The sequence below is a fragment of the Ornithorhynchus anatinus genome, chromosome 13 (assembly GCF_004115215.2).
Source record: "Ornithorhynchus anatinus isolate Pmale09 chromosome 13, mOrnAna1.pri.v4, whole genome shotgun sequence".
Classification (NCBI taxonomy): Eukaryota; Metazoa; Chordata; class Mammalia; order Monotremata; family Ornithorhynchidae; genus Ornithorhynchus; species Ornithorhynchus anatinus.
Genome location: NC_041740.1, coordinates 15,050,966 through 15,195,144, shown reverse-complemented (window position 1 = coordinate 15,195,144; position 144,179 = coordinate 15,050,966). Strand labels below are relative to the sequence as shown.

Sequence of the window (144,179 nt, the reverse complement as noted above, 5' to 3'; positions counted from 1 at the left end):
AAATGAGCAGTTTTTAACTGGATGGAGGACTGTAGTCAAGAGATGGGAACCAGCTGTTCTTTATCTTCCCTGGGATTAGAAAGAGAGGAAATGCACTTAAATGGCTGCACAGGAGATTTGGTGACTTAAACTATGAGTAAATATACCATAAAATCAAAGCAGAATCAATGGAGTTGGAACTTGATCTACTAATTCTAGGTTTTCTATCTGGATTGAACCAAAGAACCATTGTGCTTTAGAGACTGGGGCTATTAATCTGTCAGGTATTCTGGATCCTCATGTGAAAATTGCTTTGGACCTAGGAGTCATAGTAATGATCAGTCAATCAATGGTACTGATTGAGCACTTACTCTCTGCAGAGCACTGTACTAAGCATTTGGGAGAGTACAGCATAACAGAGCTTGGAGACATATTCCCTGCCATGGTATTTATAATTGTTATGGTATTTTTGTTAAGCACTTACTATGGGCCAAGAACTTCACTAGGTGCTAGGGTAAATACAAGATAAATAGATTTGGACACGGTCCTTGGCCTAACTGGTGTTCCCAATTTAAGAGAGAACAAGAACAGGAATTTTACCCCCATTTTACAGATGAGGTAACTGAAGCACAGTTAGGCAAGTGATTGGAGTATTGAAGCTTTAGTTTTCATCTCACTTGGGGGAGAATTTTAGAGGTGAAGACTTGGCAGAAGTGACTTTAAGAACTCTGAAGAAGAAATGGGATTTTTTAGAAGGTGAAGACTTCTCAGAAGTGACTTTAAGAACTTTGAAGAAGAAATGGGATTTTTCTGAGTATAATCATCACTGCTGCTGACAGGAATCACATTTATAACACCAGGAAAGTCTGGTTTTCATTCCTCTCATCTTCCTGGGATGGTGGGTGGCTTAGTTATTAATGCTGATCTTTCACCTTTGGAATCAGATTGACTTCCCAAGTTGGAAATGCCTGTGTTTAATTTGGGAACTTGCTGCTGTGTGAAAGTTAGGATTTGGTTAGGAGAAGGAATTTGTGAACGAGGAGAAGGAAGAGGGAAAGAGGCATGAAAAATTACCCATACCCAGTCAGAGGGATCTTCAATGGTTGAGTTCAAGGAGTTGAGGTTAGTAGGAGCGCTTTGGCTTCACACAGAATTAGGACAAGCTGATTTGTTTGATCTAAAATAACTTCATTTGCTTTGGTTCAGAAGGAAGATTCAAACACGTGAGAATTAATCTGTGACTTCTCCTTAGAACCAAATGATCCCAGACTAACCCTCAAAATGAGTATGTCACATAGTTTCACAAAGCCTCCTGGACTCTCCTTCAGTAAAATGGCGAATGGAGATTTTACACCCTGAGGACTCTAATTCCTCAGGTTCTTCAGAGGAAAAGGGTTATGTACTCTTCCAAGTGCTTAGTACTGTGCTCTGCACATAGTAAGCACTCAATAAATACCATTAATGATGATGAGGTGGAGGTACTAGCAGCAGCTCCAGTGAAATGAAGTTTACCCACATTGGCCAGTAAGTTTCCCAAAAATACAATATCCTATGTATGTGTGCAGAGTTAGTTCAAGTGGCCATTATATTTTGGGGATATATATCTTTTCCTTAATAGGTTTTCTCTCTATTTTTTGGAGTTTTTAAAGCTAAAAATTCACTCAAAAAAGAACTGTTTTTCACTTTGAATTTCTGATCGAATAGAAGGTAGAATTGTTTATTTTGTGAAAAAAATCTTGAGTATAATAATGTAGATTAAAGGTACTGTATTATACTGCTCAGCTGTAACAGCTGGATAATAGCAGAGAAGGGGATCCAAAAGCCCATGTTAAAAAACACAAGATAGTCACTGAGTTTGCGAAAGTTCATTCAAGACGTGATTTATGAAAATTGGCTCTTTAAAATTCCTTCTCTTGAATTCTTCATTTGGAGCCTTTGTACTGAAAGTTGGCGCCTTCTGCTTATTGTCAAACAGTGGAGACTTACAGTATGATAATTTGGAGAATTGTTTTGAGGGAATGTCATATGACAGAGAACTCTTTTACAACTCTGGGCAGACTGAGGAATGACTTCATGGACTTCTCTGCTCTCATTCTAATGTTGGCCCCATTGCTTTGCTTTAAGACTCTAATGCTCATAAGAAAAGTGTGACCACCATCTTGAACTGATCCATTTTGAAATGCTCTGTATACCCTATAAATGAGTGTACCATATAAATGAGATGCTTTCTGTAACTTGATTCAGTTCCAGTGTTGTGGAGGCTTACTTGCGGAAACAGGGCTAGAAATCTTCTTTGGCAGTCTAAGTTTTTGAAGTTTGATGATGGACAGAACTGAGGGTTCTATTTTCTTTTGCTCAAAGCACTTTGGCATTATTGATTTCTCTGTGGTTCCAAACTGGGCTCTTTCCAGCATGGCCTGATGCACCAGAACAGAATTAAAACAAAAATTTAAATGAGAGTCCTGACAATAATAATTATGGTATTTGTTAAGCACATACTCTGTGGCAGGCCCTGTAGTAAGCACTGGGGTGGAAACAAGCATATTGGCTGGGATTTAGTCCCTGTCCCACATGTGGCTCGCAGTCTTCATCCCCATTTTACCGATGAGGTAACTGAGGCACAGAGAAGTGAAGTGACTTGCCCAAGGCCACACAGCAGACAAGTAGCAGAGCTGGGATAAGAACCCATGACCTTCTGACTCCCAGGCCCGTGCTCTATCCACTACCTCATGCAGCTCCTCATGACACTGTCCTAATGCAAATAGCCTCAGATTGGAATCCGGCAACAGGTCTGCTTAGACTGGGAGCTCCATTTGGGACAGGAACTGTATCCAACTTGATTAACTTGTATCTATTCCAGAGCTTAGAATAGTGCTTGACATGTAGTAAGCACTTAACAAATACTATAATACTATTACTACTAATAATAAGTAGAATCAGTCAATCAGTGGTGCTTTTTGAGTATTTACTGTGTTCAGAGCACTGTACTAAGCGTGTGGGAGAGTATAATACTGGATATATAATAGTATAATAGACTGAGTATAATAGACACGTTCTCTACCCACGGTGAGCAAGAATAAGAAGAAGGCTGCTTTGAATTCCACATGGCCAGGGAAGTTAGAACTCTGGGGCTTATACAACAGCCCAAAGATCAGCAAACTGCTTTTGACAGTGGCATTTTGAGAAACTCCCATTCTCCATTTTCTTGTTGATCAGTGAAATGTGGGAACTACCAGGAACATGACCCTGTCTGAATATAATTGTGGCGATTGTCAGTGTTTGATGAAGAGACACCAAGGAAACTTGTCTACATAAGGTGGCTTGCACTGTCATTTGGGGATAAAACAAAAAGGAAGTTAACATATTTTACTTGCCTCTTAACCTGGCAGAATTGTGAGTTGTGTAATTTTTATGTTCTTGTCAACCTATCTCTTTTTCTTCGCATGACAAAGGTTTGGGGTATTTGCATTTGTTCTGGCTCTTTCAGCTACTCTATTGAGGCCCAGTCCACAACATTCATCCTTTCTAACTCTCTCCCTTCCGCATCTCACACAGTGCTCTGCCCATAAAGGCAGCTTGAGCCAGACATGTTGACCAACTGACTGCTGGATAGTGCGAATGAAACCATGAAATCATCTAAGCTGCATGGCCAGCCTGAGCCTCAGAAGGCACTGGGGCTCTGAGTGTATTCAAGTGGGACTGGGATCCAGGTTAACCATCATGGAGGGCTTGGACTCTTGTTTGGAAGCAAGGACCTGTGACAGACTCCAGTCCCATTCCTTTGAGCTCTAATTGAGATGAGTTGTTGCGGAGCAGAACTGCCAGGGATCCCATTACATTCGATTGGAAGATGCCAAGCCATGGAAAATAACAGTCCACCAGTGCTGGGCAGGCAGAACTGAGGTAGTATTCAAGAATTCAGAGCTAAAATGGCCTGTTTGTCAGAGAGCCTCAACACCAAGGGGATAGGCTCTGGAGAAATCCATGGTTATATAAATATACAGCACGCCTTAAAACTGGGCTTTCAGGCATTTCTCTGTGTGCAGAGAGTAAATATTCAATGGCTTATTTAAGGGACTGGTGTTTAGCTCTATGGGTGCATGCATTTCGCCCCCCCTCCCCCCGAAAATAATTCAGTGATTTAAAGACGATTCCAAGGCGGAACAAGAAGGGACAGCCCTGGTTTAACAAATGCTTAATTGTTCGCCTCATCAGTTGGCTTGGGAGGCTATTTGAGCAGGCATCAGGAATAATTTACTGGAGTGATAACGTCGCGGCATTTAAGCTTTCCCACAAATGCTACTGAGAGAGTCAAGTTTATTGACAGTAGAATCTAGCTTTGGGCACTGGGCTGGGCGTTATCTTGGTAGTTATGTTTCTTTTATTGGGCTGGCTGGTAAAAAAAAAAAATGAAATCCAGGCAGGCTTTCAGAATCTCAGTGAGTGGTTCTAAGAGCTTGACTTGATCGCAGACTTTATCAGGGTACTTGGTATTCATTTTTGTTCTTTCTTTAGAACACTTTCATTTCACTGCAGAGTAACCTCAGATTGAGATTACTTTTTGCTAAATGTTATGTGGGAAGCCCAATTACAGTAGGAAAATTTCCTCTGGGACTACTAGGTTGCTCAAGGTAAACTAGAAGCCTTTTTACAGACGAAGGAATCTGAACATCCAAACCCAGACTGGTTTTTTAATGTTAATGTCACCCTTATTATAGCCTTAGGCTCCAAACAAATAAGGCCCGAAGGTTAATATAAAGAATGAATAATTGGCTGCCTCAATTTGTAACACCTGATCTTGGATGTTATCTTGATATTATTTCAGACTCAGTGTGCTGGCAGGCAATCACTATATAAATGGTTCACAACATTCTCTGCTTTCCACATAGACACAAGGTAAATAATTCTAACTCTCCAAATGGAGAATCAGCATGTTTAATCATAGTGTACTTAGTGTGCATATTTATTGGTCCCCTAGTTTAATATATACAATCACTTAATGGTATATATTGAGTGCTTAGTGTGTGCAGAGCACTGTATTAAGCCCTTGGGAGATAGAATACAGTAGAGTTGGTAGCCACCTTACCTGCCCACAGGGAGCTTACAGTCTAGAGGGGGAGATAGGAGATATTCTCCTATACACATTTTGGAAATACCTCTCTAAAAGCAATTACCATATTCTTAGGCTTGGAACACATTCTGAAATTATTTAGATCCTAAAACAAAGGACTTTGATGTTCCTGGTCATTCCAAGGATACTCCATGTAAATAAAGCTAATGATAGGAGAGTTTTTTGTAGTTATAATTATTGTCTGTTTTATTTAGTTGTAGCTTGTAAAAAGGAGGGATGTTTGTGTAAAAGACCGCCTGCAGTTGTTGGAATTGCCCCTCAGAGTTAGAAAAAGGTTTATTTCGAAGAGAGAATGCTTGCCCAAATTCCCTGTTGGAGAAGAAATATCTTTTCTATTCCTAGATTCACTGTTCAAGCTGCCATCTCACCAGGATTCTACCCCAGTGAGACGTCATGCCCAGTGCTGATGGACCTCCGTGTGGGGATTGATTGAGTAGGATCAATTGCAGAGTGGTAAGGGGAGGTTAAATGATCCTACTCTGCATTGAACATTTTTCTCGGCTCTGCAGCCCTAGTCAGTGGCAAGAATCCATCATTCAGTGCTATTTTTTTGTGCTGACTGTGTGCAGAATACTATACTAGGTGCTTAGTAGGGTACAGTAAAATGGAGTTGGTAGACCTGATCTCTCCCCAAAGTTTGCTGTCCAGCGGGGGAGACAGACATTAAAATAAATTAATGGAAGGAGAAACAGAGTATAGAGAGGTGCATGTAAGTGTTGTGGGGCAGGATGAATATCAGTTGTTTAAGGGGTACAGATCCAAATGTATAGGTGATGGAGAAAGGAAGGCAAATAGGGGAAAATGAGGGCTTAATCACAAAAAGCTTCTTGGAAGACATGTGATTTTAAGGTGGGGAGAGTGATGATCTGTCAGATATGAAAGAGGAAGGAGTTCCAGGCCAGAGGGAGAACTTGGGCAAAGAGGTTGACGGTGAGATAGATGAGATCAAGGTACAGCAAGTAGATTGGCGTTAGAGGAGCCAAGTGAATGGACTAGATTATAGTAGGAGATCAGCAAAGTAATAGGAAGGAGAGTGGCTTCAGAGTTTTGCACAATCAGCTGTTAAACAGGTGGCTGGGTGGCCTGCAGAATTGGGATGGTGGTTCTGTTAGGACAAAAGGGCAGGCGAAAGCCCGTTCATCCAGCTGGGGGGGGTTTGGGGAGACTGAAGAGCACCTGCCCAACCTGCCTCCCTGGCCTTCCCAGAGTTGGTAGGGTTGTTGAGTCATTTATTCATGGCTGTTCCAAGTGGGCAATCTGCCATGCAGATGGCAGTAAAAGAGACTAACTGGAGAGTCTTACAATCTTGGCAGCAAGGAGGACCCTTGACAGGTGGCCCTGCTCTCCTAGGGTGATCAGAAACCTTTATCTGTGGTCAGAGAATCAGCAAACCAGACCTGGACTCTTCTTGCAATAGAGGGGAAGAGAGATTGGGCAGAGAGGGGAGCTCAGAAAAGGACAGTATCTAAAGGGTGACTGAGAGGGTGAAGGGCCAGGAACCTCTGAGAGGGTCACTTGGCAGCAGCGAGTCAAACAACCGCTTTATCCCTCTGTGACTTCTGCTTTGTAGTTCTTTGGCTTCCCTTTGAATTGCTTGGGAGTCTTCTCCAAGACAAATAGAAGCGACCCTGGCATGTTTAGTAAGTTTAGGAGGTAAAAAGTATTTTTCAGAGGATTATTTTGTACCCGTACAGCTAGCAACTTGGCAACTACTATGTCTCCTTTCACTGAAGAAGATAAATGAAATTTTAAATTGCCAGCATATTTTTGTCCAAAGAGTATATTTGAGGGGGGGAGTTCAAAATTGCTTTCCTCATGGATAATTTATGAGTCCTAATTAATATACAAACCTTTTCTTTGGAAATCCATTCATTCTGTTCCAACAGTTATTTTAAAATCTTATTTATGTAGCCCTTCTGACCTGTACCTTTGAGTGCTTTACAAAACAAGCCTGGTGGGTTCCTTGAGGGGAAGGGTTAGTAGCTTTAATAGCAATGAGGAGGGTTAATAGTGTTAAAGCATGGATAGGACATTTATTCTTTGAACATAGAATCCATTACAATTTGTGACAACAGTGTCTTTCATCCCAAAGAACTGAAAGAACATTAAATAAGAATTGCCCCCATTATGGAGATGAGATAATTAAATTACAAAGAGGTTAAATCACTTTGCCCAAGACGATCAAAATTAGTGGCAGAGCCTATAACTTGGCCTCTGTATGTCAAATTCATTATCATCCTCCTTCTCTTCCTTACCGAATCGTATTGTCACAAAAATGAGTAGATCGCATTCCTCTTTAACCAGCATTCTGTACTATATTATTCAAAGATTAGCTGAAACAAACATATGTAATGATTTTGTTTGGGTAAGACAGAGAGTGGAGAATCAGGAATGTAACCCAAGTTTTATTTACACTGTTCTTTAAATTATTTAAAGAAACCATTAGAAGGGACTGGAAATGAGATTTGAAACTTGTTCCCTCGTCAGTGAGCATGCATTGCCCACGTGTAATGTTTTGGATTAAAATCTGAATTTGCCAGGTGTTTTAAAATAGAACATTGCCATATTTTCATTAACAGACCCAGGTGGCCACTTGAGTAGAGATGGCTGGCATGAACTTTGGCACCTAGTTGAAACCAAAGGTAAATCTTCAAAACATTTATTTAAATCTTTCTCTCATGCTCCATCAAAAACTAACCTAATATAGTAAGTTCCAAGCACTGTTCTAAGCACTGGCATATATACAGGTTAATCAGTTTGGACACAGTCCCTATCCCAAATGGGGTTCACAGTCTTAATCCCCATTTTACAGATGAGATAACCGAGGCCCAGATAAGTAAAGTGACTAGCCTAAGGTCACACAGCAGACATGTGGTGGGGTCAGGATTGGAACCCAGGCCCTTCTGACTCCCAGGTCTGTGCTCTATCCACTAAGCCATGCTGCTTCCCCATCTCCCCACATCTTTATCTCTTCCATCTCACTCTCTTCAATACTCTCTCTCCCTCCTTCTTCCTCTTTCTGTCCCTGCATCTCTCTCTTCCATCTTCCTTTCCTCTCTCTCCCTCCATCTCCTTCTTTCTCTCTCTTCCTCCATTTTCCTTGGCCTCCCCCCAGGCCCCTCTTTCTCTACTCCCCCTCATTCCTACTCTCTCCCTCTCCCCCCCACCCGACACCTTTTCTTTCTTTCTCCCCCCGCCACAGCCCTCTCTCTTTTCCCCACCTTCCTCTCTCCCCTTCAGCTTTGATATCCTCACCCTAATGAATTCCAGGTGGTAAAGGGAGCTGGCCCCTTAGTAAGCTACTTTTTAAAATTTGGTATGTACTCCTAGCCGCCCCAATGCTCCAGAATACGCCCAACCAAACTTGTCATCTTTTGATTTTGCATTCCTGGGTAAGAATGACCTAAGCAGCTGGCTTCTTAGTGACTTCCTGTCTCCACCAACATTTTCTGTTCATCTCTCTCTGCAAGAGATCATTAGGGATGTGTCTCCTGACTTCCTTTTTGATTCCTTCCTTGACAGGGACACGGAGAGATGCTTTGTTTTCAGTAGAGATTCTAGTTCCTTGCTGATTGGAAGTTTTGTTGTGTTGGCTTTCTTTTTTCCCCTCTTAGGAATTATACAGCTCACTGGATACCAGTAGGTTAATCAGGTATAAGTTATAATAAAAGGTCAGCCTTAATAATTTCATCCTTGATTTTTCCTGGGACATTAGGTCCTGTTGAAGTTTCACATGGGATGAGAAAGAACTGACAGAAGAAAGGGAGCTGGAAATTTGATCCCTAGCAACTGGGAAAAGCAGTGTGGTCTAGTGGAAAGATCCAAGGATCAGGAGGCAAGAGATTCTGGGTCTAGTCCCATCTCTGCCTCTGGTCTGCTGCGTGACCTTGGACAAGTCGCTTAATTTCTCTGAGCTTCCTAGTCTGTACACTGGGGTAAGAGAGATAGTGAGTCTTGAGGGTCTGATCTGGTAATCTACCCCAGGGCTAAGCTCATAATAAATGCTTAATAAAAGCCATAAAGGGAAAAAAAAACAACACCCTGCTTTTGGTCCCCTCTCTTCCACATCTTGCCTTCAGGAAATTTGACTTTTAAAAGAGGAGAGGATATTGACATTCCCGTCGTGGGAGGGACTGTGCCTTTAGTGTTTGCGGTTATTTCTGTGGAGCACTGAGTAGTCTCTGTCGGCCCTGGTTTTATGTTTTGTTTATAAACTGAAGAGAGAAGGGGAGTTGGTTAATTTGTGCTATATAAGGCCGGAAGGCTAAAACGGATGGGCCTGTGACCTGCCTGCTGCTAAGTCTCTAGCCTGCATCTTACAAAATCTGCAGATTTGTTCTATAAAGGGAAGGGGAACCAAGAGATTGTTGGTCTTTAATCTGGTTGCAGTCAGGAAGCCTCTAAGAAGCCTGCTGCTTAGGTCATTCTTACCCAGGAATGCAAAATCAAGTAATCAACTAATCATACTGGTAATGGGGGTACTTGTTAAATGCTTACCATTGGCCAAGCACCATATTAAGTGCTGGGGTAAATATGAGGTAATAGGTTCGGGCATAATCCCTGTCTCTTTTCCAACTCACAGTCTAATTAGAAGGGATAACAGGCATTCAAATCCCCATTTTTCAGGTGAGGAAATTGTGGACCAGAGAAGTTAAGGGATTTCTCCGAGGTCACACAGACAGTTGGCAGAACCAGGATTAGAACCCACTTTGTCTGACTCAGTCAATTTATCAGTGGTACTTATTGAGCATTTACTATGTGCAGAACACTGTACTAAGCACTGGGAGAGTACAATACAACAAAATCAGCAGACACGTTCCCTGCACGTAACAACTTTATGGTCTTGAGGCGAGCTTACACTCTAGAGATGGTACATCTACAGTAGAGACTGTACAGTCAACAGTCTGACTCCGAGGCCTGGGCTCTTTCCACTAGGCTACACTGCTTCCCAAAGACTGAAATGGATACTGCAACCCAGATGGGAACCTAGATGGGGTCTGCGGGGCAATGGCACTTACCGAGAGGGAGGAAGGGAGCGATATGGGTCACTAATTGGCAGCGCCTTTCAAGTGGCCTGACTTTGTAGTATTTGGCATTGAAAAAAACAAAACTCAATTTAGATCTATTTCAAAGTCTTTAATGAGGGTAAACCCCCTCCAATCTGAAGCCTTTCTTCCTGGTTCTGCCCTAGGTAGGGACCCAATTAGAGATCTAAAAAAGGGGATTAGATGTAAGATTCAATTAAAATCCTGACTGGAAGCACTTGGGCTTAAGAACCGTTGACATTCCCCCATCCCCATTGCAGTGACAGGCCTAATTCCAGGTGACCAGATAGGTACAAGTTCACTGTGAGTAATTACCTGGGCTCTTTCCTACTCAGAGCAGTGAAGGTTCATCTGTCACTCCTGGAAGCATCTCAAGTTAGCACTGCTGGCAAGCGCTGAGGATATGAGCCCAGTGGGCCATTCCTTCGGGTGATGCCTGTTGCCAACGACTTAGTGGCTTTGTTTAATTCCCTGCTTTTGCCAGGCTCATTGTTTTTCCACATAACGTTTTGGCAAGAGAATGACCAGCTTCATTTAGAGGCAGAGAGGTATGGCTGGGATGCCTTGAAGAGCCCAGTGAGAGAGTAGAGGGGCTTCTCAGCGCTTAGAACAGTGCTTGACACATTGTAAGCAGAAATAACAATCTGTCATAATCTATGTGTGACCAGCGACCTGGAAATTCCTTACCCAGGATCCCTTACTCTCAGAAGCAACTTAGAAATAATTGGATGACTCCTAGCTCTGTTTCTAGGTCCTCAAGGGGTGCATGAATGATGGCAGTGGGATCCCCAAAGTTAGACCACCCATTCTAAGGGACAGGAAGGAAAGCCATTCTATGGCAACCGTGAGATTCTCAAATAAAATGAAGGCAGACCTAACAGTGCCAACTTTTCATTTTGAGCATGGGATGAACTTGAAGGCCAAAGCATTAAGGAGCTGGACATTGGTGGGTGGTGTCTGAAAAGACAGGGAAGGAAGAGATGAGGGAAAGAAGGTAATGAGGTCAGAGGGTAGAGAAAAGAAAAAGAAAGGGAGGAACGAAAGGAGAGAGAGAAAATAGGCAGGGAAGGGGAGAGAGAGGAAGTGGGGAGGAAGAGGAAAGAAAAGATGCTTTGGGTGCTTCTCCAAATATCCTTCCTCTCTAGCATCACTATTTGAGCCTGCAGTTGCCACTCAGGCTTCATAGGTGATGGCAAGATCCCATGGGTACCTGCACTCTGGCAATCCCAGGGCACTGACCCCAAGTTTATTCCTGGAGTATTTCTCGCATTGTCGTAGTGGCGGGAGGTGAGCCAGCAGATAACTCCTTCCCACAGAGCCCTGGGCAGAGGTAGAAGTAGATGCCCAAATAACAGCAGTGGCATTCTCTTTCTCCTCTTCATCCTCTTTCTTCTCCTGCTGGTGTCCCTGTCCTCTTGTTTCCTCCTTTGGTCCTTCTCAGGCTCTGGCTAAACTCTGGCTGCCCACCCTGACCAAAGAGCTCTCGGAACAAAGCTAATAGCTTCACTCATTGATGTCAATCAGTTTTTTCCTGGATTAGAATAATGTGAGTAGTGTTGGCCACTCCTTTTGTCTGAGGAGCATCTACTGGTCACCCCTGGGGCCCACATCCTCCACACCAGGACTGGGACTGACTCTCTATTCCCAGGACACAGTACAGAACCATGGTAAAGAGATTATTTCATTTAATTTTAAAAATTTCCACTTCATTTTTTTTCATTTAACTGTATACCAACCCTGACTATCTTATTGATTTTATATATTAAGGGTGTCCCTGAACATGGATCTTGCCAGCAAGGATGCTATCTTGAATTGCAGGGACAAACTGTCCTCCAATCAGACCTTGAAGCCTCTAGGTGCTTAGGAATGTGTGGGAAATTAATATTTCCTTCTTCCTCCAGAACATCTTGGGATCACCCCAAGCTACAATTCAGAGTTTCTTTTTGAATTATTTTTGAATTAGACCTCCTGATCAATGCCCAGACCCTCTCCCTGCTAGAAGAACAAAGAAAGACCCCTATGGTTTATTATCCCCGAGATGACTATGGATTAGTCACCGATGGCTTTTCTCCTTTTCTCTGTTTTCCCCTCTCCTGTTCCTTGCCCAGAGTGTGGTCCAAAGTGGCCACTCCAGGAATAATTAGAGAAAAGCCCAATTTATCACTTGGAATGACGTTCACGTCATTACTCCAGCCTTAGTCATAGGAACAATCCACATATTAGGATTCCTCACCTGTTGAGAAGCAGCGTGGCCAGAAATAGGGCCTGGGAGTCAGAAGTACCTGGGTTCTAATCCCAGCTCTGCCACTTGTCTGCTGTGTGACATGGGGATCGTCTGTTCCCCTGTCTGTGCCTCATTTATCTAATCTGTAAAATGGGGATTAAGACTGTGAGCCCCTTTTGAGACATGGACTGTCCAACCAGATTAGCTCCAGTGCTTAGTATGGTGTCTGACATATAGTAAGAGCTTAACAAATACCATTTGGACTTTAGTCAACTAAATTGCCTTGAATTAGCATTCAAATAGACATCAGACAAAGATCATCATTGCACTCAGTGTGGGTAATCCCATGAGAAGTAAACACACTTCACTGACTATTATGTAGATGCTAAGAATGATGAAATGCACTATCTAGGCCACACCTTATTAGTAATAGCGATGATTTTAGAGTCAATACTTCACTTCCAGACAGTGCCCTATACAATGGTCAGATGAATAAGAAGGTAAGTGTTATTATCCACAGACAACAGGTAGGCGACAGTGAAACTGGCATCCAGTCAGTCTGTGCAAATAACTTCAGTCTGGCACTTCCTGGAAAGTCAAGGAGAGTGCCATTAAGAGGTCATAGTATTTTTGTGATGCAAATCATATGGCATATGTTATGTAGTAAATGTTAAGAATACATACTGTGACGAAATGGGACATAGCTAGCAGGTCTTTCATTGTTAGTTGCTGTCACGAAGGTTCTTTCTTTTGAGTTGAAAAAGCTGATATGGAAACCATACCTACCTTCCCACCCTTTCAGACAGAGGTTATTTGTAAGAACACTGTATTTGCTTCACCTATAAATGGTCCATTTTGCTTTGCATTCAGGAGATGTGAGGCATTAGAGGATGTCTCTCTGAAACATTTTAATTTCCTGCCCGTTGTACTTGCTTTTCCAGGCTTTCAATATTTGCAAGATACAAAACTGGTTTTGGTATCGGCCTTAATATTCGCAGAGTTCTGATTTTTGGCAGAGCGCAATACTTATCACAGTATTAAGAAATTGTAAAAGAAGTCAAAGATGCAGACCTTGCCCTTGTGCCACTCAGAGTTGGTGAGACAGTAAGGCATAAATTGACAAATGCACCACACCACAGTTAAGAATGAGAGAAATTCACTCTTTCAAGGGAATTCATTCTCTCAAGTTGGTATTTTATCCTTCTCCCAACATCCTGGCCCCTTGAAAAAGTTCATGCATTTCAGTGGGTCCGTGAAATTCACCATTCCTGACTCATCCCAGCACTATATCTGTTATTAGCATATTGTTGCTATTAGCCTCATTATTTGCAATGCAGACACAGTAATAATAAGCCATAAATGCTAACTCTATGTTGAGTGTCGATAATGTTTATTCATTAGGGAAGCGAATTAGTTGTGGCCTAGAAGAAATGCAAGGGCCTGGGCATCAGGAGACCTGGGTTCTAATCTCAGTTTTGCCACTTAAATGCTGGGTGACCTTTGGCAAGTCACAACTTCTCTGGGCCTCAGTTTCCACATGGGTTAAAAATGGGGATAATATATCTGTACTCTCTCCTCCTGTGAACCCCTTGTGAGATAGGGACATGTCTGGTCTGCTTTTACAGTATCCATCTCAATGCTTAGCCCAAGGCCTAGCACATAGTAAGTGCTTAACAAATACCACAATTGCTATTATTGTCATTGTCCTTTCCGCTTGACGGTCAGATTCCACCTGAGGGAAGGGAAAGAGAGTGATCCATCTTCACTTGGGACAAATCAGTAAGCTCAAGAAAACAAGGTCTGAAAAAGGGCAGAGTGGGATAGGGCAGGTCCAGGGACCCTATTTGAGCGTACCTCAGAGCAGCAGAACTAGGACCTATTCATAAATCTTCCTATTTTTGAAAAAGTTCTGCTTCTTTCTGTGGGATGAGTGAGGGGAGAGGAGGGATGACCAGGGATGTGGGGGCTGGTCACATGTGTCTGTTTTCTTACATAGGGGCTTGTGTTCAAGAGATTCTGGGCTATGGTGCTGGGTGGCCACGGAGCCCTGAAATGGGGAAATGGCAGGAACCTGGCTTCTTCCAGTGTCAGTTTTCTGGGCCAGGGGAAGGCCACAGCACAGGTGCACGTGCACACACATAAGCACATACACGGTCCACACTGCAGGGCTCTAGGGTGAGCCATGGCCAGGGGAGGGAAGCCCAGGTGGTGCCCGTGGGGTGCGAGGGAAGAGGAAGAGCAGGAAGCCAGGTATCACTGCATAATTGAGTTCATTTTCTGATAGCCATAGAGTCAGCAACCTGACCAATCTGTGGACTCTCTCATGGAGCTGGATTTTTCCTCAAAGGGAAATATCACAATTCTAACATTACCACTATGTTAGCCAACTTTGAAACCACCCAATTCTCTGAATCAATTCTAAACACTTAAAGGCAGAGATCATGTCTACTCATTCTCTAGTACTCTCTCAAACATTTAGTACAGTCTTCACCACGTGGTAGATGCCCAATAATTGGTTAGTTGATTTTTGATTGCATTTAAACCCTGTCTCTTCCCTAGTAACTTGGTGCTTATGGAGTGCAAATGCAAGAGCTGGTTTTTTTTCAATCAGTCATATTTACTGAGCACTTACTGTGTGGAGAGCATTGTACTAAGCACTTGGGAGAATAGAATATCACAGTTGGTAGAGATGTACCCTGCCCACAACTAGCTTACAGCCTAAAGTAGAATGGATATCCTTTCCAGAAGGATACACTCAATTCCAATTACATTCCTACAGATTCATTTTCCAGATGCAGTGGTAAAACCCTTCTGACCCTTGTGGAGTCTGAGGGCTTGATGTAGTTTTAAATGGTCTTAGTCATCCTTTCAAACGTACATGGATTTATTTTATTTTGAATGCCAGACTTGATTCCAGTTTTAGATATGCTAACAAGGTCTGCCATGCTGTAAAAACCATCCGCTCTGCAAAAGATCTGTACATGAGATAAAAAAGAACCCTCTCTCATTTGCCCACATCCTGTACCATGTCTATCAGAGAGGTATTCTAAATGAAGTAATCAATCAGTGATATTTATAAAGTGCTTACTACCTGGAGAGCACTGTATTAAGCACTTGGGAGAGCACAATACAACAGAATTAGCAGACACATTCCCTGCTAATAACAAGCTTACATCTAGAAATTACATCTTACATGTAATTTACATTACATTACATTACATTACATTACATCTTACATTACATCTTCTTACATCTTACATCTTACATCTTACATCTAGAATGAGGAGCAGCGTGGCTCAGTGGAAAGAGCATGGGCTTTGGAGTCAGGGCTCATGAGTTCGAATCCCAGCTCTGCCACTTGTCGGCTGTGTGACTGTGGGCAAGTCACTTAACTTCTCTGTGCCTCAGTTCCCTCATCTGTAAAATGTGGATTAAGACTGTGAGCCCCACGTGGGACAACCTGATTCCCCTATGTCTACCCCAGCGCTTAGAACAGTGCTCGGCACATAGTAAGCGCTTAACAAATACCAACATCATCATAGAAATTACCAGTCTACAGCATACTAGTCTGCACTACTGGGAAAGATTTCAGTGGTTACCCCAGAATATCTCAGAATACCCTAGAATTAAGTTTTGTCTCTAGTATCTAGACCTGAGCCCATGAGAAGCTCTAAGAGGAAGCCAGCCATTCATATCTAGTTGGCTGAGTCTAAGAAATGAAAGAGGACACACTCAATAAAAACCAAGTTTAGAAATCTCTTCTGACTCATGGGAGAAGCAATGGAAATAAACAATCTGTGAATAATCTAATATTGCAACAAAATGAAGAGCATCCCTTCCTTTTAAAGGATGTCCAAACACATAAAAAGAACACATTTTCCCACATGGCAAGAATAAAAAAATGCCAACAATATCAGGTTCTTTTTATACACAGTCCTCCCACAAATTTGGCTTGTCTCTGGTATGAACATAACACAAAGAGATATTTCTTACACTGGCGTGTCAATTATTATATTCTCCTGGTGCAAGTAAAGATACCCAGTTGCATAGAACAAGTTATCTTTCATTGAAAGAGAAATCCATGTAAATAGAGACATGTACTACTCTCCCCTCCTCCCATGGAGATTCAGTCCTTCAGGCAAAACCCCTGACAAATATGACACTTGAGTCCCAGTGGGCTCCCCGGTAAATGACTTGGAACTGGTTAGATCACAGGCGTGGGAGACAGAAGATTGGTGGGTTCTAATTCTGGCTCTGCCACTTGACTGCTGTGTGACCTTGGGCAAGTCTCTTTGCTTCTCTGTGCCTCAGTTACCTCATCTGTAAAATGGGGATTGAGACTGCAAGCCCCAAATGGGACAGGGACTATGTCCAACAGATTTGCTTGTGTCCACCCCAGCGCTTATTACAGTGCCTGGCACCCAGGAAACATTTAACAAATACCACAATTATTATTATTCACTAATGGTCCTATGCCCTCATCACCGATAGGTCGCCTGCAGGTCCGAAGCCCTGTAGTGATCCGGGGAGATCCCACTATGCTGATGTTTTAGCCCAACCGAAGAAAGTGGACTGGTGGAAGTCTGCATCAGAGCCATAATGGGGGTGCTGGATCCGTATCTGGCTGGTGAACTCTGGCTTGCCTCCCCCCAGCAGGGGTTCCCCTATTATTTTTTAAAAAAAATTACAAGACTACAAGCGTTGCCATTCATTCATTCATATTTACCAAGCGCTTACTGTGTGCAGAGCACTGTACTAAGAGCTTGGGAAAATACAACACTAAACAGATGCACCCCCGCCAACTAAGACTGACAGCCTGTCCAGCCCAGTATTCTACCTCTGTCGGTGGCAGCAGAGAAGCAGCATGGCTTAGTGGGAAGAGCACAGGCGTACCAGTCAGCGTATCTGGTTCTGGCTTCTAATCCCAGCTCTGCCAATTGCTTGTTGAGTGACTTTGAGTAAGTCACTTATTTCTCTGTACTTCAGTTTGCTCTTCTCTAAAATGGGGATGCAATACTTGTTCTCTCTCCTACTTAGACTATGAGCACTAGGTAGGACAGGGAGTGTGTCCAACCTGATAAACTTGTATCTACCCCGGTACTTCAGAACAGTGCTTGACTCATAGTAAGGACTTAACAAATATCATTAAAAAATGACAGTAACAACAATAGCAAGAGCAGCAAAACGGGTGCTTGGAGGAACCATCGGCTGATTGCTCTCCTTGACATTGATGCTGATGTTTTGAGATGTACCTTTAATTTTCCAAAATCCCTCTTCTGTATCTCTACCTTTCTCTCCAGTACCCCATCGTGGACCTCTCACCCATGAATCTTGCCAATTCCTCTCGAAGATGGTTTTGTCTTGCACAATTTCCTGTGGTAGGGTTATTGTGAGAAGCGTTGGATTAGGACAGGGAACTATTCCTCAGAACAGTGGATGGGAGAGAGCAGGAGTTTGGGTTAAAAGGTCACAACAGGCCTAGACTAGCCAACATTAACATAATTGGTGGATAGTGGGAGATGAAGGAAGGATAAGGAGTGAAATAAAAGGTTTGGAAAAGAACCAGAGTCTTTGAGGTTTATCTGAGCCTTCTTGAACCTCAGAAGGTTTCGAGGTTTACTCATCTCGTGGGGAATAGTCAGAATCTACTCAAGCTTTGCTCTTGTGGTTTATGATGTGAATAGAACCACTGAATAACGTTTATCACTTCCTCTGTGCTGTGACTTTTGGAAGGCTTTGTTCAGTGCTTGGGGACGGAAGGAACTGCTTTAGCAAGTTTTATCCCCAATTACCTGTGTGGAGGGATTGTGGGAAAAGCATGCCCTAGGGGACCACAGGTGGGGAACACCCTCTGCCTGGGGCAGCAGTTTTACCTTTGGAGATGGGGAGAAAGGTGGAAGAGGGAAGAGACAGGAACGGGTAGACTACTACTTTGAGCAAACTGTTTCTCAATTTGGAGTCAGTTCCTGGGGATTTCCCCCCCATAGAACTGCTGCCCCATGGGGAAATTCCCCAAGAATAAATTGTCCCCGTGGGGAAAATCCCAGAGAATGAACTTTATATGTAGAAAAACTGCTCCTCTTCTCCCTGCAACCCCACGTGCTGAGCCACTTGGGGACAATGTGCACAGGATCAGCTTTAAGGCACGCAATCGGCTCTCTCAGCCCTCTTGCTTCTCTCCTGCTACAACCTAGCTCTCATGCTTTGTTGCGCTCAAAATGTCAACCTACCTACACATTCATTCTCATCTCTCTCTCCCCTAAAAAGTCTTGCCCACAACCTCCCTATTGCTTGCAACTCCCTCCCCCATCACATCCGGCAGATCACTACTCTCCCCATCTTTAAGGCCCTTCTGAAATCACATTTCCTCCAAGAGGCCTTCCCTGAATAATTTCTCATTTCTTCACCTATAACCCCCACAATTGCCATTTCAATACATCTGTGTCATTTAAACACTTGGGTACTTCCCTTCCACCACAGCATTTACGTAACTATGGTTATGCTCTACTGCTTCTTCACCTAATTCTACTGTACTCTGCTTAGAACTTAGTACAGTGCTCTGCATACAGTAGGTGCTCAGTGAATACAACTGATTGATTGACTGGTGAGGAGATGACTTGACCCTGGGCAAGTTGCCTAACTTTGCTGTGCCTCAGTTACCTCCTCCGTAAAATACGGATTCAATACCTGTACTCCCTCCCTTTTAGACTGTGAACTCCAAGTGAGACGCGTTCTATGACCAATCTGCTTATATTTTATCAATCCCAGTAGTTAGTACAGTGTTTGGCATAAATTAAACATTTAACAAATATTATTTATATTATTATGAGCTTTAGGCAGGGAGTCTCACAAGGAGAAATTCAGAGTTTCTTATTAGGAGCACAAATTTCAGGCTAACATGGAACCTTGGATTGTTCCATTTCATTTTCATAATGCTCTATCCATCTTCTTAAAAAAGAACAAATTTGTAATAGGTTGGAGGGAGAGTTGGCTAATAACATATAGTTTGAAGTTTGTTGCCCCTAAAGCTTGGAGTCCCGAGTGATCACCCCCATTTCTCTCCTGCTGAATCCAAAAATGAAATGACCAAGGTAGACAGGGAGGCAGCGTGGGGTAGTGGAAAGAGCACGGGCCTAAGAGTCAGAGCCCAGGTTCTAATTCTGTCTTGCCATTTACCTGTTGTGTGACCTTGGGCACTTCATTTTACTTCTCCAGGCCTCAGTTCCCTCATCTGAAAAATGGGAATTCAATACCTGTTCTCCCTCCTACTTAGATTGTGAGCCCCATGTGGGGCCTGATCATCTTATATCTATCCCAAGCACTTAGTTCAGTGCTTGGAATGTAATGCGCGCTAAACAAATTTTATTATTATTATCATTATTATTAATAGTAGTAGTAGTAATCATAGTCATCACTGTAGCAGTCAATTAACAGAATGTTTTGTCTTCCCGCCACAAAGTCCTGTAACTTAGTTTCCAGTCTGACTTTGATTGTTAAACTTGGAATGGGATAAGTAGAAATAGTAGGAGTTAGTAAAAATTGATAAGGCACCAACTTGGGAAATTACACCAAAAGCATAAATCATGTTCCCTGCACACAAGGAACTTACATTCTGATGGAGAAGAAAGAAAAATATTTATAACAGCAAGATTCCCCAGTGATGAGGATTCTGAAGACCAGAACAGCAGACTTCAAATGGCTGTTTGGTGGTGCCTGAGCAGGGTTGGTTCCCTGGCTCGGGGTTTCCTTTCCCCCTCTGCTCATCGCTAAATATATAGCACCTATTGTGGATTTTCCTCTGCTCCAGTAGGTGCCAACTGAAAATAATCAAGTCCCTGCCCAGCGTTTGAATAAGAAGAGGTGCTTTGGTAGAATGGCCACTGGCCTTTCTGAATTAAATTTTTCCATTTGAAGAAGGCAAATAGAATTAAAGCCACACTAATTATTCTAGGGTAAGATGAAAATTTGATTCCTGTACTTGTCAATTAAAAAATATGCCTTTCTTGTTTAATGCATTTTTGTCTATTCCTGTTGCATATTAAATGAAGGCAGTCATTTCTTCAAATTAATTTTAGCTACCTCAAAAATTATTCTTAAATGGAAAAATTAGATGGTTGGAAATGTTCATTAGGGATGGAAAATTAAGCCCCTTTTAGTTTATTGGGTTCTGTAAGGAAGTAAAAGGCAACGATCTTTTCTTTAAAACATTTAGACAAAGACCAAGCCCAGACGTACACATTGCAGAGTATCCAAAGCCTGCACCAATTTTACTAATGGCATTCACTTTGTTTTCAGGTTTTCTTAATACTTTAAGCACTTAAACACAGTCTACAGTCACTAGTATATGTAGCTTTTGGTTACAACCTGAGAAAGCCCATGTGACTTTTGACTTTCGGGGTCCTTGTCTGTGAGTTGATAAGACAGTCTGCCTTCTCTAAACTCCTTAAGTGCTAAATGTCAAACTGGAATTGGGTAACTCCAGCTGAACAATGTGTGTTGTTTTAAAACACATACTTAGCATGAAGAGCTTTCCAAGTACACTATTGCTGGGGGTATTTAAACAGGGCAATGGGGGTATCTCTTAAAATGCTTCTTTAGTTGGCAACTTAATGAATTCTGTCTTGTTCAAGGGCCCATCTGATATTCTCCTACAGTTAAACAAGCAAGTCAGCAAAAAGGAATGGAATTGCGACAAACTGAATAAGTAGCCTTAAAAACGTTCAAGCGCTCATTTTTTAAAGTATGTACATCTTAGACTTCTTGAACTAGTGTGCTCAAAAGACAACAAAGAAATTTATTTTTACTGAAAGAAAAAAATGTCAAACCCTCGACTGTGGCTGTTTAGCAAGGCCCAGCATATGTGAGGTTAGGGGTGAGGTTTCTAAAGTGAACTGAATTGGTTAAGTTCTTATCCATGGAGCTATTAAAGAGGAAAAGATGGAATGTACAGATTCAGGAAGAGCACCAAACACACTCTGATTGGATCTAGATTGCAAGCTCCTTGGTTCAAGCATTTTGTACAGGGTTCTGCAAACAGTAGATTGCTCAGGAAGTACTGTTGATTAATTGATTGATAAAACCATGTGAAAGAAGAATCTGGACAACTGAGTAACAGATAAATTGTGTCTTAAATTATCGGGCTGTGTCAAGGCCAAAATCACTTTCACTGAATACACCAAATTCTCCTAAAAGGGGGGGTGTTGCATTCCTGCAAAGCTCAATATATATGGAGTTGGATATTGCCTTCATGTGGAAATGACTGTGGTATTTGTATTCACTCGCTAGATGCACAGCACTGTACTGAGCACTGGAATAATTACAATGTAAGCAGATCTGGACATGGTCCCTGTCCCACATGGGTCTCACAATCTAAGCCGTAGTTACAGTTGATGTAGCTAAGGCTCAGAGAAGTTAAGAGTCTTGCCCAAGGTCACATGGCCGTCACTTGGCAGAAATGGGATTAGAACTGGGGACCTCTGACTCCCAAGCCTGTGCTCTATCCCCTAGGTCACCCTGTTTCATGGTGTGCATGCCATTTCTTTGACATTTCGGTATTCTGTATCCAAAAGACCTCATGCCATCAGATAAACAGTCCCTAATTCTCTACCATAGTTCTAGCCAAAGCACTTAGTGAAAACATGGGTTTTGACAGGACTGGGTGTACTCAGACAATTAAAGCTTACGAGTATTTTTCAACCTGAATTTTTTGGATAATTTAAAAAAGTAGCCTGAATGCAACCATCCCAACCAACAATATTTGTTGACTACATCTCTGTGCAAAGCACTTGGAGAATATACGGAAAAACTATAAAATGTGGTGCCTGACATCAAGGAACTTAGAGATTTTTCTCTCTGGCAATTTGCTCTATACAGTTTTAACCTTGGAGCTATTCTTTTGCTACCCTAAGATATTCTATATGATCCTCCCATGTCACAGAGCCAGATCCAGACAGAAGCCTATTGCTCCCAGCAGCCCCAATACAATGAAAAGGTTTTAATGGAGGTCATATTCCAGGTAAAGGAGGCAGCAGGAAATTCATTGTTCGAAAATGTGTTTCCACTGTTGTCCTCTAAGAATATTTTCACTGCATGCTAATTTTCATCTCGACGCTTCACCTCATCACATAACAGCTTCCTGCTGGACCCATCTTCTATAAATAGTAGTAGTGATAATAATGATGATGGTATTTGTTAAGCGCTTACTATGTGCCGAGCACTGTTCTAAGTGCTGGGATAGATACAAGGCTATTAGATCGTCCCACGTGGGGCTCACAGTCTTAATGCCTATTTTACAGATGAGGTAACTGAGGCCCAGAGAAGTTAAGTGACTTGCCCAAAGTCACACAGCTGACAAGTGGCGAGATTAGAACCCATGACCTCTGACTCTTTCCACTAAGCCATGCAGCAGCAGCAGCAGTAGTAGAATGATATCTATTAAGCATCCACTGGCTAAAATGAATTGTGCTAAGCACTGAACAAAGCAACTGATGAATTCGTTTTCTGTAAATAGTATTACTTTCTGTAACTAGTAGTATTATTAGAATAAGTATTAATGGTATTTATTGAGCACTGCTATGAACTAAGCACCTTACTAAGCACTGCACTAAGCATCTCTTAAATCCATTTTCTGGAAGGAGGAGGAGGAGGAGGAGGGAAAAGAAGGAGAAGAATTAGTAGTAGTAATTGTATTTATTGAGCATCCACTGGATGCAATGGACTGTACTAAGCACGTTACTAAGCACTGTTCTAAGCACCCGCTGAATCCATTTTGCGTCGATGGTAGAAGTGCTCTGATGATAGCGATTGAGTACCCATCGGGTGCAATGCACGGTACTAAGCACTATACCAAGAACTGTATTAAGCCCCCGCTGGGACTACTTTCTGTAAATAGTAGTTGTATTAGGAGAAGAAGTAGTAGCGATGTATTTATTTAGTATCCACTTGGTGCATCGATCGCAGCAGCATAGCGTAGTAGATAAAGCAGAGGCCTGGGAGTCAGAAGGACCTGGGTTCTAATTCCTGCTCTGCCACTTGTCTGCTTTGTGGCCTTCATTCACTTCATTTCTCTGTGCCTCAGTTACCTCATCTGTAAAATGGGGATTAAGACTGGGAGCCCTATGTGGGCTAGGATCTGTGTCCAACCCAGTTACCTTGTATCTACCCCAGCCCTTAATACACTTCCTGGCGTATAGTTTGCAGTTAACAAATGCCATCATTATTAATAAATACCATCATTATTATTATTATTACTGAGCACTTGAGAAAGTACCACAGAAGCTCGTGACAAATTCCCAGCCTCCAAGGAGCTTGCACTTCAGTGTTCAGCCCAGATGAAGCCGGTTCTGCAGGCCGGTCCACCCTCGGCATTCTTGGACTGAGCTGCTGATGATCTTGTTTTGCTCTTATATCCTTTGGCACAGTGGAATTGCCCAGGAGCAGAAGGGTTTACGAAACACTTACTACAAAGACATTTTCTATTTCGGAGCTGCAGGAAAACCATTAAGTGTGAAAATCCCAACATAGTTGATTCGTTGCCTTGTTGACTTACCCGTAGTCCGTGTCTCTGTAATTGGGACAAGTGCCACTTCACAGCCAAGCTATTTCCTTGGTCTCAGCCTAAGCACCAGATAGGCACAAAGTCTCTTTTATAAATCTCTCTGGGGGCGAACGGCTGCCAACGAGAAAAATTATAGCATTATTCACCCCTGAATCTAAAAGACTGGTCCAATGACCTTTGGCCAGAGACTACATGTCTAGCCAATATATCAAAAAATTCCAGCCAAAAGCTTTGATCTGAGAAAGCATGAAAAGAAAACAACACACACAACAAATAAATAAACAGCTCAGAGCATTGGGACCGAAGTCTTTTCATGTGGTTTCTTTCGGTCCCACATGCTGTGACAGGTTCAGTATGTCTCCAATGAAAGATGACTAAGATGCGATATTTTTTCCACACACTGTATCAGAAGCAGGCAACGTTGGGAGCACAAGGGCAGTGTGAGGTTCAGAGTCCATTTGTGTGAGCCTAGCTCACAACAGCATCCAGGAAACAGCCTGGGGTTGGCATCAGATTTCTGTTGTTAAGCACTTGGCAGGTCATCCCTCAGGACTGGTGCTAGGGGCCAGAGCTGTCCAAGAGGTGGCCGGGACCCCTGTGGTTCTCCCAAGCTCAATGACGGGGAGAGGGTAAAGAAGCTGTTTCGCTTGAGTGTGATACGTTTGCATTAGGCCTGTCTTCCCATGTCGTTAGGTAGGGTGGCCAAGTGGAAAGGGCATAGGGCTGTGGAAAAATGCCTGCACCCCCTCCCTCCTAGACTGTGAGCCTCATGTAGTTCTAATAATAATCACCATAATAATACTGGTGATGACATTTATTAAGTGCTTGCTATGTGCCAAACACTTTCCTGAGCACTGGGGTAGATAGAAGATTATGAGATGGGTCACGGTCCTTGTCCCACCCACAACTTGCAGTCTAATGGACATCGAGAACAAGTCTTTTATCTCCATTTTACAGCTGAGAAAAATAAGGCACTGAGAAGTTAAGTGATTCATTCAATCATATTTTCAATTGTATTTGATTTGCGCAAGCTCACCCAGCTGGCAGTAGTACTGGGATTAGAACCTGGGTCTCCTGACTTCCAGTCCTGTGCTCTTTCCTTAGTCCTTCCCCAGAAAGCAGGGCTGACTATGACATTTGACCACAGTGAAATGAGGAAAAATGAGTAGCTCCCTGCTGTTCCATATGATATCATTTCATTTTGATGCTTGGGCACACACTGTAATGTATATAGCTATCATGGATTTGGGATCATGATCGCTGGAGAGCATATTAAAATGCACCATCAGCTTTTGTTTTTCCTCAGCCATTTCCCTTCTCCTCACTCTGAAGAGAGAATGGAGTTTCCTTGGACTACTGTCTTCTCTGTCAGTTTTTTTTTGCTTATCTCTTATATGCGTGTCATCATTTTTCTTGCTCCAATCTAGAGCCCTTCCTCCATGCCAAGATTTTAATACTGTTCTGCTTTGGTTTGATGCTGGAGTCTGATACCCTAGATAGAGCCTAACAAGGCTATCTGGGGTGTTTTGTTCATTGAGACATTTGTGTCATTTGCAAGCTCCAAGAACAAGTAATATTATCCCAGAAACACTGCCAAATTGATGCTTCTGAGTGTGAATACTAAAATAAAAGCTCAAACAAAACCCGAAAGTTCAGACATTTAAACCCATTTTTTTACCTAAGTAAAAAGCTCCGATACGTTTTTCCGGATTATCCTTACTTTACAGCAGTAAAAGGAAATCATAAACTGCTCTATATCCTAGTCACTTTTCTCGAGGCAAATCAGTCAGTTGTATTTATTGAGCACTTACTGTGTGTAGAGCACTGTACTAAGTGCTCGGGAGAGTACAACAGAGTTGTTAGACATGTTTCCTGCCCACAAGAAGCTTAAAGTCCAAAGGGGGAGACGGACATTAAAATAAATGTTTTTAAGTGCTTCAGGGCTGAGGGTGGGGTGAATATCAAGTGTTTAAAGGGTTCAGATCCAAGTTCATAGGTGACAGAGAGGAAATAGGGTAAAAGAGGGCTTTAGTTGAGGAAGATTTCTTGGAGGAGATGCTATTTTAATAAGGCTTTGAAGGTGAGGAGAAAGATGGTGCATCACAAACCCCTCTGTTACTATTCCCATTGCTCTCTCCATATTGTGATGTCTAGCTATGGGATGCTGGTCCCTTAGTGATGGGGTCTGATAGATTCGAAGCCAGTGGAGAACTGGCCCTATAAAAAGGAGCTGCTTTTACATCAGTGTAGAAGTCGAAACAACTTAAATAAACAAAGCTCAGATCGTGCATGAAAAAGCTTTTAGTTGAGGGAGTATAGTACCAACTGGTCTGCCACAGAATCCGTGCACTCTTTGATGTGGATCCCAAGCAGAGACAGAGTTTGGGTGTGAGCCGAGTGTGTGCTGTAGATCCTCTCCAGGCTTTAATGGGAGGGAATAAGTAAAGGTGAGCAGGACTAACAGAACTGACCTGAGGAACAGCCAGACTGCTTAGAAACCCTGGTCATTAGCAATGAAATCGTGCCTCCCCGCTACCTCCACCCATGCCCTGTATGTGGGGGGGTTGGGAAGTCTGAGTTTTCTCAGTGTGAGAATCAAAGCAATCAAAAGGGGTTTTTGCAGAGTCTTCAGTGAACTTGGAATTTTCCACGGGATGTTCAGAGCTCCTAAACCATCTGGATTTCTGCTTGGTTTGACCAAATCTTGTCCAATTTTTAGAGCTGCAAATTTCTTTGAAGCCTAATTCCATTTTCTCTGGAAGTCAAGGTAGTTGTGAATGAATAACAGAAGGCAGAGCAGTCTAGAGGGTCCTAAAAAATCTTTGTTTCCAGTAGACAAGCAGAATGGCCTAGTGGAAGGAGCACAGGCATGGGAGTCAGAAGTTCTAATCCTAGCTTCACCATTTACCTCTGAGTAAACTTGGAAAAATCATGAAACTTCATTCTACCTCAATTCCTCCATCTGCAGAGTGGGGACTCAATACCTGTTCTCCCTCCTCCTTAGATTGTGAGCCCCATGTAGGACCTGATGATCTTGTATTTACCCCTAATCACCCGCTTAGTACAGTGATTGACACATTTTAAGTGCTTAACAAATCCCACAATTATTATTATTACTGGTCATAATTGGTTTTTGGTTTGGGAAGTTGTTAGTTTGTTTCTCAGAAAACATTACCTCTAGATTTTGGCAAAACTCACGATGATGACCTTAATAAAACCTCCTCTGCCCCTCTCTCCAGGTTTACACTCCTTTTCAGGAATCTGGCAGAATGCCTATATTTCATATACCATAGTCTATGTATTTTATATACCTATGTCTTATATATTTATATGTACGCATGTGTGTGTATGTATGTGTGTATGACATATATTTGGTATGAGATAGAAAACTTGGTGATTGCCAGTCAACTTCAATAGCAATTTCTCACTAAATGGTCATCACTTGAACTTTTAGGGAAGAGCTTGTTCAGCTGACTGAAGAGCATCTGAGTTGGGCAGAGGTTGGAAGTTGGGGGATTTCAAGGAGGTGAGGTTTCCACTCTTCATGGAATTATTGACTGCCCAAATCTCCATTCTGTGAATGATTCCCTAATCTTTAAAGTAATAAGGGAACCGTGTAATTTAGACCTCTGCTCTGAGTAACAAGTGTGAAGCATTGCACTACCACACCCAGTGAATGCTGCTCATTCCTATAATCTAAATGACTCGATGAAATTATTTCGCTGACAGTCTCAGAAGGTGATCAGAACAAGGCCTCTGCTTTAGATGTATGTGTTTCCCAGCTCCCAATCTGGATTTTGATCATAAACAGAAACTGACCAATATTTCTAGGTTGGTGGTGAGAAGGAGACCAAGGAAATACTTTACCAGGAAATCAGAAGAAATGTTTGATCTCGGGACAAGAAAGCAAATACCTCCAATTTAATCCTCAGGCCTGTTCCAGATGCAATCCCTCTTCCCCTTCCCTCCTCCTCACTCTAGCAAAATGAAAAGAGCACTTTAGGTGGGCCAGGCTTGGGAGAAAGTATCCCTCCTTTTAAAGTTTCACAGGCAAATTCACCTTTCTGAGGTTGGGATGCTGGGCCTCTGAGCAGAGCAGGCCAAGCCCAGAGACTTCCCTTTGACATAGCTATTGCCGAAGGTGAGAGATGAAACTCCAAAAGGTACATTCCTGGAGCCATTCCTGAGCCTGTCATCATTCTTGCAGTGCCTGACAGTTCAGATCAGAAATCCAAAGAATTTTTTAATTTATTTATGGAATTTGTTAACCACTTTCTATGTGCCAGGCACTGTACTAAACCCTGAGGTAGATGCAGGATAATAAGATTAGCTGCAATCCAAGTCTCACATGACCCTCACAGTCTTAATTCCCATTTTACGGATGAGGTGACTGAGGCACAGAAACATCAAATGACTTGCCAAGTTCCCACAGCAGACAAGTGGTGGAGCTGGAATTAGAACCCAGGTCCTTGTGACTCCCAGTCCCATGCTGTAGCCACTAGGCCATGCTGCTTCCATGTTGTCACACCTTCAGGTCTCACTGCATTCCATGGCCCTTTTTTCCACCTTCCTGCTCCAGCCCCAGCCGTCAATAGCACAGCAGAAAATTAAAGGGAAAGGAAGAGGCTGAAAGATGGTGCTCGCAGCTGCACTCACAGCAACAGATGCTTTTCTCTCCTGCTCTGATCTGCTCCATTCTCATCCCCATTTCTGGGGCTGGGATGAGGAAGGCGGCTACAAACAGGAAGGTGTAGGGGTAGGGAAGGGCCTTATGTGTGGCTTAAATGTGTGCATCACTAGTTTTGAAAAAGAAAAAAAATACAGGAGAATGAAAGTGGGGTTTTAAACTTGAGCTCCTGGGAGGAGCAGAGAAATAGCTGGGGATAGGTGACAGGGAAAAGGGAGTGACTAATGACTAAGAACTAATGACTAAGCCCACATTTCCCCTCCCAGCCTTCCCTTATGTATCACCTCTGCACTTGGATCTTTACCCTTTATGCACTTGACATTCACTCCATCCTCAGCCCCATAGCACTGGAGTACCTAGCTTTATGCCCTTGCCATTTCCCTTATCTGTAATTTATTTGAATGTCTGTTTTCTCCTATAGACTGAAAGCTTCTGTGGACAGGGTTCTATTGTATTGTACTCTCACCAGGGCTTAGTATGGTGTTCTGGACCCAGGAAGCTTTCAGTAAAAACCATTGATTGATTGATTGGAACGGGGCAAAGGAAGATGGGATGGGAAGGGAATTCACTTGCCTGCAGTGATTAGATGTAATTCTCAGGGTGGAGCTTTTTTTAATGATATTTGTAAAGCATTTACTCCGTGCCAGACAATGTACTAAGCACTGAGGTAGATATGCTATTGATGCCAGTCTAGTTTTGTTTTGTTTTGTTGTCTGTCTTCCCCTTCTAGACTCTGAGCCCGTTGTTGGGTAGGGATTGTCTCTATCTGTTGCCAAATTGTACTTTCCAAGCGCTTAGTTCAGTGCTCTGCACACAGTAAGCACTCAATAAATACGATTGAATGAATAAATGAATAATCAGTCCATGTCCTCCATGGGGTTCACAATCTTAATCCTCATTTTACAGACAAGGTAACAGAGGCCCAGAGAAGTGAAGTGACGGGTCTAAGGTATGCTCTATTAGTAAAATGAGGAGCACATGTCCCCAGGCTTCACGTCCTGCAGAGTACTTGGAACCTGGGGTAGACCTGCTGTCTAATGGAAGGTTTCCTAGGTGTCCCCCTAAAGCTGTCTTGACAAACACAAAGGAGAAAAGCTCCAGGTGTCGATCAGATCAGCATAATATGTGTATATATAGGTGTCTTGGTGTTGATTTCTGAAGTTGGCATCCCAGGCCAGCTTCTCTGTAATTCTCTCCATCCTCTAGACTGTGAACTCGTTGTGGGCAGGGAATGTGTCTATCAACTCTTTTGTATTGTACTCCCCCAAGTGCTTAGTACAGTGCTCTGCATACAATAAGTGCTCAATAAATACCATCGATGATCTTGCAATTATGTGAATGAGAGTGGAGAGTAGGTAGAGCAGAAGCCTAGATCCTACAGAGCTATTTAGAGATGTCTTTTCTCCAAGCAGCTCTTGGGGCTGGGCAGGTAGTCCGTGGATGAGTAACAAAATGACCCCCCACTGACATTTTCCACCCTAGGCCTTGGCCTGGTTAGCTTAGGGGAAAACCTATCCCTACAGACCACTGAAGAAGCAGAAACTGCATGGGTGGGATGACAAAAGATCCTGAAGAATACAGAGAATTTGGGGAATAGAATAGAAGATTTTTTAACTAGTGAAAAGGGAGAGGCAGATAAACTGCAATATGTCAACTGCTCCACCTGGCTGCAGAACAAGATAGGACCACCTTGGGGAATGTGGTGGGAGCCCTAGGCAGTGAGTTGGAGTGGCTCTGACACTAAACTCCTTCATAGAGATAAATGTGCTTGCTACATATGGATAATAGGGGGCTAAGTAGGATCCATCAATCAGTCGAGAGTCTATCGAGGACCTAATAAGAACAAAGCACTGTACTAAGCACATGGTAGAGTACAAAGTAAACAAGGCACATACAAATTGCTTCAAGTTAACTCTAGTGTACTCTCCTATGCCATTAGTTTCAGTGCACATAGTAGACACTCGATCAGTAGTAATGAGTGATTGCTTAACTAGAGTTCCTCGCCACTGCTCTAATAGTAGAGTCAGCACTGGGAAGTGGATGGCAGCAGGGGCAGGGATAAAATAATCACTCACCACCATTTATGGACCAGTTAAATACGGAGCACTGTAGTTGTAGCAGTAATATTAAGCACTTACTGTGTACCATTGTCCTAAACCCTGTGAAAGAATACACTTATAGAAATTAGACACAATTCCATACACTCAAGGGACTCACAATCTAAAAATATAAGTGAGGAGAGGAGATCGGTGACTCCTCTCCTCTGGTGACCAGAGTAATTTGAGGGTTTTTTACCTCTTTCTCTTTTGGGAGCAGCATGGCATAATGGAGAGAGCACAGGCCTGGGAGTCAGAAGGTTATGGGTTCTAATCATGGTACTGTCATTTATCTGCTGTGTGGCCTTGGGCAAGTCACTTTACTTCTCTGGGCCCCAGTTACCTCATCTGTAAAATGGGAATTAAGACTGTGAACCCTATGCAGGACAGAGACTGCGTCCAACCCGATTTCCTTGTATCCACCCCAGCGCTAAGTACAGTGCCTGGCACGTGGTAAGCACTTAACAAATACCACAACTATTATTATTATTTTGGAGCTGCCAGCCACCCCATCATCAAAAAGCAGACAGAGGAAGAAAGTAGAAGCAAAGACTTGAACCCAGAGCATCAGCTCCTGACCAATTGAGAGTAGGTTGCATAGAGGGTATCATCTAAAATAATAATAATAATAATAATAGATATTATTAGTAATATCTGTCAATAATTAATTTTTAGGCACTATACTAAGCTCCAGGGGAGATATAAGGTAATGAGATCACACATGTCCCACCTGGAGTTCACAGTCTAAGTAGGAACAAAAACAGGTATTTCATCCCTATTTTACAGTTGAGGAAACTGAAGCTGAGGGAACTTAAATGACTTGCCCAGGGTCACATGGCAAGCACATGATGGAGACATGATTAGAACCCAAGTCCTCTGACTTCCAGGCCTGTGCTTTTTCCACTAGATCTCACTGCTTCTCACTGTTACTAACTCCTAATCGTCCTTTTGAGTCTATCTGCGTACAGATACTGTCCATAAATAAAACTGCCAGGAAAACTGCCACTTGCAGTTTGCCCAAAAGGGCTAAGTGGTAGGACTAAGGGTCACCTAGAGTCTGCCTGTGCTGGAAGAAACTGGAGTTTGTTTTCCTGAGAGCTAGTTCCCTTAGGTTTCAGAGTTAGCATGCCTGGGTAAGTTTCCTAGAGAAACTCTGAATTCAGGAAGCCTTTCCCAGTTTTGAAGCTATTTATTGTGTTTTTGGTTCACGTAAATGAACATTCAAAACCATTTTCACGCTGTAATTGGGACGCCACGGTTGGATAATAGAGGGAGGGAAAAGAGAATTTTGGGCGGCCACACTGCTCTTTGTGCAGAGGGGTAGCGATCCTTATCTCTGCAATGAAGTTGCCAAACGAGAATGAGGCCAGCACAGAAAAGCTCTGTTAAATCCCAGCCCTTAGTGCTCGGGAGCTGAGTTCTTCTGCCACGTTCTTTGGGATACAAAGAATGCATAACAACTGTAGCGTTACCCACCAACAATTCTGGGGTTGTGAAATCACTGTCTCCTTCCTGCTTCATTGCACACACACACCCCCCCACACACACCCCCACACACACACGCACACACATACTCTCTCTCTCTTTTTCTTTCTGATTTTTATTCAGGAACACACTTACCCACACACATATGCAACCTTGCCCACTCTCACCTTCTCGCTTTACAGTCTGTTTATCATACATGAATTCACGCACATACGCACATATTTTTTTTTTCACATGCACATATTCTCTCTTTCACACACAACATACCAATCTCTTAACCCCCACCCCTCTCTCTCAGAGATGCTTGTAAAAAAAGGAATCCTAGTAAAGAGAAGGCTGATACTTTAAAAGCCAAGGCTTATCTTAGCTTTCTATCAGGCTTGCTTGAAAGAGGAAGCTGTCTGGCTAGTGGTACTCCAGGAAACTGTTTTCTTTGTGGCAACTGCTAGACTTAATAAATCAAGTCAATACACTACTTTGACAGCATCTGTTTCTTTTTTCCCTTCCCCTTACATTCAAAAATGTTACAGACAGCCCCTCTTATCCTCTGCTGTCCCCCACCCCCACCCAATCTGGATGCAGGCTCCAGCAAGAAATCATTATTTCTCTGGTGGATAAAGAACTAGTATTTCCTCCCTGGGCCAAACCTGGTATCTAGTTCATCCAACATTGGTAGCAGGAATCCCCCAAATAAACTCTGGGACTGGACTCTGGCAGGGTCTGGCCAAGGTGGCAGGCTGGAGACAGGCTACAGGCCTGCACTGCCCAGGCCCTGCCTCAGCCCCAAGCTACAGGAGGCAGAAGAGAGGGAAGGGCCCTAATCATTAGCCCTGCCTCTCTTGGGCTAATGAAAGACTCCATCAGGACTTGTGGTCTGGAGAAACAATCAAGAATTAACCTCAGCAGAGTCATTGGCAGATAGCAAATAGAAGAAGAAGAAGAATAAATGGGTCCTAAGTAAATATTATTGATAAATAGATTGATTAGTTGATTGAGTCTGCATTTCTGCATATTATAGGATCATCCTCTGGTGTGTGTTAATTTTTCAAGCCATGCTTGCGCACAAAGATAATAACACCATATCCACCATTTTGCTTCAACATCATCATCATCATCATTAACAACAATGGTATTTATTGAATGTTTACTGTGTGCAGAGCACTATACTAAACACTTGAGAGAGTACAGTACAACAGAGTTGGTAAACATCTTCCCTGGCCTCGACAAGCTTACAGTCTAGAGGGGGAAACCGACAGTAACATAAAAAAACAATATATTTGCAGATTAGCATTTCTCCGCTACTGACTCCACAACCCTCACTGCCATCCCTTATCTAGTGCCTTGGGCAACTCATTTCCAAAACACCAAACTGTGCCCGTCTAACAAATCATTCCCACCCTGTCTCCATCTTTGAGCTGGGAAGCGATGTGACCATATGGGAGAGAAAATCCCCTGGAGGCCACCTCTGAGAGGGAGCGAGCCATAACCATCTCTGAGAAGGACGGATGGTTGCAGTCTAGAGGAGATCCCTAGCAACTGCTCCCAGTGTGCAACACCCTGAGGTGACAACTTTCTGCACTTATCACCCATGTATTCTCCCAAGCGCTTAGTTCAGTACTCGGCTTATAGTAAGCACTCAGTAAATACCACTGATGGATTGATTCTCTCCAGATGAGCTAGATCAACCATGCACTGCAGAGGGCCAAATGTACAAAAGTCAGTTTTTTAAATGTCATCCAACCTGTATGTCCCTGTACTTTTACCGTGTGCACCTGCTCCCATTTGACTTTAGATTCTGTTACGGCATCTTTTCCCTGGGTAGCCACCCAGACTCCATTATCCTGGACTTTTCTCCTTAGTCCCAGTCATTTCCTCAAGATTTTTGGTTCCTCTCCAAGCTGCCTGTTTTCACTTGTATCAGGAAAAGTTCAGTGGAATGTAAATATTGTGTATATTTAGCACAACAATGTAAATATTTCATGGATGGTAGAGTAAATAATGTATATATTTAAATGGTCAATGTAAATATTTTATAGACTGCAGTACGACGACTGGTAGTTTGGAACCCAGTCTGTTGCTGGGAGGGAAATAGAGAACGAGCTGTGAGCAGGGGAAAAAGTTTGGGACTGAAAGTCAGAGAACCTAGTTTCTAAGCCCAACTCAGCCACTTGCCTGCTGTGGGACCTTGGGCAAGTCACTTAGCTTCCCTGGGCCTCAGTTTCTTCATCTGTAAAATGGGGAATAAAGATCGTTCTCCTTTAGACTGCAGAACCCCATGTAGGACAGGGACTGTGTCTGATCTGTTTATATTGTTGCTACCCCATTGTTCGGCTCTTAGTAAGTGCTTAACAAATACCACGTTTTTTGTTAAGTCTGACTGAGCAGTGTGTTCCCCTCTCCAGACGCTGGGGAAGGCCCTCAGGTATGTCATAAAGAGTAGCAACAGGCTAAAGCTTCCCCCTGCCTCCAGCAGAATGTTTTGGACGCTTGACTCCTACCTCAGTGGCCAGGAGAACCACAGGAGACGAGAGAGGGCAGAAGGTGGTGGGACATCATTTTGGTATTGCCTAGGTTGACCACCCTGGCCTCCACGAGTACTGGACAAAAGAAGCACATGACAAACCCCTGAGCATCTCACTTGCTTCAGAGTCTTCGCACTCCTCTCCCCCTGCCTCCTGCCCCGTGTTGGGATGACTTCCGGCCTTGCAGTTGATCTTAAGAACTTAGCAGCTAGACCAGACATGTTTGAACTGGACAGAGGACAAACCAGAAAAAAGTAGACAACTGACCATGCTAAGGCTGTCTCACATTGGGTTCAGATATAAGTAAATATCTACTACAATACAGTGGTCCAAATGAATGCCAAACTCCTAGGCCAAGTCCCAAGGGATAGCAAGTCCCCATGCTCTCTCTACAGATGCTGAAGTAGCTCACAGATGGCATGCCCTGCAGAAAACTGCAACCCTCAAATCTTGTCAGGTTCGATGTCGAAACTGGAATCCCCCATTTGGTCTGGTTTTGTTTGAAAGGTTGGTTTTCTCCTTGACCGTGGCTCCATCGGCAGTTGGGCAGAATGGGGGAGGAAAACAGGCAAAATTGTGGCCTTTGGACTTCTGAAATTTTACTCCAAGGACTCATGCTCACATTTGGAAGATTATGTCTTCATAATGGCAGTTCTTCTCAGTTTAAGCCGTTTTGGATTAAGGCCACATGGAGGCAAAACTGGATGGGTCATGGGCATGAGACATGAGTGCCCACAGACCTTAGCTGTTTTTTTCTACAAAATGGGGAGCTGCTTCCTCTGCATGCCACCTAGGAGCCTCCCTGCCCTAGACAGTTTCCTCCATGAGCACCTTGTGCCCAGAAGTCACCTGGCTGCGCACAAGCTATTCGTGCAGCCTCCTTCTGGAACTTGTCCTTTGTGGCAGAATCAAAGCCCAAGAATGGATGATGCCTTTTGTGCTCAGCTCTTGTCTTTATCCTGATTATACTCTTGTAGCCTCAGGCTCTTTTGCCCCCATCAGTTTCCATTTATAACTTTCCTAGAACATTCTACCACCCTCCCGCTCCCCCCATCCTCCTTTTCCCTCCCTTTCCATTCCTCCCTCTCTCTCTCTCTGTCTCATTCCACTGGGATAACAAAGCAAGGATGCCTGTTAATGATCTGATCTCACTCTTTTCTTTCAAGATCCGTGAGGTTAAACAGTATAAAAATACTTCAGCTCTGATTCCTGGAATGGCCCGCCTTGAAAATTATATGTTTTTGACTCAAAGCATAATTGTCTACAAGAAACTAATGCTCATTTTGCCTTATAACATGTTTCTCATAGCCTGTGGTCTTCTCCGGCCCCCTCCTCCACCACTCCACTTCATTTCAGGAAAATAAAAGTCAAACCTCTAAAGAAAAGGCAGAGAAAAATTCTGGACCTATAAGGCAAGTTCCATCTCTGTTGCCAGCTGGATATGGTTACTTTGCACCACATTTGTCACTACAGTCCTGAGTGACAGTATTTTTAGAGGAAAACTGGATAAAAAAGAAATATAAAATTTATAGATGCTATGTCTTCCCCCCAGTACACAAGCACAGCAATCTGACAGAGTTAATCTTCTGTATTTGCTGGTGGAAGAAACAGAATGCCCTTTGGAAATTAAAAACAAGGACATTAAAAAGAAATCAAAGGAGTGAATATCAAACAAACAATACCTCTTCCATCATCTGCTTCTGTTGTCTGTATAATCCCCAATACTTTAGTTTAAGAGCTCACTTGAAATTCTGAGGGCCTTTCACAAGATTATCTGTATCAGTTAAGGCTTTGAAGTATGGGCTGCTGGCATCTCATTACTGACAGAGATCAAAAACCTAAGATGAATATGGTCCTGGTCTGTTGGGTTTCATTCACACATCACACAAGTGCTAAGTTATCAAAGTCTGGAAGAGTCTTTATATGTTACCTTCTTAGCTATAAATTCACCAACTCTCCCCAACACTCCATATCTCTCTCTTACACTTTCTTTCTCTTTCAATACCCTTCTTTTCTTCCTGTTTCTCTCTTTCTTCCTAATAACTCCATCTTTTTCAGGGGACAACAATGGTGTATACCTTTCAGGAAGAATTCATTACTGTGACTGAAGCAAAAGAAAAGGGTCCTCATTTATATCCTCAAGAAGATTTTCAAAGTTTTCTGAAATTAAGAAGAGCTTGCCTTAGGAAAAAAATTAAATATCTGAATGCTAAATTCTTGAATTTAACCAATGCAATTACTGTGGTCAGAAAATAATGAATAGTAAACCTCCAATTTTTTTATTGCTATCATCATTGATATCAGTATAGTACATTGAGGATATCCTTTATGCAAGACCATTTACTCTGGGGATTGCCCCAGAGACGAAAAGGAAAGGTCCCAGCCACTGAGGAGCTTACAATCATTCCAGTGCCAGATCTTGAAATATCCCTTCCACAGTTCTTTGGAGCAAGAATTAGTTAGTAAACAGTCATCTTTTTGTGTAAAATATGATAGACACTTGGGAAAAAGAATCCTGGAAGCACCTAACATCAAAATAGTGGCTCCTCATTGATCATATTAGAGGCAGCCGACAGCCGAGGGATCTGAACAGTGTGTGGGTTGCTTGTAGTTACCTGTAGTTCCTTCAAGTGCTGGAGGGTCAGCTGGTTGATGGACCAGCTGACTTTTCAATCAGTGAATTGAAAGGTGGTTTCCATGCCATTAAAAAGTGCATTGTCGAGACCTTCCATCCCCTCAGCATCCTGATGAAAAAGACTTTCAGAAGCCAGTACTTCAAATTAAATCAAGATAAAAGTAAGGAATGTTGTGTTTCCTGGGTGAGGTATGGTCTGACTGAAGAGATCCAAAGCTACAGTATTCAACAGCCAAAGTCACCTAGACAGTCCTGAAGAAGCTGATTCCTTGCCTTCTATAACACAGCGCCAATGAAGTGAGCTGCTGACTTACCCTCATAGTAATAATAATAATTTTGGTATTTGCAAAGTGCTTACTACATGCCAAGCAGTATACTAAGTGCTGGGGTAGGGATAGATACAAGATAACTAAGTCCCATATGGGGCTCACAGTCAAAGTAGGAGGGACAACAGGTATTGAATCTCCATTTTGCAGATGTAGGAACTGAGGCACAGAGAAGTTAAGTGATTTGCCTAAGGTCACATGGCTGACAGTGGTGAAACTGGGATTGGAACTGAAGTCCTCTGACTCCCAAGCCTGTTCTGTTTCCACTAGGCCATACTGTTTCTCACACTGGATCACAGACTTGGAGGGCAGTTCAAGTGAATCTCTTTTGAGCATATCTCCTACCACAAAAAGAATAGGTCCTTTAGTATCCCAAGAATCTTTCAAGTGAAGACATGACCCTTGTTCCAACTTTTGAAGAGGTCACCATGACTAATCTACCCATCCAGAACTTAAGGGAGTACAGTCGAACCAGTAGACACCCTCAGAGGTGGTAAACTGCCCTCAAGGAGTTTACAGTTGATCAGAGAAAGCAGATACAAAAATAAATTATGGATTGGGGGAAACAACGAAGTTTAAAAGTGTATAAGAAGTGCCCTGGAGACCAGGGGATGTGGATGGTGAGTCCCCAAGTGCTTTGGTGATGCAGTGGCTGCCACCATGGTGGCAGTAGTGTGGGAAATGAGATGGGTAGTTGAGAAATTATAGTTACAAAAAATAGTAAAGCTCCCAGACCGGGGATTCTGGCTCCCAAGATCTGCCCTTGTGGCAAGCAAGTATATGTGCTTGCTACATCTGTAAAAAAATAGTTTGCAAAATATGGATCAATTAAAAAATTCTACAGGCTTCTAATCCCAGATCTACCACTTGCCTGCACTTGGGTAAGTCACTTAATTTCTCTATACCTATATAGGCTGATACACATCGACCTTTCTGGCATTAATCTCAATGTTTAGGAATGGACCATCTAACTATCCCTAACTTTCCCTTTCTACATCCCAAACTTTCCCTCTAATAACCCATTCATCCATAAATTTATTCAAACCTGTCTTGAACCTTCTGCTACTTTTTGCAAGCCCAACTTACTCCCTATGACAGCAGATTCCAAATGCTTACCACCCACTGGATGAAAAAGCATTTCCTTGTATTTGACTGGATTCTCTCATTGTTCAGCTTCAAGCTCCCTGATCCCATTCATCATTGTCATTATCATCATTTCTGGTCAAGTTTTCAGAGGGTCTAGTGTAGGCCCTGGACCGATGAAAAACCAGGATTGAATCTTAAGGGCTCGCACTTACAACCTTCTGCTTGTGCTTGGAATAAAAGTAGTTGACAGAGGGCAAGAGAGTAGGCACCCAGAGCATCGGATTATGGACAGAGGTCTCAGAAAGGCCCAGCCCAGCCTCTTTTCCTGACTTCTATCCACCAATGTTTCACTTCTGCCTGAAGGACTGCCAGGGTTGGGCAAAACACTCTCCTTCTGTTGCCCTGTAGAACAGGTCCTGGGCAAAGGTCTGAAGGCAGCTGGATGAATGTGACTATGAAATGCCTTGCCAGTGTGAGAAAATGACTTTCTGGCTCGAATGTGTGGCTACCCAATGGGGAAAAAAACATGTGATGTTTGAAAATGGCTATGTTTCTGAGGGGGTATCTGAAGAAGCAGGTTTTCTCTTTGAAGATGGGCTCAATTTTTTCTCAACCCCAGGGATAGAATATTGAAATAAAAGGTGTAGGCATACCTGAGGGATGAAGGGTTTCATTACCTGAAATGAAACCTAGGGGAGGGGTCTATAGCTTGCCTTTTTTTAGCATCCTGCCCTGGTTCCTGACGTATTTCAGAAGGTTGTGCTTTGGATGTGTTGTGCCGGACTCTTCTGTTCACTGAAGTCCAGAAAAGAGCCAGTCTGCCTCTTCAAGACTGTTGAGCCCACTTTGGGCAGGGATTGTCTGTATTTGTTGCTGAATTGTACTTTCCAAGCACTTAGTACAGTGCTCTGCACAGTAAGCGCTCAATAAATACAATTGAATGAATGAATGAATGCCTCTTTAAGTCCCCAAAAAGAAAAGAAGGAAAGAAGTGCAGGAACCAGAAGTTTTCCCAGGCCAGGGTGGGCCCGGCCCAAGCCCAAGATTTATTCTCCAAATATAATCAGCTCGGTGGCACCCACGATGTTTTGACATCTGAAAAACATCCGCACTTGGTGCGCAAAATTACATCAGTGAATCCAGCCCAGGGGGTGAATCACCTGCTGCCATATAGAGTGACCCCGTCTCAGGACAGACCATCCCGGTTTGGGTAAGGGCTGGAGGCATGTGCAGTTTATTCTGGGTGTAACTTAATTGCTCACTTTTCAAACATTCTCTTTCCAACTCTCCCTCCTTTCACCTGTGCTGGACTCCACTTTTATAAGCATGCCAGATTTTAGAGGAGGCCTAAATGAAGGGGAGTTCTTGAGCAATGCATTTGCAAAACAGCACTGGGAACAAAGGGGAGATGTTTCTCTTTGGACAGGTTATGTTCCTTTCTAGGGACTTGCTGGAAATTGACCTGACGAAGAGAAAGTTCAAAACCCAATTGCATTCAAATTCCTGTATTTCCAATAGCATTGTGGTGAGGAAGAGGGCAGCTCTGGTGAGGCGTCTAGGAATTTTTGACTGGGGAAACAATTCTTGAGCAGTGGAATAAAAATCCATTCCAAATTGATTATTACTTTAATTACTGTTTAGACTTTCCGGAATACTTGAGGATGTAAAGATGTTCTGCATCTGTGGAAGATTCTTTCACTCTGAGTTCCTACTTCAGTCCTCAGTTTGCTCAGCTTTCCATGTCTTTTATGGGATAATTGAAAAGAAGATCTGAGAAGGGTTCAATTAATGTAGGAATGAGAGACCCCATGATGAGTCATGACAACTGACAGGGAAGTGTCCACATTAAGGGAACAAAGAGGATGGTGGTGTTTCAACTGAGATGGGAAAGTGAGGAGGAGGAGGAGGAGGACAAAGAGGAGGAGGAGTGGGATTAGGAGGAAAAATGGCTTTAGAAGGAGTATCTGTCAATAAAATATTCCATTTTGGGATTGCACCTGAACTGGGCATCTCTATGTTGTGCCAGAAAAGAAAGATAAGCCAGAATGACTTTTTCTGGACTGCTGGAAAATACTCCAATGTGGCCTGAGTTGAGGGAGCCACCAAAGCACTTATGAATTTCTTCATCGTAGTTGACTTTATTTGAAAGCTTTGTTGTTTTGCACTCTAAATAAGTTCAAGAAATCCCTTTAAGTGAATTATAAATACATGTCTCCATTTTTCCTATGAAGTCTCCATGTATGTCCCAATTTGGGATTGCCCACCCAGTATTTATCTGCAAACACTGCCTACACTGTAGTTGTTTATACAGAGGACAGGCAAAGTATCATGACCTACTTCAGGAAGGTCATTTTTAGCAGAGTGCCTCATTGCCGCGATAAGAAACAATGATGACATGGTGCAATGGAGAAAGCACCAAGAAGAGGTAACAGTTCACTTAAATGATTCAACGACTGTAATTTCAGAAAAGCCTTAGTCCTACACCACATCACTGCACATCACTGGGACTTCCTGTTTGTCACCATCATTATAATCTTTGGGCAGCAGAAGCGGCATTTTTTTCTCTTTGCCTCTGCCATTTTGTCACTGGCTGCCACTTTGTCACTGCATAGGTGTCACTGCTTGCAACTTATTTGAGGAGTAGAATGCACTTTAATGGGCATCACCTATACAATTGTGCTTTCCCAAGCACTTAGTACAGTGTTCTCTGAGAGGGCTCAGTAAAAACTGCGGCATTTGTAAGCACTCAATGCCAAAGCACTGTACTGTGCTAAACAGCATGGCTCAGTGGAAAGAGCCTGGGCTTCGGAGTCAGAGGTCATGAGTTCGACTCCCAGCTCTGCCACTTGTCAGCTGTGTGACTGTGGGCAAGTCACTTAACTTCTCTGTGCCTCAGTTCCCTCATCTGTAAAATGGGGATTAACTGTGAGCCTCACATGGGACAACCTGATTACCCTGTATCTACCCCAGCACTTAGAACAGTGCCCTGCACATAGTAAGCACTTAACAAATACCAACATTATTATTATTATTATTAAGTACTGGCATAGATTCCAGATACGCAGGTTGGACCCAGCCCACAGTATGTACCATTGATTGATTAATTTCCATTGGTTGATGCACTCATCCTCTTGAATATATTGCATTTTGTACAGTGCTCTGCACATAGTAAGCACTCAATAAATACCATTGATTATTTGCTTGATGGATGAGAGGGTGAAGCTGGTTGGAATAACTCCTCAGGGCCTATGGTCTGAGAGTTGAAAAGAAGGTATTAAAGGAACAGAAAATAGGTCAGCCTCAGGACCTACAGCCACTTGAATCCTCCAAATTCTAGAACACAGAGTTTGCAAGGTAAAGGCCAATCTGATTTCCCTGGGGGCTGTTTGGCATGGGCCCCCCTCAGACCCCATCAGGTGACAGGCCAAACCCCTGGAGGATTGCTGGCTAGATTCCCCAGGGCTTGTGCACTGTGGGCACAAGTCATAGGGACTACCCACTGGCTTTCATGGAGAGCTGCCCCTCCTCCCCAGGGTACAACTTCTGGGAGCGCCCATATTGCCATTAATGGTGGCACTGTGGGGACTTCTCCTCAGATATTCAGCCCAGACAAATCCCTCGCTCGGGATGCCGTACACTTGGAGAGAAATACATGTGGAGTCGATCTTCCGGGATCCAGATGCTGCTACTGTTTGGAATCCAGCTTCTGCCTCGGCTGTTTCCAATTTTTCTTTTCTGAGGAAACTGTGGCTGTGCATTCTATTTCCACATCAGCTGTCCCAGGCTCTGCCTTATGCTACAACTGCGAAGGACCTGACTGTCTCTTTGGTCCCAACGAGGTGGGACGCCCGTGTTTCTGTCGTTAAGTTTGGCTATATTGTACCTCTGCACCAAATTCTTCAGTTTTTGAGGATAAGTAATAGTAGTGGCTGTCTATCTTGCTATTGGCCCCTTGCTCACACCCTCCTTCCTGTCTGGATTTTCTTCCCCACTGTGTATAACAGACCATCACTCTCCCAATTTCAAAGCCCTCCAAAAATCACATCTCCTCCAGGAAGGCTTCTCTGACTAATCCCTCATCTCACCATCCCATTTTCCCTCCCTTTTGTATCACCTATGCACTTAGTCTTATCCCCTGAAGTTGCTTTCTCTATCTTAGATTTATTTCAGCAGCCTGTCTTCCTTGCCAGATTGAGAGTAGGTATCATGTCTACTGAATATATTGTATTGTACTCTCCCAAGTACTTTAGAGCAGTGGTTGGCACACAGTAGCGCTCAATTAAAAAAATCGATTGATTTATTGATTGATTAGTAGCAATGGGTAGTACCAGTATCCATGGAATATCCATCCCACTGGGTGCATGTCACTGTACTAAGCTCTTAGGAAAGCACAACAGAAGCATGAGACATGGTCTCTGCCCACAAGGAGCTTGCCCTCTAGTGAGGGAGGCATCTTCCTAATTGGAGATTTTAATCTTTGAAGGGAGAACATTCAGGTGTCCCACTCCCGGTAGACCGGACTGACCTAAATGACCCCAGATTGGCTCTCAGAAAGAAGCGAGTCTGGCACAGGAATGGAAGGATGTGGTAAGGGAGGGAAAAAGGAGGTGGGAGAAGGAAAAAGCTGTGAGAGGAACACAGAAACATAGACAAAGCATTGGGGAGGCATTTTTGCCTAGTGGAGAGTGCTTGGAGCTGGGAGTCTTGACTGTATTTATTGCCATTGTTCTCGTCGGTCCATCTCCCCCGTTTAGACTGTAAGCCCGTCAAACGGCAGGGACTGTATCTGTTGCCGACTTGTTCATCCCAAGCGCTTAGTACAGTGCTCTGCACAAAGTAAGCGCTCAATAAATACTATTGAATGAATGAATGAATGAGTCAGGAGATCAGCGTTCTAGGCCCAGTTTTAACACTGGCCTGCTGTGTGACCTGGGACAAATCACCTAACCTCTCTGTGCCTCAATTTTCTCATCTTTTGAATAGGAATAATAAATGCTGCCTCGTCTTATCTCACGGGGATGTCGAGAAGATAAATCACAAGATAATCATAAGTGAAAGCACTTCAGAAAATAAACGTGTCACCCAATACTTGGTGTCAGTATTAAAAATGGAATAGCTGAAAGCAAGGTTGAGTTGTTTCCATGTGATTTGGCAAACAGTGATGAGTAAATGGGACAGTTGGCGACTCGGGCTGGACTTGCAGAAGGCCAGTGAAAGGGACAGGCTCCCTCACCATGGAGATCGGTGGCAGGATTTGATGAGTCCAGAGTTGTTCACAGCAACCGATTGAAAGCCGTGATGCGGGGCATGAGGTGGCTAGTAGGGTCCGAGGTCAGTAGTGCCACTGAGCCCAGGATGGGATTTCCCCAAAGAAGGCAGGGTCCCAGGAGGGCAATTGCAGAGACTAGGCATGGAGCCGGGGTTCAAGCTGGCCAGAGAAGAGTCTAAGAGGGCAGTAGCTGGGACAAACCACATCAGCTCTCTTCCCTAATCCTGGCCTTTGGTGGAAGGATCCCAGCTAGGATCCCAGAAATATTTTACTGCCCCCTCCAGGACACAAGCCACAAGCTGTTTTTTTTCTAATTTCTGGTGTCCATTTGTTAGTTACTTGCACTGGCACTCGGGGGGCTTCTCAGATCTCCGGTTTCAAAATAAACATATACTGGAGTTTGAGGGGAGAAAGGGACGTGGGAGCCGGGTTTGGAGTGAGGGAGGAGGGAGGAAAACTGCTTGCAGCAGCAGAGAACAGAAAGGAAGCAAGGTGAAGGGAGGAAAGAGATGTGCATGCAGACTCTAAGCTAGTTGTGAGGAGGGAATGTGTCTACCAACTCTGTTATATTGTTATACTGTACTCTCCCAAGCACTGAGTAGCAATGCTGTGGACATAGTAAGCGCTCAGTAACTATGACTGGTTGTAGGGTTTATACGTATGGTCGGGGTGTGGGGGTGGAGGGCGCTTATGGTTCCTGAGGTATGTCAGCAAGTCACCTTGGATGCGTTTCCAGTTTACGTGTTAGTGTGGAGATCTTAACTCAGGTTATGCCTGTAACTACAAGTGGATCTACAGCTGGCAAATGTATTCACATGATTTTGGGGGGAATGCATTGGTCAGAGGTGAAGGGGTGGTCTGCAAGTAAGAGCATCTTTGTCTAGGGAGTTTGCTCAAGGAGCCAGCATGGGGTCAACTCTGCTGCTGTCCTTGTGGACTCAGTTTCTGCACCTGGGGAATGGGAATGATGATAATTGCTCCCTGACCCAGCTGGGTGTGGTGAGGATTAGTGAGTAAGTGTTCAGGGCTTTGAGCAGGGCAGGTAAAAGGCACCACAACCTGTAATTACGAGGTATTATAAATTCTGGTTTCTAAAAGAAATAGAGTTGTTCATTTTGTGACCTGGGCATCACCTTCTGATGCAAAATAATTGGGGCAAAAGCTGTTTTCTTCACTAAGGATCAATGGGTTTAGAAGCAGCTCCACCAGAGACTTTTAAAGGTTGCAAGAGAAAGCTCCCAAGGAGGATAAGAGGCCTTTTTAATCGTGAGTTCTTCTCTGGGCATAGCTGACTTTTAAGAGAGAAGAGCTGGTAGCCTGTTGAGAGAGAGCCGGGAAAAAGAGATTCCGAGTCTGTGGTAGAAGGTAAGAACTGGGAAGCTTTGCTCTTCCCCACTTCCTACCGTGAGCATCTCACTCACTACCAGGGGGTTTCATTTCAGTTTTCAGTTTCATTTAGGTGTTCATCCCTCCTCTGCCCACCCCCCAGCTCACCAAGAAAAGGATGTAAACCTGAAATCCCATCTGACTGGGTTCTGACTGGGAATACTGTGGGCCCTTGTGGCTTTAGGAATCCAACTTAGTAAAAAACGGTAGTCTTGCTTCCAGCGGTCAATAGGGGCGTATCCCTAGGTTTTTTTTTTGGTGGAGCCAGAACAGTGAGGCTCAGGAGCAAGGAATTTTTTTTTTTACTGCCATCCTCATTGACCATTTGGCCTCAAGAATTGACTAGAACATAGGTTGGTTTCTTGACAGAATCAGTGAGTACTTTCTATTGTTTGGAAATTAAAAAGGCACCTGAAACTTCCCTATCCACATTGGAAATGTGGCAAGGATTAATCCCAGGTGAGTAGATGAGAGTACTGATTTCATTTCTTTTCACCCTCACTGTCTCCTCATAGGGGCCTTGGACTGGCTAAACCAGAAATTGTAAAGGCAGGGAAGCAGCATGGCCTAGTGGATAGAGCATGGGCCTACGATTCAGAAGGACTTGGGTTCTTATTCCGGCTCCTGCACTTGTCTGCTGTGTGCCGTTGGGCAAGTCACTTAGCTTCTCTCTGCCTCAGTTACCTCATCTGTAAAATGGGGATTAAGACTGGGAGCCTTATGTAAGACAGGGACTGTGTCCAACTGGATTAGCTTGTATCTATCCCAGAACTTAGAACAGTGCTTGACACATAGTAAGCGCTTAACAAATACCATCATTATTTATCCAGAAGCCCTAGTGCTCATTTGGGTTCATTTCTTTCACACACTTTATGCTCTGTTTCTTAAACTCCCTTTTATGGGAATACTGTTTATACTGTATAAACACTTAGAGATAAGTTATATTGCTAACAAAATGAATTCACAATTTGAGACGTTCTCTGGGTTCTTGGGCCATTCTCGAGAGTCAGGCATCATGTGGTAGGTACCAAGAGTTCCCACCCAGGCAGCGGACTATATGGGGAGTTTTGATTTTCCAGCTCTCTTTCCTGAAGCCTTTATGATCTCCGCCTCATTTCTCCAGAGGTAGATTCGCTTGGGAACCTCTCCCAACTTGGGAGTTGCTTTTTCTTTGGAATAGTTCCCACTCTCCTCTGACTCATGCCAGCTCACTTGAGAAGTTGAACACTGAACAGATCTGTCTCTGGAGAACTGACTGAGGCCTTGATACTCACCCAGTGGGTGAGTGGAGCCAGGAGGAGCCCAGAGGGAGATGGAGAAAACCAGCTAGTGCCTCTGGGGATATCCAAAAAAGCCTGTTGATTTGACCCAACAACATGAAACTTCAGGAAGTCATCCTTTGTTGGGCTCCCTTTTGGAGGGAGGCTTTGGAGAACAACTCCCGTCCAAGTTCATGGCTTGTATTTCCTTTCTAAATGGGAGGCAGGAAGGGAGGTTCAGTGAGTCAAAATGGATTCTTTTTAGGTAGAATCACTGGGGATGAGGCCAGAGCCCTCAAGAGAGCATTTGATTCAGCCTTGCAAATCAACAGTAAACATGGCTAGGATTCCCTTCCTGGAGGCAACACAGAATTCGTAAAAGAGAAGGAATCTGTGCATTTTTGCTGTTTGTTGCGTGCATGTCACCCCTCCCAAAGGATTAGTAGCCTGGATGGTTGACCTGGTAGATGGGCTGATATAGCATATTCCAAGGCTGCGGGCAATTGTCTCAGGAACATGGAAGTCACTCCTACTCCTGAAGGTTGTCAGCAGAGGAGATTTCTACTACTTTGCCTATCTACACTACTGTGGCCAGAGTGTTTCCTACCCACACCCAACTTGCTCTTTGAGTGCTGAAATAACATGAAATCTGATACCGTGAGCTTTGAGTTAGATTGGAAAAAGAAGTCAAAAAGGCAGAAGAGGAGAAAGGCCGTAATGAAAGGAAAACAACTCAGTAATGTTGGGACAGCAATTGCAACTTTCAAGTCTAGTGTCTGTTCCCCACATGTCTAACACACCACAGGCACTCAATAAAAACAGTTGAAGGTGATGAATAAGAATGCAACTTCTCTTCCAGGAGTAATAGAGCAAGATATATAAGCCACTCAGAGTTGGTAATGATCTCATTTTCCTAAGTTATACTAAGAAACAGAATTGGGAATGAATTATTTCTGAAAGTACGTCACCTATCTTCAGAAGACCCATAAATCTGAGTGTTTTAGGCCTTAGAAACATAGCTTAGCGGGTGTTTGTTTGGAGGACAATGCTGACTCTGGGTTGAATGACAGTGGAGCTGTGCTAGAGTAAAAATCATAGTTACAAGGATGTTACCAAAAGCCTCTTCTCTCTTCAAGCTTGGGTTTCATAATTGAGGTCTCAAGCCTGTCGTCCGGGTGGCGGTGGTGGTGGATCACAGGGAGGCCTTGTGAGAACTAAGAGCTTTCTTGGTCCCCAGGTTTCACTTCCACCTCCTGCCCTGAGAACTTGGCTTTTAAGCTTGGCTTTGAAAGAACTCGGCAACTCAGTGCCAAACCCAGCTGCAGCCACTGTGTTTTATCTGTTGTCAGGTCACAATCCTTCGAGTTGTCACCCCAAACCATGACTCCTGGACTAAACTGGGAAATCAGAAAGCATTTCACCCCGGCACTAAACCATATTAACTCTCCCCACATTTAGTCCAGGATGTTTTGAAAGATTTGCAGAATCATTTGGAAATTCCTCATCTGTAAAGTGGAGATTTAATGCCTGTTCTCCCTCCTCCTTTGTGAGCCCCATGTGGGACGGGGACAGTATCCCATCTGCTTAGCTTCTATCTTCTCCAGCATGTAGCACAGTGTGTGGCATATAGTAAGTGCTCAATAAAAACCATAATATAATTATTATTATTAGGAATCCTGGACTGAATTATGGGGAGGTGACTAAATTCTCTTCAGACCCATGTGAACTTGTGGAAATTGAAAGTGAAAATGACTTCTAGAGTGTTCCCTTGCCATTGGCTTTTACTGTAGTTCTTAAAAGCAATGGCTCCTCCTAGTGGCTCAGCTGAATCAATGCAGACTGCCTGGGTTTGAGCACTCACACATTATTTCCTTTTCTTCAAAATGAAATCATCATTATGAACAAAAGTTGCTAAGCATCCACTGAGGGAATGGCACTGTAGAAGATTACCTTTGTAGGAGGTGAATTTCTTTTTCAGGCACCCCAAAGTAAGTGAATACTTTCAGTAAATGTTCTCAGGTGTTGATGAAATAATCTCCTAGTGGTGAAAAATTGTTAGTGAACTGCCCTAAAAAATTACTCTCCGCAGTGGGGTGAGCCTCATCGTATTATGTAGGTTATTGTTATAGCTTATGCCAAGGAGAAAAATATCACTGTATGGTCAGTTCTGCAAATGGAAGAAATTCAAACCATTCCATGTCCTTGGCCCTGTGGATTTGGGGTCACTAGATTGAAGGGTAGCAGTGAAATTGGGATTTAACCATTAAAATTGAAATTAGATTTCCTTTCCTCTAAACTCAGTGTCTGACGTGGTGATTGGGCAGCATAGTAAATTCTTAAAAACAAAAACAAATCTACTGGAAGTTATTTGTTCCAAGATGTAGACGAGGTGATAGATTTTTAAGCTCTAAAGTGATTTAACGAAATAAATTATTTTTAAAAAATTAGAATTAAACCTGAAAAAAAAAACCCAAAAATATAAATCGGATGAAATTTTCTTGACATTTTCTCTGCCACAGTGGATGCAAGTTGATTTTCAAAACCAAAGTAATTCTGCTGTTGGGGACCAAGTTGATTTAATGCATTTGTTTGATGAATGGCATTAACATGTATTGGAAATAGGATATCTCAAAGGTTTGATCATTTTAAAATTGATCTTAAATGTTTTTCCTGGAATTTAACCTTCTCCATACTTGGTAAATAGTCTGGTTTCCTGGCTCCCCTGCTTACTTTTGTTTATTTCAAAGATGCTGGTATTAGCAGTCTTCTGATTAATATATAGGCCTCACGTCATAATTAAGATTTGAGTATTAACTTTTCCTTTAATACTGAAGTCCAGTATACTTAATGAAGGAAAGTTGCCTTAACATTGTTATGTGAGTCAGTGTGATGTTGAGGGTGCATTTTACCGTAACTTCTCTACATCTCAGTTTCCACAACTGTCAAATGGGGAGTCAATACCTGTTCTCCCTCCTACTTAGACTGTGAGCCCCATGCGGCACAGAGACTGTATTTGACTTAATTAACTTGTATCTACACCAGGAATCAGAACAGTGCTTTGACATATAGTAAGTGCTTAACAAATAAGAACAATAATGGAGCATTATTTCTGAAGAAATGCTTGCTATGCGGTGCTGCTGTATGAGGATGTCAAAGCTAAAATGCATCCTGAAATTTTTGAAAATACGTATTGGCTGACAGTTGAATTAAAAAAAAAATGAAGCCCAACAGTGATACATTGGAACTCCCACCCACCAATCCAAACTCTAGTGGTAATCTTTTAGCTATGACTGTGGGGGATGGAGAGACGGAGGAAGAGTGGCAAGTGTTCAATAACCATATACCATTGATTGATGGATTGAGGGGATGAGATTAGAGAAGAGGATGGACATCTCACCTGGAGATATGTAGAAATGTACTGAAAAAATAAAAAAAGTCTTCTTTTCCATAAAGTCCCCTGTAAACACTCCTCTTTCCCTTCTCTCCTCCTCACCTCCATTCCTCTCCTCCAGCCTGGGTTCAGTAAGTAGCATAAATACGTTGCCAAATACCCACCGGCAAAATCATGTTATTGGATGTAATTAAGTAGATTTCTCAAGACAGCTTTTCCCGAGGCCCAGGTTTAACCATTACTTTGTGTGCGGGTGAAATGTTGGGTCCATCAGTGACAGCGCATCTGACATCTGTAGAGTAGGGGGGTCTAGTTCGGCAGACATCGAAGGGAGGGCAGGGGTGGCTTTGTCCAACAGCGGACCTCGTCCCGAGGGTTAACGTGGCTTGTTTGCTCACCCTTGGAAAGAGCTTTAAAAAGAAAGCACGGAAGGCAGGTTGTTGTAATTGCAGCTAAGTACTGTTGAATATACTATAAAAGTGACGCATCCTGCTAATAATTAGTGTTGTCATCCTCGGATTTTGTTCAAAGCTTCAATCATGCTTGAACTCGCTGATGAGCCTTAAAGCTTACGTGGTTACTCTCAAAAGGAGAATGATTGTGGGAATACTGCAGTAGAGGAGAGAATCATATTCCCATTTTTGAGAGTCCTATTTCCTCTCATATTATGGCCAGTGTCTTTAAAGAGCCAGGCCATAAGTAGGTGGTCAGCTGGTTGGTTGCTCATCCAAGGAGATCATCCATTAAATGAATGGATTTGACTTTGGCTCTGAATCTATTCTGAGGATCAGCAGAGTAGGATTGAATTATCCTTGTTTGCGGCAACTTGAGGATCTCGAATTGTCATTAGGAGGATGACTTTATATTCTGATTTTTCCCGGGCACACTCATATTTTGTAGCCTGTTCCAGACCATTTAATTAGAATCGTCATGGCTAAACTGGTCAACCTCACTTTCATTGACTCCCTATTGTTCTTGCCTATTTTAAATGCAGGGATTTCCAGTGATCAGTTTGGAACTTTTTTTTAATGGTATCATTTACTATGTGCCAGGTACTGTTCTAAGTACTGAGGGGGATGCAAACTAATTAGGTTGAACACAGTCCATGTCTTACATTGGGCTCACAGTCTTACTCTCCATTTCACAGTTGAGGTAACTGGGAGGTTAAGTGACATGCCCAAGTTGTGGAGCCGGTACTAAAATCCCAGGTCCTTCGAGTCCCCGGCCTATAATTTTTTCCATTAGGCCTCGCTGCTTCTCAACATGCTTAGGATATGCTCAGTTTAGGACCTACTGCACTCTTAGGTGGTCCAGAAGGCAGAGGGACTTTAATAGCACATTTCTTCCAACTCCCCCATCATCACAGTTGCCAGGACGCAAGGAGAAAGGGCACCCTCTAGGTGATGCTGTCCTCATGTCCAAGGTGTCATAAAAATATTCTTGTCAGCCTGTATACTGGGGAGTGGGGTTCAGGAAAGTAAAAAAATCGGAGAAAAATTTTAAGTTGTGCATCTAAGAAGGGAATTTTCTCTGTAAGTTGTGTGTGCAATGTGAGTTATCAGATTTTTTCAGAAATGGCTGGAATCCCAAGTGATCCCCTGACTCCAGACTTCCAGATTCCATCCCAGGCTCTGGAGGAAAGCCATCTAGCCACCCAACTCTGGGACACTTGGCCCGGGAAGGGAGGCGACTTCCCCTTAAGGTCCCACCACCCCGCCAACCTTCTTCCTGCACCCCATTTAAGTAGTGTAGCCTAGTGGAAAGCACCCGGCCCTGGGAATCGGAGGACCCAAGTTCTAATTCCGGCTCCTATGCTTACCTGTTGTGTTATCTTGGACCAGTTACTTAACTTCTCTGTCCCTCAGTTTCCTGCTTTGAAAAATGGAGATGTAATAGCTGTTCTCCCTCCCTCTTAGACTCTGAGCCTCATAAGGACAAGGTCTTTGTCCGACCTGATTATCTTGTATCTCTCCCGGTGCATACACAGTGTTTGGCACATAATAAGCATTTAAGGAATCCCACTATTATTATAATAATTATTAACCAAGCTTTGGATAGTCGGTTGCTGCCTGGTCTTCTCTCCCTGGGCTTGATTGATGTGGTGAGAGTCACCATTTTGCTAGTGCTGTTTGTATAACATCCACCAGAAAAGTTCTGGGGTCAGCATGATATTCAGAGTGCATGGGAGCTGAGCTCTTCCCAGCTGCAGCAGCAGAGTGCCCACGTATCTGAATTACAAACAAGCTCCTTGCTGTTTCCCTTGACTCATGGAAATAAACAAGAGGGCAGAGCCAAGAGAGAAGAAGTTGAATTGAAGATTAAAGGAAATTTCAGGGGAGAAAATTACATTGGAGGAAGGACATACATGAGGAGCAATATGGCCTCGTGGAAAGAGCCTAGGCCTGGGGAGTCAGAGGACCTGGTTTCTAATCTTTATTCCACAACTTACCTGCTGTCTGACCTTGGGCGAGTCATTTGACTTCTCTGTGCCACAGTTCCCTCCTCTGCAGAATGGGGATTGAATACCTGTTCTCCCTCCTATTTAGACTGTGAGCCCTATGTGGGTCCTGATTATCCTGTATCTGCCCCAGGGCTTAGCACAGTGTTTGCCATATAGAAAGGGCTTAACAAACACCACAATTATTGTAAGTATACATACTATCTTGTCCATTCCGCCATTCATTTTTGAGACTATCCCCTTCCTTCTCCCAGCCTGGGACCTTTGCAGCTGGTAGAAGACACAGGAGAATGCACAGAGGCAGGAGCTTTGAGAGAAGTGAGTGGGAGAGACATCAAATCTATCTGTCTCTGTAGATGGTCTCTGGCATGTTTACCAAAACAGGGTTTAAGAGTAACATTTCACAATCAACAAAACCAACTAAAAATAGAAAAATGATTTGTTCTCATATCATTTTCTTGAAACAACAATAAGATCAACCAAACAACCCTTTCAGCTAAGAGTACATCCGGCAATGAAGACAGAGAGGGCCCCAGGCTCCTTCTCTAAGCGGGGGAGGAGAGCAAGGGATAGAAATTCATCATCCTTGTGGTTAGTGCTGGTGATTAGCAGAAAAAAATCCATTGCTTGCACCAGCGCCTCACATATTCACTGTGATTTTTAAGATATTGCCAGCCCTCTGTCGTGAGCCCGTCACTGGGCAGGGATTGTCTCTATCTGTTGCCGAATGGTACATTCCAAGTGCTCAGTACAGTGCTCTGCCCATAGTAAGCGCTCAATAAATACTATTGAATGAATGAATGAATCTGCTGACCGGACTTCAGTTTCTCAGGGACGGGATGAGTCCGGGACTGAGGTGAGTTGAGCTCAACCTCCAGATCTGTTTACAACAAAACTCAGAACACATGTGGCCAAACCCTTTTTCCTCTAATTTATAAATCCCCGGGCACATTTCTGGAAACTTAATCTGGATGTTTCTGACTCATTTGTCCTTAACTCAGTGCACTGTTGTGTTGTAAGAGGTGTTTGATGTCCAGGGTGCCCAGCAAAGACCCACTGTGGGTGCTGGGGAAGGCTCCCCAAAGCTTGGCTTTGGTTGAAATCCAGAACCATGACATGACATTAATGTGGAGGTTGAGCATCTTCAAATAGTCAGGATTAGAACTCAGGTCCTATGACCCTCCCCTTCCCCCCCACCCCAAGTCCTCCCCTTTCCCCATCCAATAGGCCACCCTGCTTCTTCTCCTCTTGCTCCTATTGCTTCTTGGAAAATAGGAGTTTCAGGAAGGTCACAGACTTTGTGATCTCTTGGACAAATTAAATTCCCTTTTTCAAATTGGAAAGAAAATGATCTCCATAAATAAATGGGTGCATTTGGATAGTATAGTCTGTCCTAGTAACATAATAACAATTGTGTTATTTGTTAAGTGCTTGCTATTTGTCCAACACTGTACTAAGCACTGGGGAAGATACAATGTAAACAAATCAGACATAATTCTGACAGATCACACTCCTGCAACACTCAAAGTCCTATTAAAATAACTTCTACTCCAAGAGGCCTTCCCAGATTAGCCCTTCATTTTCTCTATTCACTCTCCCTTCTCCATTTCCTATGCTGTTGGATCTGTACTCCTAAACATTTTGATAGTCACCCTACTCCCAGCCCCACGGCACTTATGTACAAATAATAATAATAATGTTGGTATTTGTTAAATGCTTACTATGCGCCGAGCACTGTTCTCAACGCTGGGGTAGATACAGGGTCATCAGATTGTCCCACGTGAGGCTCACAGTTAATCTCCATTTTACAGATGAGGTAACTGAGGAACAGAGAAGTTAAGTGACTTGCCCACGGTCACACAGCTGACAGGTGGTAGAGCCGGGATTCGAACCCAAGACCTCTGGCTCCCAAGCCCAGGCTCTTTCAACTGAGCCATGCTGCTTCTCTTACAAATCCTTATACTCTACTATTTCCCCTACCTGTGATTGATTTTAATGTCTGTCCCCCCAACCCCTAGGCTGTAACTTCCTTATGGGCAAGAATTGTGTCTACCAACTCTTTTGCACTGAACTTTCCCAAGTGTTAGTACAATGCTCAGTACACATTAAGTGCTCAGCAAATGCCATTGATTGCATTGAGCTTCCATCAGTTCCTCTCTCCCTTTGGAGGTGAAGCATGCCAAAGGATTGCCTTGCTCTGGGAGAGGTTAGTTATGGAAGAATCTTTCCAGTGACCTTCATCTCAACAATCCTTTACCACTACCACTTTGACCTCTCCTGGCTCAGACCACCAGTTTATACAAAGCTCCAGAGGACAGGCTTTTTTGTGGAAAGAAGGTTTCCCACATTGCCAATTAAACTTAATTTGGATGAGCCAACAGGTTTTTTTTTCTGGGGTTGGAGTAGGTTTGAGAGAGCCATTTTAAGCCCTAGGTATGAGGTGATCCTACTGAAATAAAGACAGTTTATTTTTTTTAATGGAGATTACTGCTGAGATCACCAAACTCCTTTAACCACTCTTAAATTTAGTTCTTTCCGTTGCAGGTCAACAGATCCTCTTTCTCCTCCAGCACAATGACTTTCATTATTTCGTACTCACTTGCAAGAGCAGAAGAAGCGAAAGAAAAAATAGTCCCAGCCATAGGCTGTAATAATCTAAAGAAAGACCATCTTCCATACTAAATTTAAGTCAGATACCAGTGTTTACGGGGTATGGTGTTTTATAAGGTAACATCCTGACAGCTTTGTATAGCTGAGTTTCCACGGGACTCTAAATTCTGTGGCATGGCAGGGGAGACCACAGCTTCTCTCTGTTTAACTCTGCAAGTCACTGGAGAACTTTGGTTAAGTCCTATTTAGGATCCCTAGAATCTCTTCTTCTGGACATTCCTATGAAGACATCTGTGATTCTTTCCAATGAAAGCCATCAGCTCCTCACAGCTGAAATACTGGCTGATCTCTGATCAGCAAAGGGTTCACTTTGCTTCAGAGGAGGTCATAGGCAGGTGTCAGCAACCCCAATTGCTTTGACCCGAAGTGGAAGACTACCAGCCTCTGGCTGGGTTGGAGAAAGAGATGGATGCTCCCAGTCCTCCCAGGTCCAAGCCTCACTTGTCTTTGGGAGTACAGGGGTCTGGAAAAACATGTCGCTGACCCAAGCATCCCCCACTGCTCTGTCCTTCCAGCCCAGACGCTTGGTACCACATCTCTAGGTCTGCTGCTGCCCTGGCACAAGGAACTGTCAGAGGCAGCAGTGGCTGGGACACGGCTACAGCTTCCCCTGAGAGCTTGGCATATGCCCAGTTCAATTCCTTCAACATGTCTACAGCTTCTCCTGAGAACTTGGCATATACCCATTTCAATTCCTGCAACATGGCTACAGCTTCCTCTGAGAGCTTGGCATATGACGGGTCCAGTTCCTCTGTTTTGCTTGGTTCTTTCCCTTTACTCTTCACCCCAGCCTTGGCAGTTTATTCTGGAAACCGATTTTGCCTTCCAATGTGCGAATGGAGGAATAATAATCATAATTGCGTTATCTGTTAAGTGCTTGCTATGTGCCAAGCACTATACTAAGTGCTGGGATAGAAACAAGATAATCGAATTAGACACAATCCCTGACCCACATAGGGCTCACAGTCTTGGACCACATTTTACAGATGAGGTAACTGAGGCACAGAGAAGTGAAGTGACTTCCCCCAAGGACACAGAGCCGACTAGTCGCAGAACTTGGACTAGAATCCATGCCCTTCTGACTTCCAGGCCCTTGCTCTTTCCACTAGACCACACTGCTTCTCTGACTAGAATGCTTCTAGAATGACTAGAACCAGATAAAGCATAGGCTTCTTATGAGCAGTGATCTATCTCCTCCCTCTCTATTGATTCTGTCAAAGGTTTAGTACAACACTCTGCACACAGTAGGTACTAATAACTAAGACTGATTAAATGATTGATCCTCAAACTTTCCTGTGTAAATGAAGAACAAAAGAAAGGGAAGTAGTTTGGTTTTTAGTTTCTTAAGTAAAAACTGCTGCTGCTTCAGATGATTGTTCAGGAAACTGAGAGGCCATTTACCCGCTTAATCTCAAAAAAAAATCATACATCAAATATAGTTCAACACCCCATTCACCATCATTGCCCCATCAACCCTGTGTAGACATGGTAGTGAGCCAAGAGATGAACAAATTGAATCCTGTGTGTTTATTTTAATGTCCGTCTCCCTCTTTAGACTCTAAGCCCCTCATGGTCAGGGACTGCATCTACCAACTCCTGTTGTACTATACTTTCCCAAGTGCTTAATACAGAGCTTTACACACAGTCAGCTCCAAATAAGTGCCATTGACCGACTGAGGAGTTTGTAACCCAAAATGGAACACGGCATCAAAGAAATCCAAGACAGCTGTAGTAAGCAGCAAGTCTCTGACCAGGGAATGAGTTTAAGTGATTAAAGAAGCATTTATATGTTTGACCAATGTTGGCATTCATGGATTTTTGGTTGGAAAAAAGTCTGATGCCGGAGTAATAAGGGGGCAGGTGGAGACAGGACTAGCCAGTCCTATTAGGTAGACCTGGAGGCTGCGTGGTAGGGTGGGGCCTCTGGGTGTGTCTGGCTGGTGCCACTTTAGAGGTGGGAGGCAGGGGCAGATTAAGGCTGAATGCAGTCATGTCCTAGGCAGGGAGTGTGTGCACACAGTGAGTGGCACCACCCTGCTTAAATCCCTCTTTCCTTTCACCTCTCCTCCGGCTCCCCAGCTCCACAGCATTAACCTTGTTGGAGCCAATGATAGAGTAACTCAATCTAGAATTGCTCACATCTGCCTTCCGCTCACCGGCCCAAGCCTGGAAGTCCTCTTGGATGTGGCCCCGTGGATTCAATTTAGTTGGGGGCAAGGAATCGATTCAAGAGTTCTCTTGATCAAGGGAGGCTTTGAAGTAAAAGGTTTAGTCCCCTGTTGAAAGCTCAGTTGAACTCTGTATTTTTAGGGTGTGGAAATGTGTTTGAACAGACCATCCCCGGGAACAATGAGGTTGTCCCGCTTCTTGCTGGGTAGAAAGTTCCTCGGGGCCAGCCTTTTTCTTCCAGAGTCACTGGGCTTGAAAAGTTGCATAAAATAAACTGAGAAAAGTGAATCAAATCATCTTGAAATGTAAAAAAAAAAAGGGTTGGCTTCAGCTGTGAGTGAAGATTTGAGAGGGAGGATGGGGGTTATTCAGTCTCAATCCGTTTGTCCACTCCAAATTGTGTGCTTAGGTAAATAGCACGTATCAATGAGTGCCTTGAAAACCTTGTATTTGGGTGGTAACGTGCCAGCATTTTTTGAATCCCCTTTCTCCAGTGAGGTGAGATTAGAATCTGACCCCATGTTTTTCCTTTTCTAAATTTTGTTTTGTTTTGATCTTTTTAAATCTTAGACAGTGACTCATTCTTTGTTCAAAGAAATGGAAGAAAGGGCAGTGACTGGCCTGAGGTTATTGAGATGGTCAGATCAGACGACCAGTGGAAAACCCATTCAGGCTCACCCAACCCAAGTCACCAAACGGACTGGGGAAATCTGGAACTGCCGAAATGAAGCTGAGGTGAGTTTGATCCCTGATCCTAGGCTTCAGATCATATATTGATTAATCAGTGGGTCTTACTGAGTGCCTCCAAAGGGCTCAGTACTGTACTACATGCTTGGGAGACGCACCACACATTCCCTGCCCTCGTGGAGTGTGCAGTAAAATGGAGAAGATGGACAAAAATGATTTACAAGTAGTGGAACGGGAAGGAAGAACAGGGAGCTCCTTGTGGGCAGGGATTGTGCCTGTTATTCATTCATTCAATTGTATTTATTGACCGCTTACTGTGTGCAGAGCACTTTACTAAGCAGTTGGAGTGTACAATTCGGCAACAGATAGAATCCCTGCCCAACAACGGGCTCACAGTCTAAAACGGAGAAACAGACAACAAAACAAAACAAGTAGTCAGGCATCAGTACCATCAACTCTGTTATATTGTACTCTCCCAAACAGTACAGTACTCTGCACACAGTAAGTCCTCAATAATTACCATTGATTGATTGATTGGTAATAGATAGTATTACAAGTATGTTAAGGTGAAATAGTTAAATGAATAATTGAACATACAAATAAAACACATATGTACATCAGTGTTGAGGATAGGAATAAGGCCCGGGATTTCTCCTCTCACACTGATGGAGAACACATTTCTAAGTCCTGCTTTTCTGCAGTCACCAGAAAATGGTCTTAGGGCAGGTTTTCCCTTTTTTTCAATTGTATACAGACAGATGAAGACATAATGGGAAAGGGAAGAGGGGCTCTGTCAAGAGAGGAGAACCACAGCTCCTCTAGCTCTGCCTGCCCCAAAGACCAGAAGCCGACCCAGGCCCCGGTTTGAATCCAAGCCTTCTGTATTATACATTACTCATCATCTGAGATATTGATTAAACTTACACTAGTGTGCCCTCCATTGAACCAGTCCCTGGGGAGTAGAATGAAGATTAGCAGGCAAAGGCCACGCCCTGAGGGATCTCACTGCTATCTCATCAGCCACCCTTAATGTGCAAGTGTATATCTGTAGTTTATTTCATTGGATTACTCACTTTTTGTTTACTTATGTTTTGACTAATTGCACCCAGGCCTATACTCTTGTTCCCATTATATGTTTACATGGTGTATCTGCCTGTCTCCCATTTTAGATTCTAGGCTCCTGAAGGTAGGGACTGGGTCATCCATTTTAATTGTATGTTTTCAAGCACCTAGCACAGTATTCCTCACATCAAAGTCACTCAATGAATACTGATAATAATAATGATAATAATGGTATTTAAGTGCCTCCTATGTGGTAAGCACTGTACTGTGCTGAGATAGATACTGCTGCTTTGCTGATGAAGATGATAGGATGGGCCACCTGACTCGGAATAGCTACTCCTGTTTCTGTGAGAGCAGATCAGTAGGTAACTGCTACTCTGACTGATCCCTAGAAACTGGAATTTGAGCCCAGGCACCTGCCAAACCAGTCCCCTCCATATTCATCAGCTACGATAGCTTCAATTTCTATGAACTACAAGGTAAAGAGGGTTTCTTGACAGTCCTGAGAAGATCCTGCCAGTTCCCTATGGACCCGGGTTGTGGGGAAAGATATCTAGTGCCCCCGCCCCACCCCAGGCTGCAGGTAAAATGGGACATCACCTCAAAAGCTGGGAGAAGGAAAATAGGATTTCCCAAAAGGTGGCAGATAACGACACTGAACCAAACCAAGGTCCTATATTTCCTTCCTTCAGCTGAGTTCTGAGCCAAAACCGCAACATGAGGCATGAGTGAGCATATGCTGACCTCAGAGGTAAGCCAATGAGGGTGGGAGATCTCGATCAGTCCTGAAAAGAAGCAAGAGGAAAGGAAAGGTCACATGCGTTCCCAAATGCTAAAGCATTCAGTTGAGTGTTTTGGAGCCAAGAGGAAGTAGCTCTCTTAAAAACCTTTAATAGCATCCTTGCCGTCAGAGCTCCTATTTTCTTTCAAAGCACTGGCCTTGCTTTTCTAGTCATTTCTTGCTCTCTCTCCACACAGTTTTTGTTGTATAATTTTCAGGATGAGCTCCAAACTGGGAAGTTAGAGAAAAGAGAAGTATTGCAAAAACACTTTCAGCAGATTCCTCATAAATGCCTTGTGGGAGAAAGAATAGAAGGCTGTCTCTCAGTCCCCTTAGTGGTTTACAAACAGAAAGGCTTGGTTGGCAATTCAGAGTTGCCATGGAAATTTAGAGTGCATCCACCCATAATTTAAGGGCACTCCCCTGAAACCCAGGCCTTTTCGACCCACAAAACTTATATCCCAAACTTTTACAAATCTAAGAAATTCCTCTCCATGCAGAAGAAAACAAAACACTTTTCTTTCAGTTTTTAGCCTAGAATTTAGAGGTGGAGTCAGTAGATGTAAATTCTCTGAGTCCCAGACCTACTACTGCTTCAGAGTGACTGTAATTGTCTCCAATTTGATGATACCTATCTTCCTCTGACAGTCTGCCCTCCTGACCTCCACACCCCACTGTCCCTCCCTCAGGATGCAGCAGATGAATGCCTCCAAATTCAGGAAGGATAATCATATTACCAGTAACTCTGCTGGGCCCTTTTTATTTTTTATGGTATTTGTTAAGCACTTAATATATGTCCAGTCTGCTTTAAGATCTGGTGGATACAAAATCAGGCCAGATACAGTCCCTGTCTCACTTGGGACTCACAGGAAGGGAGAACAGGTAATGAATACCCATTTTGCAGTTGAGAAAACTGAGCTACAAAAAGTTAAGTGACTTAAGTCTGCTTTGTGCCCTCGAAACTACCTCACAGGGATGAATTTTGAGATCCCTGTCAGCCTAGCTTTTAGATAAATGGGGAATTTGTTTTCTAAAGCAGAGGAAAAAAATTAAAAGAGAATGCCAAAAAAAACACTGTCCAGTCACCACCTCCCTTCTCCACCCTCCAAGTGAGTCTATTCAGCCCTAAAATCAAAATGAAGAAGATGACAGCAGATTAATTCCAAAGAGAAGTTGAAATGCATACCCCCTTTATGACTTTTTTTCTCCCCCTAATTTTCCTCTCTTGTCTTGCCCACTTCTGACCTCCTTGCTCGCCCCCTTCTCTTCGCCGATAAATCCCCTTCTTCACTTAGGTTTCTATCCCCCTCTGTCCTTTCCTCCCAAACCTTCCCAGCTCCAATTCCCTTAGTGTGGATAGTGCTTAATCTTGGAAAAGGGTAGGGTTAAGAGAAAACAGCTATTTTACAGGGTTGGCTCGATATAGATGGAGCATTTTCTTCCAGGAAGCTGTAAGATCATAAATCACATGTCAAAATCAGCAGGGTGGGATGAAATGGGGGCAATGTACTGGGGTAAATGGAATAGGAAGGGGAAGGACAAGAGCAGCATGGCCTAATGGAAAGAGCACAGGCCTCAGAGTCAGAGGACCTCTGTTCTGATCTTGCCTCCACCACTTACCTACTGTGTGACCTTGGGCAAGTCACTTAACTTTTCTGCCTCAGTTCCCTCATTTGCAAAATGGGGATTCAACACATATACGCCCTCCTAGTTAGACTGTGAGCCCTGTATGGGACCCAATGATCTCATATCTACCCAAGCACTTAGTACGGTGCTTGAAAATATAGTAAGCGCTTAAAAAAACCCCCACAAAATTATCACACAACACTTTAAGTTTTATGAGAGTAAAGATTAACTGAAAGGGAGGTGGACATCTGGGAGCTGAGGTGGGGCTGTCAGGAGGCTTTGGCCAGTGTCAGGTCACAAACCAAAGGACTGACCGAATATGCTGGCAGGCCCCCAAAAGGGGGGTGGCTAAAGCCTGAAAGAAAAGCACCATTTTCTCAGGCCTCACAAAAAACTGGCCATTGCAGGCGAGTTCTTCACCTACAACCACAGACAGCAAGGCTGCCAGTCCCGCTATCGCCCAGTAGGATGGAGAAGAATGTGTACAACCGGGTGTGGGAATGGGTGAGGGATTGGTGGCCAGGCTGGGCTCAGAAGGACTAGCAGAGCTTCTTCTCTGGCAAATTTGCTAAATTGGAGACTTGAACCGCCATCCCTTCAAGAAGAAATTATTTCCATTGGCTGATGTGGATGGAACTAGGTGGCCAGTGCTAGCACTTGAGGGTAAGATTTCCTTTGCACGGAATCCTTTCCTTTCCCTTTTGAGAGGTCACTGGGTCACTAGCCATTGATACCGCATGGCATTTCACAGAAGAAAATAGCGAAACTAAGTTCTCATCTCTGTGGATTTCAAAAAGATTATTCTAGCCAAGCCCATGACCCTCTGCTTTTACAACTGTTAAAAGCAGAGTGCTCAGCCCCAACTAAGTTATGTCTAAGGAGTTATGTTATGCTGGCTTCTTCTCCTAGTACATCTGGGTGGCCTTAAAGCTGCCATTTCAATCCAAACTCACCATTACCACTCGAGGTTGAAATGGAGATCTAGTCACCTCGTTGCTGGGGTCGGCCTACAGAATAGTGAGGAATTCCAGGGAAAGCGCTGGGGATATCACATACCTCCACCGCTCGTGTTATATCACACTGCCAACTTTGCTGGAGTGTGACCTCGAGGTGAACCTTACACGTACAGTAGGCAGGGAATACTACTGAGCGACTACACAAGCATAGCCCTTTCTAGCAAGCAAGGAAACATAAAATCAAGTGGCAGTTTCACCCCATTCACAGCTTTCGGTCTTCTTAAAGCTAATCCAGACACTGAAGCCCTCTGTTGTTTTCTAGCATCTGAACTGAATGGCAGTAACATAAGCACCACCCTCATGTTTTCATTCCAGCTCAGTCTCTTCACAAACTTCCTTTTATACTTGGCACAAAGTAAGTACTCAGTAAATATCATTAATTGATTGTGTTTATCAACCTGTATTTCTAATATTTTCAAAATATGAAATATGTCATCTATAGTATATTCAAAGATCAGAATATTTTTCCATCAGATTCCATTGTATCATAATAGACCAGTATCATGGGTGGATAAATGATGACTATTGGGTGCCAAAAGAAAGATGTAAAAGCCAGATTTAAAACACCTTGCACTTAATCAACTCTTGCACAATTTTACTGAATATTCTATCAGCACTCCTTCCCTCTCCACTCCCTTCTGCTCTTTTATGAATGGCTTCTGTTCCTCCATCACCTAGATTGGAAACCTCTGACCTGTCATTCCTTCTCTCCTCCTCCCTTCTCCTTTCCCCTTTACCCAAAATAGCGGTAATATTGAGCTGGGTAATTAAGGTATATTTTTATTTTAATGCTCAACATTAGTGGTGCCATCAATGAGACAAAATGACAGAGACATAATGAATTTTGTATGCATGTTTAGGATTATATACTCTTGTTTGGACCCCACTCTTCAGGGCAGAGCGAGCTGGAACTGTACGTGGGCCAGGGTTTCCACTTCAGCCTCAGGACCGCATTGTTTACTGTTGGAAACCAAATTCAGGCTAGAGATATCGGCAGAGGAACGGATGGCATCAGTTCTCTGGGCCTGGGGAAGCCCCGGGCCAGTGTGGCCTCCTCAGAAGCAGGAGACCCCTTCCGTCCCCCCACCCCACCCAGCCCCCACCATGAACAATGAGATGTTGCCAAACCCCACAGAATTCATCTAGGAATGGTTTCATCCTAAATTTCTTAGGCTGCAGTGACCTGATGGTGCACTCTGAGCTGTAGGGAAAAACATACTCAGAAGCTTTCTTGAAATTCAGTTTAAAGAGAAAACAAAGCTATAGAAAGCAATTGAATCCTCTTAATTTTGATAAACAATAGGCTTGCTTTGACCCTTTGACTCCGAGACCCTAGAGACGTCAATTCTGGACAGAATTGTGGAATTCTGATCTGCTTTGGGGTTCGCCTTGTCCTGTCTACAAGGCTGATGTGCCAGATCTCCCTTTGGAGTCAGGCTCGGCCTCAGATTTGTTGAGCTGTGGCTTATTCCCCACCCTGAAAATCAAGAACCGATCCCAAGTTCAGCGAGTCTGCAGTGGAGAACTCCTGCCTGGTTTCCAGGCGGTCCTACGGTTCATGGCTGCGGTTCATTCTCAGGGTTGGCTCCTCACACTCTTCCTTGCTCTTCTGCCCCAGATCCACGAGAACAGGGCAGAACAGAGATGCAGAACAGAGATGTCCAGTCTCTGTCCTCGGGGCCCTGATGTGAATTTTAAACTCTGGGCCTGAAGAAAGAGTGTGTCCCCTCAGCCTCCCTCCCACTGTGTCCACTTTAGTGTCCTTACTGTTGGGTTTGACCACTTTATAGAGGGTTATGTCCATCACTCCTTTTCCCTGGATCTTCCAGACTAATCCCTATAGGTCTCTGAATCTTTTGGCTGATGCTAATTTTCATGGCTGGCCTAGAGTTTTCTTGGAGACAGAATCCAAAGCCTGTGATTGCAGTTGTTGTATGAAGCTGTGGAGGCTTTGCCATTACCATGCCAGCCCAGCAGGGATTATACTAAGCAGCATGGCTCAGTGGAAAGAGCCCGGGCTTGGGAGTCAGAGGTCATGGGTTTGAATCCCGGCTCTACCACTTGTCAGCTGTGTGACTGTGGGCAAGTCATTTCACTTCTCTGTGCCTCAGTTACCTCATCTGTAAAATGGGGATTAAGGCTGTGAGCTTCACGTAGGACAACCTGATTACCCTGTATCTACCCCAGAGTTTAGAACAGTGCTCTGCACATAGTAAGCGTTTAACAAATACCAACATTATTATTATTATTATTAAGCACCCGGGAGAGTACAATACAGAGAAGTAACAAGTTCCCTGCCCTAAAGGGGCTTGCATCCTAATGGGGGAGGCAGATTAAAAATATTTATTAGAGAAATCAAAATAAATAGATGAATGTACAATGAAATAAGCATATATACACACAATAAAGACTAGGTAGCAGCAGTAATTAGAGTGGTGGAGGGGCTGTTGGGGAGATGAGAAAATTCTCACCTGATGTTTTCAGTGTTGCCACGAAAGTAGTTTACTGGGTCATCCGGAATTAAGGAGGGAAATGGTGGGAGGACTGGGTCCCTCTGGAGGAGAGTCCAGTTTCGTTGGAGGTTGGAGATGATGCATTATTTTGAGATGCTGGATGGAGTTGTGTGTCCATTGCTGGTGAGTGACTGAGGTGGGTGAAACACGAGGTCAGCAGATTTGAGCAGAGAAAGGAGGCCAGTGGCTGGAGAGCCAGAAGGTCATCGACAAGGTGGTTGAAGTCCCCAAGGATGGGGAAGTGGCATGGCCTAGTGGATAGAGCATGGGCCTGAGAGTCAGAAGGACCTGGGTTCTAATCCCAGCTCTGCCACTTGTCTGCTATGTGACATTGGGCAAGTCACTTAACTTTTCTGTGCCTCAGTTATGTCATCTGCAAAAAGGAGATTAAGACCGTGAGCCCCATGTAGGACTTGGACTGTGTCCAATCTGATTAGCTTTTATCCACCCCAGCACTTTGTGCAGTGTTTGGCACATAGTAAGGGCTTAACAAATGCCATTAAAAGATAAAGGCTAAGAGTCTAGGTTATATTGTACTCTCCCAAGCACTTAGTACAGTGCTGTGCATACAGTAAGCACTCAAAAAATATGAATGATTGACTGAGAATGGAATGAGAGTAGGAAAATGAGAAGATAATGAAAATCAGTAAGAAATGTGGAGGTGAGACTAGAAGGGCAGTTGGTAACAGCAACTAGTAAAACTGTAGCACAGAGTAGAGATGGACAATGTGATATTCAGAGGAAGAGCAGGAGAATGAATAAGGGGGTGAGAGAGTCACAGTGACAAGATTGTAAGCTTCTTGAGAGCAGGGATTTCTATTATGCCCTCCTAAGCCCTTAGTACGGTGTGTTCCCACTCCCAGAGCACACAGAGGCAACTCGCTCCAAGTCAGGCATCTTTAATGCCGCTCCTTCTGAGGAGACCTCAGCACTAGGTCGCCAGCCACATACTGAGAACAGGCCGCTTACAGGGGTGGTGGTGGGTGGGGGGAGTGGGCAAGGAGCAGTTAAGCACTTCCATTCATTTGCATAATCCCACCCCAAACTGACACAGTCAGTTCCCTTGGTTCTCCCAAAGGGAGATTTCCCCCTGCCCCCCTCCCCCATCATGTGAAGACCCCCCCTCCCCATGCAAACGGCCATATTCCGTGACTTCTCATTGGTGGCTGAGCCGGAAGTTGGCTTCCCTCTAGCTCTGAGGTTCCCTGTTCATCATTCTTGGGCCCGCCTCCAACGGTCACTTTGCTCGATCCACTGTCTTGGAGTCACTCGGCCCAGAGGTGAGGGGGTAGGGGACACTCCAAAAATACCAAGTGTTGAGGGCCAGAGGTGTCCTGCAGCAGCAGTAACTCCAGCAGTTGCCATGGGCTGCACTCCTGGCAGGGTCTGGGGGATACACTGTGGTCTGTGGCATCAGGGTGTTGGGGGGTGGGGCAGCAGGCCTGCACCACTGGAGCCGGGCTGATGATGGAGCCGGGCCCTGGAACTGTTGGGGATTGAGGCAGAGTGCATGGTAAGGAGTCCCCGGCCCCCCATAGAAGTAGTCATAGAGGTGGCGGTTCAGGCTGGCGGGGTGGACCACCATTGAGAGGGGCAGGACGTGAGGGGGTGCATTGGCTTTGCAGCAGGAGCAACTCAGAGCCCCCCTCTGCCTCCAGAGTTCAACTCAGACCAAGGTTTGGAGCAGGGGAGGTGAGGGAATGGGGGAAAACCACCTTGACTACCCGGAAAAGCCCCACAGCAGCAGAGGATCTATGCTCAGGGCTGTAGGGCATCAAGGGGGAGGCAGTGCGATGACATATGGGAAGGCAGGGGGCAGGCAGCAGTGTCCTGCCATGGTGCGGCCCAGGGCTCACCTCTCTGCCGTGGAACCCAAACCCGAGGAAGGCAAGGGTAACACAGTGCTCTGCACACAGTAAGTGCTCAATAAATGCCCCTGATTGGCTGACAGATTGGGAGGAGATGAAGCCTACTTGAGAGAGAGCAGCATGGTAGTCTAAGTCAACAGATGAGAGCCAAGTTTCGTGATGATGAGGTGGAGAATTGAGCAGGCCAGGGGAGTTTGGAACTGAGGTTCCACAGGGCATAGTGGAATTGAACTGTGGGAAGTGGGGGAAGGGGAAGGTGACTGAAGGGTGTGGATGCAAGGGCCGGGGGTTATGTGGCCCCAGTGTTGTGAGGGAAGGGAGTCATGGGGGAGTGGCAGGAGAGAATAGCAGGGGTGGGGAGAAGGAGGTTGGGGGTAGAGTGAAGACGTCGGGGAAGACCATTTGATCTAGGGGCTGCCCTCCACCTCTTAGCCATCCCCCTGTAGGCAGCATCATCTTGAAGGAAGGGTGAGCTGGGGCAATTGGCCCTGGGTCCACTTCCTAGGGGGTCCTACTCCTCCCAGCTAATGGCAGTGTTGCTTCATGTGGAACCAGATCATCCCTGTGGCCGGTGCTCCGGGGGCTGGATGTAAGGAGCATTTTAAGGGTGGAACTATTGAATTGGCGAGTAGCCCCACTCTTAATCCTCTCTCCATCCAAGACCAGCAATATCCTGAGGGTTGCCCTGCCTGAAAGGCAGCCTTTGAGGCCACCGGAAGTCCTGCGTTCTGAGGTAAGAGGTGCCATGTGAGAACCAGACAACAAGAGAAGCAGCGTGGCTCAGTGGAAAGAGCACGGGCTTTGGAGTCAGAGTTCATGGGTTTGAATCCCGGCTCGGCCACTTGTCAGCTGTATGACTTTGAGCAAGTCACTTAACTTCTCTGTGCCTCAGTTCCCTCATCTGTAAAATTGGGATTAAGACTGTGAGCCCCACGTGGGACAACCTGATTCCCCTGTGTCTACCCCAGTGCTTAGAACAGTGCTCGGCACATAGTAAGCGCTTAACAAATACCAACATCATCATGAGTTCAACACAATGAGCACTTTAATCGATGAGTATGAGTATATCTCTGGCAGCATTGAACTGTTGGACCACAGCTCAGCTGGTACACACCAGGTCCCACAACAGAATTATTCATTTTGTTGGGGAAAAACAAAGTCACCCATTACCTCTCCCTTGAGCTTTGTTATAATGGAGAGGGTAGAATTAGATTACAATTTATAGAGCTTCTACTGGACTGATAGGGCAGAGTTGTTCAGTTTGAATGCTTTGGTAGCCTGAATTACTATCTGCTGTCATAAGCACTTCACTTTATGGAGGTGCCCTACAATACTGCGTTTTTTCTTTGACGCTGGGAAGAAGAAAAGCACACAGTATTTATTGCAAATGTCAGGCTCAATGGCTGAACATGGACTGGCTCTCCGCCAGGAATGGCAAAGGTAACTAGAGAGGAATGTGCCTCACCACTCCGACTGGCTGTCTGAGCAGTCCAGCAGAGGTTCCAGGAAACTGATGGATTTAAAATCCATAACTGTGGCTCTTTGCTGGGTTCCCCAATGTTCACACAAAGGGCTTTCAAATGACTGGAGGACAATTCCCAGATCAACATTATAATCAGAACAATAGCAACTAATTAGAGCACTTTAATGTTTGACACCAAGTGCTCACAAGTCTCTGGGTGACATAACAAAAAGATGAATTATCGGCTCTGAAGGATTGGAAGTAATATTGCCAGCTGAAAGTATTCTCATCTGTCCCAGTGCCACGTGCTTTCCCTGGGCCTCTCTAGGGCAGCAGACTGGATCCAGTCGTACTCTTGACATGACTGGGTCTGTATGGGCAAGATTTTTTTTGGAGAAATTTTTTGGGAAATGATAGGGTGTTGGTCCTGAATGTGTGCCAGGTAAACTGATGTTAAACATGATGTTAGTGGGGGTGGCACTGGGTAAAAATAAGATCAAATATTTGGTGGCAGATTGTCTCCAGGGTTTGATAGAACCTGGGATGGACTGGGGGGGAGGCGGGGCGGCTTCACGCAAAAAGAGCCAAGGTTCAGTCTGGACCAGCACTTTTCCTGCCAACCATGGTCAGACTGGCTCCCAAGAGAGAAGATCGACCACTTGTTCAGTTCTATTGCAGATAGTTTGGCTTTAGCTGGTTTATCCCTGTCCATTATGGAGATGGAACTAGGTACCTCCATGTTTGGCATTCTTTATTTCTGGAGCCCAGCCTCCCTCCACCTTGACTTCTGCCACGAGCTTTGTGGCCTGGAAGTGGCACCCATATTCAGCGGGCCCTAGGAGGGGAACACAATGGAGGAAGGACAGGTGTCTCCCCAGAGAAGCACCATAGGTTTGGGTGGCCTCAGATGGATGTCTGCAAAATGGCATGTGCATTACCCTGCATGCCCTGTGTAATGCCCTGTGTATCGGACAATGGCCACCCTAGAAGGGAGGTGAGGGGGATTGGTGGGGGAGTAATTTGAGAAGCAGAAGTTCATTTACTTTTGTTGTTCTTCTCTGCTCCTCTCTCTACCAGGCTCCTCGAGGTGCCCTGGCTCTGAGCTCGTCAGAGTGGCAAGTGAAATAAGGAGCTTAACATAACTGATGGGGTTCGCATGAGAGATTTTCTTGGGGTTCTGGCTGTCCAGTCCTGCTCACAGTCAAGTGAACCAATCTGAGGAGGAGAGCCTATGTCTACCAACTCTATTGTACTCTCCCAGGCATTTAGTTCAGTGGTCTGCACATAGTAAGCACTCAAAAAAAGCCATTGATTGATTGATTGAGCAGAGCCTAGAACTCTCCAGCCTTCCTGGCCCCCTCAGCTCTCCAAGCAGACTCCCCCAAAATGATAGCTGTTCCCTGAGGCTGCTTGCTGTCCCAACTTGAGCCCCCAACCTAGAGACACCCCCCAGTCTTCCCTCTGGCATGTCGAGCTGGTCTGCGGCTCCTAGCCTGGGCCCAACTGGCCACGTGCTGAGAGTTTCTGTCCCTCAGGCAGGAGCATTAAACCATCAGGTTTCCAAAAGCAGCATCTGAAGTATGTGTAGTGCCCTGGGAATTGGACTGGAATTTGCAAGCTCCACTGCAATTTCGAGAATCTAGAAAGAACAAAGTTATTCCGCCAACCTATGGAAATCATTAGGCCTTTTTTCTTGTATCTGCCAGGCATTGAATTCCAGGTCTCTGCCAACAGCCGCCTTCATCAGGAGAGCCAAATTCCTTTGCCTTTTCTTCTCCCATCCTGGGTTGCCACAGTGGAGAGTTGAGAGAAGAGCTTGAAGCTAATTGCTAGGTGCCAGGTTTACTCAGGCTCTGCCCACTGTGAGTTTCCTTTGTTTTTCTGACCTTCTCAGTGGCTTCTTAGAGCTGCTTCGGTCCAGCCCAAAGGGATCGTCCGTCTGACTCTCTTGGACAGCGGCCGGTTCTGCGGGATCTAGCGCAAGAGGTGCAGTTGCTCAAGAAGAGCTGCACACGTAACCCCTGTGAGCCAAAGAACCACATGTCCACAAACACTCTAATAGTTATAATAATAATTGTGGCATTTAAGTGCTTGTTATATGCCAAGCACTGAGGTAGATACAAGAGCATCCAGTCCCAAATGGGGCTCATATTCTAAGTAAGAGGGAGAACAGGTATTGAATCCCCATTTTACAGATGAGAAAACTGAGGCATAGAGAAGTTAAGTGACTTATCCAAGGTCATACAGCGGACAAATAGTGGAGCCAGAATTAGAACCCAAGTCCTCTGACTCCCAGGCTTGTGCACTTTCCACTATGCAATACTGCTTTGTGCTCTACCTCACTGAATAAATCTCTGACTTCAACCTTGAGGATTCCTGGAAATCCAAGCCAGTGGACTGGCCAGAACTTTCTTGGCAACAACCTGTCCTGGACATCCTTCCCATACATGTCACATGAGAAAAAGTACTTAAAAGAAGAAGAGCTAATCTCTTTCCAAAAGACACATCACTCTGGCAGGGTAGCCTCTTAGCTACAAAAAAACAACTCAAAACACCTAATATTTTCAATTTCATAGCCACATTCTACCAGGACCTCAAAGCCCTCCACTCATATTACCTCATTCATCCTCAGAGGTTTTTGTTTTCTTTTTAACTTTAATTGTCTCCCTGTCACTCATGGTGGGATGTTTGGGTAAAACTGGCACAGAGAGATTAAGTCACTTGTATAGGGTCATGCAAGTCCTCAGCAGCAGAGAGAGAATTAGATCCTAGGAATTGGTCATTGCTAGTAATACAGCGGTCTTTTTAACTCACTAAGCAGGGTCGATCCTGGCAAAGTGTTTGACAAGAGACATTCAAGTACAATTCTGAAGCACTCTGGCCTAATGGAAAGAAAGCAGGGGCCTGGAAGTCAGACGACTTAGGTTCTAATCTTGACTGTACCACATGCCTGCTGTGTGACCTTGGACAAGTCATAAACTTCTCTGTTCCTCATCTGTGAGACTGTTAGCCCCATGTGAGATATAGATTGTGTCCAACCTGATTACCTTGTATCTACCTCAGCACTTAGGACAATGTTTGGACCCTAGTAAGCGCTTAATAAATGCCATTCTGGGCTCAGAGTTAATAAGGCAGCCTTCATTAATTAATGCTGTGAATGAACACTCCCATCAGCAGGGTTAGCCTGCTTCTGTGAGTAACCATTCTGCATTCTGGGGCCACTTTCTCAGAAGGGAAACACCCTCGTCTCTTTCTGCAGAGGCCCTTTTCTTCCCTGAGAACCAATCAGCTAAGTTCCAGGTCACTGGGCCAGCTATCTGGGGATTGGTGAGGCCATCTATGAGGTCATGAGAAGTGGTCACTAGAATGGGGATGGAGGGACAGGGCCCAACACCTGTCCACACACTCCCCTCTCAACACCACAAAAAATGCAGGGGATCCACCAGTTACTGGGAGAATGACCAACCTCAGATCCTATGCACCAGGTATCAGTGCGGGACCATCCCAAGACTCTCTTGCTGCTATAATCCACTCCTCATTGAACCAAATTCCATAAATCTGGAATTTCTTGGCAATTCTAGTGTCCAGGGCATTCCTTCTTTTGAAAGCTGCATAAACTTATTTTCCTCCCTGGGGGTGGAAAGGGGAGCTATAACTTCTATAGGGGCACCTTTAGAAAATGAAACAGAATAGAGCCTTTTATTAAGGAATACATTGGAGGCTTTAGTCCTCAGCCTTTACATTCATCAGAAGCACTTTAAGGAAAGAAAATTAATGATAATCCTAAGTACATAATGACTTGCTGGAGACCAGCAGACTGCTGCCTGATGGGTTTGACTGGAGATTCGCACCATGGAAATAAAAACAGTCACCAATACTTTTGACCTTGGCCTTACTATTTGTGCTTTATGGCAACCTGCCTTGCTGCCCGCCCCCCCCCGCCCCCAGCCAAAAAAAAAACTAGAAAGGCGGAAAGGATAATTTAATCTTTTCCAAGGTAATTGAACTGTTAAAAGCAGCGGAGTCATAGATTGAGATCACTGATAATGGTAGAGTGCTTGATTTTTAAAAAAAGATCTCTGTCTTAATATTTTACTTCAATTATAAGAGCTCATGTAGCCTTGGGAGAGTATTGTAAAAAAATCACATAATAACAGGTTATTGTGCAATTCACTGAAAAGCAGCAACAAGGGTGTACCCTTTTACTCAATGCAAACTAGTTCAATAATATGCCTACTGTCAGAAAGTGATTAGCTGTAGCCAAGTGACTGTATAGACAGTCATTGAATGCTTTCCATCTTCTCTACCAGAGACAGAGTTTTACTGTTAGTAGCTGGCAAGTCCAGCTTGGAATGGCTTTGTCACATACTGTCCCAGACTTCCTCAGCAAACAGACATTTTGTTCCACCAAATATATTTAGCGAACCAGGCCAATCTCCCAGGTATGTTGCCCCCAAACCTCATAGCAAGGCTATTCCAGTACGTCTTTCTGGTCTCCCTAGTTCCTGTCTCTCTCCTCTTCAGTATACACTGTGCAATGGTGCACAAATCACTTTCTTGCAGTGTAACATGGCACACATCTCTCCAATTCTCAAAATCCTCTTGTGGTTACTCATCACCCTCCATATGCAGCAGAAACTCCTGGCCTTTGGTTTCAAGGCTGTTCACCAGTGCTCTCCATTTTACATAATAGCTTTCATCATCTGCCTCTCCTCAGCTCGCTTTATTTGCTCCTATCAAGCTCCCCACCTAGCTGGACCTTGCCCTCAACTTTCTCACCTCCAATCCCCATCTCATGCTGTTCCCTCAGTTTGGAGCTCTCTTCCCCTTCAAATCCACTAGACCCCAGCTCTTCCCATCCTCTCCAGCCAGAGAGGTGAAATGTGGTAATTTAAATCATTTTGGGAGTAAGTATCTTCTACCGCAGACCATCATGGTGTCCCAGGCAAGCAGCTTGGCCTAGTGGAAAGAGCATCAGTCTGGGAGTCAAAAGACCTGGGTTCTCATCCTGACTCTGACATTTGCCTGAATGTGACCTTAGGCAAGTCACTTAGCCACTCCGTGCCTCAGTTTCTTCATCTGTAAAATTAATATTATTATTTAGTATCTGTAGTCATGCCCCCTTAGATTGTGAGCCCATGTGGGACAGGGATTGTCTGTCTTTATTATCTTGTATCTACTCCAGTGGTTGGCGCTTAGGGAACACTTAGCAGTTATTAGTATTATTACTCTCATTATTACGTTCCAAGGTAATATAGGTACTCAAAGAAGAGTCAGCAAAACAATGCTCCCTCCAGTCAGGGGACCCTCCTGGCCCACATCCTCGCGCTATAGGGCCTGGCCCAGGAAACAGCAGGGCCCGGCTCCCACTGCTTTCCAGGAGTCCGGGGGTGAACAGAGCCCAAGAAGTATGACCGGTTTAGGAAGTAGTTGTGCTTTGCATTCTGGGAGTCAGGGACTCTTGCTCTCACACGTTGGGTGGCCTTGGACAAGCCCACAGCCTACCAGGGCAGCAGCTTTTCCAGCTGTAAAACAGGGATAATAATACCTACTTACCCACTTGATAGCGGGGTGGAAGAATTAATTAATGTTTGTAATTCGTTTTGAGATCCCTGGATGAAAGGTGCTGGGGAAGTATTATTATTGTTCAGATTCCTTACTTATCTTCTCTTCAAGCTTAGCATGTTTTCTCCAAGATAAGTGCAGGATTTCTCTGGTTAGGGAGAACCCAACTGGCTTTTTCTATAGGCTGTGTTAGGAAAACTGATCAGGACTCTGCAGCTTGGGCAACATTCCTGGAAACACAAGTCTCCGTTCCCCCAGGGGATGAGGAGCTGCCACTCTGAGTGATCTGGAGAACCCTGAGGGGTATCAGGCTGCAAACTCTGCTCTTCCCCCTCCTTTTGGTTCTCTAAGCCGAGAAGCAAGTGAGGTCAGGGCATCCTGACCTCCGGAAAGCTGAACGTGGACCCGTGAGAGGAACTTGAGTTATGTGCTCAGAGTTGAAGCCACGAACAGATTAACGGCAAGGATGGTGACAGGTCTCAGGTGACCAACTTGTTTAATGTGTAGGGGGTGCGGGGATGAGACCTAATTGGTGAGGAGGAGAGCAGGACCGGAATCAATTTTTCCCCCCATTCAAAACCCTGGAGCCCATTGCAAATAGGACCATCTCCCCAGCCAGGCCCACGGTTCCATTTCTGGAAGCCAAGAGGACACTGGGAGAAAGCAGTCCCTATTGGGATTTCCGGCTGCTGGATAAAACTAGGGTATTTTTTCCACGAAAAAGGTTGCGGAAGTATTGGCTTCCAGGTAAAGCTGGCTGAGAGATTGAAGTGGAGAAAACAGGGAGTCAGATTCCTCAGGAATGTAGATCCCTAAGGATGGTTTAAATCAATCAGTCAGTGGAATTTCTTGAGGGCTTTCCATGTACAAAGCACTGTACTAAGCACTTGGGAGAGGACAATATAATAGAGTTGGTGACATGTTCCCTGCCCACATTGAGCTTTCAGTCTAGAGAGGGAGACAGACCTTTAATATAAATAAATCATTCATAGATATATACCTAAAGATTCAAAGACTCCCCATCACCCACCACAGACCGCTGGGACTTGCTGGAGGGACGGGGGTGAGCCCAGACGCTGCCTCGTCATAAGGTCACATTGCACAGAACAGGGTGAGTTTCGGCCCCACCGTCACCCCCCAAAATAACTCTGACTTGGGTCTGGGGAATCCCACCGGGTGGTGGTGCCTGAGCCAGAGTGGCGAGTGGCTGCAGTACCAGACCCCTACCCACACTGCCAACCCCATTCCCCACAGAGTCCCGGAGCAAGGCTGGATCCCAGCAGGAGTGCAGGCTGGGCCAGAGGGGCCTCCCAAACCAAAGGCAGCCTCATGCTGGCCAGGCAGATCCTCGCATTTTCTGCTGCAGCAGTTGATGTGCTTTGAGTCCCTCGGGGACTCATTCACCTCCCCCCATTATTAGAGGCAACAGACCCAGCCCTAGTGAGTTCTCACAGAATAAAAGTCCCAGTCAGCTTCCCCTCGGGACCGCTTAACCAACGAACAATGCTCGGCTGAGGCAGATCTGAGAAAGCAGCCGAGACATTTTGCAGGAAAAGAACCACCGACCCAAGGACAGGGCATGGCGGGCAGCCCAGGAGAAAACTCTGAGAGCTGCCGCTGGTCGGCTAGCCCTAACCCTTCCTCTCTTCGCTACGTCGCCCTTTGGGCTGAGTTGTGTTAAAGTTATTTGATGTTCACCTTTAATTCTTTAATTATTTTTCTGTATTCTTGTAATTAGAGTGTAAACAGCTTTCTAATAGAGATGAGTTATTTGTGCTGAGATCAAAGCCAGAAGAGTGGGTGGTTTCACGGGCTATGGGAGCTTCTCCAGCTTCCACTGTTTGGGCAGATCCTGAAACGTGCAGCGAAAGCTTCCTGCCTGCCCAGCATTGACTGGGACGGCCAGCTGCTCTCCCAGCCAGCTCCGAGGGCCGGGTCAGGAAGTTGGCATTCCCTGAGGAATTTCAGGGTATTGGCAGCAGGGAAAAACATCTATTTTCTTTTTAGTCTTTCACTCTTTAAACATTTTAAAGCTTTGAAATGGATCAACTTACCGAGGTGAGGAGTAAATCCTTTGCTTAGCAGGGGTGGAGATGAGGGCAAGAGCAGCAAATGATGATCATCACGGAGGGGGCCTAGGGGCTTCTTACCTCATTCCGGATCCAGGGCCTGGCTGAGGCAAGCAGGATCCCTGGGGGGGGAGAATGTTTCAGGCCTCCTCCCATGCCTCCCCCGGCCCCCCTGCCATGCCAAGTCACCAATGAGACCCAGTGGAGAGGATTGCTAGTCATCATCAGTGGTATTTATCAAGCCCTTACTATGTGCAGAGCACTGTGCTAAGCACTTAGGAGAGTACTATACAACAGAGTTGGTAGACACATGCCCTGCCCACAATAGAGTCTAGAGGGGAAGATGCTCTCCCCCACAACCCTCCAACAAGCCAAAGCCCCATTCAATCAAACAATCTCCCTCCTTCTTGGGGGGCTGTGTCTGGCCTGATTATCTTGTATCTCTCCCAGCGCTTAGAACAGTAGTTGACGTGTAGTAAGTATTTAATAAGTACCACAAAAAACTCAATCAGTGCACCTTGACTTTGTGCAAAGGACTGTACTAAATGTTTAGCACTGTTCTAGTAGTAATAGTACTTATTGAGTGCTAACTGTGCAGAGCACTGAACTAAGCACTGAGTAAGAATGCACAGGTAGTTATTACACATGGTCCCTGCTTCTCAGGGGGCTCAAGATCTATAATCATCTCCTCCAAGAAGCCTTCTCTGGCTAAGCCCTTATTTCTCCTATTTGCTTTCCCTTCTGAGATGTCTACGTGCTTGGATATAAACCCCTTAAGCACTTGATATTCACCCCACCCGCAGCCCCAAAGCATTTATGTTCATATTCTTATACCCTGCCATTTTCCCTATATGCAATTCATTTTAATGCCTCTAAGACTGTAAGCTCCTTGTGGGTAGGGATTGCATCTATCTATAGAGAAGCAGCGTGGCTCAGTGGAAAGAGCACGGGCTTTGGAGTCAGAGGTCATGAGTTCGAATCCCAGCTTTGCCACTTGTCTGCTGTGTGACCTTGGGCAAGTCACTTCACTTCTCTGTGCCTCAGTTACCTCATCTGTAAAATGGGGATGAAGACTGTGAGCCCTACGTGGGACAACCTGATTCCCCTGTGTCTACCCCAGCGCTTAGAACAGTGCTCTGCACATAGTAAGCGCTTAACAAATACCAACATTATTATTATTATTATCTATCAACTCTATTGTATCAGACTCTCCCGGGCACAGTACAGTGCTCTGTGCACACAGTAAGTGCTCAATTAATACCATTGATTAAATGATTAACTGGGAAGGAGGGTAGGAGGGAAGATGCTTGAAATGGGAGCGTGTCTACCAATTCTGTTATAATGTACTCTCCGAGTCACTTAGTACAGTGTTCTGCACACAGTAAATGCTCAATAAATGCCAATGATTGAATGCATCTAGTGTTGCCGGAAAAACAGCAACACTGAGTCAATCATTCATTTGGTAGTCTATATTGAGCACCTACTGTGTGCAGAGCACTGTACTAAGCAGTTGGGAGAGTCTAATATAACAATAAATATATACATTCCCCTCCCACAAAGAGCTTACTTTGAGCATGCTCGGAGTCATTTGTTTGGGTGCTGAAAAGGTGGAGGGGAGTTTTGCACCCTGTTGCTTCCAGTGCGCAAGTAGTAGTTGTTTCATCCATGTAAAAGGTCTTCACTATTATGATCTTCAAGGCCAGATGCCTGGCTAGCCTCCCTGCACCACCCCTGATGACAGCCAAGACAAGGATGAGTGCCAGCCAAAGGGCAATTCTCTCAACCGTAAATCATCAACCTTGGCCCTCCTGCCTGAAGGCAGTGTACACGGAGATGTTCCTGATTCCCCTTCTCCACTTGGAGAGAGCCTTCAGGCTGTTACATGGAGAAAAATCTGCTGCAAGAGGAAGGCAGGCAGGCAAGCAGGAAAGAAGGCAAGCAGGAAGGAAGGAAGGGAAAAGTGAGGGGAGAGAAAGAGGGAGAAAGAAAGAGGAAGAGGCAAGGGAAAGGAAGTAAGGGAGGGAGGAAGGAAGGGTTGGTTGGTCTTGATTCCATTTAAATATAAGGTGAGGCTGCTGCTGATGAGATGTTTATAACTATGTGCGTGTGTAGTGTTTTCTAGTTGGAGTCTGGTTCTTACCTTTGGTCTACTTCAGTGCAACCATCTATTTCGAGTGATTTGCAGATTCTGCAAAGAGATCCTTGCATGCCAGGCCAGAGGCATCACTGCAGAAGACCTCTCCTATGACTAATTCAAGGACTTCCAATGTGAAGAGTTTCTCAGGGTATTACCACTGTATGTTAACATCAGCACCTGCAGTCCTGGCTGCAGAGAATAGGTTGATAGAGCTGGACCTAGAGAACAGTCCTATTTGGCTGCATTGGTGATGGAGTGAGAAGGGTCAGATAAATTCGCCTCAATGTCAGTGTGACCAACTTTATCACTGGGGAATAATCTTCTCCCTTAAAGAAGAATTTTCCCACAGTGGCTGCTGTCCTGACCGTTTTAAGTCCCAATTCCAATTCCTTCACCGGATAATTGACATTTTGGGGGGTGTTTCAGAGGAAGTTCAGGATCGCCAACATTTTAGGTTATATCCTATACACCCTCCTTAGCAGTCAAGAAAATATGTGCCCTCAATTTGTTGAAGCTACTCAAGTTTTAAATATTTTTATGTTTACCTTCCCCACTAGAGTGTAAACTTCTTGTAATACTAGTAGTGTTTGTTAAGCGCTTTCTGTGTGCCAGGCACTTGTAGACAGTAAACAAGTTATATATTTATCGTGTACTTCCCAAGCACCTCGTACAGAAACCTAGTGGGAAGAGCATCGGCCTGGGAGTCAGGATACCTGGGTTCTAAGCCCAGCTCTACCACTTGCCTCTGTGTAATTTGGGGAAACCACTTAACTTTCTCTGAAAGATGAAATACCCATTCTCCCTCTCTCAGACTGTGAGCCGCATGTGGGACAGGGTCTTTATCTGATCTGCGTGTATTATATCTACCACAGTGCTTGACATATAGAAAACACTTAACAAATACCACCATTCTAACGTAGGTGCTCAATAAATAGTACTGCTACTAAAGGGGATAGATAACTCTGCCGGCAGGTTAGGGAAGACTTGATTGCTGTATAATCTTGTAGCAGGGCCAGTAGGATGTACTTATCATGGAATTAATTACACAGAGCTGTTACAGGACGTGCTAATTTGTGTCTTGTAAAAGAGTGAAATCACATGTTTGCTTTTAGTACCAGCAAAGCAACTTGGGGAAACAAGCTAGATAATTTTGAGTAACTACATTAACCACAGTGCATTTGCATTTACCTAATGAAATGACAAGTCATGTTTGGATGCACGCGTCCTGTTCTCTAGGTGATTAAAATTATTATCATGAGGGTGCTTGTGTGTTCCCAAGATCTGGGCTTTCTCCAGGATTTGACTGCCTCTGGCTGCGTATTAAATTAAGTGATGTTTCCAAATGTCCCAAACAAACAAAAAACAACCTGGTGGGTAATCAGACCTAGTTAACTCCAACATCTTTCAAATTAGAGTTGGGGAAATGGGTTGGGATCCCATCAGAACAGCCTTGACCCCCACACCCCAGTTCAAGCAGAATGAAACACGTGCATTTGCATTTCAAAAAGCAGGAGAACGTTTTTGTGTAATTTCAATTTTCACAGCTTCTGGCTGGACTAAAATGCAGCACCACTCCAAGGCCTGAATGGGCTTTCTGAAGCCAGAGATGGTAATGCTGGCTTAGAAAGAGCTGGTTTTAGAGAGATCTTTCCCAAACAGTGCAGTGTGGCCTATTGGGAAGAGCTCAGAATTGAGAGTCAGGAGGCCTAGGTTCTAATCCCAGCTTCAGTAGTTACTTGCTGTATGATTTTGGATAAATTTCTTAATGTCTCTGTGCCTCAGTTGCCTCATCTGTAAAATGGGGCTTCTTTAATATCTCTCCCTTAGACAGTGAGCCCCATATGGGACAAGAATTGCATCTGATCTGGTTATATTTATCTATCCCAAAGTCTAGCACAATGCATGGCACATAGTAAGTGATTAGCATTGACAACAGTTATTTCCTTTCTCCACTACATCCTTCTTGCCACCAATAATCGGACATATAGTTTCATTGGAACTGAAGCAAGTATTTCCACTGCTGAGCCCTGGAATCTAAGTAGTTGAAATGTCATTTATTACTAGCTCAAGTTCGGCATGTTTCTCTTCTCCTCTAAAACCCTGATTAAATTCTACTTTTAATCCAGGGGAATTTTGATAATTATTGTAATAATAACAATTATATTATTAAATATTCTTAATTATAAAAGGATTCCTACCCTAGAAAAGGAAGAAATTATCCCAGAGGCTTCCATCATTTCTCCAGCTTCCCACTGGGTTTAATTCCAAACGATGTTGTTTTTGAATGTCGCTTTTGGAATTCATTTTTGCCCTCTTTCATTTTGTCAAATGCCACTGGGCAAAAGGAGTAATCCAACAGATTTGTTGGATTAAATATGGATGTACAGTCATATTTTCAGGCAGCTTTCATGATTTATCTTCTTGATAAAAGAACAAGCCTAGGCAGAACCCTCTTGTTTGGCTACTTTTCAAACAACCAAGGCAAAAGGAATTCAGGCTTTTTAAAAATGGGACAGGGGCCGAGCCAGGGACAAGACCGAGCACCCCAGGACACAGACAGCATTAGTCATTCCAGTGACAACTGGTCCAGTTCACTTCAATTTTTCACTGTCACTGGGGCTGAATTGATGCTGCGGCAGTCAGGGAGTAATGAGGCCCCATCTCTGGGAACTTGCAGGCCCAGGACAATCCCTCCCAGACAGGTCGAGCTGAAGGACTGATGGAAGTTCCTTTACTTGCACCACGATGTTTGTTCCAGCTAACTCCATGGGACAGGTAGGAACGAGGCCTACTGGAAGTACGGGAACTGTTTCTCTTCAAGCAAACTCTCCCCGCATCCATCCCCTCAAGTTATTTTTGGGGACTCCCCCAACCCGCCTGGAAACTCCCCCCTCTCGCTCCCCAATTCGGTCCCATCCAGGATGCTGGAACCCTTTATCTGGTCCTGGTTTCTTGCCCCTTCCCCTCATGTAATAATTCCCTGTGTTTGAGTTCGGGCAACACTGAGGACTACCAATCAGCTCTCTATAGGTGGTGAGGAGGAGGCCATTTTCAGATGCTCAAAAGATGGTGACTACCTCTCACAATGACTCCAACCAAACACTAGAGAAGAACCAGCTCCCTCCCACCCTGAATTGAGAGCATGCAAGTGGTGAGATGCAGGCTGTGATTACTTACAATCAACTCCTCTGTGTGGGTCATCAGTCCTGAAGTCTCGCCACCAACACTGATCCATCATTCCTGATGGGAGACTCCATCCTCCTCCATCATCCTAATCCTCGCTATTTTTTTAATTATTGAAATGTTTACTTCATGCTAAGTCCCGGTGTAGACACAAGATAAACAAATTGGATGCAGTCTCTGTCTCAGAACAGCTTTATAATTTAACAGTTAGGGAGAACTGGTATCTTAACCCCCATTTTACAAATGAAGAAACTGGGGTAGAAAGACTTGTCCATGATCACACAGCAGCTGAGAACTGGAATTAGAAGTGAGGTCTCAAGACTCCCAGTCCTACGCTCTTTCTATTAGGCCAAGCTATCTCAATGAACTTGCCAGACATCCACTATAAATGGGACTTCCCTGTTTATTTTGGTATTGTACTCTTCCAAGGGCTTAATACGATGCTTTGCCCATGGTAAATGCTCAATTAATATGAATGAATGAATGTTATTGCCTCTTGTCCTGGACACTTGAAGTAAAAGCTCCATCTCTCTGTAAGGGAAGGGGAACCAAACCAGTTTATACAAGTCATGATCCTGGGTTTCTCTCTTGGCTATTTTGAAGAGAGGCTGGTGGGGGGTTGGCGGAGTATATGTGTCTCTGTGTGTGTGTATGTGTGTGTGTATGTGTGTGTGTATGTGTGTGTGTGTGTGTGAGAGAGAGAGAGAGAGAGAGAGAGAGAGAGAGAGAGAGAGAGAGAGAGAGAAAGAAAGAGAAGCATCATATTTGAACTCTATTACTTTCAGTGAGATTTTTAATGAGTGTGGAAGTGTGACTGGTAAGACTGAGGAATGACTGACAAGTCCTTCCTCATTGTATAGATATAGAGATTTCCCCGTTGCTGCACTGCCCCATTTGCTACCCACAGTGCTCGGCACTATTTTTGTTTCTCTTTGGTTTACATTCTAACCCAAAGCTCCGACTCTAAGTAAGTCATATCATGTCTATTTGCTGCACAGCAGAATGGTCTGCCTGCACCTGCTATCTGCCAACTGTCGAGCTAATTGTTGCCCCAAAGTCAACCAATCAGCCAATCAGTGCTCTTTATTGAGCACTTACTGTGTTTGGAGCACTGTACTAAACACTTGGGAGAGAAGATTGAGGTTTTGCTCCATTTTGTCTTGGAAATGTTTTTTCTTCCCCTCCTGGTTACAGTTTCCCCTTCTCCATTCCTACTAATGAAGCTGTTTTAGTAGTTTGCTATTGTCCTCTCCCCTCACCCTGTGCTGCCCAGAATCTCATTGTGGGTGATGCTGTCTTTCACTTGTTGTTAAGTACTCATGGTATTATCAGTCACATATTATCCTAGCTCTTCAAATCCAACCACAGCTAACATCTTGTGGCAACAGTTTCCCCAGATGAACTGACTACAAGCTGTAAAATAAATCCTTAAGGCACTGGGCCCTTATTTCAGGTTATGCGCCTGGTTGAGTTATACAGAAGGTCAAAAAGGAAAGCTGACTCAGTTTTCACGAGCTTTCTCAGAACCCTAAGTGCCTTAATCACATCCCCTCTAACTAGTTCCCTTTCCAGACTAAACTATCTTAATCTTGGCAATCTTTCTCATTGGGAAATGAAATGGTAAGTACAAAATGAGAAACAAAAACACCAGCTCCAGGATTTGTGCTGAAAAGTGCTGCAAAGTGATGTTTCTCAACTGAACCAATCCAGTGGAGAGGAGGAGAAATGTAGGCTGATAAGTTTAGAGACAGAGCAGCTGAGTGATGACAAAAATCTCTTAAGGTTACTCTGATTATTCTTTAAGATAGCAAGGTGTTCTTGATGGCCATTTGGAGAGAATTCAGCAGTATTTATTGCTGGTTTGTTTCATAGAGCCATGCACTTTTCTGCAAAAGCAATTTCAGAGCACAGTTTTCAACAGTATTTTAAGGCAAAGCTGAAAGACTACATAACGATTTACCTCATAGGACTGTTAGGTGGCAAATGTAGTGCCATGGAAGCTAACTGGGAGAAAGATGCCCTGGAAAATAGAAAGCAAGATGGCGGGGTTACACGAAATCATTCTAAATCACCAGTGTGTTTTCTGAATCACCTTACAGGGCTTCTGAAATGACTCCATTAGAATATTGGTAGTGTGGATTAGTGTAGTTTAGTGGTGATCAGGGGCATGGGAGTCAGAGGACCTGGGTTCTAATCTCTGCTTCACCATTTGCCTGCTCTGTTACCTTGGGCTACTCAATTTTTCTGTGCCTTAGTTTCTTCATCTGTAAAATGGGGATTAAATACCTGCACTACTTCCTAGATTGCAAGCTCCTTAAGGAACCGAGTTTGACCTGTCTTATACCTGCCCCAGCACTTAGTACAGTGCTTAGCCCTGTAAGTGCTTAACAAATACTAGAATTTTTATTATTTTTATTATTATTTTCATTATTATCATTACTACTGTTGGAGTCAAGCCTAATATCTGGAAATGATCTACCTTCAGGACAATCATTTCCATTTCTTCCTCCAAGACTGGCTGTCACTGTAAAGCTTCTTTTTGTCCTTCAGGGCTAAAGTCTGGCCTGGAATATCATATATGCAGTGTAATTAGCAATATTCATTTTCCCAAAATCTTTTTCCATTAATTGCTGTAACTGCCCTTTGGGGCTAGAAAAAGGTCATTGGCTACTTCAGAGAGGGCTGTTTCTGTAGAGTGAAGGGGCTGGAAGTCAGATTGGAAAGGATCTAGGGGAGGAAGTGGAGACAGCAGGTATAAACAACTCTCTCAAGAAGTTTGGAAAGAAACGGTGGGGGGGAGATGGGGCGATAACTGAAGGGAGCTGTGGGGTCAAGGGAGGGTTTTTTTAGGGTTATTCTAATCTAGAGGAACAACAGTATTTGAATAGCATTTATTGAATGCCTCCTGTGTTTAGAGCACCATATTAATAAGAATAATTATTACGGTATTTTTTCAACACTTACTATGTGCCAGACACTGTATTAAGCTCTGGGTGGATACAGGCAAATCAAGATCCAAGCAAGGTGCCTAGGGAACAAACAAAAAAAGTAAACTTCCCTGCCCTTGGGCGGTTTTCAATCTAAAAGGGAAGAAAACAAGCATGTGCACAAGGCTGGAGTCAGAGCACCTGGGTTCTAATCCTGACTCCCCCTCCTGCCTGCTGTGTGACTTGGGCAATTCACTTAACTTCTCTGTGCTTCCGTTTCCTCATCTGTAAAGTGGGATTCAATACCCATTCTCCCCCCTACTTAGACTGTGAGTTCCACGAGGAACAAGAACTGTCCCCAGACCTGATATCTTGTGTCTTCCCTAGTGCTTAATACAATGCTTGGCACTCGCTGCTTAATGAATACCATAGTAATTATTAGATGCAAGAGGGCACATGTGCTATTTTGCCCTTGGCTTTCAGAGAGTCTCCTTCTTCTTCCGAGTTGGACTCTTCCTGCCAGACTGTCATTTTTAGCATGTATAATATCAGGACATCTCTTTTCCTCTATGACTCATACTTGATTGTCTGTTGTTTGTACAGCTTCTTTTGTGGTACAATGCCCTCTGAACTGAGTGGCTCCATGGCCATCCCTTGCAGTGCCAAGAGGGGAAAAACCCTCCCAGCCTGCCCTGGTAGTCAGTCTCTACCAGCCCTGCCCACAGTCCCAAACACTTGGTTGGTTTTTTTTTTCAGAATACATCCTTTATAAAAAAAGCTGGTTTTGCTCAATGTGGTGAAAAAGGAGGGAGATTTCAAGACGGTTTGGTAGCAGCAGATATTTTAACTCATAAATATCTTATCCATTTTGGGAACGTGCTTCCTGTTTTGACTTGTACTCTAAATATATATAATTTTTAAATTACAGGTTTACGTCAGGAGAACAATTTAGTCAAGTATTACTTTCTTCAGAAAACATGTCCTAGTGGCTGCACGTAAATTGTGGAATGTGGGCAGACACAAAGAATGCATGGAGCTATTAAACCCCTCCCCCCACCTCCAAAAAAAGTTGGTTGGTTTTAAAAAAACAAAAAAAGATTTGCCGATTTTGGGTGGTGAACAGATGCTGTTATGGGTTTTGAGCTTAGGAACAACCCCATCAGGGAAGCTGGTAGAAAGGACAGGTCCTGTGAGGAGATGATAAAAATCCATCAATCAGTGATATTTACTGAGCACTAACTGTGTTCAGAGCACTGTACTAAGCCCTTGGGAAAATACAACAGAGTTGGTAGACTCGATCCCTGCACACAAGGAGCTTATGGTCTCCAGGGGTAGACAGACACTGTAATAGATTAGGGATAGGGGAAAGAGTAGAGTACAAGAATATTTCCATAAGGATTGTGGGTGGGACTGGGGTGAATAAGTGCTTAAGGAGAACCTAGCCAAGTTCATAGTCGATGCAGAGGGGAGAGTGGACTAGGGAAATCAAGGTTTAGTCTAGGAAAACTCTTGGAGGAGGATTTTAAGAGGGTTTTGAAGGTGGGGAGAGTGGTGAACTGTCGGATATGAAGTGGGAGGGAATTCCAGGCCTGAGGGAGGACGTGGGCCGGGGTCAATGTTGGGTTAGGCAAGATAAAGGTACAGAGTGGATTTATGTTTAGAGGAGTGGAGTGTGTGGGTTGGGTTGTAGTAGGAATTTAGCAAGGTGAGGTAGGAGGGAGAGAGCTGTTTGAGCACCTTAAAGTCTATGGTAAGGAGTTTCTGTTTGATGTGGAGGTAGATGGGCAACCATCTTTGAGGACTGGGGAAATATGAAGTGAATGGTTTTATAAAATTATGCAGAGTGGCATGTGTGATGTTATTGTGTTACACAGTATGACTGGTGTGATTGTGATGTATGTCTCCAAATCCAGTATACTTGAGTGCCACCAGTGGCCTTCCTAAAAGAGGCCCCTGAAAATATTTCAGTTTTGGGGAGGGGACATATTAAGCACATTGTATATCTGCATAAAGGTAAATGCTATGTTAACCGGTTTTTAAAGAATAACTATATAAAATCAAAATCCTAGAAATGATAATTACTCTTCAGTTCATATACCTCCCTAAGGCTATTGGGTTGAGTTTTGTTTATGTAAAATGGGTCTGTTCCTAGAAATGTGCATCAAACCTAAATTCATCATTTAAGTTGAATAACAGTGCAAAATTGGCCATTATAGAACAATCCCAAGGTCTCACCTCTGAGATCCTTCTGTCTGAAGAGGATCTTTCTCTGATCCTCGAATATGGACAAATGGAAGGGAAGAAGTTCCAGAAACTAGGATTTTGCAGAGAAAGCCTCCCAGCCTGGGAAAAGCCAGAGCTAAGTAAAATAGATCATAGAGGGGAGAAACAAATCTGTTCTCCCTCCTACTCTGACTGTGAGCTCTGTGAGAGACAAGGATTGTTTCCAATCTCAATCAATCAATCATATTTATTGAGTGCTTACTGTGTGCAGAGCACTGTACTTAGTGCTTGGGAGAATACATTATAACAATATAAAAGAGTCACTAGGCACATTCCCTGCCAACAACAAATTTACAGTCTAGAGGAGGATTAACTTGTATTTACGCCTGAGCTTAGTACAGCACTTGGGACATAGTAAGCACTTAACAAATTATTATTATTATTAGAGGTTGGAAAAAAAATCTTTCTATTTAAACCCAAACTCAGCTTCTAGGGAGACAAATGCTTTTCTAGAATTATCTAGTATGCTGAGGACTAAAATCTAAAATGACCTGTCTTGAGAATTAAGTTAGAAGTGAAGTTCATGGCAGAAAAAAAAAGAAATATGCTAAAATATTTCCATTTCTACTAATAACTTAAAGAGTTTAAGTCACTCTTGGCCCCAGAATTTCCCTCCACCCCAAAAGTGTGTACTTAAAGATTATACAAAATGGTGGGAGTAAGGGAAAAGATTTGGGAGCTTTGTAGGGAGGTAGGGGAAAGAGGGATGAATGCTTCACTTACTCCCTCCCTTGCTCAAGACAAGGACGTCTGGTCTGCTATCCCCCAAAGTGAGTAGGAACCAGTTCCCCCAGGTCACAGTTCTCCTTTCAGTGTCCTCTCCTTTCCCATAAAGCCTGGGTCCTTTGGAAGCTGTCCCTGCTCATCCTGAGGTCAAGCGCACCCTGCGGATAAAGACAAAGACCCCAGAGGAATTGTTGGAATATTTTTAGCTTGGGTCCAGGACAGGGAGGGAGGGAGAAAAAGAAAAAGAGAAAAAGAGAGCGAGAGACCATTCCACTCTGTGAGGGCAGTGAAACATCAACATGCTTTAACAAGATCCAATTCCAAATTAGTTCAAACCAGCCTCTCCCAAGCTTCCCTTCCCACCAGTACTTAAAAACTAAAACCAATTATCCTGACTCGAGTCCAGGACTTGGCCTCTCCACCCCCATCCTGAAACTCTAGTCTGTCTCCCATTCTCATGTCTGGGTCCTCCTGGGAATCCCCAGATCACAACAGACTACTGCTCCTCTCCCAGGCAAGAGGACAAGCCCACTGGTCTACATTCACTTTCTAACTTTTTCCTCCTCTGGAAAGCAAAGACATTTCAGTCCTACCCTTTTCCCCTGGGTGCTTCCAGAACCAATAAGCCCCCTCCACCCACTAAGAGACTATTGTCTTGTGTTAATATTGCCTACATTGCTTTCTCAGTGACCTCTGAGGAAAAGACTCAGGAGGCCGAGTTGACCCCTAATTCCCCAAAGCTACCATCTCTGCAAAATGAATGATTTGAAGAATTCTCAGTGGATGACAAAGACATTTGGGTCAGTACCAATGCTGGGCTCCAATCTTTTTCAGAGGCCAAAGGGAGGGTGTGTTTGGCTTTCTGAGACTATGCACTGAGTTATGCAATGAAAGAGTTTGTCTGGAAGGAGGTGCTTTGTGTATAGAGATGGAAACCAAGCTCTGAGAAGAGGGATCAACATGTAGACTCCTTCCCACTACACACCCAGGCTGAGATTCACAGGAATGTCCAGAGACTGATTCCTCACCCCACTCCACAAGCGTCTTTCAAACCTGTTTGACAAAGTCTCTGAAATTCCCATCCCTTTGTCCTGTCATGTTCCTGTAGGGATTTTTGGGAAGAGGAACCAAAAGAGGGGCTGGTGCTTTCACTTTTCTTGAGCCTGTGAGTCAGAGCCCCCCAACTCCAAGCATTTGGGGGAAAAAAGGTGTAGTGAGAGTTAGAAGACTTGGGTTCTAATTTTGGCTCCGCCAATTGTCTGCTGTGTGACCTAGGGCAAATAGTTTTTCAATGCCTCAGTTATCTCATCTGTAAAATGAGGATTCAATTCCTGTTCTCCCTCCTATTTAGACTGTGAGCCCCAGTGAGAGTCAGGGATTGTATCCAACCTAATTAATGTGTATCTACCGCAGTGCTTAGTACAGTGCTTGGCACGTAATAAGCACTTAAATACCAAACCAAACTTAAACCAGATGCCTGAGAAACGACCCCCTCAGCCGTTGCACTAAACTGCCAAATGGGCCACAAGGTTGGCAGAAGACCTTCCCTTGCTGAATGCCCAGTAGCTCAGCAAGGGAAGAAGGATGGTTTCACTAAGAAAGACTGCTGAACCTGCGGAACTTCCCCTTTCAGGACCCACTCGATCCTGCACAACACTTTAAGCCATGGGAGCCGATGGAAGTGATGGAGACCGCTTCCATATGTAGCTCATTCTTCCAAGTGTCTCTGAGACATGCTTTATTCACTCAGTTGTATTTATTGAGCACTAACTGTGTGCAGAGCACTGTACTAAGCACTTGGAAAGCATAATATAGCAGTAAAGAGAGACAATCCCTGCCCACAACGGGCTTACAGTCTAGAGGGGGAGATGGATAACATTTGATGGATAATGGTTGATTCATCAGTGCAACTGGTGGAGGGAGAACGGTGATGGTGCTGGGCTCGACAAATGGGAGATAAATAGGCATGGAATCTCACCTACTGCAGAATTTGGGCAGAAATCGGGGCCACAAAGAAGAATGTCATCCTCAGTGATGTTGATTGAGTGTCAGTTGAGCTCTGTGTTATCCCTTGTCCTTTATAGTTCCTCCTGGGGAAGCCCAGATTTGGTGAGGAAAGTGGAAATCTGTCTATTCTAAGGGCTATTTACATTAGGCCTCACCCTGGCACTCATGAAACATTTAAGAAGAAGCGAGGGAAGGAGTCTTTACGGTTTCCTGCAAATTGATGAGTTTCTTCTTATTATTATTGCTAATAATGACAACAACAATTGTCCTATCTGTTAAGCACTTACTACGTGCCAACCCCTTGCTGAGCATTGGAGTAGATGCAGGAAAATCAGATCGATGTAGTCCTTGTCCCATATGGGGCTCACAATGTAAAGGTGAGGGAGAGCAGGAATTTAGTCTCCTTTTTAAAAATGAGGAAAAGTGAAGCTCAGAGACTTTAAGTAACATAGTAACACACTTACTATGTGGAATGCCCCGCATTCAACAGGTGCAGAATAAATTGCATTGAATGATATGAAAGGATTGTATCTCAATAAAGCCACTAGACTCATTCAATCAATCACAGGTATTCATTGAGTGCTTATTGTGTGCAGAGCATTGTACTAAGGGCTTGGGAGTACAATATAACAGAGTTGGTAGACACGTTCCCTGCCCACAATGAGCTTACACTGCATTTAGACTAAAACCTTTCAATCGAAGAGATCTCCTTAAAGATACTAGAAGAAAAGCTTGAAAGAAATCAAGCCAAGCTGATTAGAAGCCAGTCAATGGGCAAATTAGGATTTTTAAAAATCAAAATTGAACAACAGGGGATGCTAAGAACAGGGTTTTTATTTTGTTTTGTTTTATTGTTGCCAGGGCCTTAATTAAAACATCTAGCTGAAAAACATAATGATATACCCCATGGCTAAAAACAGCTGCATGGGGGATTCAAACTTCCTGAAGACAATAAATTAAACTGTCTTTCTGACCCAACTTCCTGGTCTTTCTAACCTGTTTTGATTAGTTCGTTTTATGTGGGGCAGTAGCTTGCCCCTCTCTAGCCTGCAAGCTTGTTGTGGGCAGGAAACATGTCTACCAACTGTGTTGTAATAATAATAATGTTTGTATTTGTTAAGCGCTTACTATGTGCCGAGCACTATTCTAAGTGCTGGGGTAGATACAGGGTAATCAGGATGTCCCACGTGAGGCTAACAGTCTTAATCTCCATTTTACAGATGAGGTCACAGAGGCACTGAGAAGTTAGGTGACTTGCCCAAAGTCACACAGCTGACTGGTTGCAGAGCCGGGATTAGAACCCATGACCCCTGACTCCTAATCCTGTGCTCTTTCCACTGAGCCATGCTGCTTCTCTAAAGCACTGTACTCTCCAAAACGCTTTTTACAGTGCTTTGCTCACAGTATACACTCAATAGATACCACCGATTGATCAACAAGAGTTATGGATGTCAGAGTCCAGTATCTCAGGTCCTGACACTTATCTCTCTTGCCAGAGACCCCAGAGTAAGTCAGTCAACCACTCAGGGCCTGGGACGGGGGTTGGGCCTTGTCACCCACATTCCCCCTTTCACACACGTGCGCGGCGCGCGCACACACACACTCTCTCTCTCTCTCTCTCTCTCTCTCTCATATTTGTACCAGAGAGCAAGAAATCATTTTTATGGAATGATGGAATTCAAAATGAGCCTTTTAAATTTGCTCGGTTTGTAACGTTCTGCAGACACTCCGCAAAGCCTCTTCCTTAGAAGTCTTCCTAAGACGGTGGAAACTCAGGCCTTTTTGAACCCCCTATCTTGAAAATTCCTTCCAGGATCTTCATTCTTCTCTTTTTAAACAAAGATGTTTCCCTGCCTTTGTCCAGAGGAGTATAGATTGAATTAGCCTGAGCCGGAAAAAATTTAACTGAGATCACAGCTGAATTTAAAAATATGCCATTGGCCAAGCTTGCCTTTGTAAGAAAGGCTGCACTGTCTGGAAGTCATTTTTGTTGCAACCACAAAAAATACATTGGTACCCAGGAAAACAGCATTCTTGTGTGTTTCAGGAACGGATGGTTACTGTAGAAATTTAGCCTGAGTGCAGGGGGACAGAACTGTAGATGAGGCTGGTGTCTGCATTCCGGAATAAACTATCAGTCATTCGATCAATCGTATTTATTGAGCACTTACTATGTGCAGCTCACTGTACTAAGCTCTATATGACAGAATTAGCAGACACGTTCCCTGCCCATAATGAGCTTTTAGACTAGAGGGGGCGACAGACATTATTATAAAGGAATAAGTAATTTGTAATATATAATTTATAGATATGTACATAAGTGCTGCACGGTTGGGGTTAATATAAGTGCCCAAAGGTCACAGATCCAACTACTCATAAACATCTTGAGCAGCTCACTCCCAGTGAAACATAAGGGTTTTTCCTTCTTCAGTCCTTCTCAGGAGATTGACTGCATATCTGCATACTGAGGAGGGAAACCTATGGACTTTCTGGGAGAGGGTGTGTCAAGAGAGGGAGCCTCTGGTCTCCCCAAGATTAAAAGTCCAGAGAGCCTGGCAGAGAGTGTTAAATGAACCAGCTGGAAGAGAAAGCAGCTGGGATTTAATGAGCTTAGCAGCTGCTACTATCTGTTCTAATCCTGCTCACTCTCCTGCCCACTGGGTGTCTTCAGACAAATCACCTAACCTCTCTGGATCCCACTGGCCTCACATCCATCACGCTTCTTCGTGTGGCTTGGGAAAAGACCTGAGGCAAGTGAGTACGTAACTGGAAGCCCTCTGTTGGTTTAAAACCACCCGAGTCAGAGAATCCCAGAGCTGGGCGGGATCCCATGTGGCCATGGAACATGCCTGCCAAAACTGTGTCGTATTGTACTCTCCCAAGTGCTTAGTAGAGTGGTCTGTACACAGTAAGCGTGAAATAAATACTATTGACAATGATGCTGATGATGATTGAGGTTAGCCCTTCGCCTAACATACACCGTTTTTCTTTCAGTAGAGCTGTATTGTGAGGACTCTCGAAGTATCCAGCCTGTGTATCAGTTTCAGTAGTGTTTACTGAACACTAATGTGGGCAGAGTACTAAATGGAGAATATAGAAAAGTATCAGATACAGTTCTGGCTCTTAAGGGGGTTACAATGTGAGGGGGACGGGACAGACACAACTGAACAAACCTAATCATAAAGCGTAGACAATAGCAGCATAAGACATATAAAAGACAAATAAAACCCGAGTTACAAGCAGAGTTAGAGTGGAGGCAGTCATACATGAGGAATGGAGGGCTTTCCAACCAGCATTCCCTGTTTCTGCCCGGATCATAACTCCTTCCTTGAGACTGGACCAAATCAATTTGTACATTTGCTCTTGTGGATTCTGGGATTCAAGCATCATACCATACTGTCTCTTTCCAGATACCAGTTCATCAAGTCCTGGGAGCATATGATTTTGTGATACAAGGGAAAAAAAGACTTAAGAGACTCATCAGGCATCTTAAACATCAAAAAGCTCTTACAAAATAGATTTGGTGAATTAAGGGTGAATTAATGGGAAGCATATGGATTAAACTGCCCTTAAAGCACTAATGAGTTTAGGAATGAAGGGGAGGAGGTCTCTAACAGCATGTGGTGTGTGTTCTTTGAACCCAAAATGTTTGAGCCCCATAAAGAGATTAACGAGGACTTCCTTTACGTGACCTTCTTCCTTTCTAATGAGGTAGCTACTTGAAAAAAAATCAGGCAATCAATCTGGTATTTATTGAGCACTTCCTGTGTCTTGGAGAACTGTACAGTAGGTCATTTGGACAATAGGTAGACAAGATCCCTGCCCTCGGTCCTATAAAATAAAAACAGAATCCAAATCTGTTACAGCCCAATGGATCGGATTTTCACTTTCCTCACCCCAGAGCATGGAGCTTTTTTTGGGGGGGTTTATTCGATTGCTGGCCCCTCCATTAGACAGCAAGAACTGCAGCTCTCAGTTCTTTGGTGTGTACTCAAGCACCTAGTACAGTGTTCTGCACACAGGAGGCATTCAATCGATATGGTTGTTATGGATACTAATTCTGAACAGAAGGAGACCCATTAAAAAAAACTATGCAATTTAACCCCAGTGGGAACCCATTTTAAATACCTAGTCTCTAATGTCCAAGACTTTATATCTTGCTATGTAGGGGAAGGAGCAGATCGGGGACCCCTCGGGGTTGGGTGGGGGGGGGGTCCCTCATTTGCCTAACTCTCTCTCTTCCGTTCTTCAAATCCCTACTGAAAGCTCACCTCCTCCAGGAGGCCTTCCCAGACTGAGCCCTCCTTCCCTCTGCTCCTTCTCCCCTCCCCATTCCCCCTTCTCCCGCCCTCTGCCCTTCCCCCTTCCCCTCCCCACAGTACTGTGCATATTTTTATATATTATTTATTACTCTATTTTGTTAATGATGTGTCTATATCTATGATTCTATTTATCTTGATGGCATTGACGCCAGACTACTTGTTTTGTTCTGTTTTGTTTTGTTGTCTGTCTCCTCCGTTTAGACTGTGAGCTCATTGTTGGGAAGGGATTGTCTCTATCTGTTGCCAAATTGTACATTCCAAGTGCTTAGTACAGTGCTCTGCACACAGTAAGCACTCAATAAATACGATCAAATGAAGGAATCTACTGGACTCTACCAGATACTTAGTACAGTACTTCACATGCAGTAAGGAGTTCAGCAAATATTGTTGATGATGACGATGACCCTGGTGAAAGGACAGATCTAGAAAATACTCGAGGACCTTAGGTTTAGGATTTCAAATGGAAGGAAGAAAGTTTGCCAGTCAAATTAAGAGAAGCAATGTGGCCTAACTAGGGGCCTGGGAGCATGGGCCTGGGAATCAGAAGCATCTGGGTTCTCGTCCTGGCTCTGCCATTTGTCGGCTCTGTGAACTTGGGCTAGTCACTTCACTTCTTTGTGCCTCAGTGACCTCATCTGTAAAATGGGGATTAAGACTGTGAACCCCCAGTGGGATAGGGATTGTGTCCAACCTGATTACCTAGTATCTACCCCAGAGCTTAGAACAGTGCCTGGCACACAGTAAGCACTTAACAAATACCATAAAAACAATTTTAAAGTTATATTTCAGTTTCCAAAGCATGAATTACTACTTGTCAGGAGAAGGGGACATACTGTCATTTGGGTGATTTACATGAAGGTGCAACTGAAACATAAGGATCTCTTTAAACTGATTTCCACCAGAGAAACTGAGGGAAAGGGAGCTGAGCAGATCACATTTTGTCAGTGCTAAAATGGCAGAAAAACCCACTGAAATGTTAACTGACACTGAAATGCAGTAGGCCCGCTCTGCTGGCAATGTTTGTGGACGTGGTGGGCTATTAAAGCAGCAAAGTTATGAGGGGGCTAGGCTGCCTCAATTTGGTAATCCGATTATTTCCAAGGGTGATCCTGTGGGGCAAGCAAGTGCTCCTGAGTTCGTCCAAAGCCAAAAGCCCCCCACATCATTCCATTAGGTTCCCTCCGCAGTCACTCTGCCCAGATATTCCCTTTAGTATGTCAGTGTATGCTGTCTGTCCTCCTCCTCCTCCTGCTGCTGCTACTTCTTTCCCTTTCCAGACAGACACTTAATCCAAGCCCTAAACGAAAACAGGAAGATGAAAATGATCTTACATTAAGTGATGCTCAGCCTGACCCCCCCACACACACAATGCACACACAGTGTGCACAATGCATGGTCCGTGAGCCCCCCTCCCTGTCATTTGTGAAAGCGCCACCATGAATGGGGAGAAGACATTCAGCCCCACCCACCATGTGGCAAAGGAGAATAATGAGCAAGGGAGATCTATTTCAAAGAATGAGTGAAAGACGGAGTCTAGAACTGATGTCACATAATCCATGTTGGCATAAAGCGGGCTCTTCTCTGTTTACTGGCTACTGATCAGAGATAGGATGGCGGCCAAGGAGTGGGAAATGGGAATCATGAGAACCCTGGCAGAGGGTCCTCTCTGCAGGTATAGTATTAGTTCAGTCCCTGGGTATTATTGAGAGAGGTGATGAAAACCGGCCTGCAAAGCGTCAAAGTCTGCAAAATTACACAGCACCTACAGAAAAGCTCAGGGCCATAAACACCATCGTAAAACCTGGAGATCCTAAATTTTAATCCCATGCTGCCCCCCGTGGACCAGGAGGTTCTCATGGCAGTCTCCTGATGCTCTGCGCCTCAGTTTCCTCCTGGCAAACGGATCAGGGGGATTACTGAGCATTATGAGGCAGTTAGTCTAAATTATTATTATTATTGTATCTTCTAAGTGCTCATTATGAGTCTAGCATTGTTTTAAGCACTGCTGGGGTAGATATAGGATAATCAGGTTGAACACACTCCATGTGCTATATGGGGCTCGCAGTCTAAGTGGGAGGGAGAACAGGTATTTAATCCCTATTTTACAGTTAAGGAAACTGAGCCACAGACAAGTTGTGACTTTTTTATGGTATTTGTTAAGTGCTTACTATGTGCCAGTCACTGTTCTAAGTGTTGGGTATATACAGATTAATCAAGTTGAACACAGTCCTTGTTCCACATACGGCTCACGGTATTAATCCCCATTTTACAGATGAGGTAAATGAGGAAAAAATAAGTGAAGCTACTTGCCCAAGTTCACACTGCAGGCAAGTAGCAGAGCCAGAATTAGAACTTAGGTCCTCTGGCCTCCTAGGCCTGGGTTCTTTACACTAGGCAACAATGTTTTCCCATAAACCACCCTGCTTCCCATGTGAAACAGTTCTGCCTTTGCACAGAAGACTTTACTAAAGTTCACTAAAGAATATGTTGAAGATTAAATAGAATAGTTGCTAATCTGATAGTAAAAGTTTCTACAACTATAACTGCCCATGTCTGTAAATGTCTAAAAAGATACTTGGACAAATAATCCCTTGTCAAGAAAAATTTTCCCTATCGACCGAATACGTTACTACAACTTTATGTTCTGAGATGACCCTACCTGTCGAGGAGATGTTATTCATGTGTGTTCCTGAAAATAGCAGAGCATGGTTAGTTGTTCCTCACCTCAGCCTCAACAACTATCTCCCTCTCCCTCCTCAAAACCTTTCTTAAAAGCCATCCAGCTGATATTTTTATACGGCTCCCAAGCTCTGCACACAGGTGTTCCATAATGGCTTAGTGGGATGAACCTGGGCTTGGGAGTCAGAGGTCATGGAATCTAATCCCGGCTCCACCACTTGTCTGCTTTGTGACCTTGGACAAGTCACCTAACTTCTCTGTGCCTCAGTTCCCCCATCTGTAAAATGGGGATTAAGACTGTGAGCCCTATGTGGGACAACCTGATTACCTTGTATCTTCCCCAGTGCTTAGAACAGTGCTTGGCACATAGAAAGCGCTTAACAAATACCATCATTATTATTGAGGAAAACGATGATTTCCTGTGCACAAAAAAACATAATCTTTTTCTGTGCTGTTCCATTTGCCCAGCCTGGCACTGTTTATGATTCTGCCTCTCAACTCTTGTGGTCTTCCTGAAGCCTCTGTTCTATCCTCACCACCGCAGCCTGATTTCTGAAAGTCTGGGGTTTCCCAGCAGTCCTCGGCCATGACGTAGCAGTTGAAGCAGGACTCCACTCTCTCTTTAAAGATCTTCTACTTTGCATGTTTAGGTTCTCCATTTTTAGCTCATGGAACAGCAGTTTCTTGGCTATCCTGCTGCCCTCCCAAACCTCTTTTAGCAAAGTTGTATTCTGCTGAGCATGGCCACGGCACTGTTAGAGCCACTGTTTGCAATCCTCTTTTTTTATGTGCAGTTTTTTTACACGCAAACATGTTTGTGTATCAGCCTCTTTAAAAGGAGGGACAGATTTAAATAAGTGTGTGTGTGTGTGTGTGTGTGTGTGTGTGTGTGTGTGTGTTTAAATGATCTCTGTCTTCCTTCTTTCTAAAATATATTTCAATTGTCAGATCCTAAGTATTTTATTTTGATTTGGGCAGAAAACCAAAATAATCTCTCTGAAGGTTTATTTAAGGCCTATAACCCTCCTTGTCTTTAAGCAAAGAATTCAAAGTTGTACTATCACCCTCTTCACCTGCCCAGCTCTCCAGCAGAAAGGAGAGCTTTCCTCTTTTTAATACTGGATACTATTTCATGACTCTGATATAAAGACAAAACCGGTTTTAAATAATTTCTTTCCCTTTTCTAGATTGTCTGACTAAATTTTCCTCAATCTAAAAAATGTGCTTTTAGGTTATTCAGCATGAAGATTCCATTTCTTTCTTCCATTTTTTGACTCTTACTCCATCCTCAGAGTCTTCCCACTTCTTGGTGAAGTCCAAAGAAATATGTTTTGCTTTCATCTGCCTTAAGTATGTATACTTTTAAACCATGAGTCTTTTCTCATTTTTTAAAAGATTATCACTGTTCTGCATGTCTTCTAGTTTCAATCCTTTTTCTTCATCCTCCTCATTATCTTCAACTTTATCCAGCAACTGGACATTTGGGAACCCACAATATTTGTATTTGTATTTTGTAGGTTAACTGTCAAATGACAATTGAACTTTCCGAGAGTGAAAATGTTTAAAGTGACCAAAAATCTGGAGATTTCTGCTTGCCTCATGGAATTCTAGATAGTACTGCTTTCCAGCTAGGCAGGCAATCGTTGTATTTGAGGAAATAAAATGAGTGCTAGTTAGGAAGCTTGCTTTGAACTAAGTCAAATGCAAAGCTTAAGCACTTACACTAGCAACTGTTTGAACATGAACTGTTCTGTGTAACTCAGACATGTGGCTCTGTTAAACTTAAATCAACACTGAAAAACTCAATTTTCTTAAAGATCCAGTTTTACTTTGTTCTTGACCAGAGATATTCCAGAGGAAAAGATTCTTATCAGCTTTCCTCTTTGAAAGGGGGGAAAATGGTGCTTATGGTCCAATTGAAAAGACATGGGCAAAGCTGATAGAATGGTTTGTGCAGATTGGAGCCGACTGTCAGGAGGACACTCTACCTAGCCTGGATCATATTCCCAAGATTGGGTTTCTACAGTTGTAGTCCTCGAACTGCCTTTTGGTTATGCTCCAGCTGACAAAAGAAGTGAGTAGGTACTTCGGGAAGTCGAGGGGGAGTGAGGCCATTTTACTGTCTTCATAAAAATCTTTCTGCAGCTTTCAGCATATGATCCCAAATGTCAGCTCAGCTGTTTAAAAACAAAATACAGTAAAGCCAAACTGTGATACTTTTGATTCTCATTTGCACGAATGGAGCTCCCAAATAGTCTTTTTGCTCAACGTGTCTGAAAATCAGACTTGATAAAGGCCCAGGAGCATTTTAGCAAGGAGTAAACATAAAACAATAAATAATAGCAGCAATAATAATTGCAGTGTTTAAGTGCTTACAATGTGCCAGGAATTGTACTAAATGCCGAGGTAGATACAAAATAATCAAATCAGACACAGCCTCTGTCCCACTTGGGGCTCACTGTCTAAATGAGAGGGAGATCAGACATTAATAATCTCCATTTAACAAATGACGAAACTGAGGCACAGATCATTTAAGTGATTTGCCCAAAACTGTTGGCTTGGACAAGAGTGTCTTAATGATGGAACCATTTCATTTCTGTATGCATAAACAGTTCCAGCAAGATGCAGTCCATCTGAGTGGGTGAGTCGAGAGACGTAGGCAGATAGGTTCACTGAGAAGCACTATAGCTCAGTGGAAAGAGCATGGGCTTGGGAATCAGAGGTCATGGGTTCTAATCCCGGTTCCGCCACTTGTGTGACTTTGGACAAGTCACTTAACTCTCTGTGCCTCAGTTACCTCCATCTCTAAAATGGGGATTAAGACTGTGAGCCCCATGTGGGACAACCTGATTACCTTGTATCCCCCAAGTGCTTAGAACAGTGCTTGGCACATAGTAAACACTTAACAAATGCCATCATTATTATTACTTGCAAAAGAGAAAACGGTGCAAATGATTGACAGGATAGGGCAGTGGCTGTCTTCTTTGATAGATAGTGGGGATCTGGTGTTGCAGGAAGTAAGGGACATTTTGCCTTACCACACTGTCCCCTCCACTGTAATCTTCCTGTTTCCAAACCCCCTGCCTGATCTTATAAATAAATGACAAGCTTGGTACCTAGATTGAAGATAGAACAGAAATGAGATTTTCCCAATTTAAAACAAGTAACACCCTCAGCCTTCCCACCTCATTTTTTAACAAGATCAGGAGTGGGAGCCTGGGGATTGGAGTGGTGGATAGAAACATGTTCTAAATCACCTCCCGGGACTTACTGCAAATATGTAATTCAATGGAAAAGTTTCTCTTCCATAAAATGGGCAGTCAGACCTCCAGCAAGATAGTCTAGACTGAAAGCTAGACTTCAGTAAGAAATGCCACACTGAATCAGATCCATGGTCCATCCAATTCAGGAATCAGTCTCTGACCATGGCACCAGGATGCATGGTGGCAGCCACCCTGACGGCCATTCTGATGTTTAGGGCTGTACTGGTCCTACGTCAGAGGGGTAGAAATACCTTCTTTATGAATTCTTAGCCAATTAAATATTTTCTTTATTGAATTTTGCCTGCCTAGTAACCCTATTCTGTCCATCTTACCCCAGTTGACACCATTCCCACAGATTTCCCAGACCTCCCTCGCACCCTGAGCTCACTCTCCCTTTCTCCCCATCTCCTTCTGTTCTGGATCTGCTTTTCTATCTTTTTTTTTTTTTTGAAACTCCAGTGTGGTGCATCTCACTGTGGCTGCAACTAGCCCCTCCAATTCAATAGACTTTGAGCTTTAAATGTGGAATATTTAAAAGCTTTTCTATCTTTGGCCTTAATGTTCCTTACACACTGTGCCTTTTTGACCCATCTAATTTTCTATTTTCACTTTACCTACCACACTTTATGAACTTCCCTGTTTTCTTTCCTTGGGTGGGCTTTTGATTTTGAAAGGATCATTTTTCCTCTCTGTTGGCCTCTTTTACTTTGCAGTAAACCTATGCAGGGTCCAATAGAAAGAGCTTGGCCATAAAAAAGATAACTGATTCTGTGCCCTTCAGATTAGTGAAGCCTTGATAAAGGAAACGGCTACGACATCTTGTCCCATCTTCCAAGAAGTTCTAAGCTCTCTCACTTTTTATTTTGCACCAAAACACCAATCAGCTCCCTTTTCTCAGATAAACAGATATTAGCTACAAATTGTTACTTCATACATAAACTTATATGCTTAAGTCTCAGAGCCAAGGAGAAATACCGTTCATAGAGGTGGATGTGTTAACTAGAGAATCAGGCCTAATGTTCTAATGCCATTAGCCCAATTTCCAAGTAATTTAGGATGAATTTACCTGTTCCACCTTTAAACCACTCCCTTGGAAAACTTAAATGTTAACGTGACAAAGTATTGCTTATTTACTATATAGTGCAGGGTGACTTTGAAATAGAAAGGCTGCATATTTTACCTAATGATTTTTATTTTAATTGACTTCTTCCTGGAAGTGTTAGGACACCATCAAGGAGAAGTCAATTACTTAGACTATGCCCTAGCTGCTTTCATTGTGAAATTCCCTTGGCATTTGAATACAATAATACAGTCAACTGATATTTTTTTGAACGCCAGTTAGAGGCACAGATTTTTTTTTCTGGAATCAAAGCAGCCCTGGTAGCCTTCTCTGTTAATAATAATAATAATAATAATAATGTTGGTATTTGTTAAGCGCTTACTATGTGCCGAGCACTGTTCTAAGCGCTGGGGTAGACATAGGGGAATCAGTTGTCCCATGTGGGGCTCACAGTTTTCATCCCCATTTTACAGATGAGGGAACTGAGGCACAGAGAAGTTAAGTGACTTGCCCACAGTCACACAGCCGACAAGTGGCAGAGCTGGGATTCGAACTCATGAGCCCTGACTCCAAAGCCCGTGCTCTTTCCACTGAGCCACGCTGCTTCTCAGAGAATGCAACTCTGCGGGGGCCTTTTATTGTTTATGAAACTAAACCTACTTAGCCTAAGAGTTCTTGGAGTTAACTTTCAAGGTCAAATTCAGGCAATGGAGACCATGCTGAAGTGAATTGGGCTCAATCAATCAGTGGTATTTATTGAGCGCTTACTTGTGCAGAGCACTGTCCTAAATGCTTGGGAGACCACACTGCACTGAAGTTGAAAGACACTAGCCTGCCTGAAAAAGCTTACGATGCAGTTTCTTAATCTCTCCTTTTTCTGAGATCTATCTTGCAAAATCCAAATTTTTATCTGTGGTATTTGTTAAGCACTTAAGTGCTTTAGTAGATGCAAGTTAATCAGATTGGACACAGTCCCTGTCCCATATGGGAGTCACAGTCTAAGTAGAAGGGAGAACAGGTACTGAATCCCCATTCTACAGCTGAGGAAACCGAGGCACAGAGAAATGACTTGCCCAGTGCCACAGAGCAAACAACTCGCACAGTTGAGATTAGTACCCTGGTCTTCTGATTCTCAGACCCACTCTCTTTCCACTAGGCCATGATGCTCCTTAAATAAAAATCAAGGAGACCTCAAAATGGACCCCAGTTTCCATGCAAATCATACCTTGCACTGTTTAAGACAGAGGAATCAGTCATCATCAACCAGACTGGGCTAGATTTTCAATTCCACTCATCCCCAGAATCCTAGGTCTGGATGGGGCTTTAAAAGATCACCCTGTCAACTCTCCATCCTCCTGGCTAGCCCTCCTATCCCAGTCAGATGAGAACCAGGGAGAAATGATTTGTCCTAATGGACAGAGCATGGGCCCGGGAGTCAGAAGGACCTGGGTTCTAATCCCAGCTCCACCACTTGTCTGTTGAGTGACTTTGGGCACGTCACAACTACTCCGTTGTGAAAAATGGGGATTAAGAATGTGAGCTCCATGTGGGGCATGGTCTGTATCCAAGATGATTATTTTGATTCTAACCCAGAATTTAGTGCAGTGCCTGCCACATAGTAAGTGCTTAACAAATACCATAAAAAAAAACCCTATCCTACAGTAAAACAGAGTACCTATCCAGAGAAGGTATTTCCCCAGCCTCCTCCCGGACCCATTCCAGGAACCTTCATCTTGGGAAAATCTTCCTTCCAGCCCAGTGAATTCTGGAAAGGGGGCTCTGTGTTTTACACTGAGCATTTATTATAGTAATTATAGAATTTATTAATCGCTTACCATGTTATGAGATTGACTATAGTCACTAACCCCCAGATGCTCATATTCTATCTTATCCCCAGCTCTGTGTCATAAGGTATTGTAGCACCGGACTCATCCATTCCTGCAGTAGAATTTTGGATTTAGAAATTGTAGCAACATAGGCACAAAATGGAAATGTAATCACTTTAAATGATTATTATTTCACTTTTGCACTTAAGTTCTTATCCATGGATCTCAAATCACTTTGCATGCATTGATCCTGCCGGCCAGACTATCAGAGAGGTGCAGTAGTGCTGTCAAGCCATTATGGTATTGGTTGGGGCACTAAAAGACATAAATCCCTTTTTCAGACCTCTCAGGGCTATTCTGGAAAAGCACTTCCAAACCTACTTCTTGGGTTAGTTCAGGCCCTTAGTGTCTTGGTCCAGCAATAGTACTACTAAAAATAATTTGCTAAGCCTTTACTATGTGCCTAGTCAAGATATAAGATAATCAGGTCCATCACAGTCCCTTTCCTGCTTGGGGGAGGGAGAATAAGTATTGAGTCCCTATTTTACAGGTGAAGAAACTGAAGCACTGAGAAGTTAAGTGATTTCTCCAAAGCCAGGAATAGAATACAGGTCTTCTGCCTCACAGGACCATGCTCTTTCCTTAGGCCACACTGCTTTTTGTCCTTCTCGATTTTGGGGGGAAATCATATGGCTCGCCAGCTGGAGGTCATATTGAGAAAGATCTGAGCCAGGGTGGTCATTTCAGAGTTCTAGTTAGAGCTCTATCCCGGCTGTCAGAGGCCTGAGCTATTTAGCTGGAGCTCTATCTAAAGTCAAGATTTAGAGTTATGTTCAAAAGTGCGGTTAATGTGAAAATGAAGACTGGAAAACATGCCAATTGTTGAAAATAAAAAATCAGGTCATTAAAAGGGTGGCCAGATTTCCCTTCATCTGTGGAACACTGCTTCTTTGTGCCTGGTGTGACATCGGAAACCCGCTGGTTGGGTGATCTCAGAAATGCTGTTTATACAGCGTCTAAAATGGTTAGAATTTATAATGAGGACTCTATCATGAGGCCCAGTTGCCCCCAAGAGTTCATTCCTAGGTTCATAAAACAGGACAAGATAGCAAAACTAAGGAAAGCCTTTGAAATGCAGGCAAAAAGAGCCACCCTGATTGTGGCAAACTATCTCATCTGTGGCACTTCCCCGGTCCTCTTGGGCAAAGGGGATGCTCTCTGGAGTTGGCCTTGTAGAATGGGGTGGGAACCGGGCCTTGGGCTATTGATTTGCTAATGAGAACACTGTTGTTTTTCCATTCCAGTCTTTCTACCCAGGATCTCAACCCAGTCCTCAGTCCGTGTTTCATAGGGAGGGCAGATTAACAGCTATCAGAAATACCATCTTGGCTGTAAAATTCTTCAAACCAAAATATACTTCCTAATGGAATAAGGGAGGTATTCAGAGCTAGCGTAGCGATTGGGCAGCAGGCCAGCAAGGGAATTGAAGATAAAACTACAAAGAGAAAGAGCCAAAGGTTAGGTGGACGTTGAGGGGTGTTGGGAGAATATGTAAGAAAACATATCAGGTAAAATCCCCTTGCCCTGATAAGATGGATCCTGGTTTCTGATGAGGTGAGCTATGTGCCCATGAAGGATTGGTGGCTGGGCGGTCCCTCTAAGAACGATGAGAAGAGGAGGAAGCACCCCTCATCTTCGTGGCAGGGCAGTGAAACTTGAAAGCAACATGACACGTTGAACATTGAGTTGGAGATAGGGACTGGCACTTCTCCTTGGCATGATCCAAATTCTTGCTCAGGAAATAAAGGGAACTTTCTGAACAGTACACACAAAAGAAGCCTTCCAATGCATCTATCTCTGGGTTTCGAATGTGCACAAGGCCACGGGCAGTGCTATTACTAGGGTAGAACAATGGTCCATATAGTGTTCTGTCTGAGATAGTGACAACAGGATGTTTGGGGATACCATGTGACGGGGGCCTCCCTGAACATCCTTCCTGGGCCCTGCAGCCCACAAGTCCAGAGGGCAAGAATTATTCAGGTTGCTGGACTGGCGGAAAGTAACTGCCAGCTTTGAAGATATCCAGGATCCAAGTTCAAAACCTAGACTTTTGAGGAAGGAACCCAGTGATCTTTCCTGGTCACAGTAAACTTTTACTTGCATATCTTTGAGGGTTTTTATGGTTTATAAACAAAGATCCCAAAGTCCCATTCCTGCATCAAGCCCATATGAAATAAAGGAGATGCTCTGCATACAGTAAGCACAATAAATACACAATAAATATGATTGAATGAATGAATGAGATGGCTCAAGGGTTCAGAGAAGTACACTCCTGTGTCTTGACATTCTAATCTCTGCTGCTGACTGGCTGGGTGGTCCTCGACCCATCAACCTTAGCTCTGTGCCTCAGTTTGATTGCTCTGACCCGCTTCAGTGTTTCTTGGGAAGCAGCGTGGCTCAGTGGAAAGAGCACGGGCTTGGGAATCAGAGGTCATGGGTTCGAATCCCAGCTCTGACACTTGTCAGCTGTGTGACTGTGGGCAAGTCACTTAACTTCTCTGTGCCTCAATGACCTCATCTGTAAAATGGGGATTAAGACTGTGAGCTTCACATGGGACAATCTGATTACCCTGTATCTACCCCAGCGCTTAGAACAGTGCTCAGCATATAGTGAGCGCTTAACAAATACCAACATTATTATTATTATTATTAAAAACAGAGATCACATCTACAAAGTCTTCCAAGAGCTTAGTACAAAAGTCCACACAAATACCACTGACTGACTGAAGGAAAACTGTAATGATCTGGAAGGACTTCGTGTGAGTAGGGGCTAAGTATGATCAGTCATCTGGAAGTTATTGCATGGAATATCAGGGCTTGCAAAACCCAGTAAAGAACCAAAGAGAACTTTTGGTCTGTGAGGTCAAACAACTCTTCTAAAGTAGGAAGGGGCCGTTTGATACAGTAGAAGAGTTAATTGGAACAGCACTCATTGGAAACTCTGATATGGTTCCTTCTTAGTTTGGGGAGTTGAGCTGTGGGGGAGAGTTAGGGGCATTAGATGGTGAAATGGGGAGAAGTTAAACAAAGACTGTAATCTCCTTGGGAGCAGGGATTGGGTCTACTGACTATTGTGCTCTCCCAAGTGCTTAGTACAGTGCTGTGCACTCAGTAGTTGTTTAATAAATACCATTGACTGATCTACTAGTTGCTCTAAACTGGACCTGGAAAAAGCATGCTGTTAAGTCCCCTGTATCCCAAGGTGATTTGATGGCCTGTCATTGGGCACTCTTCCTTTCTCCCCCTGAACTTGAGAGCCTCTGCTGTTCTTTTTGTCTTTCCCCTTCACCCAGGAGGCCTGGCAAATAGTCAGGTGCGCTCCTGTGCGTTTGGCTCACTGCAATAGGTCCTCTGCTCTTTCCCCACTCCCTCTCCCAGAGCTGGGATTACCGGATTCTGTTTCCTGGGCCTTTGGGGCAGCTTCATTTCCAATGAGAACATGAGCAAGTTCTTCCAAGCCTTCTCCTAAACTCAATGTCTCACCCAAAAACTGTTCTCATAGTTTACTTCCTCCCGCTCAAGTCAATGGGGCAAAATATATAGTAGATCCCTAAAAGGTCATACTTAACAGAGGCTTTGCATTTTATTTAAAAGGAGGGGATCTTGTTTCTTAAAATCCCTCACCTTCTGGCCTGCCCTAATACCATAATTACTCCCTTAAATTTCTCTTTATTTAACATCATCCATCCTGCCTTCTTTTGTTACCATTATTTAACTAACTAAACAGACAAAACACAATACTAAAAGCAGGCAAAGAGCCAGCGTGTGGAAACCTGCTTTTAATTTAGGATTATGGGGCCATTTTCCTAGAAATTGCCACATTTTAAAGAAAATGGATTTTCCTTCTTTATGTCAAGTGATGGTGGAGCTAATTAGATTCAGTTTAATCTAATAATGAGCCATTTTGGTTAGAAGTACATGTATTCAGAATAGGCATTTTGGTCTAAAATCCAAACTTTAATCATCACATGGGTATTTCTGCTCATCTGAATCAAAGATTAAATCAAATTCCCATTGGAAACTTCTCCATTCCCTGACAGATGTGGTAAAATAGAAGCTCTAAGAGATAAGATAAAAGGAGTTCCAATAACCACCTAAAAGGCTAACAGAAATGAGTTTCTCTGCTACCGAGGGCCTGGAATTAGAAAGAGATCCTGAAATAAAGGGGCACTGAAAGAAAATCATGGGGAAGACCAAAGTTCAGAACTTGAAATGGGTCGCTTAATTCATTAGCCTGGAAGATACCAAAATGAAAAACACAAGGAGAGGGCAGCTCCACTCTCTCATCTCTGATCCTCTAGACTCTAAGCTTGTCCTTTAGACTGTAAACTCTTTGTGGGCAGGGATCATGTCTACTAACTCTGTTATAGTGTACTCTCCCAAGAGCTTACTTAAGTGCTCTGCACACAGTAAGCGCTCAATAAATACAATTGATAGATTTATCAAAACCTACCCATTTGATTGCTGTATTCGGACAGAATGAATTATAACATATTCACCTGTAGACTCAATGAAGTGTCTGACACATGGGTGATTGAATTGCTTGGGGATAAATAAGTTTCTGAATAGTCTGGCAGTACCACACTGGTGAACCCCAATTAAAAGACTGGTTAAAGACCATGCTTTGGGTGGTCTAAAAGTTTGTCCATTGAGAGGAATTATTCATTTGCCCCAAAACCTATGCACCCAGCAGAGGCCCCAGCAAATTGGCCAAGACTTTTTTGCAGATGGTGGCTCTTAGAAGTAGTAATAATATTTATGAAACACTTGCTATGTGTAAAGCAGTGTACTAGCGTCTTGGGAAAAAAATATTTGGATGAGAGATAGCCATGGTTCCAGGGGCTTATGCCCTAAAAGCAAAGAGGGGGTAGGGGATAACGACAGACACATAGTAAAAGATAAAAATTACAAAAGGTAGGAAACAAGGGCAGTCATGAATGCATCAAGAGCAGCAGGGCATTGTGGCTAGAGGAACAGAGGAGCCAATTTCTCAGGCTCCTCCTGGCTTAGTTCAACAGTCACAAGGGTAATAGCTACAGCCAGAGCCTTGGCCTTCCCAGTGTTCAAAGGGTTGAGAAGCCCTCAAGCTTCTGGAGTTTCAGTTTTTCCTGGACTACAGCAGGGGCTGATGGGAGTCCTGAAAGAACGGAGGCCAGAACAGCCCTGTTCTTGAACTCACTGGTCCCTTGGACCAGGGACTAGAAAGTTCCCTTTTTTTTTTTTCATTTGTAGACAGTGTGCCATATTTGAAAATTAAGGATGACCATGTATAAACATTTGCTGAGAGTAGCTGGATGAACTGTGCCATCCAAAAGACAGACCTAAGCTTTGTTCTCTGCCTCAAAGAGAAACTCCTTACCATTGGCTTTAAGCATTCACTCATCTTGCACCTTCTCACCTCACCTCATTATTCTCCTACTACAGCCCAGCCCATACACTTCTTTCCTCTAATGCCAACCTACTCACCGTACTTCAGTCTCATCTATCTCCCCACTAACCCCTCGCCCATGTCCTGCCTCTGTCCTGAAACGCTCTCCCGCTTCATATCTGACCGACAATTAGTCTCCCCCGTTTCGAAGCCTTATTGAAGGCACATCTCCTCCAAGAGGCCTTCCCTGACTAAGCCCTCTTTTCCTTTCCTTCCACTCCCTTCTGCATTGCCCTGACTTGCTCCCTTTATTTATCCTCCCTCCCAGCCCCACTACACTTATGTACATATCTATAATTTATTTATATTAATTTGAGTTTCCCCCTCTAGATTGTAAACTCACTGTAGGCAGGGAATGTGTCTGTAATATTATTATATTGTACTCTCACAAGTGCTTAATACAGTGCTCTGCTCACAGTAAGTGCTCAGCAAATATGATCGATTGATTTGTTCTATGAGCAATAATGGGTGGAGAGCAGCCATGGGAGAACTCTGAGGTGAAAGTTACAGAAGGAAATGTGTAGTTGACCAGACAACCAACCCCATTTTCACACCTTTGCAACAGGCCACAAGCCTGTTGGAAATGGAGGGATTTGAGGAGGACTTTATCAAGGTTATCAATGTCTATTTGAGCCTAGAATAGCATAGCCACAAGAAAAATAACCAGTTTTAGAGATGAAGTGCAAAAATCAAAATAAATTATTTTTACTTTTAATGTCTTATTGAAAACATGATAAAAAGAAATCACTGAAATTTCAAATTACTCAGTTAATCATATGGTACTAAATATAAAATGGTTAGCTTTCTGTACCCAAGATATTATCATTGATATGTAAGTGAAATGATTATATAACACCAGTACTTTTCTAGACTTTGAAAATTAACAATAAAATCAGTGACTGAAATATAGTCATCAGAACTGGATCAGAGTTTCTGCAATTAAAAGTAAAATATAGAATTTTTGACTACCACTTTTGATTATAACAGATCTTGAAGCATTTTATTAACTTAAACATACATAGGTGGTGTCTACATACATTGCATTTATGCACATGTAGCATCCGTTTGTATATGTCTGGACAGAATATGGCTTTTTGCATAAATTGGGGAGGATAATTTCACTTGCCTCTAAAATGGAGCTGCATCTGGGGAGAAACACAATAGCTATTTACCAGGGCACATCAAAACTCCTTAATGGTTTACTGACGTGCCTTCAGGCGGTGAAGAATACCATGTCCAATTGAAAGTGCAGGAAGAATTTTGAGTGAAAAAACTGAACTGCTCTTTTTTTGAAGTTGCCATAATATAATTTCTTAACATTGTTCTTTCTGAAACTGACGTGATGGTAAAAAGGCTCAATGGATTTTGAGGCACTGGAATGCATTACCAAGGGAGATTTTGGAATCCCCCTTTCTCCAGAGATTTTTGTAAAGAAATGGGAGGTGACTATCTTTTAATAGTCTTAGATGAAGGTAGCAGAGTGAACCAGCCAGCTCCTGAGAAGAGTTTCAGTTATTTGATTATAGATAGATAAATAAATATGGAGCTAGACATGAAGATGGAGAAGGAGATAGCGATGGAGATGGAAAATAAGCTAGAGATGGAAATGGAAATGAAGATGGAGAAGAAAATAGTGATGGAGATGGAGGCTGAGCTAGTAATGGAGGTGGAGAAGGAAAAGGGATGTAGATGAAGACTGAGCTAGTAATGGAGATTGATCTAAATATGCATCCGAATGTATCAAACTCTCCTTGGTTTTCTAAGATAAAGTGACCACTGGTGAAATCCTGCCTATGAGTGTGAAAAGACTAATGTGGGACAAACACATCCTTCCACATTGTGTGCAGGGAAACATAGAACCTTATTACACAAATGGGTTGGTCTTAAGGCTTATCTCTGATTTCTAGTGAGGATGCAAGCAGTTTACTTCTTGTGCTTACTGCCTTGAAATAGTTTCATTATGATGACCCCAGACAGCTGTAAATTCCAGAGAAGAATGACAAAAAGGATTAAATGGTTGGAAGATGGGTCCTATGGGGAGAGTTGAAAGAAATTAGGATTGTGTACTCTGGAGAAGAGAAAGCTAAGAAGGTGACTTGTTAACTCCCTACAATTGCTTCCACTAGGATAAACTTCTCACACGGGCAGGAAACATGGTTCATGCATCTGCTGTAGTGTATCTTCCCAACCGTTTACACTGTGTGTATTGCCACAAGTAAATGTTTAATAAATGCCCTAATATCAGTACTACTATGGCATAAGATAATGCAAGCTTCCAAATAAGGTGGGGGTGCAGCCTCTTGGAATGAAATGGTGGAGGATCTTGGCTGGGCAGACTGAACAGTGGTTGAGAGATTATGAAAGGAGTCTTGTTTTTGATGTTGTTACCCTCTATCTGTGATTTTATCTTAATGTCTGCCTCCCTGCATAGATTGCAAGAACCCTGTGGGCAGGGATATGCATACCAACCCTATTGTACTCTCCCAAGTGTACAGTTGTGAACTCAGAAGAGAGTAAATGCCCAATAAATACTGGTTCCTCCTCTTCCAAGGGTTCCCTTCTTCAACAAGCAAGCTAATGTTGCTGAAATTTGGCAAGTTCCAGCCAAGGAGGAATGTGTTCAGTGCAACAAACAAAAGCATTGCTTCCAAAATTGTTTTGGCAACTTCATCAGCAGGGTAACTGAAAGCACCAATGACCAGATTGAATGATAAGTTCCTTCTTCCTTGCTGCCCCACTCCAGGACCCTAATGACATGACCATAACTGGGTGGAGAGGGACATAGCCGACAGTGGTGTCCTTCTCAGGGAGCTACATGGTCTCTCTCTTTCCTGCAAGGAGCCACAGGGTGATCAGTAAATGTTTCTATTCAAGAGCTTAGTTCATATATGATGCTGCTGTTTCTGCTATCCTTTTCTGCACAATACCACATTAATAATAATAATAATATTAATAATAATAAATGACATTTGTTAAGTGCTTACTATGTGCCAAGCACTGTTCTAAGTGCTGGAGTAGATACAAGGTAATCAGGTTGTCCCATGTGGGGCTCAGAGTCTTAATCCCCATTTTACCGATGAGATAACTGAGGCACAGAGAAGTTATGTGCCTTGCCCAAGGTCACACAACAGACAAGTGGCGGAGCCAGGATTAGAATCCACGTCCTCTGACTCCCAAGCCTGTGCCCCTTCCTCTAAGCTATGCTGCTTCTCTACCCAAGTCCTCTGACCAAACAGGCACCAACTGGGTAAAGAGGGATTAAAGAGGCCACTGGGTGAAAGGGTATCAGTGCTTCTGTATAGGATTTCTTGCAAAGGACATCGGCATAGATCTTCTCATTTTCTCAGAAAGTCCAACCTAATTAAACACAGATGCTGGGTTTTAAAATTAAAGCATCCTTTTGTGCCCAAAAACGTTTTATTTATCCTCCTCCCAGCACACCCAGAGCATGTTGAGAGAAGGGATCCTCGGTGGTGGGAAGGAAGCCAGTGGTTACAAGGTGCTTTCCTTAGCAGGAATGGAGGTGCCCAAGAGCATGTGAGAGCAGTTTTTATCCCCAGCCCAGTATGCATGGAGCCTGCCGGAAGCAGAGGCCCTCAGTGGTGGAAAGGGAAAGTGGCAGTTATTCTGGATGCTTTCTCAGAGTTCCTGTTGGAGAGAGAGTGCTTTTTTTCTTCACTCTCCCTTTCTTTTAAAACCATAGGACTCCTGTGATACTAAGTAATAATTTCGGAAGAATCCAGCTGTGTTCTCAGCCTGTTCCAAAGAATTGGCAAACTGGAGCCGTAGAAAATGAACATCTCGCATATATAACTGCTCCCGCTCCAAGTTTTTATTTTATTTGTAAGATTATTTACTCAGCATATGAAAATAAACAGAATAGTCAAACTAGTGCCTCTTGCCAAAACAATGAGGGTATTTCCAGCCTATTTCCCTCAGAAAAGCAAATTAAATCACTCTCTCCCAGCCTAACTCTTCTCTCTGGTCTTCACCCTGAAGAGCGTTGCTTCAGTGAAAAGGGCTACACACACTCCTCGTTTTCCCATTGAACATATATTGCCATGAGTGGTTTTTCTGAGTTCAGAATACCCATTCCATCAGAAAGCAGAGAAAATGTGTCTAGTGCTGGAACTGTTCAACACAATTAGCATCTTCAGCCCAGAGGCCTCCAGAACTGGAAATCTTAGAAAGCACATAGCTGTCATGTGCCACTCCAGTTGTTTCAGTGAATCAGCCTTAAACCTGAGGGTTAGAGCTACAAAGTTTGCATAGTTATGTCCCCAGGGAAAGCTACCGATCAAAGAGTCTCATCTAGCACCTACTGTGTGCAGAGCACTGTGCTAAGAGCTGGGAGAGTACAATAGGATTAGGAGACGATCTCTGCCCTCGAGGAGCTTACAATTTATTGAGGGAAACAGACACTAAAATAAATTACAGTCATTTTTATCTCGTGTTTGAACCACAGAAGATTTTTCCCCAGGTGAGGAATAGAACTTGTAGACAGTAATCTCCCCTGTAGACTGTAAACTCCTTGTAGACAGGGATTAAGTCTACTAACTCTATTTTATTGTGCTTTCCCAAACACTTGGTGCAGCGCTCTGCACACAGTATATAAACAACTAATAGATTAATAGAACTACTACTTTGCCCAAGAATTTTGACATCATGAGCAACATTCATCCAGGTAGATGTGGGCTGTGTTTGAGCTTCACTGATCTAACAGCTGCTTTAGGGTGTACTGAAACAGGATCATCAGGAAAAGGTGAAAAGAAGAAGTGACTTAAAGGCACAGTGCAGAGAAACCTGAAAATATGGCAGAGCAGTGAACAGCTGGGAGAGACCAAGCAGCCTCGCATTCAGGAAATAGAAATTGAGGTTACCATTTTAGAAGCAAGGCTGTGGGTAGATTGAGACTATTAGAGAATAATAACTATGGTATTTGTTAAGCACTTACTATGTGCCAAGCACTGTTCTAAGCACTGGGGTTGACACAAGGTAATCAGATTGTCCCATGTGGGGCTCACAGTCTCAATCCCCATTTTACTGATGAGGTAAATGAGGCACAGAGAAGTTAAGTGACTTGCCCAGAGTCACACAGCTGATAAGTGGCAGGTCTGGGATTAGAACCCATGACCCCTGACTCCCAAGCCCTTGCTGTTTCCACTAAACCATGGGTTATGGGTAAGAGAAAGAAATGGAACCCACCCCCAGCACTGAGAGAAACAAATTCAACAGAGTTGTCAAGGAGCAATCTTTCCATCCCCAAGATGGTGAAGGATTTTTTTGAATGGCGTTTGTTAAGCGCTTACTATGTGCCAGGCACAGTTCCATGCACTCGGATAGATATAAAATAATCAAGATGGATCAGCTACACATCACCCACAAAAAAACTCACCATCCATGGAATAATTCTCTCTCTCTTTCTCTCTTTTCTCAACCTCTTTCTCTCTGTTTTCTCTTCCTGACTTTTTCCCTTCCTTAGAACTTGTGTCTAATGCTTAGTTCAAGTGAATGTGAGTGTACAGAACAGACCTGGGGTGAAGGGAGAAGAAAGAAGGGGCTCAGGAGGCAGAAACCTACCTAAGGCCTTTGTCATAGAGCCATATGGCTCCTGGCCTGTTGCGCTAATACATTCCTCCTCCCCTCCTGCTGCTACACCTCAGCCATCACCCTCCCATTGCCTGAGTTGGTCATGAAAATAAGTTCTGACCTGAGGGACCATGTCCTCAAAGAAACAGGCTGGATCTAAAAAGAAATCAGGCAGCAGAGCTGAAATCTGTCAGTCAACTAATTTGTCTAGGGAATAGCAAACTGGACTAGGTATTATCAGGTGGCATTGACTTTGTGGGGGCTAGGGAGAACTGTATGGAGAAAAATGAGTTTTAGGGACAGGCTCCACAGAATACCCCAGGAGGGTGGCATTTTGCCTGGGGAAAACCCCCAAGAGTCAACTTTCACTTTACAAAAGCACAAAGGAAATAACACTTACACCCTCTGCTTTTGCTGGTCTTTGGCTACCCAGTGAGTCTGTCGGAGCTCTGGAGAGGAGAATTTTAAGAAAGTGCAAATCCCCCCCGCCCCCCCCCCCGCCCCACTCTCCCCAGTGGGGTTGGATTTCATAGGGATAGTGTATTTATGGGGCAGCCCTGGAGTGTCTGTGGTCCTGTAGCCTAGCATTCTGGGGAGGAGGAGGAGGAAAAGGAGGAGGAGGAGAAGACAACAAGGATGGGGAAAGGGTGGTGCTGAGTGATGTGTAAGGAGAAAGGTCCGTTTGATGAGTCAAACAGAATTTGGGGAGGGACTGATGAATCTCAAATCTATCTCTATGTCTGACCTGAACTCTCCTGACATCCTGCTTTGAAAAAGCACCAGGGGGACTCTCCCCGAAAGAGAAGCAGTGAGAACGGATTAATGACTGTAATGCAATCCCAGGGACTTGGGTGAAAATGGACTCAGAAAAGGTAAAGTTATCATGATCTGTTCAATTATACCAGAACCATCATGAGACAAAGGGTTGTTTTTGTTTTTTTTTAAATCTCTGCTCCTGTTCTGAGCAAGGTTTTGTGGTCCAGGCGGAGTTTCAAAGAGCCATTCCCAGCAGCAAAGGTTTTGAAATGAATAGGGGGAGATCAAAGGGCCCGGCTGAATGTCTGCCCATCAACTCTTGCCAGGTGCTTCTGACGAGTCCGTCCTTCCACACCCGGTTCAGTGCCGACCGAAACTACCCCCCCGCTTCCCCTCTCCACTAGTGTGTGAGGGAGCCAGGCCAGCCGGGAGCCAGTCAGCCTCCGTCCGAGGGCCGGGTCTGACTGCTCACTGGGAGATTCAGTGGGTCCCCTCGGCCTTGAACCCCAGAAGAGTCAGCAAGATTTCCTTCACAGTCAACTTCCTCCTGCTTCCTTCCCTCCAGGTGGTGATTATCCATCCTGGAGGTGGGCCTTCTGGCCCTCTTACTGCTTGGAGGTACCTCCTCTGGAGAGCGAGAGAGGGAAAAGAACAGAAAGTAAATTGAGCATTATGGAATCTTGTCAGCAGTTTTGGGAAAAGGAAGCCAGATGGGTAGAGGGTGAAATGGGCTTTCTTTGTGGATTTCAGGGCCCCGGGCTAACCTGCCTTCTCTCCTGTCCGCTCCCCGGCTTCTACCGTCATGTGGAGCTGCAGGGCTGCTGCTTCCCTCAGGGGGAGTACAGGATCAGATGGAAGAGTGGTGCTGATCATGTGGGAAGAAAACCTACCATTGAGAAAAGCATGGAGCAGTCCAACAGCCCCTCATCCTCCAGGGCTCTCCACTAACTTGCTCCTACCTTTCCTATCTGCTCTCTTCGCTTGCTGTTCCCCAACATTCCTCCAAGCCAATGATCTGGCTGTGCCTCCCCGTCATCTCCCTGCCGTCCATCCCTTCAGTCACATGGTTTGGGACACCCTCCCTCCCCACACTGGGCAGACCACAGATCTCCCTGCATTTGCAGCCCTCTGAAAATCCCCCCTCTGCCAACACCCTAAGCCATTGGAACTCATCAGCCAACTTTTAGCAATTGGGAGCTTATTTATACCCTCCTTGACACTCATGTATATTTATTCAGTTACTTATTTTTACCACTCTAGTCATTAATATTTTTAGGTTTGTCTCTCCCATTAAAAGTGTAAGCTCCTGTGGGCAGGGTACATGCCACATCTTTATTCTGCACTTTCCAAGCACCCAGGAAAATCCACTGCACCAAATGGGTGCTAAGTAAATACTACTACTACTACTTTTATATTTGCCGAGAGTGAAAACCACTTGTCTCAGTTTTTTCTTTTCTGATATTTGTTTAAGCACTTTACTATGTTTCAAACACTGTTCTAAGTGCTGAAGTAGATACAAATTAGATTGGACACAGTCCCTATCCTGCATGGGGCTTCATAGTCTAAAGTAGAGAAGCAGCGTGCCTCAGTGGAAACAGCACGGGCTTGGGAGTCAGAAGTCATGGGTTCAAATCCCAGCTCAGCCACTTGTCAGCTATGTGACTTTGGGCAAGTCACTTACCTTCTCTGGGCCTCAATTACCCCATCTGTAAAATGGGGAGTAAGACTGTGAGCCCCACGTGGGACAGCCTGATCACCTTGTATTCTTCCCAGCGCTTAGAACAGTGCTTTGCACATAGTGAGCACTTAAATGCCATTATTTCATTTAGACTGTGAGCCCGTCATTGGGCAGGGATTGTCTCTATCTGTTGCCAAATTGTACATTCCAAGTGCTTAGTACAGTGCTCTGCACATAGTAAGTGCACAATAACTACTAATGAATGAATGAAGTAGGAAGGACAACAGGAGAACTGAGGCATAGAGAAGTTAAATGACTTGCCCAAGGTCACATAGCAAGCATTTGGGAGACCCAGGATTAGAATCCAGGTCCTTTGACTCCCGGGCTCATGCTCTTTCTACTAGGCCATGCTACTTCTGATGAGTCCATCCTTCCACACCCGTTTCAGTGCCAACTGAGACCACCCCCCCAGTTGACTTAGTCTTATTTATTGAGCACTTACTGTGTCCAGAGCACTGTACTAAATTGAGACCTGTTTCTCTTCTGAAAGTATTCTGATGGGCCCCACCTCTCCCCACCAACCTCAGGGGGTCTTGAGCCAAGATTCCCCACTGTTTCAGTGCAGGGGAAGAGAGTTTGACTGCAGGCAGTTCTATTTGGCACGTGGAGTGAGGAAGTGAAGGGAAAATACTCAGATTAGGATTAGAAAGCAATTCCCGAGACTTGGGCTTTATAGTCCATTTATTTTCTGCCCTCTGCAGAATCTATGCCACATGCTGTCTTGAAAATTTTAGCCCCAAGAAGCAGTTTATTGATCTGGAAGACAATTAAAAGCCAATGTAAGGATAACTCAGGTGACAGTTCGGTTTTTCCACCCTGAAAGAGAAGTTCAGGTTTCCTCAAGGGTCTCCTCCGGGCAGTGGCTATATAACTAGAGGATATGTCCTCAGCCCAGTCGTGGCTCCTCTAGAAAGAACCTGGATCTCGTGACTGTCGGGTCCAGTTCAGAGGGACCCTGGCCCATTGCCCAGTCAGAGGGATCAGCTAGAAATCCACCCCAACCCCAGTGAAAGAAGCCCTGATGGGACCAAGCAGACAGAGTCTGTCCTCGCCAGCAGATATGGGTGGGATGAGAGTGTGATTATCAGCTGGAAAGTCAGAAGGAGACCAAAAAAATTGACTCACGGGTGGTTGTGACCAGCAGCCACGGAAGCAGGGGGGGAACAGAGCTTCTGCCAACACCCTAGCCCCCCGAGAACTGTTACTGGAAACTGATATCTGATGTCTCTTCCTGGGCTAGTACAATGGTTTGCTGAGGCTTGGCCCAAAGAAGGCTTGGTCCAGGGAAACCTCCTGTTGACCTTTTGTAGTATTCACATGAATGTGCACCCCACGATCAAGGCTTTGGGTCCTGAACTCTCCTGGTCATTCAGATCCACACCCATAGGTGAATCATCCTCTCATCAGTGGTGTTTTTGTTGCATGGTAAAGACAACTAGAAACATGTACATTATATGTGCATGGATCTCTATAACAGTTCAGAAAAACCCAGTTATTCTGCTCGGCGTTAGGTTGGTTTAATCCATCAAACTGTCCCTTACTCCAGGTTTTTTCCACCAGTGTTAAAATGGACCACATCACACACGACTGGGCTTGCTCAGACTGGTCCCAAAATGCAGCCTGATTACATTTCGGCAGAGTGCCTGTGGCAAGGAGCACACTTGGATCCAATTAGAGAGCAGGCCATCTCTATGGAACCAGGTCCACATTTCACTGGGCAGAAGCTGGAGAACTCTTCCAGTAAGCAGACTCCAACCATCAGCTCCTTCAGAGGAAAATGTTTGGATTTCCCACCTCTCCTCATATCCTCTTGCTGACACAATTAGTAAAGAACAGATGATCTGCTTAGTTTTACTGAATCTAAATGAGCCACCTGGAATGGTACAGTGAGTTATGCCCAAACTTCTTCTTTTTCCCGCCCAAACCCTTTCAATCAATCAGTCAATCCGTTGTATATATTGAGTGCTTGCTGTGTGCAGAGCACTGTGCTAAGTACTTGGGAGAGTATAATATAAAAGAGTTGGTAGGCGTGTTCCCTGCTTACATGGAGCTTATAGTCTAGAGGGGGTGACAGACATTAAAATAAATTATGAATAGGTACATGAAGTGCTCTGGGGCTGAGGGTAGGGTGAATAAAGTGAACAAATCCAAGTGCAAGGGGGATGCAGAGGGAGAGGGAGGAGGGGAAATGGACCTTTTTCTTTCTTGCAACAAAACCCATACTCTTACCTCTGATAGGAAGGTAGTGGTCCGGGCAAGCCATGCTATAGCGTGTATGTGTCTGGAGAGGGAACAAGATGGAGGCTGAGCAGGGGAGTGTGTAAACTAAACTAGAAATGCCCGACAAGTTTTCTTTCTGCTGTTTCCCCAACAGCGATGCAGTTTGAGAAACCAGAGAAGCCCTCTTTTTTCTTCTCAGAGATAGCCGCAGCCTCTTCTCATTAATCACCCATCACTCAGACAGGTGCTGACCAAGGATGCTGATAGCATCGCTGCGCCTGTGAGCGGGCAGAGCGGGACCGACAATGCTGACGACATACTGTAGCCCCATCTGGGCGATGACCAGCTTTGGATTCTGCCATTTCTCAGCACTTTTTCATGTCCTAAAGGTGAAGTGCAGATCAGGCAGGGAGCTCCCAGACAATGAGCCCTTTAATCGCCAAGGATTCTGGAAGGCCAAGGCACACAGCCTAGCTAAAATGTTCTCGTAATGAAAAACAAGCAGAAACGGGCCGCTGTCTTGAAGACATTTATTGTGTTGATTCAAGGCCCTGAGTGTCCAAAAATGCTTTCTTTTATCATTTCATGGGCAATTATGGATTCTTTCTGGACACCTGTTCAGTTCATGCTCTTTGTGATGGAGGTGCCTAGAGCTGAATTTGTGTGGAAAGAGTCAGGCCTTTATACACTTATGTAATAATGTCCATGCCAGTCATAGTCTGGGACTCTTAGTCCCAGCCAAATGTCTTCCCTAGCTGGGTGAATGCTAATCAAATAAAATGTTTATAGAGTTCAGAGCAAATGCTGAAGAAAACCTGGGGCAGAATGTGCAGGCTGCTCTTTCGATTGTTTTTTAATTGTATCTGTTCAGTGTTTACTATGTACCAGACACTGTACTAAGTGCTGGGGTAGATACAAGATAATTAAACTGGACACAGTCCGTGTCCCTTATGGGGCTCACAGTCTTAACTCCCCAGTATACAGAATATTGAACTCCGTCAAGTGTTCTGCACATAGTAAGTGCTCAATAAATACCATTGATTGATTGATTGACTGATGAGGTAAGAGAAGCACAGACAAATCAAGTGACTTGCCCAAGGTCACACAGCAGACACGTGACAGAGCTGGATTAAAACCCAAGTCCTTCTGACTTCTAAGCCCGTGCTCTATCCACTAGGCCACAGTGCTTCTTTTTGAGAGCTTACCATGTGCCGGGTAATGTACTAAGCACTTGGGAGGGTACAGTACAACAGAGTTGGTAGACACATTTCCTGCCCACAATGAGCTTACGGTCTAGAATGGGAGACAGACAATATGAATAAATAATTTACAAATATGTACTTAGGTCCTGTGGGGCTGTGGGTCAGGTGACGTGGGCTTGGAACTCATTGGGCGATCTTGGGCCTCATTCCACAGGCCAATTTCTCCCGTCCATCTCCCTGTTTTTCATCCTTCATTGTGCTGATTCCACTCTAATTTACTTCAGCTTAAGCCTTTCTGCTCAAGGAATTGTACTGTATATCTGACTTCCTGTTTTCAGTAGTAAAGAGAGTGACAGAGAAAGAAAGAGAAACAGACCAGGAGAGAGACAGAGAGTGATAGGATAGAAAGAGAGAGAGAGGCAGGCAACTAGCTGAGTCAATTACAGATGTTGGGTCAATCGGGGGTTCAGGGCCTGTGTTGGTTTGAGTGGGTACTGGGTGGTGTGTGTTGCGGGTGTGCAGACGGAGAGCTCCTTTGCTTTGTGAGTATCCTGGCTTTTACTGTAATGGACTTGTGTTCTGGCTATTTTCCGGGACCTAAGGAGAAAAACAGTGTCTTTCAGAGTTAAAGGTTTCAGCTCAAACCTTCTTGTCAATGCCCACCTCACCTCCATCAAGCAGGTAAGGTGCACAGCCCTGAGATCAACAGGAACAAACTATGTTGCCATTGACCTCCCCCTCCCCCCCTCGCCAAGTTTCTCTTTAAAAATAATTCAGTTGAAACATTTCTAGTAAATTAAAAAGGAGCAAAAGTTTTCTTCTTAGTGATTTGGGAAAAGAACGAGGTAAAAAGCTGCAGGATTCTTGCAGGACGTAGTCGTCTCCCCTGCAGTTTTCATACAGAATGTGAAGGCAGCTAGAAATTGCTTGCTAGAGTGAGGCAGTGACTCGCTGAGGGAAGCATGGATTTCAGTGGGCTCTGGGAGATATACAGTTCAAGCAAAATCATTCTCAGATGCCTTACCCTTGCTCACCCCTACCCCCACCACTCTGAATTCCAAAGAGTTCTCAAGCTAGGGGTGAGTTTAAACAAAAGTTTTCAAACAAACTAGCATGTAGATAGTCTCAACCTGATAAATGCAGGGAGGAGGGGAAGGAGGGAGTGGCCTGAATAGTCAAACCAGTAACTTTCAGACCACCTAAAGCCAGTAGAGTAAATATCCTTAAGATACAAAACGAAGTGCTCTCTTTCCCTCCATAAAAAGGAAGAAAAAAATCACCAGGGTCCAGACAAGCCCCAAGGACTCCTTCCATAAATAAAGGGCTCCATTTGAGAGATAAGGTGAACACTGTGACTACATAATAGTCTCCGACTGCAAGATAAATGCTGAGGCATTTAAAGAAAATAAAGCTCAAGGAGAAGTCAAGGCGTATCTTGTCAAAACAGGAGATTATTTTCCAAAAGTCAAGTTGAGTCCCTTTGACCTTATTAACTGTTACAGCGAATGAGATGAGAGAGAGCAAGAGAGGGAAAGAGAGCTAAAGAGAGAGGGAGTAAGGAAGACAGAGTTGGAGGGGGAGGGAAGAGAGACAAAGAGGCAAATGGAAAGAGCAAAAAATAGAAAAGAGGAGAGAGAGGTAGGACAGAGAGGAGGGGGGAGTAAAGGGAAAGGTGGGATTAGGAGAAAAGAGGGAAGAGAGAGAGAGAAACAGAGAGAATGCACTTTGTTCTACCAGCAAGCAAAAACATGCAAAATGTTAAATGCTTTTTGGTTAGAAATTTGCATTCTGATTATTTCAATGAATAGACTTTTTCTGTTGCACATTCAGTGGAGGGAAAAATCCAGCTTATTCACCAGACCAGCTTGCTTGTATTTTCAGTGGGTAGCTGTTGCATGGTCATTATAAATAGGCTCAGTCATCCTCTATCCTAGTAGTCACCAGCACAAAGTGCCTGGGCAGACTAATTGCCCGGATTAGGAAAGCCTTGCCTTCGTTCTGTCCGAGTTCTGGCAAAGAGAGTTCTGGCCTGTCTCGTAAAAGTGACTCCAGCACCAATCATTAGCACATCTAACCTCAATATTTGGAAATCCTGAAATAACATTGAGTCATGCTGGCTGAACTGTAAAGTTTTTATTACTTTTTTAAAAAAATTTCAACCAAGTTACAAACAAGCCAGGGATCACACGAACCATCTTGTTCCATGTGTCCATTCCAGGGAGTTGTTTGGGGACCAGAATGATGGAGAGGAGCAGGGCCACCACTCAGAATGGGTTATTAGAGGAAAGTGATGTTGGCGAGGGAATGGCCTGCAGCCCATTGGTCAGGCAGCCTCTGTGGGCTTCTTCCACATATCTGGCTCCGTTTTTGATCTTTGAAGAGCCTGGGCTATTAATACCTTTGGACGAAAGTGAAAATAGAAACTCCTTCAAAAAGAAAGGAAGAAACCAGCCAGAGGATTCCTGGCATCTGCAGGTCGCCTCTGGAATGTGTCTCCATGGCCACTAGGGAAGAGGACCAGGCGGCCCAGGGACATGGGACCTATCCTGCTCCCTCATTTTAACTTCTTGGGCACCCATGTATATCCTGAAAAAACATGACTGGCTGAAATGCATAGGCAACTTGGCCTAGTGGAAAGAGCAGGGGCCTGAGAGTCAGGCGACCCAGGTTCCAAAACCGGCTCTGCCACTTGCCTGCTGTGTGACTTCGTGTAAGTCACTTAACTTCTCTGGGACTTAGTTTCCTCATCTGTAAAATGGAGAGTAAAATACCTGCTATTCCTCCCTCTTAGACTGTGAACTATCATGTGAGCCAGGGACTGTATCTGATCTGATTCTCTTATATCTATCCCAGCTTATCCCGGTGCTTGGTGCATAGTGTGTGATTATTATCATCATTATTATTATTATTACTATTTTTATTATTGTTACCTCCCACCTGCTGTGGGCCGAGGAAGAACACAAGGCCCCAAAGTAGAGTCCAGCTGACCAAAGAGAGGGATAAGGAGTACAGCAAATTTTAACCCCTAGGGTTTGGTAGTTTTTATTTCATAGTCAGGACTGCTGAGGCAGCCACTGATAGACGAGGAATCCGAGGCCCCAGCTCACCCAGCAGGCCGGTGGAGGAGATGGGATGATCAACACCTGTCTCCATCTCTCCCCGACCCCCAGTGGACTGAGGGGCAGCTGTTGGAGTCATCAAGGCAGTGAGAGGCCATGGGGACCCTCATGGGATCTTGTGGGCTGGCTTAGAATCAACCCCACAGTGAGGGGCTTATACAGGGTACTGTCCCCTCAGATAGGCATCAAGATTGGTCTGCATCAGGGATGTTAAGGGAAGTCCCTCCTCCTCTTCAGTCCCTGCTTCCCTCCTGAAACCCTCTGTCCCTCCAGCTCCATATCTGAAGGACAGATGGGCAAATCATAGCCTTCTAGCCTCACAGGTATCCAGTCTGCAGACTTTCCCTGCCTCTCAGTGTGGATTGCATAGACCTCCTTCCTCTTTGGGTTCCTGTGCCTGGGATCCAGACTGTCAGGGGAATCCTGCAGAAATAATAATAGTAATAATAATAAAGTAAGAATAATAATACTTGTTAAGCACTCCCTGCCCTACATGGTGCTTCCAGTCTAGGATGGAGAGAGAACTGGTACTTATCTCCATTTTTCAGATGAGGTAACTGAGGCACAGAGAAATCAAGTGAGTTGCCCAAGGGCACATAGCAGGCAAGTAATGGAGCTGGAATTAGAACCCAGGTCCTCTGACACCCAAGTTCCTGCTCTTTCCACTAGACCATACTGCTTCTCTAGCAAATCACTGGTCCAACATCAGCCCACCTGCCCGTTGGATTTGGCGGTTGGGCAAGGGAGGGGAAGAAGAGCAGGGAAGAGAGGAATTTACTTAATTTACCTTGCCCAGCACAGATCGGGCTGGCCCCCTCTGAAGGGTAAATCTGCTTTCGAAGTCCCGTCTATCTGGCTTCTGTGGAGCCGATGAGTCAGTCAGCACCATCATTACGCCTCACAGCTGGCACCTCCTGAGAGCTTTTGGCAACAATATCCAATCTGTCCTTGGGAGAACAAGGGCGGTTTCTTCTTGCAAAACCTGTTGCAACTTGCAGCCTGCCTTTTGTTTTTTCGGTCAGTCTGACCTCGAGCTTAGCCTGAGCCCCCTGCGCTCCGACGACTCTCCCAGGCACAGCTTGCCAAACTCCCCGAGGCTGGGCTTTCCCCCTGCCACCCCTACACCTGCCCCAGTGCCCCCAAACCATGTTGTTGGGACAAAAGACTCTAGTAATACCTCCCCGGCCTCTCCAAGGCCACCCCAGTTTTCCTTCTGCTGCCGAACAACCCTTAGCATTCCAAAACTGGCTCTTGCCTCCTCCCTCCCCTGACTGCCCACCATCGTTCCAAGGGGAGGATCTGGGCCCCTCAGAGAGCCATCAGAGGCCTGCAGCCTTGGGACTGGGATAACAGGAAGGGTGTTTCTGGCCCTGGGAAACCCAGGAGAGCATCTTTCCTGCCAGAGCCAGTGGGAATTTAGAATCACCATCCATGGGGAGTCAGGACACTGCTCTCCTCGGGAGAGGAGCAGGAGACACACACCCCTTTACCCTTATAGCCTGGCCCAGCCAGCCTGAGGGCATGGGCAGGGGCAGGAGGAGGAGAAAGGGTGGAGTAAGCAGGGATGAAGGACGCAGACACATCTTTTCAGAATGGAAAGAAAGGTGGCTGCGTTATGCCCAATTAACAATAATTACTGTTCTAATAGTAATTACTGTTCTAATGCCTATTTCCTCTCATTTTACCTCACAGAATGGGAGAAAAACCCCTGTCTCTCATCATTTTACCACCAAAGGACTTGTGCCAGGGACACCTAAAAATTCCCCCAGTAGAAAGATGGAGGCAAGATTAGAACTTAAACCTTCTGACTCCCATCTGGGGATTTTGCCATTGCCCTTAACTCTCTACAGATGAGCACCCACAGTACCATTTGGAAATTTTTAATCCCATCCTGTGATTGATTGATGAATTAATTAATCTAGCCTCCTATGCAAATTAAAATCTTTAGGAGTTTTCTCAGACAGAGACTCCAAATGGAAAAATGACTAGACTATCCTCCAAAAAGCTTTCTGAAAGCTCCAAATACTTAGTTCATTATGGAAACTTGCCTGCTGTATGACACTGGGCAATCATTTAATTTCTATGTGCCTTTGTTTCCTCATCTGTGAAATGGGGATTCAATACCAGTTCTCCCTCCACCTTCATCTGTTGGCTTCATGTGGGACAGGGATCGGGTCTGACCTGATTACCTTGTATCTATCCCAGAGCTTTGTATAGTACTTGACATATATTAAGCATTTAACAAATGCCACATTATTATTATTATTATTATAGATTAAGTGCTTAGCTCAGTGATTAGCATTGTGGTAAATACAAGATAAACCACAGGGAGCTCAATCAATCAGTCAGTGTTATTTATTGAGCACTTGTGCACAGAACTGTACTAGTTGCTTGGGAGAGTACAACAAAGTTGATAGACACATTTCCTGTTAACAGTATGCTTCCTTAATTAGTATAGGGTAAGAGATTTGCACCCTTTGTGCCTTAATCCTAGTCCTTTATTTTAAAATGAAAGTAAAAGTATCCATCCAAACAAGTAAAAAAAACCAAACCTCAACATCAGTCTAGGTCACTGCCCTTTTTAGTTCTTACTTGATGATAAATAGCATTGTTGGGATTGCCAAAGGCATATTCTTCCAAGAGAAGATTCCCAGACAGGGTTCGAGACTCAGTGTGTTGGGGTCTTTATCACAAGGCATGTTTATCCACAAAGGGCTGGCGAACCACCTAATATATTTCCATTCCAAATATTAGTGCATAAAACAATGTGCAAGTGTCTAGCCATCTTTGTAGTATTTATGCACTGTTGGAGTTAGTCCTGTGAACTTAAAGCAAAAATAACTTTTCTACCTGACAAATCCCTACTGGTGCAGAAAACCAAAATCCACACAGACCTAGCTATTCATCCTCTGATGGTAGTAATGGCCTGCACCAACTCATCCCCACTCTCGCAGTTTGGCACCTTGGGTGCATTTGTTCACACAGTACCAAAGCAGTAGAAAGCCCCTGGGTTTGCCTCAAACCTACTCTGGCAATGAAGAGTGTGGGATAAACCCTAAAAAGCAAGAGTCTAAATCTGATTGACCTGGAGGGTGAACCATGTTCTCTGAGGTCTCAGTTCCTCTCCCTATCCACCGTTTCCATTACATTCTGAAGATAGGAAAAGGACTTTTATTCTCTTGGAAAATGTTCTCAAGGAGAATACAAGAACACATAGGGGGAATGGAGGGAGGGAGAGTGAATTTCATCACATTAAGCAAAATGAGGAAAGCCTTTCAAAGTCATAAATAGTCTAATTAGTCTGAGTCCCTTATTTGGTTCTAGCTTTAAGATGTCCTGGAATGGTTCCTGGCCTGTTTGGTTGCCAAATGAGATGGTTGTTGATGCTCCATTACAGACCCAGCAAGCTGCATAGTGTAGTCTTATCGAAAAAAACATGTTCAAAGTGTCTCCAAAGCTGAAATGTGGATACTGCTATTTGCTACTGCTCTCAGCTTAAGCCCAAACTTGGAGGATGGGCCCAAGTTAATAAAAGCCCTGAAAAATCTTGTTAGCACCTTCCCTACCCTGTCAGTGTGTGTCTGGGAAATATATGCTTTTTTAAACTATCATGAATCACATCAGCTTGGCTGCAGTGTCCAGTCTGGATTTTCCTTATGTTTGTATAAGTGTGTGAGTGTGTGTTAGTCTATGTGTGTTTGTGTGTTGTTTTGTATTCTTCATGCTCAGTCCAGGCTTCATTCCTGTATTTGTTTTGTTTATACGTTAATAATGAAAACTAGGGCTTTCGGCCTGGAAACATTACTGAGTTCTTCCTCGTGTCTGTTATGATGACAGGAAGCCCATCCAAAACCCACAAACACAGCCCGAAAACTTTTCTGGCTCCAGTGATTCTCCACATAGGATTCCAGGTATCCAAATGTATTCATTATATGGAGGGGAAACCAGAGAATCTGGGGGGGGAGGGAGCTGTTTAGTGAGAATTTGGGTTCAGTTTATTGATTTATTCCCCTTTGTTCAGCCTGCTGAGGCCATTCAATCCTAAAATTATTTCCCAGTGATGGAACAAAGGACCTACACTACCAGGAGCCCTCTCAGCACCAGGGGAAAAAGACTGATCTCCTGTTTCCTTCTTGGATGTTGATGTTTAGGATGATAGTGTAAATCAGAGTTTTTCACTTCTCCTGATAATAATAATAATAATAATTGTGGTATTTAAGTGCTTGCTATGTGCCAGGTACTATTCTCAAAGCTGAGGAAGATAGAAGATAATCAGGTTGGACACAGTCCCTGTCACACATAGGGCTCAGTCTTAATCCTCATATTACAGATGAGATAGTTTAGGCACAGAAAGATTAAGTGATTTGCCCAAGGTCACGCATCAGACAAGTAGCTGGAGCCATGATTAGAACCCAGGTCCTCTGACTCCCAGGCCTGTGCTCTTTCTCAAGACCATACTGCTTCTTTATGACTGATGCTGAAGTTGGTGTCAAACTATTTACCCTGAGGGCATCCTAAAGATTGGTGATCCCATTCCTAAAGGCGAAGGCATAGGTCTTGGCCTGCCCTGCTATGTGATATTAGGCAAGTCGCTTAACATCTGTGGGCTGGTTTCCTTATTTGTAAAAAGGAGACAAAAATACTAGCCCCTACCTACCACAAGGTGGTGATGGGAGGACAAAATGAGACAACTGATGTGAAAGTGCTTTGGAAGAAATAAAAGCGCTTACTAATTTCGGATAATATGAACTCACTCTTATAATGATATATTTATTCATTTATGCCTGTTCTCTCCCCCATTTGATTATAGGATCCTGAGGGCTAGTATCTTCTACTTCTTTTGACTATTTCCCAAGCCCTGGTATAGTCCTGTGCACATACAGTAGCTATTCATTCAGTACTTTAGATTCTGAATCTCAAAGTGGTTCTTCTATAGCGACTTTGAGAAAATCCAATACGAGAGTTCAAGTTATTATAGGAGGTTCATTGAGAAATAGAGGCATCCACCCTTCCTTTCCTTTGCCTCCACCGCCACCCCTCCCCCCCCACTCCCCCTTACCCTAGAATTCACCACACATCACAAAGAACTTGCTCAAGGATTGCTGTGATAAACATTCCGTTTCCTTGGAAACCCAGGACACTCCTGTTGGAGCACTGGTGGTCCATGACTTGTGTCTGAGAGCCCCAAGTCAGGATCACCTAAGGGACCATCTTTTGCTCCTGCTGGCTTTGACGTGCCCCCTTGAGGCACGGCTGCTGGGTGCCGCGCACCCCCAGGTGAGACAAAAAGAAGCCCCTTTAGTTTGAACACTTTCCTCAGGAAAGAAATCCTCTTTGTTGTGAACTAGAAACTCAGGGGTTTGAAATGAGCCCCTCTCCTGGCTTCCTGAAGATACGTTTTTATTCGGAACTTGATTTCTCTCTAGAAGCAAGTCCTTGTAAGTGGTGTGAGGGCCCCCCATGTATTGATTCCAGTCAGAGTTGGATGGAGACTTAGGGGGGCCAAACTCCCTGGAATGCCCTCTGGGTAAATAGTTTGATACCAACTCTTTGTCAGAGTTACATGAGGTGGAAGTGAAAAACACATATTTACACTATCAGTAATCTGAGTGAGCATAAGGAAATGTACAGTCGGACCAATCAGATATCACAGATTAACTGGGGAAGTAGGAGACAGGAGAAGCCAAAAGACCCTTTAAACCTTTGTTCATGGTTGCGAAGTGTGATTTCTTCATCAGCATTAGCTCCAGAAATATACAGTTTACTGTTTCTGAAAGATTCTGGACAGACAGGAAGGGAAGCCTCTCACCCCTAACAAAATGGTAGTTAGATACTAATATCGCTACTGGCTGTGTTTCAGCATCTGCCCATTGAAAAGAAATTAATGATATGCTAAGAAGATCAAATATTAATGGACAAGGGTTGCCAAGAAAAAATCCAAACAAGGAAATGTCACAGAATTTAATCTTTTCAATGTTTTTTAGAAGGCAGTTTGAATATCGAGAGACCTCAGAGAAGCCAGAGGCTCTCTTCAAAATTTCAGACTCCACTGAAGAAAGCATCATGAATTCCACACATTCTGGCTCTCAGGGGTGATCATAATCTACCCCTGAGAAACAGACGACAAAACTCTCTCTTGTAATGCAGTCCTTCTAAGAGTGATGTTCAAATGTCCACGGCATCTTGGCTTTGGATGGTAACCTATTTATAGGAAAATATTATCCACTGATTTGGATTGCTACCTGACTTGTAGCTTAGAACTCTAGTGGGCTATTGGGGAAGGAAACAAATTTCAGCTATCCCAAATATGAAGTCAGAGTTTACCTGGGGAAAAGGGGGAGAAGGCTATAAGAAGAGGTCACTAGGGCTAGAAGCCCATTGAGAAAACAGCTGGACATTCCCTTTTGGGGAATTGGTGATTGTTGTGTTTGTTAGACTAATCATTGTGATTGGTTAATAATGTGAAGACAATCTTACAGTGGCATGAGGAAGGCTTTCGCTTTGAAACTACAAAGTGAACGTAGTGCAGAACTATAGCTATTAACTCAGAGTTTATTACGTAAAACAATTTCTCCAAAATAGACCCCCCCCAAAGGAATTTTCTTTGGATGACATGGTCACATCTTCTCTATTTACTGAATTGAAAGAATACTCAAGATGGCAAACGGTCATCACTGTCAACCATTTTTATAGGGCTCCTACAGTGTGTAGAACATTGCAATAGATGCTGGGTGGCATGGGCATGGAGTTGCCACTTGGTGGCATGGGCAAAGAGGTGCAGTGAGGACCTAAAAGGCCTCAAACCTGCTCCAGAATGCATTGCGAAAAAGGAAATTCCAGAGCCATCAAAGTAGACCATGCAGACAGCCTGAGGGGTGCCCAAAATGGCGTGATTTGAAACAGTCTAGCATTCTGTGTCACTGCCCATCTCTATTAGAGGAGGTAGACATGAATAATCTCTCCAGAACAGGGAAACAGATGGCAGCTAAGTGTGATGGGTTGAAAAGGGAGTTTCATTGAGTTACCTCTGATGATGAATCACTTACATATTAGAAACCAAGCTTCTTTATCGGAAGTGAAAAATGAAAGAAAGTGAAAACGGAGGATGGAGTAACCCAGAAAGATGAGGGTAAGGGGTGGGGTGTGGGAGGAGAGAGACAGAGAGAGACAGAGACAGAGAGTCAGAAAACAGTAGCTGCATCTCTGGCCAAATCCCGAGTACCAGACGCTTTGGGATCCTTGGAGCCATCCTTTCTGGAGCCGTGAAGATGAAAGCTGGACAAAATATTCCAAAAGAGTGCTGGACTGTGGCCATTATGTCCTTGGGGATTTAGCAAAGTTTACTCTCCTCAGACAGGGAGGAGAGACTTCAGCTGAACTCCATTAAGCAAATTCAAAAGCAGAAAGAAAATAAACACAGATTGGTGGAGATAGGAGTTTTATGATGGGGAAAGAAAGCAACTTCGGCTGGAAATCCTGGGCTATTCCTGAGGCTTTTGGACCTCCAGACACCAGAGTTCTCAGAGATTCTTCTCTTCATGTTATCCCGCTGGCAGGCATAAAAGAAAGTTAATAGAATTTTTTTTCCCACCACTACAAGGGCTGGTAGAAACTAGACTAACAATATAGTCCACAATGCTTCAGCGCTGTGCGTGACACACAGCCATTTGTGTCTTTGTTTCTGAGCCGGGAATTAAGTAATAAATCCAGTACTGTCACAGATACTGTACTTGTATACCATTCAGTCCTGTAATGAAACAAAAACCTACTGGAATTTTTTCCCACACAATTACATGCTAAAATAATCAGTTAAAATACAGCACTACTTATTTATTTACTTGCTGCTGTTGTGATTAATACTGACGGATGCCTAGAAAACAAGGGATCATTGCATGTTCAAAAGTTTTCATATTCTGCCTGACAAAATGGACACAGAGGAAGTGTCTCTCATGAGGAGTTAGCAGCTTTGTGAGTTAACACTGGGGATTTTGATATGAAAAATCACTAGTTCGGCTCTGTCAGAGCATCAGTACCTCTTGCTGGAAGCAACGAGGAATCCTCCATCACACTGGTTCTCCTCTTTGACTTTTCCTTTCCCGCCATTTGCCATTGGGACTGCCTCGCTCCTTTTTCTCAACTCTTTCCTGTCTACATCTCTTTTCTCATGGTAAGTGCAGTAGCAAGATGAGTACTGGAACTATATAGGTACTGTGAATAATTCAGGTCATTGAAAGTTGGGATAAAAGAACAAAATAGGATTTGAATATCTCAGACCTTGGCTTGATTTTCTTCAGGTATCTGGGTTGGTTTTATTTGTTGTTTGTTTGTTTGATTTTGGCGGTTCTAAGAGAGTTAGAATTCACAAAATCGGTCATTTGGAAGCCTGTCATTCAGATAAGTGACTGTCAGAAGAGCCAAATGCAGTTTCCCTGCAATCTCCATTTCCCCGCTTGAGACAAAACATCTCCTGGTATCCCAGTCTTCCTCATGAAGCCTGGTGCCTGGAAATGGGGCATGGGAGGTGGGGAAAGAGCAGAATCTGCTCTAGGGTGAGCTCCATCCTGGGCAGTTCCCCCAGTTCTGCTATCACAAGTGTCCTCTTACACAATCAGGATAGAACATAGTTGTAGAATTAGGGGACATTGTTTCCCACGTTGGGACGCACGGGTTGGTGCAAGCGGGTAAGAAGTGGCTGTGCATGTGGTCTCAGTTAGGCTTCCCAGCCTCTGCCTTAGTCTCACAGTACTGCAGGGGAGAGCAGTTGCCACTTTACAGGATTTAATACAGTAAGAGAGGAATGAGCGGCAGGTAAGGTGTTCTGTTACTGATGGACATAGCGATAATATAGGATTTTATTTTGACAGATGTCAGTCGTGCTGAGATTCTTGAACTATATACCCCTTGACTCATTAATTCCCACTGGATCAATGATTTTCCAGTAACACAAGATTCTTCGAAAGAACGCAATCCCCTGTGTTATTGGAGAATTCCCTCTACGTAGATTTTCTAGGAAAGAATTCCTCATTTCCAAATCTTTTTGCCATGAGCCTCCAGCTCAACTCAAACAAAGGTTTCCAAATTCCTGCCTCCCAAATGTCTTCAGCAATTATACTCATGTTGCAAGTGTGGAAAGACAGAGGACGTTCTAGCCTTTAAAACAGTTTAAAATGAGAAAGAGCATCCAGTATCCTTGAAAGTGTGCAAAACCTAAGAAATGTTTTTGACAAACATCACCGGGGAGGGAGAGCAAAACCAAAACATTTTAACCAGTTTCTGAAGCTTACTGCGTGTTCCCATCAACTACCCAACACTGGCTGTGGGTGGTGTGGTCCAATGGTCGATACAGGAGAAGCTGGCAGACCCAGGTCCCTTTCCCAAGTCACCTGCTGACTCAAGTCCTGGGTCCTAGCGAAGCCTCCTCTGTACTGAAGCCAACTGGCCATTAACTCTGGTTCTGGGATGCAGAGCCTCAGAAGAGGAGAAGGGAAAGGGAACATCGCATGAAAATCCACTGGTAATCCCCCAATTCTCACCTGAGCCAACAGTTTCAGCTCACTTCCCCTCCAAATCTTGGACCAGAGCTGATGTCAAATAGCAAAATGGACAGGTTGGAGTTCCCTTTCTCTCTCATCCTCTGTTCTCAAACACAGTCGGAGCTGGCTTCGGTAAGCCATTGCCCCAGAGGACCGCCCACCGTGTGGCTCCTCTCAAAGAGGACAGTGCCTCTGCCTGTCTCAAAAAATGGCTACTGCACAGCTTTTCTCACTACCTACCACTGCCACTACCTTTCTCCAAAATGGCAACCCCACTAAAGTAGAAAAGCCTCTATCACAGCCAGCAAAACAAGCTTTGCTTTCTGTAGTCTCTTGCAAAATAGCAAACATATTACATCTCCTCAATTTAATATTGTGATGTTATGTTTTGAATTACCTTAGTAAAAATTAGACAGTAATTTAATGAGGTTTATCATGACAGTAAATACCACAAAAAGGATTTCATATTGCCTTCCTGGAGGTACCAGAGCAGACCCTAATTTATAACACGTAAGTCTTTGGGCATATGCACGCCACGATACAACCACATTTTCAAGAAACATAACTGAGTTGTATTGTGGGGAAGGTCTCTACTGAAAATGTGCCTAGAATAATGTAACACTGTAACTCCAAAGACTGGGGGAGACCTAGAAAGAAGTGGTGAGGTTACAGTTCCTTGTCTAAGCTGGAAATTCTTTTCAGAAATTGTTTTTGTTCTAAATCCCCTGAAGGCAACAGGAGGTGAGATAGGTGTGACACCCAGGAGTTGTGTAGCTGGGATGTGTTACAACCCCGGGAGCTAGTAACATAAGGTCTGGACCACCTAGCCCATAGGTTGGGGGAAAGTCCCTGGGCCTCCCTGGACTAAAGAAGGGTCGGAAAAGAAGTCTTGGAAAGGTTTGCAAATGTTTCCGGTGCCTGACCCACTCTTACCTCATATTCTCCTTGGATAGCTATCACTGCTTAGTAGAATGTGTGGGGAATATTTGTAGCTGGAAAAGTGGGAGGGAAAGGGATGTGCTTAAGGTAGTTGAATAAAATGATGACTGAGTGGTCTCTCTCCAGGAGACATTACTTCTTGTTGGGGCAAAATAGGTAAAAGATATGGTTTTCAGCCTTGAAGCTGTCTCATTTCCCCTAGATAGTGCACACTGAACCATTGCTCTTTCCCCAGAGATCACCTGGACACAGCTGAAGCTCCAGGACAGGCCAGGTGGAGCTCCTGGAGCGTGACTGCAAAACCTCTGTGACAGTGGCTGCCAGAATTTGAAGCTCTTCTCTGTGGCCGTGTTATCCCCAGGTGTGACTGGCCCAGTCTTGGGCAGGCTCTGGCGATGTCTAGCAGGGTGATGAAGGCCCTAGGCCTCCTGCTTCTGATTGACTGCCTGATCACATTCAGTCAAGCTAAAATCTATTCCCGCTGCAAACTGGCACGGAGATTGGAGCACAGTGGAATGGATAAATTTAGGGGCTACAGCCTTGAAAACTGTAAGACTTCCACCTAAGTAATCTTCTCTGACTGCTCCCCCTTCTCTTCCCTCCCTTTCCTCTTCGCTCTTTTATGCTGCTTTCTTGCCACTATCCATTCAGAGCCTTCTTGACCTCTTTCTCCTTTTCCTTCTTGGCCTGTCTCTTCTTTCCATTCTCTCTCTGTGTGTCTCTATCTCTCTCACCTCTTTCCTTCCCACAAATCCTCTCTCTTCAGATCTTCCAATCTGGTGTCCTGAGTGGATTCTTTCTGTACATTTTATCTCCCAGAAGCCTAACCATTTCCATTTCTGCCCCCTGGCTGGTGGAGGAGTCAAATAGAGCCGATTGAGAACAGGCTACATAGAGATGAAGTGTCCTGGAGTGGCAGTAGTCCAGACTATGACATGGTCCCCAAGTCATGGCAGTGGCCGTTGGGGCAGTGGCAAATTTAACACCCCCTAAAATATGCAACCTCTAGACCTTGATTTAGAGAGCAACCACTGAAATCCAAGAGCTTAAATACCACAATTATTATTACTATTATTATTATCAACTGCCCTTCTCAGTCCCCTTGCCTCTGTTCTGGGCCCTTTTCCAGCCTTCATCCTCTTTCTTTGCCAATGCAGCACATCGTAAGCTTCCCATTCTGCTCTTCTCTTTCTTTTTTATGGTATTTGTTAAGCACTTACTATGTTCCAGACACTGTGCTAAGTGCTGAGGTATTTCAGGCTAACTGAGGTATTTCAGGCTAATCAGTTTGGACACAATCCCTGTCCCACATGGAGTCACAGACCTAATCCACAGTTTACTGATGAGATAACTGAGGCACAGAGAAGTTAAGTGACAGAGTTGAGACCGGAACCCAAGTCCTTCTGACTCCATGCTGCTTTCTGTGAGGACCCTCTATGGAGGGAGGAGTTACAAACTCCCCCCCCCGCCCACGATTAGACTGTAAGCCCATCAATGGGCAGGGACTGTCTCTCTCTGTTGCCAATTTGTACATTCCAAGTGCTTAGTACAGGGCTCTGCACATAGTAAGTGCTCAATAAATACTATTGAATGAATGAATGAATGATGTGTCTGAATTTTGTCCACATAGGGCTCTGTGTGGCATATTACGAGAGTGGTTTTGACACTGAAGCTCAGAACACTTTGGAAGACGGCAGCACTGCTTACGGCATCTTCCAGATCGACAGCCGGATATGGTGCAAAAACGATGAGGAGCCATCCAAGAACCGCTGTCACATTTCCTGCTCTGGTACTTATACCTCTTAGGCTACGGCTATCCATTCATAGTTATAAGAGAAGCCAACAAACCCTCCAAATAAATTGATTTGATCTGGGGTGATTTCAGTGCAGACCTGCAGGGAGGCAGGAGCGTGGACTAGAGATGACCTCTTGTGGAGAAATAGTCCCAGTCTCACCCGAGGCAGTTTCTCTGTTGCCCATTAGATACCAGAAAGCGAGTTAGAACCCTATTGACCGTATACCTTTTGCTGAGACCTGGGGCATCAAGACCCAGTTTCAAGCATGCGTGCTTTCCCCCTTCCTCTCATGAAAATCCCTCAGGATTCTGGGATGTCTTTTCTATAAGACACAGAATGCCATGAGATCTAAACTGAGAATGTACTGAGTTTCTCCAGCCGAGATGTGGAAACACAAGCATTTGAATTGAGCAAGAGCAGCTGAGGGTTGATATAAAGTAAGCTGACCAGTTGAACTGATAAACCTAAAAAATCCAAGACTGTCCCTGTTAAACCAAGACAAATGGTCAACTTAGGCTTCATGAGCTTTCTTACTTGTATGTGATATATGTAGCAAATCAGATCTTTGTCCCCTCGGGCAAGAGAAGGCCTTTCACCAAAGGAGGGAGGGGGAGAGGGAGGGAGAGAAAAAGAGAAAGGAAGAGAGAAAGCTCTTCCTTATAAATTACCTAAGGGACAATGCAGAGGAATTTCTGGTCCTTCAAAGAGATTATTTTTTTCCTAGGAGAAACATTCCAACACTCATCCATCCATCATCCATTAATAAATAAGCAGTGTACTAAGCGCTTGGGATAGTACGATAGAATTAGAAGACAGGATTCCTGCCCTCAAGGAGCTTACAGTCTAGTAAAGGAGACCAGAATTAAAATAATTTACAAGTAGAGGAAAACAGCAGAGTAGAAAGATTTGTACATAGGTGATATGGGGGCTGGAGGTGAAAAAGTGAGTTCCCAAGTGCTTAGATTGCAGGGAAGTGCTAAAGTGGCAGTAATGGAGGGTTGGGGCAGGGGAGGGGGAGATAGATTAATCAGGGAAGTCTTCCTGGAGGAGATATGATTTCAGAAGGGTTTTGAAGAGGGGAAGAGCAGTGGTCTGTCAGAGGTTAAGGGAGAGGGAGTGTCAGGTAAGAAGGAGGGTATGAGCAAGAGGTTAGAGGTGAGCTGAAAATGAGGCACCATGAGTAGGTTGGTTGAGAGAATGAGAGGAGTGAAACATGTGAGCTGTGGGGTGGAGGGTGAAGAGCAAGAATAAGCAGGAGGGGTGAGCTGATTGAATCCTAAAACCTAATGGTCAGGAGTTTCTGCTGCAGGAATAGTGGACAACCATTATTGGAGATGTGTGCAGAATGACATATTAGAAAAATGATCCAGACAGCAGAATGAAGTCTTGACTAGAGAGGGTAGAGTTTTAGCTGCCACTGATTCTGTCTCTGTAAAACTAGCTAATCCTGGTGAATTGAAGATCACAGGTTTGGAAGTTATAAGACCCCGGTTCTAATTCTGACTCCCCCACTTGTCTGCTGTGTGACCTTGAGCAAGTTACTTAACTTCTCTATGCTGCAATTACCTTATCTGTAAAATGAGGGCTCATTCCTCCTCCCTTCAGTTTAGACTGTGACCCATGCAGGACAGAGACTGTATCCAACCTGATTACAAGAGCTTAGTACAGTGCTCTTCACACAGTAAGTACTCAATAAGTGTCATAGGTCATGATGAATGAGCTAATTACTGGCCACTGAATCCATTCTGGATGGCCATCTCGCTCTGGAGCCAGAAGAGCTGAAGTAATTTAGGCAAAAAAGGCAGGGAAAGGTAGGAGTGTGTGGTTGGGATGATGGTGGGGCGGGGGGGAAGGAAGAAATGGGAATGGGGGGTAGTAAAGGGTGGGATTCCCCACCCACAACTAGCTGTATCTATCAGTTGTACATCTTCCATTACTCCTTATTTCTGAAGTATTTCTAGTGACTATTCAACTGAACAAAGACGATCTTTTGCCCGGCCCTTTTCCCAACAGAGTTCAGGCAGGAAGAAGCCCTCTTTTAACAAAAGTAAATTGAACAGAGAAGACTCTCTGTATCAGCTCTTATGAAATGGACTACACTGGCTCATTTGTGACCCTCTGCTGCCCCTTCGTGGATACTTCATTGTGCTCCCATCCTCCACTGCTCTTTATTCATTTGAAAACTTGGAGAAAATCTCATGGGGATGTTTGCTCAGAGTTTTCAAATTGTTCTGCAGAATAGTACTAGAGAAAGGATGTGAAGGTTTGCAGATTTCTGTCTGGAGTTTTCAAGGCAGTATGGCCTAGTGGAAAGAGCGTGGGCCTAGCTTCTGATCCTAGCTCCAACAATTTCCTGCTCTGTGACCTAGGGCAATTCGCTTAACCTCTCAGGGCTTCAGTTTTCTTAAGACGCTAAGGGTGTTATGAGCTGAGAACATATCCACTAATTCTGTTGTATTGTACACTCCCAAGAGCTTAGTTCAATGCTCTACACATAGTAAGCACTCAATAAATACCACTGATTGATTGATTTTCTCATCTGTAAAATGGGGATTAAATATCTGTTCTTCCTCATATAATGTTAGCTCTGTGTGGGGCAAGGACTATGTCAACATGATCAACTTGTATTTAGCCCAATCAAATAATCAATGGTATTTATTGAGGATATTTTCTGAATATGGAGCACTCTAATAGGTGCTTGGGAAAGTTCAATGAAACATAGTTGATGCATTCCCTACCCTAAAGGAGCACTTAGAACAGTGCTTGACACATAGTAAGTTCTTAACAAATACCATAATTATATTATCATAATTGAATTTCTACCACCAGGCCTACTGACTCCAACCAGCATGTACATTGTTCTGCTTATACAACCCTTCTTCCCCCCTCTTCTGGGGTCCAGACCATGCTCTTTGCATCCCCTTTCCCCCACCACCCCATCTCCTCTCTGTCACCCTTCACCAAACCCCATCCCTTCAAACTTTAGGATTTATTTCCACTTCCTCCAAAAAGCCTTTCCTGATTAGCAAATGCATTATACTAACACCAATTTTAAGGGCAACTCGGTGTTTTGAAAATCTAATAGTAATAACTATCACTATTATTATCATTTTTATTACTATCATCATGGCATTTATAAAATGCTTACAATGTGCCAAGCACTGAACTAAGCCCTGGGGTAGATACAAGATAATCCAGTTAGACACAGTCCCTGCCCCACGTGGGGCCTCATGGACCAAGTAAGAGAGAGAATGGTTTTTTAATCCCCATTTTACAGATGAGGTAAGAGGCACCAAGAAGTTAAGTGACTTGCTCAAAGTCACACAGCAAGCATTTGGCAGAGCCAGGATTAGAACACTGGCCCTCTGACTCCCAGGTCCATGTTCCTTCAACTAGATCATGCTGCTTCTTGAATCTGATCTCCTCCATTAGATTCTATACTGTAGGAGTGCAAAGGATGTCTTTGCCTAAATTATGTAAACCCCTGAACACCTAGGATAGGACCTGTGTAATTTGATGCTGTTGGATAAATAGTTGGGATGATTATGCTCCTGCTAACAAGGCAGAAGGTGAATCCTTTCACCGTAAGACCCAGGAAGTTTTGCTTTGTGATGCCCAGGATAGTAGCATTAATCAGTGTCAGCCTCTTGTCTTCTAGGATTCATGACTTTAGCTTCTGTCTACATTCCTTGAAAGCAGGGATCATGTCTACTTATTCTATTGTACTTTCCCAAGCTTTTAGTCCAATGTTCTGCATTCAGTGAGCACTCAATAAATATGATGGATTGATTGCTTGATTGGTATGGACCAATTAACATATATATAATTATGATGCATTAGGTATGGTCCTTGAGGAAAGGAGAATGGAGTTAAAGGTTTTTTCAATTTTCAACCAAATACTTTTATTTTCCAAGAATGTTTCAAGACTTCATGAAGCATTTAACACTTATAATCTTCCCTTTTTTTCTCCCCTCAGATTTATTAAATGATGATATAAGTGACGACATAATGTGTGCTAAGAAAATTGTGAAGGAGACTGAGAGCATGGATTACTGGTAAGAGTCAGCTCAGAAAGTGACAGCTCAGTATGAGACTCAGTGGCCAAAATTATCCAAAAGGATTCTTAATAATTATTTATAACTGTGTTATTTCTTACACACTTATTTTGTACCAAGCATTGTACTAAGCACTGGGGTAGCTATAGCATAAACATATCAGACACAGTCCCTGTCCCACATGTCAGTCTAAATGGGAGAACAGAAAAAAAGCAAAGCAAGAATTTTATCCCCATTTTACAGATGAAGAAACTGAGGCCCAGAGAACTTGCCCAAGTTCTCTCAGTAGGCCGGTGTCAGAGCTGGGACTAGAACCCAGATCTCTTGATTCTCAGGTCTGTGTTCGGTCCACTAGGCCACACTGCTTCTTTTTTCCTACTGGAACAATACAACCCATGATCCATTTTCACATGAGAAAACCCTAACTCATTGACCAGTCACCATTATTGAAGAGGTTGTCATGCCTGAAGGAGTAATGGATGTAATGTCTTTGGGAGTCCGATTTCAGAGCCAACCCTGGAAACCCTGAGTACAGCAACAGATGTAGCTTTTAGTAATAGCTTTTAGAGCTTTTAGTAATAGCTACTGGGGTAGCTGTAAAGTGCTTGCTATAGCCCAAACACCGTACTAAGCACTGGAATAGATACAAGATGATCAGGTTGAACAAAGTATCTGTCCCATGTGGGGTTTTCTTGCTTCCATTCCTGCCTTCCCACCCCTCCTGTGCCAAAGCCTCATTCAGAGAAGGAGGATGTTTTAGAGGGGCAGTCAGAGGGAAAGGAGCAGCCCAGAGTTCCAGAGCCTAGAGGCAACAGCTGTCAATCAAGTGGACTCCCCAGCCAACCAAGATTCATGCAGGGTGACCTGTTACAGGACCAGAAATCCCTGTCAGCCTGGGCTAAACCTAGTGACTTTAGCTTAATCCAAAAATATTATGAGCAAATTAAGTTTTTGCTAGGCCGCTTTTGGATTAAGTGAAAAGGATGTGCTTTTTAACAATCTTTTAATATAGCGGTATGAAGAGTTTACCCTATGCAGATAGGACCACTGAAGCTAAAATTGGCTTGATAACAGGCTCCGGGTTGCACTGTCGACTCCCCTTGTTTTCTGGCCAACATAAATATTTTATTAAATTTAGATTAGATCAATAAGTAGTAATCCAGAGGCCTTATTTTTAATATGAACTTGTATAACTCTGCTTCCACCAGTGTTTCCAAAGGGAGAACAGGATGGATGAGGAGTGGGAAATGGGGAAATGGTACAATATAGTAGGTATGTTAAACTTTTGCCATCACTTTTTCTGTTATGACACCCAATGAAATAGCCTTGTGTACTTTGCCAAAGAAAGCATAGCTTCCCCCTGCTGGCCAAAGCTTTAATCAAGAAAAATAAAGGGAAGGGGAAAGGTAGTTTCAAAGGAGACTTGAAAAGGGTTGGAGAATTAGAAAGGCAGTGCAACATCAAAAGCTTTCTCCAGAGGATAGATGTTTCAGAGAACAAGGCTTGAACTTCTGGGAAAGAGAGAATGAGCAATTGAACAGGAAACCCAGTAAGAGTTTATTAAGCCACTGCTTCATTAAATACTCTAAGTCAAGTATTGCTTATGCATCGTTCCCTTATTCACAGTCAAGCCAGCCATGGTAGGTAGCACAAGAGGGATAACTTTGAGTTTCAGTGAAACCTCAGAGAAGATCGTCCTCTGACCCATATTAGTGATTAGTGTCTTTCAAGACAATGCCCCTTGTCAGCTGTGTGACTATGGGCAAGTCACTTCACTTCTCTGTGTGCTTAGTTCCCTCATCTGTAAAATGGGGATGAAGACTGTGAGCCTCACGTGGGACAACCTCATTCCCCTATATCTACCCCAGCGCTTAGAACAGTGCTCTGCACGTAGTAAGCGCTTAACAAATACCAACATTATTATTTCCTTGGATAGCCTGAGGGTTCCAGCTATGGGGTAAGCCAGTAGGGTAAACTTTTCCAACATCAGAACTGAGCCATTACCATCTACTGTTCAAAGAAGATTCTAAAGCCTCTATCTTTTGATTGGAATTTTTTCTGGGTTTCTGGTGGAAGTCCATTTTGGAGAATTTGATTCAACAATCTTAAATTTATCTTGTAAAAGAAAGACACCTCATCCCTTGCCTTAATGCATCAATCCAACACCAGGGTTCACACCAGTGGATTTCCTAAATGAACGTTCCCTGCAAACTGTGATGTTAAAAGGCGTGAAACAAAGAGAATGGATTGTTGCTCATAATTCAGTTTGGTCAGGATGTAAGCTCCTCAAGGCTAGAGTGCAGGGGTGGTCTCTACCTACCCTCTTGTACTCTCCCAAACACTTAGTACAGTGCTCTCCATACAGTAAGTCCTCAGTAAGTAACATTGATTGATTGATTGATAAAGGGTTTGATCAGGGATTAGAGACCTGCTGTGGTGAATCTTCTCAGCCCACTACAGTCAATCTCTCAACTCCTCTCCACTGAAACTGTGCTCAAAAGTCACCAATGACCTCCTTATAGCCACGACCAAAGGGCTTTATTCTGATCCTCCTCACTGTCTCAGCTGCTTTTGACAGTGGGGACCACTCTGTCCTCCTCTAAATACTATCTGGCCTTAGTTTTGCTGTCCCCGTGCTAACCTGGTTCTCCTCCTACTTCTCTGCCCACTCCTTGGATTCATTCATTGGCTCCTCCTTTGCCTCACATCCTCTTACTGTGTCCCCTGCTCTTCTTGCTCACAGTCTCAGAGAGCTGAGTGAATTTGGGTCAGTCACTTAACTTCTCTGGACCTCAGATTCCTCATCTGGAAATTAGAGGGAAGATACTAGTTCTCCCTGCTTGTTAGATTGTGAGCCTTCCATTGGACAGGGGACTATGTCTGTCCTGATAATCTTGGCACTAAGTGTCAAGTACTTAGCACAATGCTTTGCCACATAGAAAGTGCTTTAAAATATGATTGTGACATAACCTGCCACTTCTTCCAACACAGCATCTCGCAGATCTGCCTCTTTCTTTCTACCTGAACAGCCACCTCCCTGTTACAAACTCTGCTTCTCTCACTCCTAGATTATTATGTCAGATGGATGCTGGTCTCCCAGCTTCCAGGTGCTCTCCCCACTCCAATCTATAACTAGGTGTTGCTGCAGTGATCATCTTGAAAGCTCACTCGACCCATATCTCTCCTCTCTTTCACATCCTCCCCCAGCTCCCTGGATCTCTGCATCGAAAGGAAAAAAGCATTCCTTACCCTCTACTTCAATACTCTCCACAAACTCCCCGTCCTTTACCCTTTCTGCTGTCTTTACCCACTTTCCCCCAGCTAGCTCTCTTCATTCCTCTCAAGACAATCTTCTAGTTATATCTCACTCTTGATTCTCCCACCATCTCCCACCACCATCCCTTTTCTATCCTCAAATCCAACAGACGACAGCCTTTCCCACATTCAAAGCCCTCCTAAAATCCACCTCTTCCAGTCAGGCTTCCCTGATTAATTCCCAGCATCCTAAGTCATTCAAATTCATTTAGGCATCTCTAGCCCTTGTGAACTTATTTATACCCATCCCACTTTTAAACATATAATAATGATGGTATTTGTAAAGCGCTATGTGCCAAGCACTGTTTTAAACAATAGATATTTTTCAGTTGTACCTTCAATTTATCTTGACTGCTCTATTTGTGAATAGTTTTATATCTGTCTCCTCCAAAAAGTGTAAGTTCTTTGGGGGCAGAGAACATGTTATATCTTTGTTTTTAACTTCCTAAGTGCTTAATGCAGTGCATTGCAGAATAATTACTACTGATATTACTATCTCTACTATTACTCTAAAACTTCTACTGCTATCAAGCAGTGGTGTTTATTGAGCACTAACTGTGTGCAGAGCACTGTATAAGTGCTTGGGAGAATATAATGAAGTTGGGAGACACGATCCCTGTTCCCTAGGAACAGTCTAGTGGGAATTCTACAACTACTTCTGTAGGATCAAGGAGAACCTGGTCAAAGGTAGGAGAAGAGTTAGCAATCCATAGATGACCCCAAAGTCATCAACCATATCAGCTGGCCCCATTCTCTCCATTACAGCAGGAATTGGGGGAATATTTGTTGACCCTCATGGTCGCTGTCAAAGAGCCGGAGAGAGGCTGGTATTGGAGCAAACGCTGTGAAATGAGTAAATAAGTAGTTTTTCTGTGGGCTCAATCCTTGGAGACTTAGAGGTAGTTTGGGTGGGTTAGTCGCTTTTAGGAACTGAACAGATTGGAGTCTGACCACAGTTGTCACTTCCAAGGGGTGATAGGGCAGTTGCCCCCACAGCTTATTGGGTGGGATGCACAGCCTTCTGCCCTCATAAGCTCACTGTGGACAGGGAAAGTGTCTACCAACTCTGTTGTATTGTGCTCTCCCAAGCTCTTAATACAGTGCTCTGCCCACAGTCAGAGCTTAATAAATATGCTTGATTGAGGTTAAAAGTGGGTACTTATATTAACTGGTATTTATTTAGCACTTTCTGTGTGCTAAGCAGCAGCCTAAGTGCTGTGGAAGATTCAAAATAATCAGGTTGGATGCAGTCTCTGTCTCACATAGGGCTTACAGTCTAAGGAGGAGGGAGAACAGGTATGCAACCTCCACTTTACAGATGAGGGAACTGAGGCCCAGAGAAGTGAAGTGACTTGCCTAGGGTCACACAGTAGGTTTGACCAAACAATCACCATGACGCCTTCTTCTCTCTTCCTATTTTTCTCTACCTAGGGACAGCTGGAAGATTCACTGTGAAGACAAGGACCTCTCTGAGTGGATAGAAGGCTGCAATGACAACTGAATCAGGGAAGGCCCAGCAGCCCTGTCCACATTAACTCCTCGGGGCTGCTGGTCAAGTTGTGTCCCAATCTCCCTTCCAAGTCCCTTCCACTGAGTAATATTAGCTCTTAGAAAGTCCTTCCACAATTGGAAAAACAAATGGGAGCTAACTGTTTTGAATGAAATAAAAGTTTTAGTTCAAATACCCCACTAGCAATTTGGCCATTTGTTTCAGTGATGCTGCTAATTCTGGGTGAAGGCTTTTTCTCTCCCAGGGCACTGTGTTTCAGGATCAAGAATGGTCCAACACTCCCTCAGGCCAAGGACGGTTCACTGACCTCCACTTCTCAAGTTTCCACTGGATGAGATTAATATCTGGGAAAACACTGACCATGCAGCGGGGTTTCAGGCTTGGCCTGAAAGGGACTTGGCTCACTTGGAATAAAACCTGCAACATTCTTGACTCAGCAAGCCCATGGATTGGAGTTCAGAGAAGAGAACTGTGGAAGAGTA

General features: G+C 44.0%; 1 protein-coding gene across 3 annotated transcripts; it reads left to right on the top strand.

Annotated features, from left to right (window-relative positions):
* The first annotated feature begins 66,251 nt into the window (after positions 1–66,251).
* LOC100076093 (lysozyme-like protein 1) lies at positions 66,252–143,872 on the top strand. 3 transcript variants are annotated; one of them, XM_007667780.3, is made up of 5 exons: positions 66,252–66,340; positions 133,257–133,570; positions 134,652–134,810; positions 138,794–138,872; positions 143,619–143,872. In XM_007667780.3, exons 2-5 carry the CDS (start codon positions 133,417–133,419, stop codon positions 143,686–143,688), a joined length of 462 nt encoding a protein of 153 aa, XP_007665970.1. In that variant the 5' UTR covers positions 66,252–66,340; positions 133,257–133,416; the 3' UTR covers positions 143,689–143,872. The 3 variants fall into 3 exon arrangements, with proteins under 3 accessions (XP_007665970.1, XP_028933191.1, XP_007665972.1); XM_029077358.2 differs by lacking the exon at positions 66,252–66,340 and adding an exon at positions 67,601–67,661; XM_007667782.3 differs by lacking the exon at positions 66,252–66,340 and adding an exon at positions 127,670–127,826.
* Positions 143,873–144,179: the final 307 nt, after the last annotated feature.

Coding starts and splice junctions, on each gene's coding strand:
- LOC100076093 (XM_007667780.3), top strand. CDS start 133,417: ATGTCTAGCAGGGTGATGAAGGCCCTAGGCCTCCTGCTTCTGATTGAC. Junction 134,811..138,793: donor CTGTCACATTTCCTGCTCTG/GTACTTATACCT, acceptor TTCTCCCCTCAG/ATTTATTAAATGATGATATA. Junction 138,873..143,618: donor ACTGAGAGCATGGATTACTG/GTAAGAGTCAGC, acceptor TTCTCTACCTAG/GGACAGCTGGAAGATTCACT.